We start from the raw sequence: 126484 nt of genomic DNA, 5'->3' as shown, positions 1-126484 counted from the left end.
CATCTTCAATGCCCTTGCTGATGGTAGGCTTTGTTACTTTGGTCCCAGCTTTCTGCAGGTCATTCACTAGGTCCCCCTGTGTGGTTCTGGGATTTTTGCTCACCGTTCTTGTGATCATTTTGACCCCACGGCGTGAGATCTTGCGTGGAGCCCCAGATCGAGGGAGATTATCAGTGGTCTTGTATGTCTTCCATTTCCTAATAATTGCTCCCACAGTTGATTTCTTCAAACCAAGCTGCTTACCTATTGCAGATTCAGTCTTTCCAGTCTGGTGCAGGTCTACAATTTTGTTTCTGGTGTCCTTTGACAGCTCTTTGGTCTTGGCCATAGTGGAGTTTGGAGTGTGACTGTTTGAGGTTGTGGACAGGTGTCTTTTATACTGATAAGTTCAAACAGGTGCCATTAATACAGGTAACGAGTGGAGGACAGAGGAGCCTCTTAAAGAAGTTACAGGTCTGTGAGAGCCAGAAATCTTGCTTGTTTGTAGGTGACCAAATACTTATTTTCCACCATAATTTGCAAATAAATTCATAAAAAATCCTACAATGTGATTTCTTTTTCTAATTTTCTCTGTCGAAGTGTACCTATGATAAATTACAGGCCTCTCATCTTTTTAAGTGGGAGGACTTGCACAATTGGTGGCTGACTAAATACTTTTTTGCCCCACTGTATATATTGGCATCTCTTTGCAGCCAAGCAATTCTACTTATTATTTTTTACATTTAGCAGACGCTCCTATCCAGAGTGACCGCATACATTTTCATACCCCCCCCCCCTTCTCCAGATTGCCCATGGGACTCGAACCCACAACCTTGGCGTCGCAAGCGCCATACTCTACCAGCTGAGCCTCACGGAACCTACCCTACAATAGTGTTTTGTTTTTTTTGTTTTTTTGCTCAGTGATTTCTCTCCTGTCCTCACCATAAGGTTTTCAGCTTCTCTCACCAGGCACTCTTCAATGTTTTTTTTAATTTTTTTTAGAGGATATTAAACCTTCAACACTCTACTTCCTCTTTAACAATGGATGCTGTTTCTATATAAAACATTGGGCATAGCCAATAGCTTTGGCGCTTGGCTGAAAACACACCACTACACACATGGGGCCTGTCCTTGGCAGAGCCCAGCAAAAGCCCATCGCCTGAATGAAGGAAATCTATGGTCCATTGTGCTTCTTGATTACACTAAAAGCCGCCGGCAGATCAGATCGAGCCTGGAACAAGATAAGAGCTCCTTTTCATTGCGTTTCAGCATGAGAAGTTGGAGCTGTTGGTTAATATATAACATGGGCTGTTTATATCGGGCCTCCAAATAATGACTGTTAGTGGTGGTTCTGTAATGAAACTTACACAATGACTGATGGTAGTTATCAGACGACTGAGCCACTGCTGAACTTGCTGTACTGCAGGTCCTGTTTTACAACCCAACTAATGGAACATGCTGTAATGTCTCCAACTGTATTTATGGATGATGTTATAAAATTCTAATGAATTAAACTAGGGATTAAAGCAGTTCGGAGGTTTGAATGGGTCGTGGGTGTCTGAGATAAAAAATAAAAAAAATACAATTTTTATCATAGACAATATTCCAGTCTGAACTTAAATGACTTAAACCAGGTAGAAAATGTGTAGAAATGATAATGAACTTATTTTTTAATAATTTAACTTCATATAGAAGTGTTTGCGACTTAATACCACATATGGACATTGAAAACACAAGCCAATGATGAGATACAATATCAAACAAACCATCTACTCTGTATACAACCCAGAACAGCATATCATGATTTTCTAATCAAGGGCTTGAAAACAAATCTTGATGCATGCACAGTAAAGAAAGTAGCAACATCAGTAAAATCATCTCTAGATTCAAAACACCTATTTTAAAGACCTGAATGACTCAAACTTTGGACTTCTTTTTCCTAAAGTGTAGATGGGATCGGCCGAGCCTGATTTCCCTAACTGTAAACCTCGGCCTGGCACCAGTCTCACACTTCATACACTGTTCTCTGTTCCTGTTTATTGAGTTTCCCCACATCTACCTCACTTCCTCTCCCTGTAAGGGTCCTTTTCCTGTGTGTCTGGTGGGTCCAAACAGCCAGTCTCACCTTCTGCGATCTGGGCCAAATTCCCCACTCCCTCTGTGTTCCTTTATTAAGTGCTGTGTGGAAGGGGAGGAAGCTGGTAGAGGCCAAACACCCTCCCACTGTACCCAACAGAGCTCCTAAAAACAACACATTCACTCCTGTACTGGATAACAAGTCACAGTATATAGTGGGTTCTATTGAGTGCTAGCTCAAGAATTAAGTTGAACATGAGACATTGGGGTTTATTCATAAACGTGTCGATCACATGGAGTAGTTTCCTAAAAAATACAGCAGACGTTTCCAGAATCCAATTTGCTAAAACTTGGTGTTTTAAGAAAGCATAATCTAAGTTCCATAGATGTACTTTCAATGGATTTGATGAGGGATTTACAAGCATGTTGTTTTCTCTTGGTAGACAAACATTTGAGAAAGTTACGTTATTAGGACAAACATTTAAATAAAAGGATGAAATGAAATTACCCCCAGGTGATGCTTCCATCATAGGCAGTCAGCTACAGTGAACAAAAATATAAACGCAACAAGTTTTGTTCCTATCTTTCATGAGCTGAAATAAAATATCCCAGAAATGTTCCATATTGTCATGCCAAATTTGTTTACATCCTTATTAGTGAGCATTTCACCTTTGCCAAGATAATCCATCCATCTGACAAGTGTGGTATATCAACAAGCTGATTAAACAGCATGATCATTGCATAAGTGCACCTTGTGCTGTGGACAAAAGGCCACTCTAAAAGGTGCAGTTTTGTCACAGAATACAATGCCACAGATGTCAAGTTTTGAGGGAGTGTGCAATTAGCATGCTGACAGCAGGAATATCCACCAGAGCTTTTGCCAGAGAATTAAATGTTAATTTCTCAACCATAAGCTGCCTCCAACATTGTTTTAGAGAATTTGGCAGTCTGTCCAACCGGCCTCACAACCGAAGACCATGCGTAACCATGCCAGGCCAGGACCTCCACATCTGGCTTCTTCACCTGCAGGATCGTCTGAGACCAGCCACCCGGACAGCTGATGAAACTGTGGGTTTGCACAACTAAAGAATTTCTGCACAGACTGTCAAAACCCGTCTCAAAGAAGCTCACTGTCACGCTGGAGAAGTGTGCTCTTCAAAGATGAACCCTGGTTTCAACTGTACCGGGCAGATGGCTGATGTCAATGTTGTGAACAGTGCCCCATGGTGGCAGTGGGCATAAGCTACGGACAATGAACAGAATTACAATTTGGCAATTGGAATGCACAGAGATACCGTGATGAGATCCTGAGGCCCATTGTTGTGCCATTCATCCACCGCCATCAACTCATGTTTCAGCATGATAATGCACAGCCCCATGTTGCAGGGATCTGTACACAATTCCTGGAAGCTGAACATGTCCCAGTTCTTCCTTTCCCTGCATACTCACCAGACATGTCACTATTTGAGCGTGTTTGGGGTGCTCTGGATCGACGTGTACAACTGCGTATTCCAGTTCCCGCCAATATCCATCAACTTCGCACAGCAATTGTAGAAGATTGGGACAACATTCAACAGCCCACAATTAACAGCCTGATCAACTCTATGCATGAGGCAAATAGTGGTCACCAGATACTGTCTGGTTTTCTGATCCATGTCCCTACTTTCTTTTAAGGTGTCTGTGACCAACAGATGCAGATCTGTATTCCCAGACATGTGAAAACCATAGATTAGGGCCTAATTTATTTATTTTCCTTATTTTTCCTTATATAAACTATAACTATAAACTGTAGCTCAGTCAAATCTTTTAAATGGTTGCATGTTGCATTTATATTTTTGTTCAGTGTACTTTAAGCAATAATAGTTAATGATGATTAATATAAAACCGGTTGCTTTCCAGCTAGCACACTTGGTTCCTTGGAAGTTGTGGGAACGCAAGTCTTTGGTTTCTCATTGGTTCTGGGAACAAATCCATAAGTTTTCTGACCAGTTTTTTAAAAACTTTTTGACTGTTCTGGGAGGTTGCAATTAGGTTCTGAGAATGTTTTATTATGGTTCCGTGAAGGTTTTCCTGGGAGGTTTTAACGTTCTGAGAATAGAAATTATAGGTTATTATTATTTCAATAATATTTAATAACACAGCTTAGGTTAACTGTTTTGAACTCCAATAACAGATTGGATGCTGAAGTACACGGCTATTCATTTGCTTAACCATGCAAACGCATATTTTGTATTGTGGCACAGCATCCGTGAGATTCTGTTCTCTATCCATGGAATTACTCCACTGCACCAGCAGGATGAAGCTAGCATGCCACGTTCATTTTAGTCTGTTCAAACAGACCCCATTTCTAAGGAAACGAGCACTCATTAAGATCAGGTTGGGACAATTTAGTGGGCGCATTCAACACACCTGAACATACTTAACAATGTACACTGAGCATACCAAACATTAAGAACACCTTCCTAATATTGATTTGCACCCCCTCCCCAATTTGCCCTCAGAACAGCCTCAATTCGTCGGGACATGGACTTTACAAGGTGTCGAAAGCGTTCCACGGGGATGCTGGTCCATGTTGGCTCCAATGCTTCCCACAGTTGTGTCGAGTTGGCTGGATGTGCTTCGGGTGGTGGCCCATTGTTGATACACACAAACTGTTGAGTGTGAAAAACCCAGCAGCGTTGCAGTTCTTGACACAAACCAGCGCGCCTAGCGCCTACTACCATACCCCGTTCAAAGGCCCGAAAATATTTGATCTTGCCCATTCACCCTCTGAATGGCACACATACACAATCCATGTCGCAATTGTCTCAAGTGTTAAAAATCCTTCTTTAACCCGTCTCCTCCCCTTCATCTACGCTGATTGAAGTGGATTTAACGAGTGACATCAATAAGGAATCATAGCTGTCACCTGGGTTCACCTGGTCAGTCTATGTCATGGAATGTTTTGTGTACTCAGTGTGTATGTTTTTAAGTAATATTCTTAGAAAGTTCTTTGAACAATACTAACATGTTGTTTTTTATGGAACGTTTTCTTAATATTCTGAGAGCATGACTTTAAATAAAACCATGAGGAAACCTGCAGAAAAAGTTATGCTGAAATACTGAAATTCCCACGGAAGAACGTTGTTTCTTAACGTTCCCTGAGCAATTTGAGAACATGACTTTAAATAGAACCACGAGGAAACCTGTAGGAAAGGTTATGCTGAAGTACTGAAATTCCCACTTAAGAAGGTTCACAGAACTTGATGTACTAGCTGGGTTATCTATTCATCCCTGATACACCAGCTTTGTAGGCAATTTGTCTGATACACCCTTTATCTTAGTTAATTTCGTTTTATTGCAAATGGATGAATCAATAAAGACATCATCAGTCAATGATATCATCACCTGTTATTTAAACACACACCCTTATCAGCACTGACAGAGCATTACAATAAAATATATTTTAGATAGTGTATTACAATAATGAACTTCATGGTCTAAATGAACAGTCATCTGGATATGGAAGAGAAAAAAAACAAACACAAAGAATTATCCAATAATGTCATATGAGCAGGGGTGCAACTTTCAGTGGGGACATGTCCCCCGAACATTCTGAAATTGTATTTTTGTCCCCCCCAGTTTTATTATTGGAATGTGATACAAAACAAGGAAACGTTGTTCTTTAGGACCATGCGGAATCCTCTGAGCGTTAGGGTAGGCTGGCCTTCTAGGCAGAGTTGCTGGCCTCCTAGGCAGAGTTGCAAAGAAAAAGGCATATCTCAGACTGGCCAATAAAAATAAAAGATTAAGATGGGCAAAAGAACACAGAAACTGGACAGAGGAACTCTGCCTAGAAGGCCAGCATCCCGGAGTCGCCTCTTCACTGTTGACGTTGAGACTGGTGTTTTGCGGGTACTATTTAATGAAGCTGCCAGTTGAGGACTTGTGAGGTGTCGGTTTCTCAAACTAGACACTCTAATGTACTTGTCCTCTTGCTCAGTTGTGCACCGGGGTTACTGGTTAGAGCCAGTTTGCTCTGTTCTGTGAAGGGAGTTGTACACAGCATTGTACAAGATCTTCAGTTTCTTGGCAATTTCTCATATGGAATAGCCTTCATTTCTCAGAACAAGAATAGACTGACCAGTTTCAGAAGAAAGTTATTTGTTTCTGGCCATTTTGAGCCTGTAATCAAACCCACAAATGCTGATGCTCCAGATACTCAACTACTTTAAAGAAGGACAGTTGCATTGCTTCTTTAATCAGAACAACAGTTTTCAGCTGTGCTAACATAATTGCAAACGGGTTTTCTAATGATCAATTAACCTTTTAAAATGATACACTTGGATTATAGCTAACACAACATGTTTGTGTTAATACAGGACCCCATCCCGCCCCCATCTACTGTCAACCAATCATGTCAATACGGAGCTATACGGAGCCCTCTGCACTGTCACAAATTTTGGGAGGCTCACGGCGATGCGGTACGGAGTTCGGTTTGGCCTCCACAAGCCTTCAGAGGCTCTGCAATTGCTTCACATCCTCTGTAAGAATCACATATGCAGAGCCAGCATAAATTGGCTTTAAGTCTACATGATGAGATTATTATGGATAAGAGGTGAGAATATTTTTATTGGTCAAAAATGGCAGTCAAGCACTGATCATCAAGTCACCAGAATAAGACCCTCAATATTTATTGGAAAGGGGCATAAAGATCACATTGCACTTTACCCACCCTGTAAAATCCAGCACTTCATCTGTAGCCTAATAATCTGCATGGTTTCCTGAGTTGTAGCGAGAGAACCACGCCCCATTACATCGCGGGACTCCAAGTTACCTTCGATATGGTGGTTATTATATTTGTGCATGAAGGCGTTTCCACTGCCATTTCTCACATTATTCATTTTACTGACACAAAAATATCCCGACATGTCGAACGAACAAATGATCTGTCTGCATTTATAACATCGTAGCGAAACTTCCTGTTTCCATCAGCTGTTGTTTTTTAAATTTTTTATATGGTATGATTTTACTGCATAAAAACTGTGGATGGAAACGTGGTTACAGTCTCGATACCTTTGGAGCTCAGTGTTTCTTCTTGCGGTCCTTCAGTAGATGCTTTGGTTAAAGTTGTCTCATAGGACAACTGACGTGAGATTGGGCAGCCAGGTTCATCCTCTGTGTCAAGTAATTGGTTGACAGATTTGAGCCTTTTTTTAGTCCACTGTTTTGTCTTCATGTCCCTTTGCACTGTGGTCCAGATCAACCTTTTCAGCATATCACCTGTCCATATTCTCATCAAACCTGTGTGAATGGAAATATATTGAACCGGACTGAAAAACAATAAATACATAAACGCAGCCAATACATGTTCACAAATCATCATAATAGAAGGATCTCACTGTTTGTTTTCTTTCTGTTTGAAATTAATACTTTTATTTGCTCAATGGTAGCCCAAGAGTGATGAAGAAAAACTAGATATTCGTCACACAATAAACATATGAGGTGATGGGCTTTCCCATTTATGGGTTCATTAATGTAGCTTATTGTGAATGTGTGATGGTGCTTTCAAGAGTACTGGGAACTCTGGGAAAAAAACTAGGTCAAATAATGACGTCAGTGATCTTAAGGTCGGAAAGTAGGAGCTGTAGAAAGAGACCTTAGTTCCCGACTTGGAATTCTGAGTTGACCACTCAAAAATATTTTTCCCAGTTGGAGCAACGTTTTTACAAATTTTTACAAGTTCACAGTTGTCTTAAACGCACTGAGGTCGGAAGTCAGAGTTTTCCGAGTTCCCAAGTGTTTTGAACGTGGCATGAGAGAGTCTGATGGTGTCACTCACTGTCTGACGCAGTCGGGGATCTGCACACGCTCAATAGGGATGTGCTGGGACAGCTCCCGAAGGCTGTTGATAAACTGAAGCTTGCGACTGAATTTGGAGCTGTGAGGAGGAAGGGATCGTAAGCCATTTGTTTTGTGTGACGACACAGAGCCAACATGTAAATAAAATAAATATACAATTAAGATTTGTACTATTACAGCTACAAGATCAGGGCGGCTGCTCAATCAGTGCTAAGGCCATTGTTCTATAGATGTCCCTTTTGCTTCATGGAGTAACATGACTCAACAACAACAACAGCAACCCTGACCGACTGGACTTGGTGTCTCAGGGGATGGTGGCCCTCACCTGATGAAGGGCTTGATGATGGTGATCAGGGCCTTAATGTACCAGGTTGGGTGTACAATGTACAGACCTTTCAGATTCTTCCTCAACCTATGAGAGAAACAGAATCAAGTTTAAGAGTAAAGGTAACAGTTGTTCATTCAATCTGTCAGTATATCTTCTGTAGATTTACACTACCACTCTCACATCACCATGATTAAACCTTTCCATAAAACATGTATGTCTACCAAAGGTTACTTTAGTGCCTCCAAAAGGTTATTTGGGGCCCGGTCTGTGTGACTCCCCAGGCAGGCGCAAACTGTTAAGTAAGGGGTCTACCTCACTCACCAGTCAAAAGTTTGGACACAGTTACTCATTCCAAGGTTTTTCTTTATTTTGACTATTTTCTAGATTGTAGAAAAATAGTGAAGACATCAAAACTATGAAATAACACATAGTGAATCATATAGTAACCTGTTACGTTCTGACCTTTATTTCCTTTGTTTTGTATTTATTTAGTATGGTCAGGGCGTGAGTTGGGTGGGCAGTCTATGTTTGTTTTTCTAGGTTTTGGGTATTTCTATGTTTCGGCCTAGTATGGTTCTCAATCAGAGGCAGGTGTCATTAGTTGTCTCTGATTGAGAATCATACTTAGGTAGCCTGGGTTTCACTGTGTGTTTGTGGGTGATTGTTCCTGTCTCTGTGTTTGCACCAGATAGGACTGTTTAGGTTTTCGCACATTTATTGTTTTGTTAGTTATTTCATGTCTAGTTCCTTTATTAAAGACCATGAATAACCACCACGCTGCATTTTGGTCCGCTTCTCCTTCACCACAGGAAAACCCTTACAGAATCACCCACCTTAACAGGACCAAGCAGCGTGGTAAACAGCAGCTGCAGCAAAAGCAGCAGCAGGAGAAGGAACAGCAGCAGCAGGAACAGCAACAGCGATGTCAGGATTTCGGGACATTGGAGCAGAATCTGGACTACATACCTTGGGAGGAGATAGACAGGTGGGCGGTCGACCTAGCGAGAGTGCCGGAGCCCGCCTGGGATTCGATGGAGCAGTTCGCGGAAGGTTACAGGAGAATGAGGTTGGCTAAGCGAACACGGCTGGCAAGGAAGCCCGAGAGCCAAGTGCCATGAAGCCGTCTCTACGCATATGGTCCCCAGTGTGTCTCCTTGGGCCGGCTTACATGGCACCAGCCTTGCGCACGGTGTCCCCGGTTCGCCTGCTTAGCCCAGTGCGGGCTATTCCACCTCGCGCACTGGCAGGGTGACCGGGAGCATTCAACCGGGTAAGGTTGGGCAGGCTCGGTGCGCAAGAGCTCCAGTGCGCCTGCACGGTCCGGTCTATCCGGTGGCAGCCCCCCGCACCAGGCTGTCTCTCCGTTTCACCCCTACAGGTGCTCCCGCCTGTCCAGCGATGCCGGAGCCTTCCTCCTCTCCAGCGCAGCCGGAGTCTCCCGCCTGTTCGGCGCCGCCCGTCTGCCCGGCGCCGCCTGGGCCGCCCGTCTGCCCGGCGCCGCCTGGGCCGCCCGTCTGCCCGGCGCCGCCCGTCTGCCCGGGGCCGCCTGAGCCGCCCGTCTGCCCGGGGCCGCCTGAGCCGCCCGTCTGCCCGGCGCCGCCTGGGCCGCCCGTCTGCCCGGTGCCGCCTGGGCCGCCCGTCTGCCCGGCGCCGCCTGGGCCGCCCGTCTGCCCGGGCGCCGCCTGGGCCGCCCGTCTGCCCGGCGCCGCCTGGGCCGCCCGTCTGCCCGGGCGCCGCCTGAGCCGCCCGTCTGCCCGGCGCCGCCTGAGCCGCCCGTCTGCCCGGCGCCGCCTGAGCCGCCCGTCTGCCCGGCGCCGCCTGAGCCGCCCGTCAGCCAGGGGCCGCCAGTCTGCCAGGGGCCGCCAGTCAGCCAGGGGCCGCCAGTGCCGCCAGTCTGCCAGTGCCGCCAGTCAGCCAGGGGCCGCCAGTGCCGCCAGTCAGCCAGGGGCCGCCAGTGCCGCCAGTCAGCCAGGGGCCGCCAGTGCCGCCAGGTGCCGCCAGTCAGCCAGGGGCCGTCAGTGCCGCCCCTCAGCCCAGAGGCGCCAGAGCCCCTCAGCCCAGAGGCGCCAGAGCAGCTGCTCCTCTGTCCCGAGCAGCTGCACCTCTCTCCCGAGCTGCCCCTCTGTCCCGAGCTGCCCCTCTGTCCAGTGGGGTCATTGAGAGGGGTTGCCATGGTTAGAGAGCCACGGAGGCGGACAATGAGGCGGACTAAGACAATGGTGAAGTGGGGTCCGCGTCCCGCGCAAGAGCCGCCACCGCGGACAGACGCCCACCCAGACCCTCCCCTATAGGTCAAGGTTTTGCGGCCGGAGTCCGCACCTTTGGGGGGGGGGGGTACTGTCACGTTCTGACCTTTATTTCCTTTGTTTTGTATTTATTTAGTATGGTCAGGCCGTGAGTTGGGTGGGCAGTCTGTTTGTTTTTCTAGGTTTTGGGTATTTCTATGTTTCGGCCTAGTATGGTTCTCAATCAGAGGCAGGTGTCATTAGTTGTCTCTGATTGAGAATCATACTTAGGTAGCCTGGGTTTCACTGTGTGTTTGTGGGTGATTGTCCCTGTCTCTGTGTTTGCACCAGATTGGACTGTTTAGGTTTTCGCACATTTATTGTTTTGTTAGTTATTTCATGTCTAGTTCCTTTATTAAAGAACATGAATAACCACCACCCTGCATTTTGGTCCACTTCTCCTTCACCACAGGAAAACCCTTACATAACCAAAAAAGTGTTCAACATATACAAATATATGTTATACTTTAGATTCTTAAAAATTAGCCACCCTATGCCTTGATGACAGCTTTGCACACTCTTGGCATTCTCAACCAGCTTCATTGGATACAGAAGATAGCCATATTTGGTAAAAGACCAAGTCCATATTACAGCTTAAATAAGCAAAGATAAACGACAGTCCATCATTACTATAAGACATCAAGGTCAATCAATTTGGAAAATTTCAATAACTTTTAAAGTTTCTTCAAGTGCAGTCGCAAAAACCATCCAAATCTATGATGAAACTGGCTCTCATGAGGACCGCCACAGGAAAGGAAGACCCGGAGTTACCTCTTCTGCAGAGGATAAGTTCAATGGAGTTAACTGCACCTCAGATAAATGATTCACAGAGTTCAAGTAACAGACACATCTCAACATCAACTGTTCAGAGGAGACTGCGTGAATCAGGCCTTAATGGTCGAATTGCTGCAACTATTTTAAAGGACCCCAATAAAAAGAGACTTGCTTGGCTTGGGCCAAGAAACTTGAGCAATGGACATTAGACCTGTGGAAATCTGTCCTTTGGTCTGTTGAGTCCAAAATTGGGAATTTTGGTTCCAACCGCTGTGTCTTTGTGAGACGCAGAGTAGGTGAACGGATGATCTCTGCATGTGTGGTTCTCACCATGAAGCATGGAGGAGGAGGTGTGATGGTGCTTTGCTGGTGATACTGCCAGTGATTTATTTTGAATTCAAGGCACACTTAACCAGCATGGCTAGCACAGCATTCTGAAGCGATACGCCATCCCATCTGGTTTGCGCTTAGTGGGACTATCATTTGTTTTTCAACAGGACAATGACACCAAACACACATTCAGGCTGTGTAAGGGCTATTTGACCAAGAAGGAGAGTGATGGAGTTCTGCATCAGAAGACCTGTTCACCACAATTCCCCGACCTCAACCCAATTGAGATGATTTGGGATGAGTTGGACCGCAGAGTGAAGGAAAAGCAGCCAACAAGTGCTTCGCATATGTGGGAACTCATTCAAGACTGTTGGAAAAGCATTCCTCATGAAGTTGGTTGAGAGAATGCCAAGAGTGTGCAAAGCTGTCATCAAGGCAAAGCCTGGCTACTTTGAAGAATCTCAAATATAAATATATTTTGATTTGTTTAACAAATATAAATATATTTTGATTTGTTTAACACTTTGGGTTACTAAATGATTCCATATGTGTTATTTCATAGTTTTGATGTAGAAAATAGTCTAAATAGTCATTTTCTACAATGTAGAAAATAGTCAAAATAAAGAAAAACCCTGGAATGAGTCGGTGTCCAAACTTTTGCCTGATACTGTACATGGGCCAAGTCAGACAACAGGAAGTGAGAGGGGAAGTTGGCTAGACACAGTCAGGTGTCAAAACACTAGCTCTATTGGAGCAAACATCACAAAGAATAATGCTGGTTTTCCAGACACAGGTGAGCCCTACTCCTGGACTGAAAAGCATGCTCAATGTAGAACTATTGAAAGAGCTTTTTCATCCACAAACACTTAATCTTGTCTGGAAACCCATCCAATCCTCACCACTCATCCCCTACCCAGATGGTCATACGCCATCGCAATCTTTGCTCTCTCTCTCTCCCACTACTATCTCCTCTTCTATCCCTTTGATAAATAGTTCTCTGTCTTCTCTCCTGACTCTGCCTGTTCGACCCTACTATCCTCCCTTTCCGCATCCTATAACTCGAACTGTCCCCGTTTCTCCGGCCGGCTCGGCCCTCCCCTCCTGCTCCGTGGCTGAGTGACTCATTGCGAGCTTACAGAACAGGCCTGTGTGCAGCTGAGCAAAAATTGAGGAAAACTAAACTTCTGGAGGACCTATTATCCTGTCACTCCCTCCTCTCTACATGCTCTTCCCCTGTATCCATTGCTAAAACCACTTTCTATCACTCTACATTTCAGCTTCTGCCTGTAACCCTAGGAAACTCTTTTCCACCTTCTCCTCCCTCCTTAATCCTCAACCCCCTCCCTCCTCCCCCTCTGCGGACGACTTTGTCAACCACTTTGAAAAGAAGGTTGACAATACTGTATATGCTCCTCCTTCACTCAGGCTAATGAGTCAACTGGTCCCACTCACACAGAACTACCCTACGCCTTGACAGCCTGCGCCTAGTGTCCGGCCGCCCGACAACCTGCCCGCTCAACCACATCACATCTTGAGCCCGCTGTCTCAGACCAACTCTCTTGCTATCTCTCTCAGAAAGATGTTCTTGACCCTGACCGGTCAGGCTTCAAGACGGGTCACTCAACCGAGACTGCTCTTCTCTGTGTCATGGTGGCTCTCCGCACTGCCAAAGCTGACTCTCCTCTGTTCTCCTCTTTCTAGATCTATCCGCTGCCTTCGACGTCATGAACCATCATATCCTCCTCTCTGCCCTCTCAGGGCTGGGTGTTTCAGGCTCTGCACACTCTTGGATTGCATCCTACTTGGAAGGTCGCTCCTCAGCTTGGAGGTCGGCCCACCATCTCAAGCTCAAGCTCAACCTCGACAAGACAGAGCTGCTCTTTCTCCAGGTGAAGGCCTGCCCGCTCCATCACAGCTGACAACTCCACAGTGTGACCCTCCCAGAGTGCAAAGAACCTTGGTGGGACCCTGGACAACACCCAGTCGTTCTCTGCAAACATCAAAGCAGTGACCCGGTCCTGCAGGTTCATGCTCTACAACATCTGTAGAGTACGACCCTTCCTCACACAGGAAGCTGCACAGGTCCTAATCTAGGCACTTGCCATCTCCCGTCTGGACTACTGCAACTTGCTGTTGGTTGGGCTCCCCGCTTGTGCCATCAAACCCCTGCAACTTATCTAGAACGCTGCAGCCTGCCTCGTGTTAAACTTTCCCAAATTCTCCCATGTTGCCCCGCTCCTTTGCACATTCCACTGGCTTCCATTCGAAGCCTGCATTCACTACAAGACCATGTTACTTGTCTATGGAGCAGCAAGAGGAACTGCCCTTCCTTCCCTACCTTCAGGCTATGCTCAAACCCTAAACCCCAACCCGAGTTCTCCGTTCTGCCATCTTTGCTCTTTTGGCCCTCTCACCCCTACGGGAGGGAAGCTCCCGCTCAGCCCAGTCCAAGCTCTTCTCTGTCCTGGCACCCCAATGGTGGAACCAGCTTCCCCCTGATATGTTGTTGTTGTCCCACCTAGCTATCTTAAGATGAATGCAGTAACTGTAAGTCCCTCTGAATAAAGGCATCTGCTAAATGACTCAAATGTAAATGTTCAAAGAAAGGGTCCTAAACCATATCACAAAAAAATGAGTGTCTGAACTATAGGCAACCTCTAGAAATCCCTGCAGGGTTTTTCTTGGATAATTCCTTACACATATTTGTATAAAGGGAAATAGGATATACTAATATAAATATAATAAATAAATATAATAATATAAATGGAAATCAAGTTGAGACATACAAAGGTCAGTGTGATGGTCTTAGCAGCTTTTTTCCTCCTGCAGTTCACTTGAGACCTTTACTGGATCCAAACATTTAGTTCAATTATTAGGATTAGACCCTGTTCAAGGTTTACAGCATCAAAGCTTTCTGGAAATATGAGGGATTATGTTAGTAGCCAAGCTGTTCACAGGCCTTTGGACACTGTTGTAACCATCCTGAAAAAAACAAGACTCTTTCCATTAGGGCACTCAATGTACAACGTTTTAAAAACGTTTTCCAACGGAAAATGACTATGCGAGTGTTTTTTATTGGACAAGTCCATGTAGTCCGTTCTAGTTTCAGTTCATTTTCTTCCGTTTTGTGCCTAATGGAAAAAAAACCTGGAATCTACTACCTCTTAGCCTGAGAACTGTAGGTTGGCTGTGCGGGAAGTAAGGAGGAAACTCAAAATTATACTTTGGTTTTGATGCCATCCTCTGGCTGAAGAAGGAGTGCCAAAGCAGGCTCTCGTAATCTTGCTAAGGCCCAATGTGACACTATTATTGCCAGCTACTTGCTGTGGGTTACTTTCTATACTGTATAAGTACAGAAAGTACATATGGTTGCTACACTGCACATTCAAACTCTCATACACTATTTTTTTAAGTACGCATGGTATTATTTGGGAATATTTACTGAAGGTTTAACTTTATTTTACTGTCTGCTGTTTTAAGTCATTTCATTATTAAATGTACTGGTACTGGTATAAAAGTAGCCTCCTGGTATAACTTTGTGATATAGTTAAATAGTAATTACATAGCAATTACCTAATGAGGTGCAGACTTGTATTAGATCAAGACGAGTCACAAACGTGATGGCTTGAGACTTGTCTTGGTAGCTTCTATTCTGTTTCACTACACGAGAGCGCAACGGTGGTGGACACGACTAGTCATTCCATGGTTTTTCTTCATTTGTACTATTTTATACATTGTAGAATAATAGTGAAGACATCAAAATTATGAAATAATAAATATGGAATTATGTTGTAACCAGAAAAGTGTTAAAAAATAATACAACAGGTTACAACCTTACCGTGAAATGCTTACTTACAATCCCTTAACCAACAATGCAGTTCAAGAAAGAGTTAAGAAAATATTTACCAAATAAACTAAGGTAAAAATAATAAAAAGTAACACAATAAAATAACAATAATGAGGCGATATAAAGGGTGTACCGGTACCGAGTCAATGTGCAGGGGTACAGGTTAGTTGAGGTCATTTGTACATGTAGGTAGAGGTAAAGTGACTATGCATAGATAATAAACAGTGAGTAGCAGCAGTGTAAAAACAAATGGGGGGGATGGGGGTGGAGCAGAAAGAACAGTCTATGACTTAGGTGACTAGAGTCTTCTACAATTTTTTGTACTTTCCTCTGACACCGCCTAGTATATAGGTCCTGGATGGCAGGAAGCTTGACCCCATTGATGTACTGGGCCGTACGTACTACCCTCTGTAGTGCCTTACGGTCATATGCCGAGCAGTTGCCATACCAGGCGGTGATGCAACCAGTCAGAATGCTCTCGATGGTGCAGCTGTAGAACTTTTTGAGGATCTGGGGACCCATGCCAAATCTTTTCAGTCTCGAGGGGGTAAAGGTGTTGTCGTGCACTCTTCACAACTGTCTTGGTGTGTTTGGACCATGATAGTTCGTTGGTGATGTGGACACCAAGGAACTTGAAACTCTCGACCCGCTTCACTACAGCCCTGTCAATGTTAATGGAGGCCTGTTCGGCCCGTCTTTTCCTATAGTCCACGATAAGCTCCTTTGTCTTGCTCACATTGAGGGATAGATTGTTTTCCTGGCACCACACTGCCAGGTCTCTGACCACCTCCCTATAGGCTGTCTCATTGTTGTGGTAGCACTGTTGTGTCATCAGCAAACTTAATGATGATGTTGGAGTCACATTTTCTTGTTTGCTTATGGCCTTATATAGCTGGTTGAGTGCGGTCTTAGTGCCAGCATCGGTTTGTGGTGGTAAATAGATGGCTACGAATAATATAGATGTCACACCCTGATCTGTTTCACCTGTCCTTGCGATTGTCTCCACCCCCTCCAGGTGTCGCTTATTTATCCCTGTGTTTCCTGTCTCTCTGTGCCAGTTTGTCTTGTATGTTTGTCAAGTCAACCTGCGTGTTTTTTCCCGTACTCCTTTTTCTCTTCTTTGCTAGTCCTCCCGGTTTTGACCCTTGCCTGTTTTCTGGACTCCATTCCCGCCTGCCTGACCATTCTGCCTGCCCTGACCTCGAGCTTGCCTGCCCTTTGGTACCTACTGGACTCTGAACTGGTTTTGACCGTTTGCCTGCACAATACCATTGTGTCTGCATCTGGTTCTCGCCTTGTGCCCTTATAACAGATGAGAACTCTCTTGGTAGATAGTGTGGTCTACAGCTTATCATAAGGCGTGCAATATCTCAAGACTTCTTTAATATTAGACATCATGCACCAGCTGTTATTGACAAATAGACACACACTCCCAGCCCTCGTCTTACCAGACGTAGCTTCTCTGTCCTGCCCATGCATAGAAAATCCCATCAGCTCCTTATTATCCGTGTTGTCGTTTAGCCATCACTCAGTGATGGCTGAAGATATTACAGTTAGATATTACAGTTTTTAATGTCCCGTTGGTAGGATACTCTTGATTGTATAACATCCATTTTGTTTTCCAATGATTGCAGGTTGGCCAATAGAATGGAGGGTAGTGGGGGTTTACTCACTCACCTACGAATTCTCAGAAGGCAGCCTGACCTCCTCTCCCTTTTCCTCCGTCTTTTCTTCATTCAAATGATGGGATTTGGGCCCATTCCTGAGAAAGCAGTATATTCTTCCCGTCTAAATCATTAAATCATTTTTTTGTCCAGTTCGAGGTGAGTAATCACTGTTCTGATGTCTAGAAGTTATTTTCGGTCATAATAGACGGTAGCAGCAACATTATGTATTGTAACATTATGAACGCAAAAAAACTAACACAATGTCACGTGTGCTCCCTCTCCGGCCTCTAGGTCACCAGGCTGTTCATTATGGCGCACACCTGTCACCATCTTTAAGCGCATCTGCACATAATGACACTCACCTGGACTCCATCACCTCCTTGATTATCTGCCCTATATATGTCACTCCCTTTGGTTCCTTCCCCAGGCATCATTGTTTCCTGTTTCCTGTCTGTGTGTTGTTCATGTTTTTTGTTTTGTATTATGTTTCGTTCATTCATTAAATGATTCACTCCCTGAACTTGCATCCCAACTCCTAGCGCACACGTTATAGAATGAAGCCTCATCAAAGCGAAGCATCAGGGAGTGTTTTTTGTTGTTTTGGAGATGATGTTGGGTCTGTCTGTCAGAACCGAAGCTACCTGGGAGGCCTCAGCCGGTTTGTCGGATTCCCATGACTCGGCGGGTTCAACAGGTTACCCTGCCTCAGCTGGCTCGACGGGTTTCCATACCTCAGCAGGATCGACAAGCTTCCAAGCCTCTGCAGGTTTGATCGGCTCCCATGCCTCAGCTGGCTCGATAGGTTCCCATGCCTCAGCTGGGTGAACAGGTTCCCGTGACTCGAGAGAGGCAACCGGGGAGGTCTCAGCCGGCTCATCAGGCTCTCACGCCTCAGTCGGTTCGTCAAGGTTCTGGACCTCAGCGGAGGTGACCGGTCTGCTCCTGATCCCTGGGATCGTCCCTGTGGTTGGTGTCCTGCAGCTGCAGCCACACGCCGGGGAGGGGGTACTGTCACGTATGTTCTCTCTCCGACGCTCTTGATCGTCATGCTCCCGCGCCTCAGCCGGATCGACAGGTTCCTGTGCCATAGCAGAGGTGACCGGTCCGCTCCTGATCCCCGGGATCGCCATTTTGGTCGGCGTCCTACGGCTGGAGCCGTGCGTCGGGAGGGGGTACTGTCATGTGTGCGCCCTCTCCGGCCTCTATGTCACCAGGCTGCTCATAATAGCGCACACCTGTCACCATCATTACGCACATCTGTGCATAATGACACTCACCTGGACTCCATCACCTCTTTGATTATCTGCCCTATATTTGTCACTCCCTTTGGTTCCTTCCCCAGGGGTCATTGTTTCTGTTTCAGTTTCCTGTCTGTGCGTTGTTCGTGTTTCTTGTTTTGTATTATGTTTCATTCATTCATTCAATTATTCACTCCCTGAACTTGCTTCCCGACTCCCAGTGCACACGTTATACACAATAGCACAGTTGATTAGGAGACCGTAAAACGGCAGCCATCCCCTCCGGTGCCATTCTCTCCCTTTGCCTTGATGACAGCTTTGCACACTCTTGGTATGCTCTCAACCAGCTTCATGAGGTAGTCACCTGGAATGCATTTCAATTAACAGGTGTGCCTTGTTAAATGTTAATTTGTGGATTTTTTTTCCTTCTTAATGCGTTTCAGCCAATCAGTTGTGTTGTGACAAGGTACAGTGCCTTGCGAAAGTATTCGGCCCCCTTGAACTTTGTGACCTTTTGCCACATTTCAGGCTTCAAACATAAAGATATAAAACTGTATTTTTTGTCAATCATTTCAATCATGAAGTGGAACGACATTTATTGGATATTTCAAACTTTTTTAACAAATCAAAAACTGAAAAATTGGGCGTGCAAAATTATTCAGCCCCTTTACTTTCAGTGCAGCAAACTCTCTCCAGAAGTTCAGTGAGGATCTCTGAATGATCCAATGTTGACCTAAATGACTAATGATGATAAATACAATCCACCTGTGTGTAATCAAGTCTCCGTATAAATGCACCTGCACTGTGATAGTCTCAGAGGTCCGTTAAAAGCGCAGAGAGCATCATGAAGAACAAGGAACACACCAGGCAGGTCCGAGATACTGTCGTGAAGAAGTTTAAAGCCGGATTTGGATACAAAAAAGATTTCCCAAGCTTTAAACATCCCAAGGAGCACTGTGCAAGCGATAATATTGAAATGGAAGGAGTATCAGACCACTGCAAATCTACCAAGACCTGGCCGTCCCTCTAAACTTTCAGCTCATACAAGGAGAAGACTGATCAGAGATGCAGCCAAGAGGCCCATGATCACTCTGGATGAACTGCAGAGATCTACAGCTGAGGTGGGAGACTCTGTCCATAGGACAACAATCAGTCGTATATTGCACAAATCTGGCCTTTATGGAAGAGTGGCAAGAAGAAAGCCATTTCTTAAAGATATCCATAAAAAGTGTCATTTAAAGTTTGCCACGAGCCACCTGGGAGACACACCAAACATGTGGAAGAAGGTGCTCTGGTCAGATGAAACCAAAATTGAACTTTTTGGCAACAATGCAAAACGTTATGTTTGGCATAAAAGCAACACAGCTCATCACCATGAACACACCATCCCCACTGTCAAACATGGTGGTGGCAGCATCATGGTTTGGGCCTGCTTTTCTTCAGCAGGGACAGGGAAGATGGTTAAAATTGATGGGAAGATGGATGGAGCCAAATACAGGACCATTCTGGAAGAAAACCTGATGGAGTCTGCAAAAGACCTGAGAGTGGGACGGAGATTTGTCTTCCAACAAGACAATGATCCAAAACATAAAGCAAAATCTACAATGGAATGGTTCAAAAATAAACATCCAGCTGTTAGAATGGCCAAGTCAAAGTCCAGACCTGAATCCAATCGAGAATCTGTGGAAAGAACTGAAAACTGCTGTTCACAAATGCTCTCCATCCAACCTCACTGAGCTCGAGCTGTTTTGCAAGGAGGAATGGGAAAAATGTCAGTCTCTTGATGTGCAAAACTGATAGAGACATACCCCAAGCGACTTACAGCTGTAATTGCAGCAAAAGGTGGCGCTACAAAGTATTAACTTAAGGGGGCTGAATAATTTTGCACGCCCAATTTTTCAGTTTTTGATTTGTTAAAAAAGTTTGAAATATCCAATAAATGTCATTCCACTTCATGATTGTGTCCCACTTGTTGTTGATTCTTCACAAAAAAATACTGTTTTATATCTTCATGTTTGAAGCCTGAAATGTGGCAAAAGGTCGCAAAGTTCAAGGGGGCCGAATACTTTCGCAAGGCACTGTAGGTATACATAAGGTAGCCCTATTTGGTAAAAGACCAAATCCATATTATGGCAAGAACAGCAAAGAAAAACGACCGTCCATCTTTACTTTAAGACATGAAGGTCAGTCAATTCGGAACATTTCAAGAACTTTTAAAATTGTGCAGTCACCAAAACCATCAAGTGCTATGATGAAACTGGCTCTCGTGAGGACCACCACAGGAAAAGAAGACCCAGAGTTACCTCTGCTGCAGACGATAAATTCATTAGAGTTAACAACCTCAGAAATTGCAGCCCAAATAAATGCTTCACATAGTTCAAGTAACAGACATCTCAACATCAACTGTTCAGAGGAGACTGCATGAATCGCCAATAAGAAAAAGAGACTTGTTTGGGCCAAGAAACATGAGCAATGGGTATTAGACCAGTGGAAATCTGTCCTTTGGTCTGATGACTCCAAATTTTTTGGTTCCAACCGCTGTGTCTTTGTGTGATGCAGAGTAGGTTAACGGATTATCTCAGCATGTGTTGTTCCCACAGTGAAGCATTGAGGAGGAGGTGTGATGGTGTGGGGGTGCTTTGCTGGTGACACGGTCTGTGATTTATTTTGAATTCAAAGCACACTTAACCAGCATGGCTACCACAGCATTCTGTAGCAATTCACCATCCCATCTGGTTTGCGCTTAGTGGGACTATCATTTGTTTTTCAACAGGACAATGACCCAAAACACACCTCCAGGCTGTGTAAGGGCTATTTGGACCGCAGAGGGAAGAAAAATCAGCCAACAAGCGCTCAGCATATGTGGGAACTCCTTCAAGGCTGATGGAAAAGCATTCCTCATGAAGCTGGTTGAGAGAATGCCAAGAGTGTGCAAAGCTGTCATCAAGGCAAAGGGTGGCTTCTTTGAAGAATATCAAATATCAAATATTTGTTTAACACTTTTTTGGTTAGTACATGATTCCATATGTGCTATTTCATAGTTTTGATGTCTTCACTATTATTCTACAATGTAAAAATATAAAGAAAAGCCCTTGAATGAGTAGGTGTGTCCAAACTTTTGACTGGTACTGTAGTTAAATAGTTACATAGTAATTACCTAATGAAGTGCAGACTTGAGTTAGATCAGGATCAGTCACAAATGTGATGGCTTGAGACTCGTCTTGGTAGCTTCAATTCTGTTTCACTACACGAGAGCGCAACAGTGGTGGATGGTGGATCAGGCTATCAACTACTAACCTGGCCGTGTGACTCACAGCACAGGGAGAGCTGTGACCACACTGGCCTGGATAGGAGGCCATTTGTTAATGCAATATTCGCTCTGAAATTGTGCAATGGATTTCACTCTTCTTTTTTTTTTATTACCATTTTTTCTCAGGGGTTGAGAGTTCTCGTTGTTTAGATTTGAAAATCCAAACATTGTAATGGAAGGGGGCTGTATGTGGCTGTGCCTGTGGGTGTTTGAGTGAGAAAGACACAGAGGGGGGCCAACCAGTAAAAGCACAGCCCCCTCCATTATCAACGCATTGTGCCAACAACATCAAAGAGCCATTCCCGACTCTGAAGTCAGGAGGACTTCAAGAATTAGGCGTTAACCAGACTAATTAGCAACTGGGCTGACTTGACTTTGAGTAGGGACGCTACTATATCATTAATAAAAACAAATTGCCTAGCTGAATAAAATAAAACATGATGTTATATAATGATGTTGAAGCACTTTGCCCTGGTGACATGAAGGTCCTCCAATGCCACAGTTGTTGTATATTTTTAATGTTCCTGCCAAAACCTCTGCTATGAGGTCCTGTTTGTTCAGTAAGACCCACACAGGAAGGGTCCCAAGTGGCGCAGCAGTCTAAGCCCTGCATCTCAGTGCTAGAGGCTTCACTATAGACCCTGGTTCAATCCCAGGCTGTATCACAACCGGCTGTGATCAGGAGTCCCATAATAGGGTGGTGCACAATTGCCCAGCATGGTCTGTTTTTATTATTATTATTTTTTTTACACCAGGTAAGTTGACTGAGAACACGTTCTCATTTACAGCAACAACATGGGGAATAGTTACAGGGCAGAGGAGGGGGATGAATGAGCCAATCGTAAACTGGGGATTATTAGGTGACCGTGATGGTTTGAGGGCCAGATTGGGAATTTAGCCAGGATACCGGGGTTAACACCCCTACTCTTATGATAAGTGCCATGGGCTCTTTAATGACCTCAGAGTTAGTGGGGGGTTTGGCAGGGGAAGGCCATCATTGTAAAATAAGAATTTGTTCTTAACTGACTTGCCTAGTTAAATAAAATGGACCATAGAATACTACAAATCAACAGGTTTTAGGTGGAGTGTTTGCCCTCATTTGTGTACAGCCAGATCTTATCAGAGCAAGATGGACATTAATTAAGCACCACACCCTGGGTCTATTCATATTCAACACAATAATTCTGCTTCTACACAAACTCCTAACACAAACAACACGTGTCCACAAGCAGAGTCATATTTCACCAGATGCTGCGTAGGGGAAATTACAAGGTTGGGAAATAAAGGATATAAATCTACAATTTGCGCAATGCTGCTACAGCAAGACTTTCGAATCAGGGAGGAGCTTCGTGTAATGATCGCATGCGCCCATTTTAGTGGAATTGTGTAAATATTGTTTCAGAAGTTTACTTTTTAATGATCTTTCTTCCACTTGCTTTACTATCGTTGTGGTGTGGTGAAGGGAAGAGCATATAGCCATGGCTGCGCTTTGACAGAACTGCAAAGTTTTGAATTCTGGGCTACTCGTGAAAATCGGTCGGTTCTAGAAAATACCGCTAAAGTTCAGTGTGGCTCCACAGTACGACATCGTGGGAATCTCGATTCGAAAACTCATTGCCTGCATTTAGACTTACTGCTGAATGTTTACATTTACACTACACTTGAGGACTTCATTGCAGATTCACAGTGAAAACGTTCTAGAAATCAACCTTCTGAGAGTGGCAGAGGATGCTTTCAGTGTCAGACCCCCCCAAGTGACATTTTATGGGAGGATTATTCTTAATTTCTGTATTTTTTTCTTAGGCAAGCCTAGGAATCTAGTATTATTGAATTAATATGGGTTGCCTGTGCAGTAAAGACCAACGTATTGAGAAGGCACGTAAAGAATCAAACAAAAGGATTAATAAACAGCTGCAAGAAGACAAGCATAATAACCAAATGACTTGCCCGCGCCAGGTGCTGCTGTTAGGAGCTGATGAATCTGGGCAACGCACGATAGTAAATCAGATGCGCTGTTTACATGTGGAACCCACTGCACAGGAGACAATGCATTACATACAAAACAACAGTAAAAATGCTTCAGGGATGTCCGAGACATTTTTCGAGATGGATGGTATCCATTTTCATGTATCTAATGTTAGAGGTCAGAGGTACGAAAGCAGAAAGTGGATGCGGTGTTTTGCTGACGTGTGGGATGTTATTTTTGTGGTGGACAGCAGCAGCTATGACATGGTGATTCAGGAGGACAGCCAGACCAACGGGCTGCAGGAGGCCCTGAACCTCTTCAAGATCATCTGGAACAACAGGTGGCTAAGGACCCTTCCTGTCTGGGTCTTACTGAACAAACAGGACCTACTAGCAGAGAAGATTTTGGAGGGAAAATCAAAAATGGAAGAGTATTTCCCAGAATTTGCACACTACACTATGCCGGAATTTTCAACACCAGTACCAGGGGAGGACCTTCGTGTCACCAGGGCAAAGCACTTCATACATGAGGAGTTTCTGAAGATCAGTACAGCAGGCCAACTAGACGAAAGGGACTGTCATCTGGTTTTCACCTGTGCAGTTGACACGGAAAACATCCGGCTCTTCTTCCGTGTCTTGACAGATAGCCAGCTTGGTAGATTTTCGACACTGAGACACTTATTTTTCACCGACTGAGACAAATTTCAATGATTTGATTACTTGAGACTTAATTACCTTGGCATAAAATAAAATAACTTGAGATTTGACTTTGGCAGGCCAACTACATTGCAGTTGCCAGATCTCACAATGCCTGAATAGAATAGGTGTTGAACATATCCACTAACCACATCATATAATATAGCACTCTGTCTGCAATGTTGATGACTGCAATTTATTCGCCCTGGAACATGGCCTACGACTTGTAGACTCCGCTGACATGAGATACTTTTGAGTTAAAATATTTTTGTACTGTTTTGTTACTCACTGTGGCATATAGTTTTCTGAAATAGGACCGCAAACCAAAGCCATTTTGAGTAAACAGAACTAACCTTCTGTCAACGGTGGTGTAACACTCTCTGAGCCAGCCAATGGTGGGGAGCTTGTCACGCTGGGCCATGGCACACAGGTACACAATGACGTAGTTCTCCGCAACCATCAGGTCCAACGTTCCCACAACGTACCTGCAATGTTTAGTGGTGCTGTGGTTAGGAATGTCGACCTGAAAAGTGGCCAATTCAGATAGTGTTTTACTAAGACTGTGGCTTCTCATCAATTAGCTCTCAGACCTGAACAGGTTGTCCATGACATGCTGGTAGTTCTCCATGTTGTTTTCAGGGAGATAGCAGGAAGAGAACACAATGATGTCATTAGACCCTTCTCCATAGTAACCTGGAAGGAAAACAACATTTGGATGAGGCAAAAATGAACATGCAAAAAATAAGTGAAGATGCTCGTTCTGTCATCTGAGTTGATCACACAACAAACGGTCACATTATCCGAATTCCATGAGCCTGAGGAAACTCACATTCTTGCATAATGTCGGTTAGGTAAGTGCGACAGATTAAGTGAGTGCTGGGGTTCTGGACTCACCCCCATGTGACAAGACTCGAAGGAAAGGTTCCAGTACACTCATGTTGACCAGACTCTCCTGAAGCGGATCTCCTGTGCGGAACCGGCGCCACCTAGTGCCCTGGCTGTCCACTTGGTCTTGGTCAAGAGAGCCCACTCCCATCTGCTCTGGTACTGACCCACGGGCCTTATGGAAACGGGATGCCACTCCCAGACGAAGCAGGTCATCTGTGAATGGGAATAATGTTTCAATGGTCAATTTCCCATACCGTACTGTAGATAACAAAATGCATAGATGGAGAGTGGTTGTGTACTGTCTATAATATATTATATCTATGGCGTCAAGATCACCTAATGCAAAGCATATATAAAGGGAATAGCTATATATTATGAATTGCCCAAAATAGCCTATTTGTGCCTATCCCATGGGAACAATATAATCAAAGTGAAAGTTGTTCAATAAGTTCATTGGCTGATCTTGGACCTGTGAGTGAAGAAACGGACCAAAGATAAAGGCTGTTAGACTGTCCTGTCCACTGCACCCAGTTCTCACCCTCCAAATCCATGTCGTGCACTGGAAAATGGAGGGACTCGCTGTCCGAGGGCGTTTCCATGGCATCCAAGTCGATGTCCAGCCCCAGATCGTCGTCATCAGGGGAGGGAGAGAGGGCAGCTGTGGCATAGTCGTCGGACACCGCCGAGTCACTGCGATCCAGCGTCAGACTTAGGGCGGGAGCCACCAGACGCTTCTTCCTGGGTCGGGGCCCTGTCAGAGCCAGACTGCTGGGCGGGGCTACCATGACATTTAATCCTCATGATTTGCATTTATATGGAGCTTTATAACAGTGACTGTGATGTTACAACATTGCCATTTTGAATTGAAGTGTTACCTGGCCTGTCATCGGCAGCTAATGTGGGGTTCCCCGAGACTGCATCTGTGCCATGAGCATTCCTGGGAGGTGACCTACAATGTTTAGAGAGGTCAACAATTACATTTCTATGGAATTCTTATTAGATATAGGTGTTTCATTGTGAAAAAACACTTGTTTGGATATTTGGTATGTTGATAATATAACAAGAACAATTCAGTCTGATGACCATAACCTCTGACCTGGGAATGTAAATGTCCTCCTCCTGCTTCTCCATTTCTTGTTCTTCCTCTCTTGGTTCCATGTTGTTGCTGTGCAGGTTCTCAGTGCCAAGTTTCCTGATTGGATGTTGTCAAGAGTAACAGCAGACCTTTTGGCCCGGAGAAATGAAAAGTCCAAACCGCTATTACAACTCAGGAGCAACTTTAGCTGTGACTTCATATGTTTATTTGAGGAGAATAAAGAGTGTAAAAAAGAAAATGATGATGAATGTCATGGACATAGGGTAACAAGTAAACAAATAAATACTGTAGCACCTACAGGTTCGTGTCGGATCAGTTCTGCCAAATGATCGTATACTGAGGGATTTGTTCCTGTGCACAGTGTTCATTTGTATTGAGTGCAATAAAAGTAGTGCGCTATATAAGCCAAGGCTTGTCAACAACCACTGTCTGTCACCATGTTGTACTTTCTTTTTCAAAGCTTGTGTCATAATGAAAAGGTAGAATCACTTGTAGAATGTAAGACCCTTACACCAGTGTGAACACATTCAATTGCACCAATACCACCAAGTTTGTCTTGGTAAGATTCATGTGAATACGTGGTAAACAAAACTTGAGACAGGAACGCATGTGCACAGACACAATACAAAGCAACAAACGTGTAACGTTACCTTGTTGGTGGTGTTTGGTTGACAGGCCGACAAAACTTTTCAATGCCTTTGTTAAAAGTACAGCAACTGTACAATGAGTAACCTTTGAGTGAAAGAGGTAAACGTTATGGTTTCGCTGATCTCATGACGAAGCCTCAGATTGCACTGACACAATTGCCACACCTGAGAGTCAAGGTGTGGTGTATTTATTGCCAGTGCAAGCCCATCCCGGTAACCGAGGCAACGGGAATTAACTGCACAAGCTCCGCTTTAGGGTGAAAACATGCACGTACATGCAATGCTTGTTCAGAATTCATGCAGTGTAGGCTATTGGGCTGTATGACATCACAGAGAATCAAACAAAAGAATCAGCACTGAAACTTGTGATACATTTTTTAAAAATGGTTATTTATACTATAAAACACATACAGACATCCTAATACCTATTCTGAATCTCAAATGTATGGCCTACTGTAGATTTGAAAGGGCCATAGAACATTGACCTCTGAGATTTTGTACCCAAGTATGTTTTGTGCACCTGGTACTTCCTTGGCTATCTACACATTATTTGCTGGCTCAGCATTGCACCATGAGTACTTATCTTGTAATTTTGAGTAGTTACATTTTTCATAGTAATCACATCCCTCTTCAACATTTCCTCATTCAGTCACCACAAACTGCCTATGTATCTTAAATATGTTTAGAAACAAGAGAAATTGCCAAGCATTCATATACTGATAAACATAGGGGTTGACCTTTGGAGTTGACAAAGCCCGTTTGATAGCTTAGATCTTTGCTTTCCATCTGCAATGTGTGATATAGTGCCTTCAGAAAGTATTCATACCCCTTGACTTATTCAACATTTTGTAGTGTTACAGCCTGAATTCAAAATGGATTACATTGATTTGGTTTCTCACCCATCTACACACAATACCCCATAATGGCAAAGTGAAAACATGTTTTTAGACATTTTTGCAAATGTATTGAAAATAAGTATTCACACCCCTGAGTCAACACGTTGTAGAGGCACCTTTGGCAGCGATTACAGCTGTGAGTCTTTCTGTGTAAGTCTTTAATAGCTTTCCACACCTGGATTGTACAACATTTGCCCGTTATTAAAAAATTCTTCAAGCTCTGTCAAATTGGTTGTTGATCATTGCTAGACAACCATTTTCAGGTCTTGCCATAGATGTTCAAGTAGATTTAAGTCAAAACTGTAACTCAGCCACTCAGGAACATACAATGTTTTCTTCGTAAGCAACTCCAGTGTAGATTTGGCCTTGTGTTTAAGGTGAATTCATCTTCCAGTGTCTGGTAGAAAGCAGACTGAACCAGGTTTTCCTCTAGGATTTTGCCTGTGCTTAGCTCTATTCCTTTTCTTTTTATCCTGAGCGGTTGTCCTCATGGTGAAACTCCTGAGCGGTTTCCTTCCTCTCCGACAATGGAGTTAGGAAGGACGCCTGTATTTTTGTAGTGACTGGGTGTATTGATACACCATCCAAAGTGTAATTAATTACTGCACCATGCATAAAGGCATGTTCAGTGTCTACCAATAGGTGCCCTTCTTTGTGAGTCATTGGAAAAACTCTGGTCTTTGTGGTTGAATCTGTGTTTGAAATTCCCTGCTCGATTGGGGGACCTTACAGATAATTGTATGTATGGGGTACAGAGATGAGGTAGACATCATGCTAAACACTATTCAATGCAACTTATTATGTGACTTGCTAAGAAAATGTTTGCTCCTGAACCTATTTAGGCTTGCCATAACAAAGAGGTTGAATACTTATACTAATTTCCTCTTTCAATTTAAAGTACATTTGTAAAAAAAAAAATATATATATTTTTTTTAAACATAATTCCACTTGACATTATGGGGTATTGTGTGTAGGCCAGTGACAAGAAATCTCAATTTAATCCATTTTAAATTCAGACTTTTAACACAACAAAATGTAGAATAAGAAAAAATCAGGTGGTGCGATGAATGCTTTCTGAAGGCACTGTCTATGAACACAATGACATGTTGTGACATGACCAGGAATGGGTGGATGCACACGCGCACACACAGCATACGGTGTGGAAATGGTGAGAACACACCCTAAGAGAAATTAGACACTGCTGACTGGTGGAGTTCGAGATAGTTAGTGATAGGCACCAAATATTCCAATAGTGCCTTGTAGAAATGTTAGCTTTAGGTTATGATTTTGAATCAGACCAATAACCCAGAATCAGTTAGAAGCCTGAATTAAACCTGACGACAACACAAACTCTTCAAATCCATTTTTTTTAATAGAAGTGCATAGTTGAACATTTTCTCTTATAATCATGTCATACATGTGGTTTCGCATTCAGGAACCACATAGCAAACACTTTTTTCACATTGCGTACTTGAATAAAAGAGAAGTTGAATCCCGATTGTCCTGCATAAAATTCACAAAACTACTGACAGGAACTGCATGTAGAGGGGTTGAGGAGGCCATCTTTGGATTAAAGCCGTGAGAAACTGAAAAAGGGAACCAGTTTGGGTTAAAGAAACAACATTGTCAATTACTTGTCATTCAACCTGTTTAGAAGCTAAACAAGTCCAGCAAGCTAACATTTCCAACCTTAATTAAAGGCCTGGGAAAATTAGAACACCGCAGTGACAAGAGTGTTCACTAAAACATGTAATCATGACAAATGGTGTGGGAGAAACAAACTCGTTTTAGTGTTCACATGAAACTGCAGAGTCACTGAGCCATTACACTGTCCACCACATAAGCTACATTTCCCATGAAACATTTCAACAAAAAGTATATTTGGAGATAAAGAAGGACAAAACATAATTAGCACAATGGATCTTTTTTGGCTCACGCAGGTTAAGCTGGCAAAAAAAAAACCCACAACTACAAGCCAAGCATTGCCAAATCCTTAATACCTGAGGCTCAATATAATAATCGTTCAGAGTATGTTTAATAGAAAACTCACTATCAATACCATTCTAGCCTAGACACAACATATTCTTTTACTATAAACTACGTGACAGAACACACCTTCTCGCTGTGATGTAGAGAATAAATCAATGAAACTACATGGTTGATTTATATAATCAAGTGGTATAATCAACTATACTATCTACATTTAATATCTTCATTAAATGGTTCAGCACAGGGCTAGTCAACATTCTCAGATGTTTTCTGCTGTCAAAGACATATTAAATCAAATCTGGGATTTCTAACAAAGCTGAAGTTCCAGCTAGACTAGCAGGATTCCAATTTAGTCCATGCCGCCCTCCATAGTTCTCAGAGTTTGAAGTTCCACGATGCAAAAGGACTGGATAGGTGAGTGTATGGTAGAACCTTTACATACCCTATCGAACGAGGTAGGAACCATCATCTTATCACTTACTTAGACCTATCGAATCCTTGTGATCTGGAAACACTGAAATGGTAGAGCTAAAGGAAGAGACTAGTGACTGAAATGGAATCAGGCCACTGTCTAATGTGTTTGTGTCTATGCATTCATCTGTATGTGGGTTTTCCTAGGGGTGTATGCACATCTCTGTGGTACAGTAAGTTCAAACCTACTCCTCAGGCCCAACTACAGACAGCTAATGAAGCAGACATCTGCACTAATGCAGTAATGTTTCCTCAAATGAACCGCCACAAGGCTCTCTGGGGTATGCGACAGATTCCAGATCAGATACCATCATCAGAGCAATTCATCACTAGCCCAGATCTGTTGATGCTGTATAGTCAACTCTGATGATAGGAGTTGGCAAGAGCACAAACAGATCTGGGAACAGGCAAATGTCTGGTAACTCAAAAATACAAAGGGGGGTATTAATAGAAACGTATCACCGTTTTTTGTAATGCAGGAATAACATGCCGAACAAAATTCAGCGCAAAATTGTATGCATGAAGTCAACCTCTGCATCACTTCATTTGTTCTCAAAATGTTATGATTTCATTAGGATGACATAATCAATGGTAATCCCTAAATAAATCTAGACGATAAGCTAGACGATAAATTCCACATAAGATTTGTGTATATTTGGGCAGCTGAAGTAGCTTTGAGATCTAAATCTCAGAAAAACCTGCGCGAGAGAGAGAGAGAGAGAGTATATTTAGCACAGGTAAACGTTTATTGGGATGAGTCTTGTCCTTGAGGCAAAACTATGTGATTTCCGGTAGATGGGCCAGCCTCACACTCAAAAATGTCTATATTGTACAAATTCATGAAAACTAAAAGGGTTTTGATCTTAATTTAAGTTTAGGTTTATGCATTAGGGTTAGCAGTGTGATTAGGGTTAAGGTTAGGTATGACTTTGTGGCTGTGCCAGCTAGTGACCACTCTGCAGAGCTGCCTCCAGAACAAGATTCATGACGAAAAAGAAAAAAAGGAAACCTGCAATTTTTGAGATCTGACTGGGGGCAGGCAGTTCATATGCATGAATGAATGGCAGAGTTGCATCCGGCATCTGGTATGTATCTCTCCACCTCTCTCTCTCTTCGTTCTTTTCCAGATGGATGCCGACAATGAGGAGAACTATGGACTGAAACAACCCTGATGATAATGTCATCATGACATCACGCTAACCAAGAACTCCAGACACACACACACACACACAGACAGACACACACGCGCTCGCACACACATGCCAGTAGATATCACGTGCTCAATCATCAGCACAATAACTCCCTACTGAAGCTGTACATAGATAAGTTGCACTAAAAAACAGCAAACTCTGCAGTTTACAATGACCAGGACTACTGAAACACATGCTGCAAAAATGGATAAACTCATTCTCCAGGGCAATATTCTCCTCAAAATAAAGCTTCACTCAAATGCCTGTGACATTGAAATAGGCCTTTCAAAGATTCATTACATTAGTCCATCATGTATTCTCCAAATGTCCAATCTACTCCCCCTACACTTGGAGATGGCACTAACCAATGAGGCAGTCCCATGTACTCAGATGGGATACAGAGAGAAAACACAATTGAACCTTCATTGTTGTCTGGAGTCTTCGAAGGTACAAGTCATGCTTTTTTCATCCGGTTTGCCAGTCATTTTTAGAAGGATGTCCTATCCTTCGTAATGGTGTTGTTAGTCCTGACTTGAGTAAAGCATCCATAAGAACTTGGTGATCAGTTTGATGGCTACGGCAGTCCAGGGTTGTGTTCATTTGGGCACACCGTAGCAAAACGTTTTGCAACGGAAAACAAAAACAAGCATTTCTTATTAGATAAATTAAGATGGTACCTCCCTGCTTCACTCTGTTTTGGGTGGTTTTGTTCCTCCTGAACACAACCCTGTTTCCAGTCAATCACCGGAGCTGCTGATAGAAAACCTTGGATTGCTATATAACCAGTGAGTGAGTTACTGTACATGGCCCCTTGGATTGTCATTATAATCCGCTATGAGATGTCCCTTATGAAACATACAATTGATTGATATGCTTCTGAGTTTGAACACTCCTTATAGTCTTTTGGTTGGGTTGCAGTGCACGCGGACAGAGAGCCATGGGCACTAGGATTTAAAGGCATCAACAGAAGGTTATTGATCACCTGGCCAGCTGACATCTTTATTACCCCCTGCTTCCCCTACCATGCAGCTGAACTTCTCCAAAATGGCTTCCGCGCTGATCTGGGGCAGGCCGGCGTCCAGTGGACAGCCCTCCACCAGACTGTTCATGGGTGTGGCCGGCACCTGGAAGTCTTCCTCCATCCCAGAGTCCTCGGCGCCCAACAGGCGGCGACGGTGGTGCCGAGAGGCCGAGAAGCAGTGGGGGCGGGAGTCTCCGTCGATACCAGGCGACCCCGTGGGGTCAAAGTGGTTGTCCAGCTCCTCAAAGTCCTCCGTCTCCCTGCAATGCACTTGCTTCTTGTCCCACTCCTTCAGGAAGTCCTTGAGGATAGGTAGCACTTTCTTGCGGGAGGCCAGCGCATTGCCTTGGAGATAGGACTTGATGTCGTTGAAGGGGCTGCTCATTGGAGAGATGCACAGAGAGGGGTTCCGGGCCTTTTCTAATGCTTGGCTCACCTACAGCAGAATGTGAAACACACTTAAAAGTGTATTGCTATTTCATAGTTGCCGTTTTAACATGGACTAATAATCTCAAATTGTCATGCCTGCATATGCCTGAGAGGAAAAACACATTAATAAATAACAGCAACAGGCAGCATTGAATACTTTGATTTATCTCACTTACAGACATGCTTCATATCACATAATAATACTATTTCTTTTCACACCAAGGAATAGTTTCTGAAGGCCAATATTAAACTAACAAGGTAGGTAGGTAGGTTGGCACACAAAGTAGACCAATTTGTTACGTAAATTTAAGCAACAGGGAGGAAAGATTCACACCAATATTCAAATGGCCACTTTACAATACACTGAACTTATATAAAATACTTTTCAGGGTCAGGAACAGAAATGTGCCGCACAAAATTGGTAAATTCTGCCAAGTCTATTAGAGGGCTAGGTGGAACTATTACCTATTATAAAACCTACCCCTATCAAATCTTTACTATTATATTACTAACCCTATAAATATAAAATCATCTCACATCGTAGGGGTCTAGGGATCAATATAAGTTGGCATGGCAGTGCAGTTCATACCTCCTCCCTATAGAGGGTGCTGGAGCTGTAGACCGCCAGCTGCCGATGGGGCTCGCTGCGTTCATTGAAAGAGATTGTCATGGCGACCACCGCACCAAAACGATGTTTGTGACAGAACTCACAAAGCTCCCGTTGTAGGCTCTTCCGCTGTAGGAACATCTGTTGAACGCACGGGACGACGTACCACAGTAAACAACAAAACTATACCATATAGAAAACAGGCATGGGTTCAAATACTATTCAAAGTCTTTCAAATATTTTGAGCGTTTGCTTGGTTCCATTCTAAAAAGCAAGCTCAATCAAGTACAGATACAGTATAAATGACTTCAAATAGTATTTGATCCCAGGTCGGTTATGGCATTTTGGGTCATGTTTACTTGTCATGCAAATAGCCATGGTTATTGTCATAATTGTCATTTTGGAAAAAAAATTGACCTTGTAAGGCATCTTTGAAAATAAGCTACGACATACATAATGGAATCAACAGCTTTGGTGACACACCTGTCTTAAAAACAAATGGTTTTGACCTCTTGGAAGCTTCACAAATTAAGTTTCTCCTCCTGACCAGTGGTGGCAAAAGTACCCAATTGTCATACTTGAGTAAAAGTAAAGATACCTTAGCAGAAAATGACACAAGTAAAAGGGAAAATCACCCAGTAAAATACTACTTGAGAAAAGTAGAAAAGTATTTGGCTTTAAATATATAAATGTATCAAAAGGAAATATAATTGATAAAATATACTTCAGTATCAAAAGTAAAAATATAAATAATTTCAAATTACTTATATTAAGCAAACCAGACGGCACCGTTTTTTTACTTTTTAAATTTCCGGATAGCCAGGGGCACGCTCCAACACTCAGACATCATTTACAGATAGCCAGGGGCACACTCCAACACTCAGACATCATTTACAGATAGCCAGGGGCACACTCCAACACTCAGACATCATTTACAGATAGCCAGGGGCACACTCCAACACTCAGACATCATTTACAGATAGCCAGGGGCAACTCCAACACTCAGACATCATTTACAGATAGCCAGGGGCACACTCCAACACTCAGACATCATTTACAGATAGCCAGGGGCACACTCCAACACTCAGACATCATTTACAGATAGCCAGGGGCGCGCTCCAACACTCAGACATCATTTACAAAAGAAACATGTATTTAGTGAGTCTTCCAGATCAGAGAAAGTAGGGATGACCAGGGATGTTCTCTTAATAAGTGTGTTAGTTCACGGTTATTATCCATAATTGTCGGTTACACAATTACACAATAACTGTGCCAGCTCTAATAGAAGGTATTTGTAAAAATTAATACATTTGCAGTGGGACGGAGGAACTGCACTGCAGTTAAACAGAGTTACTTATTTGATGTGCACTCACCAGGAGTCAACTGTCTGTATTCCCTACAGTAGACTCCCACTTTCAACTCCTCGTCTTCTGTGAGCAATGACGGCCACCCAAATATCAGGGAGTATTCTTAACTAACAGACATGACTCCTGTCGCTATTGTTTAGCCTGGTCTGAAGCAACACTGTGCTACTGATCTCATTTGTTTATGCTAATCAGACGGTACAATATACGCTCTGAGCCATTAGTTGCATATAGCTGTCACTTTCGCTCCCAGATGTCTGTCATTGCATATATTTGCACCTCTCCGAGGCAAAGGCTCCAGTGTCAGAATGAAGAATATGGAAAAAGATCATCTCCCAGGATTAAAAGAGAGTCTGATAGCTAAACTGGTGACATTGTAGAGTGACTGAAGAGTATGACTGAAAAGGAAAGATTCTAATAGTGGAATAGAATGCTCCCAAAGGAGTAGGAATTATGACTTGGGGAATCATCTGCAAACCCAAATTCGTTAAAGAGTTGGTTACTCAAAGGCAAAGTCGGCCATTTTTACGCATCGCTGTTAACGGGGAAGAGTAAAGGTTCACACACACACACACACACACACACACACACACACACACACACACACACACACACACACACACACACACACACACACACACACACACACACACACACACACACACACACACACACACTGATGCTGAGAGGGTGATGTTAAAGGTAGACTCAGCAATATTCATTTACCATGAGGAGCACGGCAACGTCCGACACAAACAAAGACTGCGTGAAGCAAGAGGCTGCAATCGTCAGCATTTGTTGTCACGCAGTTATCACACTGCATTAGAGAGATGCAAACTCCTGTGCAGATGTTTAACAGTGTATGTGTTGGTGCTGACGAGTGCAGCCCCTTGCCTCACACTCTCTGGCTGCACCTGCTCTTATGGTGACCTAATATCGCTGAGTCTCAGTTTAAAGCAAGGTGGTGGCAGAGTGGATTAATTCAAGTATCGGCATGGTTAGACAGTACGTACATCTAGTGTCATGTACACAGTGCTGACTGCCAGTCTAAGGTCGCCTTCGGAGACAGCCTTCATGTCCTTCAGCAGGATCTGCTCTGTAGAAAGACCTGTAACACAAGCCAATGGGACACGCAGTATTACAATGGCAGCATGTAATTGGGTAATGACACTACTGTATGACAAGCACTACAGCAGATCATATACTGTACGTTTGGCCCTGTGTTTTGGTTAATCATGTCACATGCCCTGTTTTATAACCTTTATTTGAGGCCTTTAAATCAAATTCTTAAAAATGTAGGTCATGTGACATGATTAACCAAAACACAGGGCCCTACATATACAGTGTGTTCACAAAGGATTCATACCCCTTGACTTACTCCACATTTTGTTGTCTTACTGACGGAATTCAAAATTGATTAAATATTTGTTTTTTTTCTCTCACCCATCTACACATAATACCCCATCACAATGAAAAAGAGAAAACATGTTTTTAGACATTTTTACAAATTCACTGAAAATGAAATACAGTCATGGCCAAAGGTTGAGAGTGACACAAATTTTCACAAAGTCTGCTGCCTCAGTTTGTATGATGGCAATTTGCATATTCTCCAGAATGTTATGAAGAGTGTTCAGAAGAATTGCAATTAATTGCAAAGTCCCTCTTTGCCATGCAAATGAACTGAATCCCCAAAAAACATTTCCACTGCATTTCAGCCCTGCCACAAAAGGACCAGCTGACATCATGTCAGGGATTCTCTCGTTAACACAAGTGTGAGTGTTGACGAGGACAAGGCGGGAGATCACTCTCTCATGCTGATTGAGTTCGATTAACAGACTGAAACCTTCAAAAGGAGGGTGGTGCCGACATCATCAACACGTGCCGTCATCATTGCTTTGTACAAAAAGGGCTTCACAGGCAAGGATATTGCTGCTAAATCAACCATTTATCGGATCATCAAGAACTTTAAGGAGAGCGGATCAATTGTTTTGAAGAAGGTTTCAGGGCACCCAAGAAAGTCCAGCAAATGCCAGGACAGTCTCCTAAAGTTGATTCAGCTGCGGGATCGGGGCACCACCAGTACAGAGCTTGCTCAGGAATGGCAGGAGGCAGGTGTGAGTGCATCTGCACACACAGTGAGGCGAATACTTTTGGAGGATGGCCTGGTGTCAAAAAGGGCTGCAAAGAAGCCACTTCTCTCCAGGAAAAACAACAGGGACAGACTGATATTCTGCAAAAGGTACAGGGATTGGACATCTGAGGACTGGGGTAAAGTCATTTTCTCTGATGAATCCCCTTTCCGATTGTTTGGGGCATCCGTAAAAAAGCTTGTCCGGAGAAGACAAGGTGAGCGCTACCATCAGTCCTGTGTCATGACAACAGTAAAGCATCCTGAGGCCATTTGTGTGTGGGGTTGCTTCTCAGCCAAGGGAGTGGGCTCACTCACAATTTTGCCTAAGAACACAGCCATGAATAAAGAATGGTACCAACACATCCTCCGAGAGCAACTTCTCCCAACCATCCAGGAACAGTTTGGTGATGAACAATGCCTTTTCAAGCATGATGGAGCACCTTGCCATAAGGCAAAAGTGATAACTAAGTGGCTCAGGGAACAAAACATTGATATTTTGGGTCCATGGCCAGGAAACTCTCCAGACCTTAATCCCACTGAAAACTTGTGGTCAATCCTCAAGAGGCGGGTGGACAAACAAAAATCCACAAATTCTGACAAATTTCAAGCATTGATTATGCAAGAATGGGCTGCCATCAGTCAGGATGAGGGCCAGAAGTTAATTGACAGCATGCCAGGGCGGATAGCAGAGGTCTTGAAAAAGAAGGGTCAACACTGCAAATATTGACTCTTCGCATCAACTTCATGTAATTGTCAATAAAAGCCTTTGACACTCATAAAATGCTTGTAATTAGACTTCAGTATTCCATAGTAACATCTGACAAAAATATCTAAAGACACTGAAGCAACAAACTTTGTGGAAATTCATATTTGTGTCATTCTCAAAACTTTTGGTCACGACTGTATTTACACCCCAGAGTCAATACCTTGTAGAAGCACCTTTGGCAGTGATTACAGCTTTGAGTCTTTCTGGGTAAGTCTCTAAGAGCTTTCCGCACCTGCAACATTTGCCCATTATTCTTTAAAAAATTCAGCAAACTCTGTCAAATTGGTTGTTGTTCATTGCTAGACAACCATTTTCAGGTCTTGACATAGATTGACAAAGCAGACTGAAGAAGGTTTTCCTCTAGGATTTTGCCTGTGCTTAGCTCTATTCCCTTTTCTTTTTTATCCTGAAAACTCCCCAGCCATTAACGATTACAAGCGGACCCATAACATGATTTAGCTACCACTATGTTTGAAAATACGGTGAGAAGTACTCAGTAATGTGTTGTAATGGATTTGCCCCAAACATCACACTTTGTATTCAGTACAAAAAGTGATTTCTTTGCAGAATTACTTTAGTGCCTTATTGCAAACAGGATGCATATTTTGGAATATTCTGTACAGGTTTCCTTCTTTTCACTCTGTCAATTAGGTTAGTCTTGTGGAGTAACTACAATGTTGTTGATCCATTCTCCATTTTCTCCTATCATCACCATTCAACTCTGCAACTGTTTTAGTCACCATTGAGGGGTTTCACCTGAGCGGTTTCCTTCCTCTCCGGTAACTGAGTTAGGAAGGATGCTTGTATCTTTGTAGTGACTGGGTATATTGATTTACCATCCAAAGTGTAATTAACAACTGCACCATGCTCAAAGGGATATTCAATTTCTGCTTTTCTTTACCAATCTACCAATAGGTGCCCTTCTTTGCGAGGCATTGGAAACACTCACTGGTCTTTGTGGTTTAATCTGTGTTTGAAATTCACTGCTAGACTGAGGGACCTTACAGATATTTTTGAGGTAGTTATTAAAAATCATGTTAAACACTATTATTGCACACAGAGTGAGGCCGTGCAACTTATTATGTGACTTGTTAAGCAAATGTTTACTACTGAACTTATTTAGGCCATAACCAAGATGTTGAATACTTATTAACTTAAGACATTTCAGCTTTTAATTTTTAATGAATTAGTACAAATATTTTAAAAAACATAATTCCACTTTGACATTATGGGGTATTGCATGTAGGCCAGTGACAAAATCTCAATCTAAATGTAATACATTTTAAATTCTGTCTGTAACACAACAAAATGTGGGGGGAAAAGTCCAGTGGTGTGAATCCTTTCTGAGGGCAAACAGCCCTGAACCCTCCATGGTAGAAGTTAACCAGACACACACACACAGAGCCAGGCGATACGTCAGACTGTGGTACAATTATCAACAACCTCGACTAACCTGCACCCCCTGCACATGGACTCAGTACCGGTACCCCCTGTATACAGCCTCGTTATTCTTATTGTGTTACTTAATCTTTTTTTTACAAAATTAAACTTTCGTTTATTTGATAAATATTTTCTTAACTCTTCTTGAACTGCATTGTTGGTTAAGGGCTTGTAAGTAAGCATTTCACGGCAAGGTCTAGACTTGTATTCAGCACAAGTGACAAATAAAGTTTGATTTGATTTGGTTGTATAAGTGATAAACAACAACACTCTATTTCTATGGTAAATTACCACAACGCGGGGTGTAAATGTAGTCAAATACAGTCAAGTATTGGATGTGGTCAAGTATTTGATTTTTTTTCTTCTCTGACACAATGTATGTAATGGCGTCGAAATGAGGACGCAAAAAAAAGAACCCAATACCTACTTTAAAATATGGTGTTGGATCTTTGATGTTATGGGGCTATTTTGTTTCCACTGGTCCTGGGGCTCTTGTTAAGGTCAACGTCATCATGAACATTACCCAGTACCAGTATAACATAACACATAGTAAGATAAACCTGGAATGAGGTCAACACAAGGGAGAATGACTGTCCCCTTTCATTGAAGCCCTGGAAAGTCCAAGGCCGACCGAGGTACTGCAGGAATTGTTGGCAGAAAACAGGATCCCCGAATAAAGTGAATTGAAAAATGGCAATCGTCATGGTCAATCTTTGTGTAAAGAAAACATTACTTAGAAGACAATCATGGTACCAATATGACGGTACGCCGGTTGGCCTTCAGCTTGAGAGGGGGCAACGCTGAGCTAGCCTGCAACGTCTCTTCTTGGAGTAGCTCAAACTGCGCATGTTATGTCTCCATTAGACGCCATCTTAACCGACTTCATTTGGCCTGAATGCGCTATTGAGTCTGCACATAAGGAATGAATGGTGTCACGTGATCGATGGCTTTGTCCAGTCATTGGGTCAAGAGAGCAGAGGTTCCTACCTAAAGGGTTTGACATATTTAAATTTTTTTACTTCTAGATGGACACTCCACAACATTCTTTTGACGTTGTGTAAAATCTCACACTTACTCTACAACACTCTTTAAAATACGGGTAACACTTTATTTGAATGGTATGTCCTAACAGTGTCATAATACTGACATAATAATGTCATATTGTCATGACAACCTATGTCCCTGAATGTCAAGTGACAAGGCAGTGTCATTTTGTCCACCTGTCAACACTTTTCCCATGGCGGGTTTTTCTTTGTTACCTGAGATGTCAAACTTGGCGCTCTGTAGGGACTGGAAGAGGGCACCCCTGGGTGGCAGGTCTGGAAAGCGCGACTCCAGTAGGCAGGCCAGAAGGCTGTCCTTGGATGTGACCTTGCCCGCCTCTGGGGCCATGTTGACACAATCCAGCACAATGGCCCCTGTGTGGGTATAGGTGAACTGAGCTAATGGTTACCGCTGGCATTGACAAACAAGCGAATCTACCATTTTAGTCAAAATTCCTCCTGCCATATTTCCAATGCCTAGTTCTGAGGTATGCATTGTTTAAAGACCTGGAGACACTGTGACCCTCAAGTACTGGAGTTTGGCACGTGTTATAGAGAATGCTGGACATGAGAGAATTATTGCTGTGGCAACCTTACCGTATAATAATTGGGCCACCTGTCTGTCTAGCACTTCAGGTGCCTTGTGGTGAATGTACTCTGTCACCAAGGTGGCACAGGAACCCACGATTCCATTGGTGACGGAACAGGAAGTGGAGGGTGTCCTCTCGAGGTGGTGGTGATCAATGACTTCCACAACTGCCTCCTCCAAGTCAATGTCGGCACTACGGGGAAAAGTTGGAGTTGAGTGAATATTGTGAAATACATTGTGTCATATATCCTTAACTATGTGTTTTCTGCCTCCCGAGTGGAGCAGCCGTCTAAGGCACTGCATCACAAAGCTTGAGGTGTCACTACAGACTCGGGTTCGATCCCAGGCTGTGTTACAGCCGGCTGTGACCAGGAGACCCATGAGGCGGCGCACAATTGGTCCAGCGTCGTCCGGGTTAGGGGAGGGTTTGGCCGGCCGGGATTTCCTTGTCCCATTGTGCTCTAGCGACTCCTTGTGGTGAGCCGAGTGCCTGCAAGCTGACTTTGATCGACAGCTGGACGGTGGTTCCTCCGACACATTGGAGCGGCTGGCTTCCGGGTTAAGCGAGCAGTGTGTCAAGAAGCAGTGTGGCTTGGCTGGGTCATGTTTCAAAGGACGCACAGCTCTCAACCTTCACCTCTCCCGAGTATGTAGGGGAGTTGCAGCGAGGAGACAAGACTGTCATGAAATTGGGGAGAAAAATGGGTAAAAAGTATCACAAAAAAAACACGTTTTCTTAATCTGGGTCCGGGAAACTGGCCCTCCACATATCAGGCACTTTCCCACAAAGTTCTCCTGTGTTGTCAATTCTATTTGATACTGTAGGTATCATTGGTAGAAAGTCTGAGTGAGAGAAAGGCAGAGATGGCAAGGGAGAGAATGTCAGAAAAGAGAGTGTGTGTAATGATTGTCTTCCTCTTCTGATGAGGAATAAGATGGATCGGACCAATGCGCAGCATGGTAAGTGTTCATGTTATATTTATTAGAACAGAAACACTAAACAAAATAACAAAGAGAGTGAAACGAAAACGAAACAGTCCTGTAAGGTGCAGCAACACAAAACAGAAAACAACTACCCGCAAATCATAGTGGGAAAACAGGCTGTCTAAGTATGGTTCTCAATCAGAGACAATGATAAACAGCTGCCTCTGATTGGGAACCATACCAGGCCAAACACAGAAATACAAAAACATAGAACAACAAATAGAATGCCCACCCCAACTCACGCCCTGACTAAACTAAAATAGAGACATAAAAAAGGAACTAAGGTCAGGACGTGACAGTGTGAGAAAATAAATAGGAAGAGTCATGTTGCAACCCCTGACCTAGGAAGCACGTTGTGGTCCACTAGGGAGAGAACCAGCCTCTTGGCTCTATGGAGCCCTGCCAGGTCCACCTCGTCACGGAACACCAGAGCCTCTGATGGAACCCCGCTCTCCTTCAGCAGGAACACGTTGTCTAAACGTAGGGGGAACTCGGCCCTCGGGATGTTCAGCACTGGCACCACAGTCTTACACGAGCTGCCAGACGTCTTGGAACAAAGGGGGATGGAAGAAGAGGAAGGGAAAAGGAGGAAAGGATGGAAGAGGGAGACCAGTTCAAAACAGACATCTGACACCAACACACCTTCCTGCTGAGGTTAGCTGCGATTCCTCTGCAATGTTTTTGTCCACCTTCTCAGACCTTTGGCGTATCTTGAGTATCTGAGGCTGTGTGAATATTTCATGAGTAGCGGGGGCATATAGGCTAGCGAGCAGCTATAGCCAGGGGTTAGGGAGGGCAGATGGATCAATGCAGTAACGAAAGATAAGGAGAGACCGGTGGCTGGTGGCCAGGGCACAGACACTGTTTTTATGCATGAGTATGATCCGAGTGACTCTGAAGGTTGTCTGGTCCTATTTTGGAGAATTCTGGGAATTTTGATTACGCTTGGTCAAGCTATTCATGGACCTCAGACCTAGAAATGAGTCACTCTGAGCCGGGGGTGCTTCAGGACTTGGCCCAGTTCTCTCAACACTATTAACAAGTTAAATTAGGAGATATATGAATTACTGCATAGCAGGACGTATTAATTTACAAATTTGATTTCAAACAACCACAACATAGAGTCTATGGGTCTTCATACTAGAAGATTTCCAGAAAGTAAACTACATCACCAAAGGTATGTGGACACCCCGTGCAATCTCCATAGACAAACATTTGCAGTGAAATGGCCTTACTGAAGAGCTCCATAACTTTCAACGTGGCACCGTCATAGGATGCCAACTTCCCAACAAGTCAGGTCGTAAAATGTCTGCCCTGTTAGAGCTGCACCGGTCAACTGTAAGTGCTCTTATTGTGAAGTGGAAACATCTAAGAGCAATAACACTCACTACCAAGTTCCAAACTGTCTCTGGAAGCAACGTCGGCACAATAACTGTTTGTTGGGAGCTTCATGAAATGGGTTTCCATAGCAGAGCAGCAACTCACAAGCCTAAGACCAGCATGGCAATGCCAAACATCGACTGGAGTGGTGTAAAGCTCTCAGCAATTGGACTCTGGAGCAGTGGAAACGCGTTCTCTGGAGAGATAAATCACGCAGTCCAACGGATTAATCTAGGTTTGGCGGATGCCAGGAGAACGCTACCTGTCCCAATACATATTGCCAACTGTAAAGTTTGGTGGAGGAGGAATAATGGTTTGGGGCTGTTTTTCATGGTTTGGTCTAGGCCCCTTAGTTCCAGTGAAGGGAAATCGTAACGCTACAGCATACAATGACATTCTAGACGACTCTGTGCTTCCAACTTTGTGGCAACAGTTTGGGGAAGGCCCACGTGCTCAAAGTGAGGTCCATACAGAAATGGTTTGTCGAGATTGGTGTGGAAGAACTTGACTGGCCTGCAAAGAGCCCTGATCTCAACCCCATCGAACACCTTTGGGGTGAATTGGAACGCCGACTGCGAGCCAGGCCTAATCGTCCAACATCAGTTCCTGACCTCACTAATGCTCTTTTGGCTGAATGGAAGAAAGTCCCCGCAGCAATGTTCCAACATCTAGTGGAAAGCCTTCCCAGAAGAGTGGAGGCTGTTATAGCAGCAAAGGGGGCACCAACTCCATATTAATTCCCATGATTTTGGAATGAGATGTTTGACGAGCAGACATACTTTTGGCCATGTAGTGAATGTATTTTTGGGTAACAATTTACTAAAACCCCCTGTTATATAAGGGCTACATAACACGGTCATAATCATGGCATAACTGGTGTCAGCTTATGATAACTGACGTAATGTCATGATTATGAGTGTTATGTAGTCCTTATGACTCAAGTAAAGCAGGGGTGCCGAAACAAAATGAAATCTCAGTAGTGAGACACCCCAAAAATACATGGCTGATAATTGCATAAGATCATTCTGGAAGTCTCCTGCGAGGGCCAAGTTTGTCAAGAGCACTAGGACACCACTTCCAGCGGCCCTGAAGTAAAGTGTCAATTACTTGTTACCGTATAAAAAACCTAAACATATGAGAAGGGGAATAGATACTTCAGGTATGGTAACTCATTTTCAACCTGGGTTGAGGGATTCACTAATGAGAGGCGGCACAGGCTAGAAGCTAGCTGACTCACTGTGGACAGAAAGTAGGCGAAGGCGAGGGACGACACCATGGAGTCGAGGTCACAGGCCTCGTTGCCAAGGACAACGTGGATCCCAGAGCTGCCCTCCGAACTGCCCTAAGGAAGTAAGTAAGTAAGGAAGGAAGGGAGGGAGGGAGGGAGGAAGGGAGGGAGGGAGGGAGGGAGGGAGGGAGGGAGGGAGGGAGGGAGGAAGGAAGGAAGGAAGGAAGGAAGGAAGGAAGGAAGGAAGGAAGGAAGGAAGGAAGGAAGGAAGGAAGGAAGGAAGGAAGGAAGGAAAAGAGAGGGGGAAGTAAAGAGAGTGGGAAAATTCCTTATCAGATTTATACATTGTAGATTTCTAAACCGTTTTTTTTTTACACAGCCAAGGCTACACTAGTCAAAATGTAAAAAGCAGTGGCATTGGCAAACCATCGCCAGAATGCTAGATACCTGCCTGCAGTCAGTTAATGAATAGCCAAGAATAGCCTAGTGAAACAAATCCCATGTTGACAGACTGGAATGGTAGACCTATATTTAATTCCGGCTCACAGTAGTTAGTTAGCATCTGGCCTATGCTATTATTTTTGGACTGCTGCTTTTAATCTACTTAGGCTATGATAATCAAAGAACATAACCTACTTTAAAAAGTGGCACTCCAGTCCACTTTTGACCTAATTTAACAACTGATTTACTTAACAATAGGCACATCTCAATAGGTGGTCCAGATAAGTCGTGACATAGCACAAGACATGCTCCTCTATTGCTCCTCAAGAAGGAGGGCCGATGACATCACAGATTCCCATCAAACCAACTCTTTGAACGGCCCACTCCTTGAAGTTTGCTGTCGTGTCAAAAAAACACAACTATTTTGCTCAAAACGTATTTCTTTACCCTTTAGTGTGTGTACTGCATTGTATTTATACAGTGCCTTGCGAAAGTATTCGGCCCCCTTGAACTTTGCGACCTTTTGCCACATTTCAGGCTTCAAACATAAAGATATAAAACTGTATTTTTTTGTGAAGAATCAACAACAAGTGGGACACAATCATGAAGTGGAACGACATTTATTGGATATTTCAAACTTTTTTAACAAATCAAAAACTGAAAAATTGGGCGTGCAAAATTATTCAGCCCCTTTACTTTCAGTGCAGCAAACTCTCTCCAGAAGTTCAGTGAGGATCTCTGAATGATCCAATGTTGACCTAAATGACTAATGATGATAAATACAATCCACCTGTGTGTAATCAAGTCTCCGTATAAATGCACCTGCACTGTGATAGTCTCAGAGGTCCGTTAAAAGCGCAGAGAGCATCATGAAGAACAAGGAACACACCAGGCAGGTCCGAGATACTGTTGTGAAGAAGTTTAAAGCCGGATTTGGATACAAAAAGATTTCCCAAGCTTTAAACATCCCAAGGAGCACTGTGCAAGCGATAATATTGAAATGGAAGGAGTATCAGACCACTGCAAATCTACCAAGAACTGGCCGTCCCTCTAAACTTTCAGCTCATACAAGGAGAAGACTGATCAGAGATGCAGCCAAGAGGCCCATGATCACTCTGGATGAACTGCAGAGATCTACAGCTGAGGTGGGAGACTCTGTCCATAGGACAACAATCAGTCGTATATTGCACAAATCTGGCCTTTATGGAAGAGTGGCAAGAAGAAAGCCATTTCTTAAAGATATCCATAAAAAGTGTTGTTTAAAGTTTGCCACAAGCCACCTGGGAGACACACCAAACATGTGGAAGAAGGTGCTCTGGTCAGATGAAACCAAAATTGAACTTTTTGACAACAATGCAAAACGTTATGTTTGGCGTAAAAGCAACACAGCCCATCACCCTGAACACACCATCCCCACTGTCAAACATGGTGGTGGCAGCATCATGGTTTGGGCCTGCTTTTCTTCAGCAGGGACAGGGAAGATGGTTAAAATTGATGGGAAGATGGATGGAGCCAAATACAGGACCATTCTGGAAGAAAACCTGATGGAGTCTGCAAAAGACCTGAGACTGGGACGGAGATTTGTCTTCCAACAAGACAATGATCCAAAACATAAAGCAAAATCTACAATGGAATGGTTCAAAAATAAACATATCCAGGTGTTAGAATGGCCAAGTCAAAGTCCAGACCTGAATCCAATCGAGAATCTGTGGAAAGAACTGAAAACTGCTGTTCACAAATGCTCTCCATCCAACCTCACTGAGCTCGAGCTGTTTTGCAAGGAGGAATGGGAAAAAATGTCAGTCTCTCGATGTGCAAAACTGATAGAGACATATCCCAAGCGACTTACAGCTGTAATCGCAGCAAAAGGTGGCGCTACAAAGTATTAACTTAAGGGGGCTGAATAATTTTGCACGCCCAATTTTTCAGTTTTTGATTTGTTAAAAAAGTTTGAAATATCCAATAAATGTCGTTCCACTTCATGATTGTGTCCCACTTGTAGTTGATTCTTCACAAAAAAATACAGTTTTATATCTTTATGTTTGAAGCCTGAAATGTGGCAAAAGGTCGCAAAGTTCAAGGGGGCCGAATACTTTCGCAAGGCACTGTACCTGGGACATAGCTTTTCGACAGTAAATGTTCAAAAACCGCTGAGGTACGTCTTTAATAACAATGAGTGAATGTGCAGCTACAACTATGACACAGCCTTGTTGGACTCAGCGAAATCATTTTGCCATCGACTGGTAGACCCACTGTGATAAGGAGTGTGATTAGTATCTCTTTATCTGGGACATAATGATAGAAACGATATTATGACTGACACCGGGGAGACGGCCTTGCTGTGATGGGATGATGGCAAAGCTGTGACAGCACTAATTACCCGTGTGTGTGTGGCAGTATGGCAGGACACAAAAAGGTAAATCAACCGTCTGGCTTTAGCTAAGTTCTTCTGAAGCACTCTGCTATACATTGATGAACACTTTCATTAGCTAGTTCCGTTAGTTTATGGACCTAACTGCTGGAAACCTGTCATTTATCTGTAAACCAGGAGAAGAAGTCCAAACACTAACTATTTGGTAGGGATTTATATACTAACTACTTTGTCCTTTAGGGCCACCTTCCTGTTCGGGTGGCGCTCGGCGGTCGTCGTCACCGGCCTACTAGCTGCCACTGATTCTTTTTTCCCCCTTGTTTGTTTGTTAGATGTGCATCCTATTGACTTCAATGGTAAATCAAGAAATATGTCCAGGTCTGCCTTCTAGACAGTTTTTACTCTCCATCAGTGTGGGCTGTAGCTTAGTGTGTGGATGGAGAGAGAGCCATTTCGCCCCATGTTAAGTGCCCAATGTAAGTACCCCGTGGGTGGCACTAACGGGAAGCCAGTGTGAGTGTACGACAACATGGCGTCATGGCCGCCCAGCCTCCCCTTCCCTCTTATCTCCCTCTTCCCAGCGTGCGCGGCACCTCCCATCAGGCGTAGCAGTGGACAGACCCGAGCAGGCAAACAGGAGCCAAGGGAGGCTATATTTAACAACAGTGTGTGTGTGTGTGTGTGTGTGTGTGTGTGTGTGTGTGTGTGTGTGTGTGTGTGTGTGTGTGTGTGTGTGTGTGTGTGTGTGTGTGAGTGTGTGTGCTCTTCAACCGTGAATCCACAACAGCCACATGGTAAACAGAACGATTCAGGTCGACGTCTACTACAGCTGTAGTAATCCACTATTGCAGTATCCATTCAAAGACGAGGCTAGAAATATAAACAAGGGTTAGATAAGAGGTGAACAACTTGGTTGGTGGGAAAACGTAGGCCTGACACAAATACGGAGGTGTAGAGGAGGAATGTTATGATAGTACCATGATTATGACAGGATGCTCTGATTCTGCTCTTCATGCATGTCCTTGTGCACCTGTCTTGTGTGCCATTCGCAGATCAAGTGTAGCCAACGGTGTTAATGGGAAACGCGAACTGTTTTGCAACGGGCTTCATATTCAACTCACTCTGTTGCTGAGAAATGTCCATTACTGTTACATAATAGGGCAGTGCTGTTTTCTAACAGTTATCCCCATATCCCACGCTAATGTGAATTCGACCACGTTCACAGAGCAATCCATTTAGGCCTGCATTTGAGTGCAGCATTCAAGCCAGGGATCACTTTGAGCCAGGTTGTGAGCTTCATTGGGTTGATATTGATGATCCAAGAGTGTTCCATTACTGCTGAAACACAAATCAAATGCAGTAAGGCACACTGGCTACTCTCACCCGTTCCCCTTTCTGAGAGCCCCATCATAGGTCTCATTCCTTCTGGTTAATGTAAAACCGCACCACACTGAGGCGTTCTCTCTCCAATCCACTTAGCACAGGCTTCAGGGAGCCTCAGGGACTCAGAGAGATAAGGCTGAACCGTGGAATTGGTGGATGGAGTAGCAAGTTGTTTGGAGAGAGGGAAGAGAGACAAACTTCTAGTTTTCCTCATTCTATGCTTCTTTTCTCATCCTCATCATCAGCATAACTTTTCAGCTAAATAAATTCCACCTTGATTCCCCTTTTGTTGGGAATAGTGTTATTTTAGGTAGGTAATGGGTATGGTTTAACTTTAGGTAACGGTTATGAACTTGGGCAGGTTGACATTCCTTAGATAGGCAAAACAAAAAACATGTATAAACAAAATGCTAAACAGGGTGGTTCGAGCCCTGAATGCTTATTGGCTGACAGCCGTGGTATATCAGACCGTATACCACAGGTATGACAAAACATTTATTTTTACTGCTCTAATTACGTTGGTAACCAGTTTATAATAGCAATAAGGCACCTCACGGGTTTGTGGTATATGGCCAATATACCATGGCTAAGGGCTGTATCCAGGCACTCCGTGTTACGTTGTGCTTAAGAACAGCCCTTAGCCGTGGTATATTACCCCTCGGGCCTTAATGCTTAAATAGACCATTTTGTTTAATCCGTCTGTCTGCATATTTCAAGACACGGCACATGAGGGTGCAGTGAGATACCCGATGGGTTTGGACAATATTTTCTCGTCAATCATCTTTTAAAAAACGTAGACTTAAAAACTGCAAATCAACCAATCGTCTGTCGTTAACGCAATGGAAAAGTAAAATGCTTTATTATCCAAAACTGTAAAGTGTGTGGGCCACGCAGAGAGTGCAATTTGAGGCCATGTGGCGGAAAGTGATACAGGCGCTGGAGATGGTGGTGTGTTCTAGTGGGTCTGGGCAGGTGTGATGTAGTTGATGTTTGTATGATGTTGTTGTTTGTATGTGTATGTTTTGTATTGTTTATAAAAGAACAATTAAATCACAACAACAGAATTATGGCACACACAGTCAAGGAAGGAACTACCTGACAGATATGTACTGTAAAGGTCGACCGATTAATCGGAATGGCCGATTAACTGGGGCCTATATCAAGTTTTCATAACAATTGGTAATCAGCATTTTTGAACACCGATCATGGCCGATTACATTGCACTCCACGAGGAGACTGCGTGGCAGGCTGACTACCTGTTATGCGAGTGCAGCAAGGAGCCAAGGTAAGGTGCTAGCTAGCATTAAACGTATCTTACAAAAAACAATCAATCTAAACATAATCACTAGTTAACTACACATGGTTGATGATATTACTAGTTTATCTAGCTTGTCCTGCGTTGCATATAATCGATGCGGTGCCTGTTATCTTATCATTGAATCACAGCCTACTTCGCCAAATGGGTGATTTAACAAGCGCATTCGTGAAAAAAGCACTGTCGTTGCACCAATGTGTACCTAACCATAAACATCAACGCCTTTCTTAAAATCAATACAAAAGTATATATTTTTAAACCTGCATATTTAGTTAATATTGTCTGCTAACATGAATTTCTTTTAACTAGGGAACTTGTGTCACTTCTCTTGCGTTCTGTGCAACAGAGTCAGGGTATATGCAGCAGTTTGGGCCGCCTGGCTCGTTGAGAACTGTCCTCAAAAAGACAGCCAACTTCGCCAAACAAGGGATGATTTAACAAAAGCGCATTTGCGAAAAAAGCACAATCGTTGCACGAATGTACAGGTACCTAACCATAAACATCAATGCCTTTCTTAAAATCAATACACAGAAGTATATATTTTTTAAACCTGCATATTTAGTTAAAATACATTCATGTTAGCAGGCAATATTAAACTAGGGAAATTGTGTCACTTCTCTTGCGTTTATTGCACGCAGAGTCAGGGTATATGCAACAGTTTGGGCATCCTGGCTCATTGCGAACTACTTTTCCAGAATTTTACGTAATTATGACATATCATTGAAGGTTGTGCAATGTAACAGCAATATTTAGACTTATGGATGCCACCCGTTAGATAAAATACAGAACGGTTCCGTATTTCACTGAAAGAATAAATGTTTTGTTTTCGAAATGATAGTTTCCGGATTCGACTATATTAATGACCTAAGGCTCGTATTTCTGTGTATTATTATATTATAATTAAGTCTATGATTTGATAGAGCAGCCTGACTGAGCGGTGGTAGGCAGCAGTAGGCTCGTAAGCATTCATTCAAACAGCACTTTACTGCATTTGCCAGCAGCTCTTCGCAATGCTTCAACCATTGCGCTGTTTATGACTTTAAGCTTGTCAACTCCCGAGATAAGGCTGGCAATACTAAAGTACCTATTAGAACATTCAATAGTCAAAGGTATATGAAATACAAATGGTATAGAGAGAAATAGTCCTATAATAACTACAACCTAAAACAAAAGTACCTATTAGAACATTCAATAGTCAAAGGTATATGAAATACAAATGGTATAGAGAGAAATAGTCCTATAATAACTACAACCTAAAACTTCTTACCTGGGAATATTGAAGACTCATGTTAAAAGGAACCACCAGCTTTCATACTTTCTCATGCTCTGAGCAAGGAACTTAAACGTTAGTTTTTTTACATGGCACATATTGCACTTTTACTTTCTCCTCCAACACTTTGTTTTTGCATTATTTAAACCAAATTGAACATGTTTCATTATTTATTTGAGACTAAATTGATTTTATTGATGTATTATATTAAGTTAAAATAAAAGTGTTCATTGTTCATTCAGTATTGTTGTAATTGTCATTATTACAAATATATATATAAAAATCGTCCGATTAATCGGTATTGGCTTTTCTTAGTCCTCCAATAATTGGTATCGAAAAATCCTAATTGATTGACCTCTAATCTACTGTCTCGGTCTATTGAACATACCGGTAGCCTTGTCCCATCACTGAAAACGAAAGACTGCTGCAACCAATAACATTAAATGGTCTTCAAGTGTTTGATTATGGAAAAGATGAGCATGTTGAGGGCCCCCCAACCCGTGAGTGTGTGGGCGTGAGACAGGACAGGCATACAAAGCGTTAAGCTCCCCAGGTAGAGTAGTCAGGGACAACCCCAGACATAAACATCAACACTTAGTCTCCAGCCATGTGTGGAGGCCATAATGTGAAGTGACAGTGGCTAAACTAAGGCTGCCCAGTGCCCATCAGAACACAGAGACCTTCTGTGTGGCAGTATTCAGATATAACCTGACCTAAGTGGTTGATGTGGACCAAACAGAAGCATCTGACCAGAGGGCAGGAACATTAAATCTAACAGACGACAAGAGCCAGGAAGTATGCCACGGAGCTTTGATTACGCCCATTTAAAACGGGAACTCATACTTAGAGAAGGGGGGAGGATGCTGGGAAAGAATCACTTTTAAGTGAATGAATCAAAAGGCCACTACAAACTACAACTAGGCCACTACATACTACAACTAGGCCACTACATACTACAACTAGGCCACTACAAACTACAACTAGCCCACTACAAACTACAACTAAGCCTACATCCAGGCTGTATCACAACCGGCCGTGATTGGGAGTCCCATAGGGCGGCTCACAATTGGCCCAGCGTCGTCTGGGTTTGGCTGGTGTAGGCTGTCACTGTAAATACGAATTTGTTCTTAACTGACTTGCCTAGTGAAATAAAGGTTAAATAAAAAATGTAAAATACTACAGTGTCTTACAGAGAGTGTTTTAAGAAAGGAATTCAATTCAGCCCATTACATGTTTTGATTAGTCTCACGTTATGTCTCGAATGTGTTCTCTGATTCTCTCTCGGGCCATATGATATCCCACCACAGCTGTTCTCTGACGGAAGGAGAAAAAAACTAAAGTAAAGCAGGTTAATGGTGACTCCTCAAGAGTAATCGTCAGACCCCTTGAAATTAGACACCTTCTCTTTAAATCTTTGCTGTGCCTGACAGCCATAGACAGCAGCATTCCATACCAAGGCTGCAGGGGAAGGAGGGAGGGGGGATGAGATGTCTGCCATTCAGGCATAGTGACAGAGGTGTCACCTAATATCACTATTAATAATGTCACATGCACAACAGTCAAGCTGTTGGACCACAGGAATTTGGAAGTGAAAGCTTTAGCCCAGACTCCAGCCAGAGAAAGAGAGATGTGTGCGTGTGCCCACATAGCCTATATAAACAAGGGGTACCCACCACACATGGCAGCTTTAGTCTTGAATGTACACACAGGCAATACAGTGTGCAGGAGATGCCAGGGTGGGACAAAAAAGGGAATAGCCTAAGAGGGTTTCCCCCACTATGTCAGATTCTTGGCACTTGACTAAAATGTCATACAAATCATTAACCCTCTCATGGTATTGGTCATCTGACTCTACTGTGGCAACCCCTTGCAAAATGTGCTGATAACATACCAACGATGCAATATGTGACAATGGCTGGTAATGAAGTTTCAGTGGGCAGTATTCTACCTCCTCTTGCTCTCTGACAATTCTAGCTCTTCATCCACACACCACCTCCTTATGAGTCATGGCGCTCTGTGTTTTGTGTGTCAGACCTTTTACAAGAAAAGATTCATCATCTTCAGGAAAAAAAGATTTTTGGAATCTTGAACCATACTGCAATTAGTCTCTTTTCAATTCAGCTATGTTGTAACTTGAGAGAATGAATCAATAAACTCTCAATTGTAGTTGACAGGTTGTTAGGATATCCATACATTATGAATAATATAATTGTAATAAAGTAGGCTAGCTAATTCAATTGTAAAAGCAGCAAAGTCTTGGAAAAAAGTGACCAGCCTCTGTGACAGTAATTTAGACAGTTGGAATATGTAAATTAATTGCATGACAGACAGCAGAGAGCACGCGATGAACAAGGCTAGTCATTAAACAGAGAAAATGAAACATTTGTAAAATATGCAATGCAATGTATAGTAAACGTATTCGTGTGTGTGTGTGCCTACCTTTAATGCAGCGCTACATCTCTGTAGAAACCCCTCCATTTTCGCCAGCGTTGTGTACTCCCGGGATATTCTGCCAAACAGAATGTTTACAGACCCGTGTCCTCTGCATATACAATTTGACGAATATTCCTACACCACGTTTTGAAAAACAGAAGCTCCTGAATGGTACAAAGTGGCAGTGATGGGTCGTTCGCGAATGAACGGCTCTTTTTGAACGGCTGTTTTTGGTGAACGTCGGGGACCGAATCGCATCTGTGAGAGAGCCGTTCATTTGGCTCCCTGATTTGAATAATGTTTATACTTCTTTTTGAGCTCCAGACAACGATTATCTGCAGATGATAGGTTATAAAAACATGATCTGAAGATTGTAATTCATCACTGCAGAAACAATTGATAGTGAGGAGAGAGACTTTTTCTGGCCCACACATTGTTGCATTGCGTTCCTTTTTTTCTTATATTTTTTTGCAGGCCTTGTAATAATTTGGAAAGGTAAAAATGTAATTGGTCTCGCATGTCATGGTCTGACATAATGGCAGGCAACGTTGTCGGCTTTACATTAGAGATTTTCAGAGGGACCAAGTGACTATTATTTGAGTCACAAGCAAGCCTCAAGTCACAAGGTCCGAGTTTCAATTCGAGTCACAAGAATAACTGGTCAAGACTCTAGTAAAGTCTAATTCGTGCATTCTAAGAGCAAGTCAAGTCGAGTATTCATGTTTTCAAGTCAAGCCTCAAGTCAAGTTTAAAAACAAAAAGACATGTATACATGCAAAGACTTGTTCAACTATAAATATTTGTGTATTTATTGAGGCTAGCAGACAGCCCTTTTCATTATTTGGTCAACTTTCGACTAGCCTATGTAATTGTAAAATAGGGACCTTGTAGCTATGGGCGGAGCCAGAAGGGTGTCCGGGGTGGCACTGGACACCCCTGACATCTGATTGGCCACCCCAATATTTAATTCGCTACTGGCAGTTTAATGCTGATTGACATCTCATTTCACCTCTTGTTGAAAGAAGCATTATTTTGACGTTTTTAAATCGACGAGAATATTAACGTTGGTTGCGAGATACAAAATAAGAAGAAGAATAAGAACATACAGAAGAAGAAGAGGGAATATTTCCACAGCTCCACGAGCTCTTTTCGCGATTGACGAAAGCATCATATTTGAAGTACATTTTAAGGTTTAGCATCGGGTTTAGGTTTCCTCAACAACTTTTACGAAAGTTGAGTCGCTGTGTAAGTTAACGGTAGACCTTTGGTTCCATTAACAGACAATTATGTTTACATCTGTGCTAGAAATACACGCATATACAGTGCAGTGTCGTAAGTTACAGTATACAAATGTTTAGCTAATATGGGGTAACTAGTAGGCTACAGCTGTCAGTGTTCAGCAAGTTAGCATTCAGTAATTTGAAATCCATTAACTCAGTTAGATTTCCGTACTTGAACTCAAAACAAACATGTGTTATTATCAATCTGTTAACGTTACTCAAAAGATTACCACAATTTGCAGATAGCCTGTTTGCTATCGTAAAGGTATAAGAAATTATAGCTAGCTAAGTTACTTACTGCAAAGTAGGGCTAGCCATGATCAAACTAGTCATTTGGGCGGGTGGTTGATTTTAAGGTACAGTTATGATAATGGGGATTTGTAATTAAGATTGAGATTGGACTAAAATGTGGATAATTGGATGCTTATGTAGCCGATGTGAAATGGCTAGCTAGTTAGCGGTGGTGCGCGCTAGTGGCGTTTCAATCGGTGACGTCACTTACTCTGAGACCTTGAAGTAGTGGTCCCCTTGCTCTGCAAGGGCCGCAGCTTTTGTGGAGCGATGGGTAACGACACTTCGAGGATGACTGTTGATGTGTGCAGAGCGTCCCTGGTTCGTGCCCAGGTCGGGGCGAGGGGACGGACGTGAAGTCTATACTGTTAGACTTAGATGTAACCATAAACAGCCTTATTTTTGCATAGGGTCAATTAAACATGATAAGAAAGGGAGAGATATCATATTTATTTTTAAAGAAGCACAAACAGGCAGATCAGGTGCAAACAGACCCCATCCCTTGCATCACCACCGGACACGAGAGCAGCTCCCTACCTGAGGCTAGTCAGAGTCAGTGTGGTCAGACTTCACAAGGACCCAGTCTACCACCACCAGGTTAGAGCATCTACCAGGCAGTCAGTCACATGCCAGTTCAGAATTTAAGTTTAGCTTCAGCTTGTAATAGATGATTTTGTCCGATTTAAGCCTCACTTTAAAATGTTGGTTGTTGATTCATGTGTGTTCTTGTTTTGATGGCTGTGACATTTTTATGTTGATTATACACTAATGATTCTTGTGTTGTTTTAATGTAATAGATGTATCAAGGGATGACACAGAGACCTCTGGCTCTGAGCAAGACAGTGAGCCAGAGCTGCCAGGTGATGTCATCGAGCCCCTCCCAACTGCATCAAGCACCACATGTGCTGTTCCAAAAGGACCCAATGGTAGGCCAGGCCTATACTTTAAACTACACATTTTAGTTAGCAGCTGTTCGTATCTAATCTTGTGGATCCCATAACTATACATTTCCATAGAGATATGACATATTATTTAACGTGTATTTCAGACATTTCAAGATCCAGAGAAGAGGGTCCTGTACAGCCGTGTTTGAAAACATTTGCCAAAACTCAGCATGGTACTAGGAAAAGGGCTGTCAACAGCTCCTGGTATAAGGACAGTTCATGGCTTGAATATTCTGTAAATCAAGATTCAACTTGTTGTTTCGCCTGTAGGCATTTTTCTCTGCCCAATACACCTGAATCTGCCTTCACATCACAGTTATGTTTCTCTGTTCAATACACCTGAATCTGCCTTCACATCACAGTCATGTTTCTCTGCTCAATACACCTGAATCTGCCTTCACATCACAGTCAGGTTTTTGTAACTGGAAAAAGACGCTGTTTAAAGATTCTGGGTTTTAAGCTCCATTCGAAGGCAAAGCATCATATCAACGCTATGTATGCTTGGAATCAGCATAAAAGGGCTATAGACAGCAACTCATCAATGTTAGATGTCATAAATGAGGACCGGAAAAAGAAAGTGGAGGAAATCTGTACTTACATTAAAACAATTGCAGATGTGCTCCTATTAACTGCCACTCAAAATAAAGCGCAGAGAGGTCACAACAAGGGTAATGTTTTGACAATCTTAGAAGAAATAGCAAAGCATGACCCTCATAGAGAAAAGGATGAATGCATGTGGCAATGCTAAGTACACAAGCCATCAAATCCAGAACAAAGTTCTTGAGGGCTTAGCTGAGATAGTACAAAGTGAAATAATAAGAGAAGTAAATGAAAGGGAAGTTTTTAGTGTAATTGCAGATGAAACCAAAGATTTAAAGAAAAAAATAAGTCTTTATTTGTGAGGTACTATCCATGAAAGCGTTTGACATTTTCAGTCAGATGAAAGCTTAGATGCAGCAGGTCTCACAAAAATTATAATTGATTGCCTTGAAAAACATGGCCTGGACTGCAGAAATAATCTTGTGAGCGGAAAGCATTCGGGTGTGTCTGCACAGATTAAAAACAGTGCAAGGTGTGCATTTTGTGTGCATTTGAATGTGCATCGATGCTGTAAAATCAGTGTCTGAATCAGTTCACTTTTTTGCTCTCCTGCAGAAGCTTTATAACTTTGTATCTGGCTCGTACGTTTATCTCAAGTGGCTTGCAGTTCAGAAAGAGCTGTATCCACAGCATCAGCCCAGGGAACTATAGAGACTTACGGATGTAAGGTGGGCATGCAGATGTAACAGTATAGACTTTACGTCCGTCCCCTCGCGCCGACCTGGGTGCGAACCAGGGACGCTCTGCACACGTCAACAGTCACCCGCAGCAATCAGTGATCCAGGTCAACAGCATCAATGTAACAGTATAGACTTTATGCCCGTCCCCTCACGCCGACCTGGGTGCGAACCAGGGACGCTCTGCACACGTCAGAGCGTCCCCGTGATCGTTATCCATCACTCCACAAAAGCCGCGGCCCTTGCAGAGCAAGGGGAACCACTACTTCAAGGTCTCAGAGCAAGTGACGTCACCGATTGAAACGCCACTAGCGCGCACCACTGCTAACTAGCTAGCACTTTCACATTTGCTACACAGATACATGGAATGCCATAATCTGAAGGACAGGCTTCCAGCAGTTCTGAGAGTGCTACAGGATATCACACTTGAAAATAGTGTTGATAGATCAGTGGAGGCAAGGGACCTTCTTTCTCAGATAGATTTACTTTTCATAGGGCTTTTGGTTACCTTTTGGAAAGTGCTTGGTGATGCCAAATGTCTTTCTGACATGTTCCAATCAAGCTCTCTTGACCTAGCAAGGGCTGTGGATCTAGTAGGTACCTTTACAGACACATTACAGGACTACAGAAGTGAGGGTTACTATGGAGAACTATGGAAAGAGGTTGAAGAGATTGCAGAGCACTGCAAAATAAGTGTACAAACAGTGTGCAAAAGACAGCCTAAAACAAGCTTAAGATTTCACGACTCACTGATGATGAGCACTGTAGGACAGAAAAATAGAGACCAAAGTGATGGTGAGAGCTTCCAAAGAGCAATCTTTTGTCAGGCGCTTGACAGTCTCACAGCTGAGCTGCAGAGGTGTTTTTCAAAGAAGAATTGTGAGATAATGCAAGGGGTCCAGTCTCACAACCCAAAGAGTACAACATTCTTGAATGAGAAGACTCTGTTTGCCTTTGCTCAGACCTTTGAGTCAGATTTAGAGGACCTCAAAACATGAGGTTCATCAAACCAAGCAGCTTCTTGATAGGAGAGAGAAAAGTGGAAGGGACAGACCGTCTACTCTATGACTTTGTTGTGTTTCTAGAACCTTATAAAGAGGTCTTCCATGAGCTGTTTCGACTTTGTAAGATTTCTCTTGTTACACCAGTCAGCAGTGCTTCTTGCGAGAGAAGCTTCTCAGCTTTAAAACGGATTAAAACCCACCTTTGGACAACAATGGTTGATGACAGGTTAAGTCACCTCGGAATTCTCAGTGTTGAGTCAAGGAGGGCACGCTCACTCAAAATGGATGGAGTTTGTGAAAACTTTTGCCAGTTCTCATCAGAACCTCAGAATTATGCTGTTTTAAATCTACCTAGGATAATTTGGCTCTTAGGAGGTCCCTCTGGTCATGATTAAAACCCGGACTGTGTACTAACTAGTACACTGACATTCTTAAATGATAAATCCAAAGGGTATCATGTCACACAGATTTAATTTGGTCTTGATTAGGCCAATTCCAATACTTTTCTTTGCTATTAGTTAACATAATATATAAGCATAAATTTGATACTGTAATTTTGTAATATTGATGGGCACCAAAATTATTTTATATTTTTCAAGTACATTTCTGCTTGATACCTGGTATGTCAAATTGCAGTGTTTTTTTGTAAATTATTTTTTGTAAATAAACAATGCAATTTATGTAACACACAAATGCTATCTTATCTCCTTGTTGCTTGAGCTTTATTTTCTGAAAATATTTTGGATGTTCAACACTTATAGACCCAGATTATATATTCATGAAAACAGAGTGACTCAAGTCTCTCCTAGGTGTGTGTGTGTGTGTGTGTGTGTGTGTGTGTGTGTGTGTGTGTGTGTGTGTGTGTGTGTGTGTGTGTGTGTGTGTGTGTGTGTGTGTGTGTGTGTGTGTGTGTGTGTGTAAGAAATTGAGCTGCAATTCCGAGGTAGACACACTGACTATTCATAGTATGATATAGAATTCTAATGAAGTGTGGTCCAAAAGGGTTACTATCTGCAACATTACATTACTGACAGAAGTTTGTACTTATAAAAAAGATATGTAACCGAGTAAAGGGAGATGTTAGGTAAGAATTGAACGTGTAAATGTTCATTCATAGTCATAACATAGGGTTTGCACGTTTACACTTCTAATTTAACATTTACTTTTCATGTTTCACGCTGGCTTTTCTTACGATCCGAACAATTTACGTATAGATTTTCTTACGATCCTAACGCTATGTAAATTCAACCTATTGGCAGCTATCTCGCTCCATACATCAGTCTCAAGTGAAAGTCTAGTCCAGAGTATTGAGGCTCCAATTCAAGTTTCAAGTTATTTTATTTCCAACAATTCTAGTCTCAACTCATCAATTTGTGGCTGGAGTCAGACTCGAGTCCAAGTCATGTGAATCGAGGCTACAACTCTGGAGAGTTGCATTTTTTTTATAGTTATAGGTACGTTTTTAAGCGCTACTGACGGAAGAGTCGTTTAGGAGCTAAATGAATGGCTCTTTTAGGTGAACTGAGCCAAATGAGCCGGCTCACTGAAAAGACTCGGAATCCACATCACTCGAAAGTGGTTGTGTTTACGCCGGTAAATTCATGACGTCACATGTGTAGTAGTCCCAATAAGCATGCCCCTCCAGGGCTGTGTGCCATACTTTTCACCTCATGACAATATCAACACAACATATTTCCACAACACAAATCCTACTTTTATAATCAGAATAATGGTCAAGACAAGACATGGAAGAAATGAAGCTGTGTGGGAATTGGACGATTCTATTATTTTATTTAGTTCCTTCATTAATGAGAGCAGGCATTCGTCGTCTTTATATATCACAGATGAGTAGATGAGTCACACACAGTGTGTGACATATCATCCATTACACAATAAACACACATTTTAGACTTTCGTCTCTGCAATACTACACCGCAAGGAGATATGACGCTCATGACCACGACCAGTGTATTTACACATGCAGTTCTCTCCTCCAACCATTCGTGTCCCCATGAAGATTACATTCACAATCATTTCATGTAGCTAGTGTTTGGATTAATTCGCATATTTGCTGAGTATTTTCTTCTTTTTTCCCCCCGAAATATTTTTGGTTTGCATATTATACTAAATGTATTTTATGTTTGTAGCTTGGTGCATGACATCTACAAAGGAGTTTTCCCCCTGTGGTTAATGCAGCTCGTGACGTCATTGTTTACAGACCGTGGTCACAGATATACAAATATTTTGCTGTGGTAGTACAAGAGGAAGTGAAGTGGAGGAAGCGAATTCAAGACAGCGAACGAGGAGACAGTGGAATGTAAATAGTATGGCTGTCAGCCAGCGAAGCTCGTTAAACGTTTTCTGTTGATTGGACCAACAACAGTCTAAATTTCACTACTTTTTTTGTTGTTGTTGCCATTTACGCTGTCAACTGGCTTCGTGGTAAGTTATTTTATTTTCTGCTGGTCAGCTAACGTTAGCTAGCAAGCAAGCTGCCAACAGCAGCAAGATACTCATTGCCGGGTAACGTTAGTGATGGGCGCTATCAACTTCTGAGCGTCACCACGAGGCTATAGCCAGCTATAGTCCGGACAGTAGTCAGTTCTGGTGCTAGTTGGCAGATGCAACATTTTCTAGACCGGCTTTATAGTTAGCGTTACCTTCTTAGTATTTTGTCAACCCCCAGGGTCAGTCCTATAACATAGTTAGAATAAGAATTTGTGTTTTTCGAGAATAAGTTTTTCCCCTGACTGATATTTTTCTTGCAGGTATGGTACAATTCTTTTAAAGAATATGGTTACTCGAATTCACCAGCTGATATTTTCAGACGAAGCTAAGAAGTCAACCATACCGCATTTGATATCCTAGAAACATACTGAGTCATCCATGTCACGAGGCAAGGGACAAGCTTGACCAGCTCCATCTCCCTTGTAACTTGTCCATCTCTCTGGTGTATTCCATTGTATAGTCAGGAAAAGCACAACTTTTATAACCAGATAAGTTGTGCCTCCCCCAAAGATAACTTTGCTCTAGTTTGCAGCTGTAGCTACAATGGACAGAGGCAGTGCTGAAAATTATCTGTAAGATAATTGTACTTTTGTTAAGGTTAAATTGATATATATATATATATATATATATATATATTAGTGTAAAGATCATTATCTTTTGTTAGAGGAAATCTTGTAGAGTTTTGTGAAATCCACTCTGTCTTACAGTCTGAATGACATAAAACCGACAGAGCGACTGTGGATTCTACTGTAGCCGTCCATCAATCCTGTTTTGCAAACTAAGGACACTGTTACTCAGGGAACTGATTGTCGAGTAGATTTCCCTCAAGATTCACCTAGAAGGTCACTGCCAACTTTTAAAGCCTTGAATATTGTTAATGTAAAGGGCTGAGTTTGTTTTTCTATGCTTATACAGCCTAAGCCTGAAGTAGTCTTTACAGACGACTTGGCCTTATTTTCTATTGATTAAGTGCTACATTGAACATTACCCGGCTATGGAGGATTCTGAGATAGTCGGAGGAGATCTCCTGAGCGTTGTCAAAGATGACTGCTCTCTGACAGAGGCTATTTCTGAGGAGGGTGGCCATGCACCAGGGTCCTCTGTAGCTAAAGAAAGCCACAAAGCAGAGCCCTTGGACCGTGAAGATTCCACCAAAGTACCATCAGTCAAGACTCCAATTATGGAAGCAGAAGGTTCTGGCAAACACAGTGGAACCGCACTCACGCCAGTCATGTCTGAAAACGGCACAACAGAAGACGCTCAATCCACCCCGCAGAGCCAAACTCTGACCGAAGTGAACGGGGAGAGCTCAGAGGCCATGTTTGGAAGGTCGGACGAGAATAGCCAGTCGGCTACAAGCGACTCTCCCTCCTTCTCCATCCGCAGCCTGGAGTTCTTCGAGGGCAACACCGGGAATGACGAGCCATTGTCGTCCTACTCTGCCCTGGGCGACGAGGGCCGCTCCCCCTCTGCTGACGTCCCCGGCCTGGTCAGTGACGTCCTGGCTGCCGCAGCCACGGGAGGGGCCACCGCCGCCCCAGAGCCCATGACGCCGGCCTACTACTTTGTGAAATGGATCACCTGGAAGGAGAAGAAGACACCCATCATCACACAGAGTGAGAACGGGCCCTGTCCCCTGCTGGCCATCATGAACACCCTGTTTCTGCGCTGGAAGGTATTGTTGGACTGTAGAAACAGCTATATAGGACTAATGGGGTCCATGATTACGCATCTCAGTTGTCTTAAGTGGTTTTAGGCCTACTTCATCTGCACTGATCTCAAAACATATGATAGGGTAAAGCAGTATATTATAGGACTATTGGGGGATTTTGCATTCACTGGTCTATTTATTTTCAGATAAGTGCAGATCAATGGAAAGAGCCCAAAAAAGGAGGCTACTTTAGACTATTGAGACGCACGTTGCAAAATCCTCCAATAGTCCTAAAATATACTGCTTTACCCTGTCATATGTTTTGAGATCAGTGCAGATGAAGTACTTAAGACAATTGAGATGTGTAATTGGCCTTAAGGTGACTGAGAATAAGGGTGAGGATGACCTGACACAGGCGTGAGGGAAGTTTCTAGAAACAGGAATTACAGGTTCACGTTAGGGTGTGATGAGCCGTAGTTAAGAGAACACCAAAGCCTTCTGAATCCTATAATCTTGTTTGTACCATCAACATCTTTCAAAATCGACGCAACACAGAATTTACGTTTATAAATGTCAGGATGGCAGCTTCAGAGAGTCTATTGTTTAATGAACATTGGTCAAGAAAAGTGCTTACAAATTATAATCATGTGTGATTTGTCTTCAGGCCAAGCTACCCGCCCAGACAGAAGTAGTCACCACAGAGGACCTGATGGCTCACCTTGGTAAGAAACAAGGAAGTGTATTGACTGTGCTTCCATACAGACTTTGTTACACTGAAGTTATTGCTTTGTAACTTCCAGTAAACAACACATTTTCCTACATTATTCTGAGGTTGTCATGAACACATGAAAATGCAACCAATGCATGAACATACGAGTAACTAAAGAGACTGCATATTATCAGGCAGTAAATTAAAGATCATCACAGGCCCTATGCTCCAGGAGCCAAGGGCTTAAGTCATTGAAATATCTAGCAAATTGAGCAAGCAGTCAACTTTGACCATTTACCATGGAGAAATACAGTGCCTTCAGAAAGTATTCACGCTCCTTGACTTTTTGTGTTACTGCCTGAATTTGAAGTGGATTAAATTGAGATTTTGTGTCACTGGCCTACACACAATACCCCACCATGTCAAAGTGGAATTGTGTGTTTTTAGAAATATTTACAACTGAATTAAAGGGGAAAATGCCTTGAGTCAACAAGTATTCAACCCTTTTATTATGGCAAGCCTAAATAAGTTCAGGAGTAAAAATGTGCTTAACAAGTCACATAAGTTGCATGGACTCACTGTGTGCAGTAATAGTGTTTAACATGATTTTTTTTATGACTACCTCATCTCTGTACCCCACACATACAATTACAGTGCATTCAGAACCCTTTTACTTTTTCTACATTTTGTTACCTTACAGCCTTATTCAAAAATTGATTAAATCACAGATGGTGGGGATTTAATACATTACAGCCTTATTCTAAAATGTCCAAGGGGTCTGAATACTTTCCGAATGCACTGTAAGGTCGAGAAGTGAAGTTCAAACAGATTCATCCATGTAGACCAATGCTGTGCGAAGATGGGCACCTATTGGTAGATGGGTACAAAAAAAAACGCTCAGTCACTACAAAGATACAAGTGTCCCTCCTAACTCAGTTGCTGTAGATGAAGGAAACCACTCAGGGATTTCACCATGAGGCCAATAGTCACTTTAAAACAGTTTAATTGCTGTGATAGGAGAAAACTGAGGATGGATCAACAACATTGTAGTTACTCCACCATACTAACCTAAATGACAGTGTGAAATGAAGTCTGTACAGAATCAAAATATTACAAAACATGCATCCTGTTTGCAATAAGGCACTAAAGTAAAATTGCAAAAAAAAGTAAACTTTATGTCCTGAATACAAACGTTCAGGGCAAACACAACACATCACTGAGTATAACTCCACATTTTCAAGCATGGTGGTGGCTGCATCATATTATGGCTATGCTTGTCAGCGGCAAAGACGAGGGAGATTTTTGGGATAAAAAGAAACGGAATAGAGCTAAGCACAGGCCAAATCCAAGAGGAAAACTGGAAGACAAGTTCACCTTTCAGTTAGCCAGTAACCTAAGACACAAGGCCAAATATACACTGGAGTTGCTTACCAAGATGACATTGAATATTCCTGAGTGGCCTAGTTACAGTTTTGCCTTACATCGGTTTGAAAATCTATGGCAAGACTTGGCTATCAAACAATGCTCAACAGCCAATTTACCCAGAAAGACTGTACAGCTGTAATCACTGCCAAAGGTAAATATAACATTTATTGACTCCGGTGTGAATTGTTATGTAAATGAGATCTTTATTTAATTGAATACATTTGCGAACGTTTCTAAAAACATGTTTTCATTTTCTCCTTATGGAGTATTGTGTGTGTAGATGGGTGAGAACCTACAGTGCCTTGCGAAAGTATTCGGCCCCCTTGAACTTTGCGACCTTTTGCCACATTTCAGGCTTCAAACATAAAGATATAAAACTGTATTTTTTGTGATATTTTTTGTGAAGAATCAACAACAAGTGGGACACAATCATGAAGTGGAACGACATTTATTGGATATTTCAAACTTTTTTAACAAATCAAAAACTGAAAAATGCAAAATTGCATTTTTCTGAAAAATGCAAAATGGCGTGCAAAATTATTCAGCCCCTTTACTTTCAGTGCAGCAAACTCTCTCCAGAAGTTCAGTGAGGATCTCTGAATGATCCAATGTTGACCTAAATGACTAATGATGATAAATACAATCCACCTGTGTGTAATCAAGTCTCCGTATAAATGCACCTGCACTGTGATAGTCTCAGAGGTCCGTTAAAAGCGCAGAGAGCATCATGAAGAACAAGGAACACACCAGGCAGGTCCGAGATACTGTTGTGAAGAAGTTTAAAGCCGGATTTGGATACAAAAAGATTTCCCAAGCTTTAAACATCCCAAGGAGCACTGTGCAAGCGATAATATTGAAATGGAAGGAGTATCAGACCACTGCAAATCTACCAAGACCTGGCCATCCCTCTAAACTTTCAGCTCATACAAGGAGAAGACTGATCAGAGATGCAGCCAAGAGGCCCATGATCACTCTGGATGAACTGCAGAGATCTACAGCTGAGGTGGGAGACTCTGTCCATAGGACAACAATCAGTCGTATATTGTACAAATCTGGCCTTTATGGAACAGTGGCAAGAAGAAAGCCATTTCTTAAAGATATCCATAAAAAGTGTTGTTTAAAGTTTGCCACAAGCCACCTGGGAGACACACCAAACATGTGGAAGAAGGTGCTGTGGTCAAATGAAACCAAAATTGAACTTTTTGGCAACAATGCAAAACGTTATGTTTGGCGTAAAAGCAACACAGCTCATCACCCTGAACACACCATCCCCACTGTCAAACATGGTGGTGGCAGCATCATGGTTTGGGCCTGCTTTTCTTCAGCAGGGACAGGGAAGATGGTTAAAATTGATGGGAAGATGGATGGAGCCAAATACAGGACCATTCTGGAAGAAAACCTGATGGAGTCTGCAAAAGACCTGAGACTGGGACGGAGATTTGTCTTCCAACAAGACAATGATCCAAAACATAAAGCAAAATCTACAATGGAATGGTTCAAAAATAAGCATATCCAGGTGTTAGAATGGCCAAGTCAAAGTCCAGACCTGAATCCAATCGAGAATCTGTGGAAAGAACTGAAAACTGCTGTTCACAAATGCTCTCCATCCAACCTCACTGAGTTCGAGCTGTTTTGCAAGGAGGAATGGGAAAAAATGTCAGTCTCTCGATGTGCAAAACTGATAGAGACATACCCCAAGCGACTTACAGCTGTAATCGCAGCAAAAGGTGGCGCTACAAAGTATTAACTTAAGGGGGCTGAATAATTTTGCACGCCCAATTTTTCAGTTTTTGATTTGTTAAAGTTTGAAAAATCCAATAAATGTCGTTCCACTTCATGATTGTGTCCCACTTGTTGTTGATTCTTCACAAAAAAATAGTTTTATATCTTTATGTTTGAAGCCCGAAATGTGGCAAAAGGTCGCAAAGTTCAAGGGGGCCCGAATACTTTCGCAAGGCACTGTATAATCAATTTAGAATTCAGGCTGTAACACAACGAAGTGGAATAAGTCGAGGAGTATGAATACTTTCTGAATGCCACTGTATATCATAACACGCATTTCTGTTTGGTCACTCACTGTCTGAGATCCACAGTACCCATTTTGTTTTCATACTCCTGCAATTTGCGTTTCTGCCACAGGAGAGTGCGTATTGTCCATCAAACCCAGGGAGGAGGCTGAGGGAATGGAGCTCAACTTTCAGCAGGTAAACACACATCTGTCCACTTGGCTTATTTGTGACACTGTCGGTCTGTGTCTGAATGTTTTTCGGAAGCTGCGCTAGCGTGTGTGTGTTTGGACTTGTGCGTCTGCAGGTGCAGCTCTGTCTGTGTTGTCTACCTCACAGGAGGTTGGTGGCACCTTTTTAATTGGGGGGGGGGGCTCGTGGTAATTGCTGGTGCGGAATAAGTTAAATGGGTTCAAATAAATCAAACAAATGGTTTCCGTGTGTTTGCCTTTCCATTTACTCCGTTCTGGCCCTTATTATGAGCTGTCCTCCCCTCAGCAGCCGCCACTGGTCTATCTTTTTGTAACTGTGTGCACAAAATTGTGTGTGTGTGTGTGTGGGTGTGGTTGGGTGTAAGGTTGTGACACATTTTTAAGGGGAAGTGGAGTTCACAGCAGAGGCAGAAGCCTGTGTCATCAGTGCTAAGTCACACCAGCTGCCACTAGAGTACCACAATAAGGAGTTTAGGGAACAACAAGGATTCAAAATTACTGTACCAAAAATGTACAGTAAGGTGTAAGCATCAAACAAATTGGTGGCAAGGTAGCAGCTCTTTAATACAAAGTGACTTCCGAGTCAACCCATCTGTTTGGTATGTGTGGCTCATGCAGGAATCAAACCCATGTTTTTGATGTTGTAAGCACCATGATCCAACCAACTGGGTCTGACATACATGCAGTTCAGAGCTAATCAATCTGGTTCCTTTACTGGGGGAACCCAATTATTCGACTGGTCTATAGGCTGTTGTTCGACCAAATTTTTATTTTTTTTGTCGAGCAGTAGTGTGTGTGTGTATGTATGTATGTACAGTTGAAGTTTACATGCACCTTGGTTGGAGTTATTAACTCGTTTTTCAACCACTCCACAAATTTCTTGTTAACAAACTATAGTTTTGGCAAGTCGGTTAGGACATCTACTTTGTGCATGACACAAGTAATTTTTCCAACAATTGTTTACAGACAGATTATTTCACTTGTAATTATAATTCCAGTGGGTCAGAAGTTTACATACACTAAGTTGACTGCCTTTAAACAGCTTGGAAAATTCCATAAAATGATGTCATGGCTTTAGAAGCTTCTGAGGCTAATTGACATCATTTGAGTCAATTGGAGGTGTACCTGTGGATGTATTTCAAGGCCTACCTTCAAACCCAGTGCCTCTTTGCTTGACATTATGGGAATATCAAAAGAAATCAACCAAGACCTCAGAAAAGAAATTGTAGACCTCCACAAGTCTGGTTCATTCTTGGGAGGAATTTCCAAACACTTGATGGTACCATGTTCATCTGTACAAACAATAGTACACAGGTATAAGCACCATGGGACCACGCAGCTGCCATACTGCTCAGAAAGGAGACGCGTTCGGTCTCCTAGAGATGTACGTACTTTGGTGCGAAAAGTGCAAATCAATCCCAGAACAACAGCAAAGGATCCTGTGAAGATGCTGGAGGAAACAGTTGTAAAAGTATCTATATCCACAGTAAAACGAGTCCTATATCGACATAACCTGAAAGGCCGCTCAGCAAGGAAGAAGCCACTGCTCCAAAACCGCCATAAAAAAGCCAGACTACGGTTTGCAACTGTACATGGGGACAAAGATCATACTTTTTGGATAAATGTCCTCTGGTCTGATGAAACAAAAATAGACCATAATGACCATCGTTATGTTTGGAGGAAAAGGGGGGAGGCTTGCAAGCCGAAGAACACCATCCCAACCTTGAAGCACGGGGCTGGCAGCATCATGTTGTGGGGGTGCTTTGCTGCAGGAGGGACTGGTGCACTTCACAAAATAAATGGCATAATGATGAAGGAAAATTATGTGAATATATTGAAGCAACATCTCAAGACATCAATCGGGAAGTTAAAGCTTGGTCGCAAATGAGTCTTCCAAATGGACAATGACCCCAAGCATACTTCCAAAGTTATGGCAAAATGGCTTAAGGGCAACAAAGTCAAGGTATTGGAGTGGCCATCAAAGCCCTGACCTCAATCCCATAGAAAATGTGTGGGCAGAACTGAAAAAGCATGTGCTAGCAAGGAGCCTACAACCTATGCTACACTTGAGAAACAAGTTATGGTTTATTTCATTCCATTTACGAGTTCTGTCAATTTTGTCATTGTCTTTTGTTTGGAGCGCTCCTGTCAATGTTGAATAAGGACACTCACCTGATTACGCATAGAAGTAGGTCTATATGCTACCTGGCCTGCTTGCGAATGTAGGCATATAAATGTGCCCATTTGGTGTTAGTATTTCTGATTGGCTTAATGCACCACCACCTGTGGAGGTTCTCATGTGAATGTTCTCCTCAAACAGCAAGCAAACAAAGTCTATTTTTACATCTATTGAGTGACAATTCCTCAATGTATTTTCAAAATCTTTCCAGCTCTCTCCCTTTCGATAACCACTCTGGGAGAAAGGGGAAAATGTCATGCTCTGATCCAGTGGAAACGTCTTAAAATAGGCCTAACTGATAACTTCTTATCGCTTGCTCAAATTGCCTACAGCTGTGTCTGTCCGAGCTCACTGGTACACTAAACTCCTAAGGGCCCAGAATATTTTCTACAATGTTGCAAGGAGCTTCAGGCCAACCCAAGCTAATAGTTGATACAATGTTTCAAGTTCATTGCAGATAGTCCATGCCTATTTTTGTCAGGATATTTTCTACCTACAGGCTGCAATGTTTTTATTTGTTGGCTTTTATAGGCATTTTTTTTACATAGCCCAGTTGGGAGTATAAGTTACTTATTAGGTTTGTTTCATTTAGATTTGGATATAATTTTCATTAACCACATGAATGATTTTGAGATACGAAGACATTTTTAGTATAAATGAAATGGAAATGAAAACCATAACTGGCACGCAGATCGGTAGAAATGGTAAGATACATTGGCATTCCACATGAGAGTTTCCCGACTCCTCGTGTAGCCTATTACCAGCAACTTCAGGAGAGTAACGGCAGAATCGGAGAAAGCCGTAATGGGAGGAGGATTTTTTTTTTCTTCTTGTTATCTTGATCTCTGTTTCCCTGTTGAGTCTGTCATATTTCATCAGTGATCTTGAAGCATCAGATAAGGTAAATACATATAGTTGATTTTATTAAACACAGGGTGTGTATACATATGGAAAAATACACGTTTTAAAATTGACTAATCGATTGGTCGAAAGAACTGACTTCTTTCGGTCGACCAATATTTTCTTTAGTAAGGGAAAACCCTAGGTTCATTTTTCATTGCTAAACTCAGAGGATTCTAGTTTGCTGCCTAGTTTCACTCAAACACCATATTGTAGGAGTCGACAGTGACAGACATTTTTAGGTATGGTTGAGAGTGCAGGTCTCTTGGAAACATTAACCTGCACATCCACTTAGCTTTATCCTTCAGCATTCTCATACCTTACATGTCAATGGAACTGAGGTGTAAACCATATGAGAAAATGATTTAGGAACAGGTGATACTGGACTTCTGCGCAACCAACTCTACATTGTGTGCAAGTACGATTCCATCTCAACACAAAATATTAATTCAAATGACTCTTAGAAAATGGTCTGATCTTCAATTCTAGACGTTAATCTCGAAATCGACTGTAATCGACTCAGTTTCCAACATCTGTAGTTTTCTAATATGCATCATGTTCTATCTTTGAATCCGCAGAACATGAGCGATGCCATGGCAGTTCTGCCAAAGCTGTCCACGGGCCTTGACGTCAACGTGCGCTTCACAGGCGTGTCGGACTTTGAGTACACACCAGAGTGTATCGCCTTTGACCTGCTGGATATCCCGCTCTACCATGGCTGGCTGGTGGACCCTCAGGTAAGGAACATTTGTAGAACATGTGAAGGTGAAAGCCCTCTTTTCACAATTAATGCCCCAAATCCCTTTGTTTTGGGCTTCAGTTTCAAAGTATTTTCTTTCTCCAGAGCCCTGAGATGGTGGCAGCGGTGGGAAAGCTAAGCTACAACCAGCTGGTAGAGAAGATCATCGGCTACAAGCATTCGGAAGACAGCAGCCGTGTCAGTGAAGGTGCAGGACCTTCTGAATCCTTACTTGACATGAATCCTTACTTGGGACGGCAGGGTAGCCTAGTGGTTAGCGCGTTGGACTAGTAACCGGAAGGTTGCAAGTTCAAACCCCGGAGCTGACAAGGTACAAATCTGTCATTCTGCCCCTGAACAGGCAGTTAACCAACTGTTCCTAGGCTGTCATTGAAAATAAGAATTTGTTCTTAACTGACTTGCCTAGTTAAATAAAGGTAAAATAAAAATACATTTGAGTTGTCACCAACCCTTGTCCTGGTGAGCTACAGGAGTTATGTTCAAGCCCAGCTCTAATAAACTGGTTTTATTGATGATGGTCTTGATGGGAAGTTGATCATTTAATCCCAATTGCATTCTGTTCACTTGGCCGTTTCCTCTGTAATGCAGCTATTCCCCTTACTCTCTTATGCTGGTACTTCTCCGTCTCAGGTTTGGTGGCAGAGCAGTTTCTGGAGTGCACAGCGACCCAGCTATCGTACCACGGACTTTGTGAGCTCAACACTAAAGTCAAGGAGGGCGAGCTGTCCGTATTCTTCAGAAACAACCACTTTAGCACCATGATAAAGCACAAGGTGCGTGTGTGTGCGTGTTGGTAAGGAAATGTACCAATGGATCAATCTATAGAGTGCAACATATAGAACCTTGCAGATAGAAATGGCATATATAGATAAGACTGTATTCTACATGACAGCGGCATGTAGCACGTTCTGTAACGTTCCCTCAAGCGCCCTGCAGTAGCACAACATTCTCTAAAACGCTGCTCGCCACCCCCCAGTGATTGACTTCTAACCTTTGACCTTGTGACCCCACAGGGCCACCTGTACCTGCTGGTGACAGACCAGGGCTTCCTGCAGGAGGAGGGGCTAGTGTGGGAGAGCCTACACAATGTGGAGGGCGACGGCAACTTCTGCAACTCAGACTTCCGCCTGTGCCACCCGCCCCAGAGGAGCGTCCTCGTGACACAGCCCGACAGTCTCACGCCCCAGCAGCAGCAGAGACAGATTGACCAGGTCAGTGGGCAGTATCCAATACGCCATAGAGACAATCTCCATGTCTTCTGCTGCAGCTAGATAGTTAAGGGTTTTTTATGTGTAAAACTGCCACGCTGTCTGTGTCTAACGTGATCCTAACTTGAGATCTGTATGTACTGTAAATCATGCATGGACGTTAAGGATTTCAGCCTCTATGCACATTTCCATGACCACATTCACTCACCCCGTGGTGTATGCTTGGTTGCCAGGACTACCTAGTGGCCATGTCTCTGCAGCAGCAGCAGCAGGGGGTGGCCCCGGGGCCCCTCAGTGACCTGGACCTGGCCAGAAGGCTGCAGGAGGAGGAGTACCAGAAGCAGCAGCAGCAGCAACAAGGTCCCTCCCAGGCCCCAGCACAGCAGGTAACCAACCACACTATCAAGACATTTACTAGAAGGAAAGATGGTGCCCTCTCTAGGCTTTACTTCAACAGTATGAAAGATGGTGCCCTCTCTAGGCTTTACTTCAACAGTATGAAAGATTAACACAATACAACAGTATAGACCTGTGATATTCAAAAGTCGAAGGGGAACTGCAGTTGACTTCCCCATGAATTTTTTTTTTTTAAACAGTTTTGAGTAAATGTATTTTCTTTTAATTTGGATAAGAGATAAATTCATAACATTCAAGGTTATTTTTAAGATTGTCGTTAGATGTGGGTTTGCAAAAAAAATGAGGTCCCCTAGAAATTCTGGCTGAAAAAATGGAGTCCCCGCTGAAAATGTTTGACGACTGGTATAGACAATTGGTAAGAAAGTGTCCCCTGGTGCTTTTTCCATCACACTACAATTTATTTGAGCAGAAAATGTGGAGGACTCATTGCATTCTTTCACCACGGTGCAGTGCTGTACTTTTCTGGTACTAGGTTAAAAGGCAACTTTCTGCTATCTTTGATTCACAAACGTCCTACATAGCAGCTTGTCCATTTCCTGTATGAATGTTTGTTTTGCTTCCAGGTGAGACGTCAACTGGCAGCCAAGCCGGGAGGTCAGAGGAGACGGGAGAAAAAGGATGATTCCGACTGTGCCATATTATAGCGACACCTAAACTTACCCTATTCCCCCATGAGCCTGCACTTCATTGCATTAAGCCAACCCCTAACACATACACACACAGTTAGGGGATTGTGCCCCTGCCATCTCAATGCCAAACTCACCCTTCACACTAAACCTTGAGGTTGTACCTCCCCATCTCTCACCCATGTTCTTCTTTGAACATCCAGGCCAGAAGGTGGCAGTACTAGTCCTGCTTTGCTAGACCTCAGAACAGAATCTAAACGTGAATTGAGGCTGCAGAGAGGAAATCCCATGCAGTTGGTTGGTTACAGCAGCTGAGAATCATAACCAAGACACGTCACAACCCAGGTAGTCACACATCAGGGGTCGTCTTCTATTCAGCTATCACTGCCCCTCTTGAGAAATATGAGCGAAGTTTGTAACTGTGGTCTGGTTTGGTTTCTATGGCAACGAGGCAGACAGTGGTCTGATTTTGTAAGCTAAGTGGACAGAAAGTGAAGGTCTAAATTAAAGGGAAGTCGCTACAGCTCTGACCAACTGATGCATCTTGATAGATGATGCAACTTTTGAAATTGCAAAAAAAAAGTTTAAATTAAGAGCACAAAGACAACCCCCCTTCGCTGCTACCTTCTCGCCCTAGAAAGATCTGTTTTTAAGCAAACTGTAGGGTAGTTGTCATCTGACTCATTCAAGCCATGATGGAAACTTCAGTACATTCCTGTCCTATACAGAACAATGCACAATTATGCCTGGGTCGAGAAGCGGGCTCTGCAAGCCCGACGAACGAACGAAGAGATGGCCGTTTTCCCCAAAGTCCTATCTGCTAGAGTAAGCATGGGCTTTTCTTTCCCTGTCATATAGTGTACTATGCTGTAGTTAGTAGCAGGGAGGAATTATGCAGAAGTTGAGTGGTATGGGCAGTGAACGGGATCTGCTGGAGCATCTTTTGTGGATGACTTTTGAGATCATTGGAGGGTTAAAGATGACTATATGGGAATAAGAGTCGCATTAAAGGTCCAATGCAGCTGTTTTTATCTAAATTTTAAATAATTGAAAGGTAAGAATTTTAAATGGTCAAAAAGAATCAAATAGCTTCTTAGGAAAGAGCCATTTCTGGAGCAAGAATTTTGATAGGACCGTCTATCTGCGAGTGGTCTGAGTGGGGAGGGGAAACCTGAAAATTAGCTGAGAGGTTTGGAACGCTTTCTTATTGGTCTATTAACCCATTTCAGGCAGGCCCAAATGTCATCCCAAAACCACAGGCTAACATTTCTGAATTTAACAGTATTATTCCAACATCAGTGTGGAAATATATATATATATATATATATACTGAACAAAAATATAAAGCAACAATTTCAATCATTTTAAAGAGTTACAGTTCATGTAAAGAAATCAGTCAATTGAAAGAAATTAGGCCCTAATCTATGTATTTCACATGACAGGGCAGGGGTGCAGCCATGGTTGGACCAGGGAGGGCATAGGCCCAGCCACTTGGGAGCCAGGCCCAGCCAATCAAAATGTTTTTTTCCCCCAACAAACGGGCATTATTACAGACAGAAATTCTCTAAAATGACATTATTGTAGAGAAATTAACATACAATTCTCTGGCAACAGCTCTGGTAATAGCTCTGGTGGACATCTCTGCAGTCAGCATGCCACTCAACTTGATACCTCTGTGGCATTGTGTGAAAAAATGCAAATTTTAGTGGCCTTTAATTGTCCCCAGCACAAGGTGCACCTGTGTAATGATTATGCTGTTTAATCAGCTTCTTGATATGCCACACCTGTCAGATGGATGGATTATCTTGGCAAAGGAGAAATGCTCACTAACAGGGATGTAAACTAATTTGTGCACAAAATCTGAGAGAAATACGCTTTTTGTGCAAATGGAACATTTCTGGGATCTTTTACTTCAGCTCATGAAACATGGGACCAACACTTTACATGTCGCGTTTATATTTTTGTTCAGACAGGTAAAGCACGTTTTTGACTGCACTGGGCCTTCAAGCAAATCTGGTGCTTGAACTAACTATGAGAAGTCTGCATTTGATTTACATTACTTAGGAATAAAGTTCTGGCAGTTAATTCAGTTTTGAGACGGTCGGCTATACAGGGCCTTTTGAAGTAGCTTTGGGGGGAGGGGCTTTCGGCAACACTACAGAAATAGGCCACACCTTGACGCCAAGTGTTAATCGTCACCACTTCTTGCTTTGAATTTAATTTGTCATGTCAGTAAAGGAAAATCTAAACAAATTATCATGGTGCTCAATGACTCATTTGTTGTCTGGTAAATATCATTAATTACTTCACATAATCGACTCATACAACCAATCCTTCAAGTCCTTCTAGGCCGCCTTGAAACACCATATCTTTGATGCCTCTTTTTGTTCTCCTGCCTCTTGCTTTATTCTGTCTTTTCCATCTTGTTAACTTTTTCTGCTCCATCTTTGAGAGAGTGAGATGATATACTGTGTACAAAACATTAAGAACTCTTCATGACAGACTGACCAGGTGAATCCAGTTGAAAGTTATCCCTTGTTGATGTCACTTGTTAAATCCACTTCAATCAGAGTAGATGAAGGGAAGGAGACAGGCTAAAGAAGAATTTTTAAGCCTTGAGACATGGATTGTGCATCTCAAATCAAAGTCTATTTGTCACGTGTGCTGAACACAACAGGTTTTGACCTTACAGGGAAATGAATACTTACAGGCTCTAACCAATAGTGCAAAAAATGTATTAGGTGAACAATGGGTAGGTAAAGAAATAAAAACAACAGTGAAAAATAACAGTAACGAGGCTACATACAGAAGCCGGTTAGTCGGGCTGATGGAAATAGTATGTACATGTAGATATGGTTAAAGTGACTATGCATATATGATGAACAGAGAGTAGCAGTAGTGTAAAAGAGGGGTTGGTGTGTGGCGGGACACAATTTGGTTAGCCAATGTGCAGGAGCACTGGTTGATCGGGACAATTGAGGTAGTATGTACATGAATGTATAGTTAAAGTGACTATGCATATATGATAAACAGAGTAGCAGCAGCATAAAAAAGGGGTTGGGGGGGCACACAGTGCAAATAGTCCGGGTAGCCATTTGATTACCTGTTCAGGAGTCTTATGGCTTGGGGGTAAAAACTGTTGAGAAGCCTTTTTGTTCTAGACTTGGCACTCTGGTACCACTTGCCATGTGGTAGTAGAGAGAACAGTCTGACTGGGGTGGCTGGGGTCTTTGACAATTTTTAGGGCCTTCCTCTGACACCGCCTGCTATAGAGGTCCTGGATTGCAGGCAACTTAGCCCCAGCGATGTACTGGGCCGTACGCACTACCCTCTGTAGTGCCTTGCGGTTGGAGGGTGAGCAGTTGCCGTACCAGGCAGCGATGCAACCATGCTCTCGATGTTGCAGCTGGTGCCATTTCAGAAGGTGAATGGGCAAGGCAAAAGATTTAGGTTCCTTTGAACGGGGTATGGTAGTAGGTGCCAGGTGCACCAGTTTGAGTGTCAAGAACTGCAACTCTGCTGGGTTTTTCACACTTGACAGTTTCAATGTGTCTTTCAGGGTTTCTAAGGCGGACATCTGTAAATAGGATGTATATGGAGATGCTGTAAACTCTCAACAGTAGCTCTTAAACATTGTGATCGGGACTCCCGATCACGGCCGGTTGTGATACAGCCCGGGTTCAAACCAGGGTCTGTAATGACACAGCAGTGCCTTAGACCACTGCGCCACTCGGGAGCCCTGGTGTGTTCTCACCAATGGTGTTCTGTATAGAGGGGCCATTTGAGGAATTTTGTAGGGATATTACAGCAGAATTTTTCCTTACAGTGCGCCTACATGGCTCCCCGCCGGTCTCTTATTTTCATCATGAGTGGAGATCTGGGCCACCGTAGTAACAGAATTGTTTACCCCTCCTGACCCTCACATACCTAAAACACACATATGAGCTCCCTCATTTATAGACTCGGGCACATACACACTTGTAATATCCATATTTCATCATGTTATAGTAGTTCACCCGGTTAGTGTGTTAACTGTTGTAGCCCTGTGGCCTTCAGGGCTCAGTCTCAGGGTTAGCCTTGCTTTCCACAACCACATTCTGAAAGTAAAGAAAAGTTTTAGATTTACAGGTCTTTCAAAATATATTTGCAGTCTGTCTGTCATTCTCCCTCATCATTTGATGAATTTTGTATATAAATGTGCAGAGTGGAATTTAATTTAAATCTATTCCAGTTTAGATTTTTTACTTACAGTAGGCCTAGATACAGTGCCTTGCGAAAGTATTCGGCCCCCTTGAACTTTGCGACCTTTTGCCACATTTCAGGCTTCAAACATAAAGATATAAAACTGTATTTTTTTGTGAAGAATCAACAAGTGGGACACAATCATGAAGTGGAACGACATTTATTGGATATTTCAAACTTTTTTAACAAATCAAAAACTGAAAAATTGGGCGTGCAAAATTATTCAGCCCCTTTACTTTCAGTGCAGCAAACTCTCTTCAGAAGTTCAGTGAGGATCTCTGAATGATCCAATGTTGACCTAAATGACTAATGATGATAAATACAATCCACCTGTGTGTAATCAAGTCTCCATATAAATGCACCTGCACTGTGATAGTCTCAGAGGTCCGTTAAAAGCGCAGAGAGCATCATGAAGAACAAGGAACACACCAGGCAGGTCCGAGATACTGTCGTGAAGAAGTTTAAAGCCGGATTTGGATACAAAAAGATTTCCCAAGCTTTAAACATCCCAAGGAGCACTGTGCAAGCGATAATATTGAAATGGAAGGAGTATCAGACCACTGCAAATCTACCAAGACCTGGCCGTCCCTCTAAACTTTCAGCTCATACAAGGAGAAGACTGATCAGAGATGCAGCCAAGAGGCCCATGATCACTCTGGATGAACTGCAGAGATCTACAGCTGAGGTGGGAGACTCTGTCCATAGGACAACAATCAGTCGTATATTGCACAAATCTGGCCTTTATGGAAGAGTGGCAAGAAGAAAGCCATTTCTTAAAGATATCCATAAAAAGTGTCATTTAAAGTTTGCCACAAGCCACCTGGGAGACACCAAACATGTGGAAGAAGGTGCTCTGGTCAGATGAAACCAAAATTGAACTTTTTGGCAACAATGCAAAACGTTATGTTTGGCGTAAAAGCAACACAGCTCATCACCCTGAACACACCATCCCCACTGTCAAACATGGTGGTGGCAGCATCATGGTGTGGGCCTGCTTTTCTTCAGCAGGGACAGGGAAGATGGTTAAAATTGATGGGAAGATGGATGGAGCCAAATACAGGACCATTCTGGAAGAAAACCTGATGGAGTCTGCAAAAGACCTGAGACTGGGACGGAGATTTGTCTTCCAACAAGACAATGATCCAAAACATAAAGCAAAATTTACAATGGAATGGTTCAAAAATAAACATATCCAGGTGTTAGAATGGCCAAGTCAAAGTCCAGACCTGAATCCAATAGAGAATCTGTGGAAAGAACTGAAAACTGCTGTTCACAAATGCTCTCCATCCAACCTCACTGAGCTCGAGCTGTTTTGCAAGGAGGAATGGGAAAAAATGTCAGTCTCTCGATGTGCAAAACTGATAGAGACATACCCCAAGCGACTTACAGCTGTAATCGCAGCAAAAGGAGGCGCTACAAAGTATTAACTTAAGGGGGCTGAATAATTTTGCACGCCCAATTTTTCAGTTTTTGATTTGTTAAAAAAAGTTTGAAATATCCAATAAATGTCGTTCCACTTCATGATTGTGTCCCACTTGTTGATTCTTCACAAAAAAATACAGTTTTATATCTTTATGTTTGAAGCCTGAAATGTGGCAAAAGGTCGCAAAGTTCAAGGGGGCCGAATACTTTCGCAAGCCACTGTATACACGGCCGCCGGCTGCACGATGCCCGTCTCTGATATTGGACTCAAATCAAGAAAAACAGCTCCTATTAATGAAAGACAAACGCTTCAGGTAGCCAAAAATGTCCAAGTCCAATCAAGACTGTGTTTGCTGGAAGAATGCTGAACTTTGACAACGTAGTTACAACCGTAGAATTAAAGTCATCGGCCGAGTTTACACAGGCAGCCAAATTCTGATATTTGTTCACTAATTGGTCTTTTGACCAAAGATATTTTCACATCAGATTTGGTTGTTTGAAAGACCAATTAATGAAAGATCAGAATTCGGCTGTGTGTAAAACAGCCATAGTAGCATCAGCACTGCAAATGATTAGAATCACTGTAAAAGAGCTGTAGAGGACAGGTTGTCATTAAATTTGCTACAATTCATATTCAGTTGATTACAATATAGCCTGCCATAGCATCACTACATATTAAAAACAGAATTAACAAATAGTCTATCCTTGATGCAACTGAAAACAGAAATCTATTGCAATACATTACTAGTTTACTGGGTGTATATGTAATCACGTGACTTGCATTTTATTCAATTATATATCCAAAATTCCCCCTAAAATTTATCAACACATGTTAAGAAAACCAAGAAAATATACAAGAAAACAAAAACTTTCCAATTTATTGAAGGAGTCATGCATTTAGGCAACATGATACAAGGTTCGTCTCTGTACCATGTGTATGAAAAGCGAAACATATAATTAGGAAAATTAAAGTGTTAGCGTTCTGATACAAAAGTGGGCAATATTTCTTCCCCTGTACATTCTAAAATGTCTTTAGTATCAAGGACGAAGGACTTGTTAATTTAGTCGAATAAATGCTTTGCTTGGTGTTAGCGGTGGACCAGTTCCGTCTAAAACCACGTCTCTCTGAGGGCACAATGTTCAGAACTTAAAAAAGGGCAAAACAACTTTCCATGTAGAGCAGACATTTTTCTGTTCAGAACAATAGTGTGATCTATACATTATCTGGAGCAGTCTGTACCCATGGACAAGCATTTAGCTGGTGTGACACTGGACAAAGACAATTCTGCTTCTCCATGGTTCAGAATGGGAGAGAACATCAACGGGGGTTTGACAGAACCCACTCCGGTAAAGATAAAAATGCACTTGAGTTATTTACATAATTTTACAGAATAATGTTAGGGTTGGAATAAATGAAGGGGAAAGGCAATGAAAGTAGTATTTACTGAAGAGTAAGCAGGAAGTGTTTAAAACTTTTGATCAAATAAACTTCCTGGGTACATGACCTGCACGCCTTTGTCCCAACTGTTGCATTGATAAAAGTTGTATGTCTCAAGGCATTGGTTTGCTCACATGAATGACTCATTTGAGTTCTCTGTCATTTTTGCTATACACAAAAGCCACCCACCGACAACACAGCTTTCAAACATAAGCAGGTAATATAAGTTATAGGCTATCCCAGCATGTAGCTTTTTCAAACAGCTCTCTTCAATACTGAATACATGTTTGTGTTTAAGAGAGCAACAAACTCAATCTGTTTCATAGAGAGTATCATATAAAAAAACATTCACATATCAAGGAAGTTGACTTGTGATAATGAGCTCATACTGTTCAAAATAAGGAGAAATAAAAACAGACAGAGGAATGAAATCATCACTCCCATTATTTACATCGTCTGCTCAAGGACAACCCTCTCTCTGGATTGGCCCGAGTTAGTCACAGGAATGCATCTGAGCCAACGAGAGAGGGACATGTTGAGCATTCGTTAAATATGCAACCTTAGTTAACATAACATACAATAATAATGCGTTAACACACATTTAGTTAGAGATGAAAGACAAACATTAGTGGAACATCAATGTTGAGTTTTTTTTGCATAAATCCATTGCAATGGTTTTATATGTAACCACAGGTAGCCATTTTGGTTCAACATAACTGTCAAGTGCATGAGGCTCAACATGACACTAGCGTTCCTTCAAGTATGGTGGCTTTAAGAGTGACACTAGCAAAGCCCTACATGATGTATGTTGGCATGACACAGTCTGTTGAATATACAGACTGTCATGTGATGATAGAGAACAGTCCTTTTTATTCATGGTATTTCTATCTGTAACAGTAAGTACAGATGTGCTTTACTGGATGAGAACCAGTTGTCTGAAACCCAGATTGAAATGAAACTGCTCCTTTTAAGGATGGAAAGAAAAACACAACCAGCAGCTTCGCTGCATGCTTGGACCCCTAAGAAGAGACGTGTTGGTCCTAGTTCAAACTTCCAGTTCAAAACAAATCAAACTCTTGGAATAAAGTGTTGTTTTCCTGACAGATAACACTCATGGTTTTTAATAGTCCTTCCCCCCCTCTCTTTGGGCTGGCTCATTCTTGATGACCACAGAATTTTCAGAGAAGAAGGGAAAATAAAATGTCCATTAGAAAACCTGTCTTGTGCTTTCTTTGTCGTTACATAGTGGCTTCTCAAAGTCCATTTTGCTCTAAGAACAATGGAAAATAAGTACATATTCGATATGTACCTCTGATTTGCTCTTGCAGTTGTCCAATCTGAGAAAACACTTCTTGGCTCCTCTGAATTTAGACCACGCCCTCTCCCACATTGCCCCTCCCCTTTTCAATGAAGTACCTCCTCAAATATTGATACTTAATCGTTTTTGTGTGTGATTTGAACTGTGCGTTATGCCTCTTTTTTTAAACCGTCAATGAGGTAAAAGTCCTATGGACAGGAGGAAGGAGGTGCAGTCTCCCCCTCCACAAGGCCAAAACAAGGAGGGGGGAGGAGGGGGGCAGAAGTCTAAGACAAAGAACATATCAAGTTTGCAAACAAGTCCTGTAGTACTAGTCTATACAAGTCCTGTAGTACTAGTCTATACAAGAGTCCATTTTTGTAGATGTGCTGCTATGGCAAGCACATGTTTGAGTCCATATGCACATGTTCGCCACCATCTGTATGTGTGTGTGTACACGATTGCTTGCTCTCCCATGTGGATGTCCTATGTGGTTGTGTCCCGGTGTTGAACTGTTCACATGATGCCGTTGGTGAAGTACTGGAAGCCGTCGTAAAGCTTGGTGGTGATGGAACGCATGGAACCATCCACCATCTGCTCCACCAGCACCTGTAGCTGCTCCTCCGTCAGGCTCATGTGGAAACGTTCCTTCAGGTAGCGGATGGTGCTGGAGCCATGGAAGCAGGGCAGGTGAGAGCCTGGTGGGGGAGGAGAGCGGGGAGATGGGAGTTGTAATAGCAAGACCATAAAAGAAACCAGACACAGGGCAGAAAGATCATGTACATGGAAACGGCGACACACTGACCATGCTCATATACCGTTTTAGCAAACAGTACCTTGCTGCATGATCTCCACTATTTGGACCACCTTCTCCATGTGTTTGCGAGCAGCTATCAGGCCCTGGAGCATCAGCACCTTGTAGTAGTTGAACATGTCTCCATCCAGGCCTCCCATCACCTGAGAGAGAACCGCGGACAACAGAGTGGACTTTTTACACATGCAAAACTGACAGGTTATGCAGATAACCAGCAAACTCAATGTCGCTAATAGCATCTTTTAACACACCAACAAATGTATTTATGTAGTGAACATTGTGAGATTGCTAACTCAATTGTTAGGCAGCTAGCTGTATGAGCAATTCCGGTTTACAGTTTTATGTGACAACGCACATTCACTCATTTATTTGACTCACATCCACAAATTCGCTGGTGAGCTTAAAAGCAGAGGTCTCAAAGCCCAGGTTTCTGGGTGAGCTGGACAGGATGAAACCAAAGTCAATGTGGATGATGTGGCCTTCAGAGTCCAGGAGGATGTTGCCATTGTGTCTGGAGAAAGGAGACGAGAGAAGGGGGAGTGAGTAAAACATATAGGAATTACAGGAGAGGGTGGGATGTGGTAGTTTATCACACCACAAAAGCGGTGTTTACACAGGCAGCCTGTGTAAACGCAGCCAAACATCCTCAACGATGCAGGAAGTGGAGAGGGGAAATAGAACAGGGGAGTAATAGTACTAGTGAAACTAAAGGAGGGATGAGAAGGGAGGGCTGCCCACCTGTCTTTGACCTGCAGTAGGTAGCAGATGAGGCTGTAGCCGGCACAGCTCTCCACAAAGTTGCGCTGGGCGGTGAGGAAGGCCTCGGTGGTGTAGCTGCCGTGCTCCTGCAGGAAGTAGTCCAGCAGAGACAGCTGGCTCTGCTTCCTCACCTGGACCACAGACACAGCATTCCATTAGAAATGGCAACCAACACGGTATTCTGTACAAAATAGCTATTGATAATAGTGCAGGATCAAACTGTTACTTATATTATCAGAATCTTCATCTCAAGAGGGCAGTCGTACTGCATCACATAGCTAAACAACTTGGGCAGCTTTGTCATGACATTTCAAATGGGGTCCATTTAATTGATAAATGCGCTCACCTGGTGCAGAGAGACAGCGTTCAGCACGGGCTCAATCATCCCGCTGTCCGATGACATCACCAGGATTTTATAGGGCTTGATCCACAGGGGGACGCGCTCCTGCTCCCAGATGGACTGGAGAAGAAGGGGGAGAAGTGGAGCGCATTAGCCGGGGAATGCTAATAATAATCCATTATTAGTATTATTATAGCATTTCTGTGGAATGGGACTCGACTGTGGAGGGTCACGTACCTGCAGCTGGCTGAGCACCTGGAAGGCCAGTAGCTCCTGCCTCAGGTCGTCCCCACACTTCACGATGACCGACAGCAGCCGCCAGTTTGGCAGGTGACCGTAAGGAGAGCCCTCCCTTATCCGCCTGAGGGATGGAGAGAGCAGGAGGAAATAGTGAGACACAGCAAATTACTTGACAATGCCACAATGTGCTGTTCTTCGCTGCTCCTAAGTGGGATAGACATGTATCGTCAGGTGGGATTGTGTACGCCCATCCATGTGTGTCCCTTCTATTCATTCTGATCTGCCAATCACCCACCTGACTTTCTCCTGCCAGGGCTCCTTGAGCGCCACAGCAGACGGGTCCTCCGGATCTTTCCGGAACGTGGTGGGGGTGTGGGCCAGGTTCTCTGACAGACGTCGCCTGAGAAAGAAACATGCTGTTGTAAAACCTCTATCCAGGCCATAGCGATGGACCCAAATACATGAAACTATAACAAGCATTGCTTGGACTTGGGCCGGAGCTGTCCTGAGAGCCATACCGGATCCTCACATTTTTGGGGAACTGTAGTCTCCTTCAGAAAACAAAGTGGGGGGGGAAAGCAGCAAATCACACAGAAGCGGCAAAAAAACGGTTGATCAAAGTGAAGGATCGGCATTGAATAGTAATGGAGAGTGTGCTTTCATATCCTGACTCCTCTTTGTTCAAGCTTATTTGACACTAGTCTCTGAATCCGGTGTGTGTGTGCCAGAGTCAGAGTTTGAGAAAGCATCCTGGCGTTCAGGCTGGCGCAATGTTCCAAGTTGTCAAATCAGGGTTCTTATGTTCATAAATCATTACATTTACATATCAGCCCTGATCAGAATTATGCCTACCGTTCAGCGCGTATGTGTGCGTGTGTGTGGAAGTGGGCCATTGACCAAGGAGAGATCGACATTTAGGCAGCAGTAGGCCTATAAAATAAGGATAGACTAACGGAACAGCCAATTCAAAACATAATTAGCCATGTTACAAGCTATTTCGCTAGTCTTCGCATGATCTATATCTAAAAAGTTAGTCGTTGACTCAGCCTTTCCACCAGCAACGTTGAGAAATAGATCTAACACCGTTATTTAAAAGCTGCGATTCCCCCCCTCTATTAAAATAGTAGGCTATGTAATTCCGACGTTGAAAATATTCTAAGAATAGCCTAATTGACAAATTGCTCCCCGGAAACAAACATTTTAGCCTTAAGGTTATAGATAAACATGTGTTAGTTAGCTACCTTGCTTTGAAGTAGCCTACATGATCCATTTTAATGAGGGAATAATTCTAACAAGATAAAAGTATCTGGTTGTACCGTTGCAATATTTGATATCAAGGGTGGTCAACAGTCCTCCAAGAGCGCTTCTGGGCGTGCAGGCTTTTGTTCAAGCCCTGCTCTAACACACCACATTGTAGCCTAAACATCAGCTGCTCAACAGGACCTTGTTAGGCAGACTCCGGTGTGTTTCAGGGCTGAATCAAAAGCCTGAACAGCCAGTAGCTCTCCAGATGGAGGGTTGATCACATGCGTTTAATACAGTAGCCTTACAGTGCAGTTATTTTACTTTGTGGGGGGGGGGTTAAGTGCCTTGATCAACAGCACAACGGTAGGAGATAGGTCTACATGGGATCACAGACCAGCAGCCTTCTAGTGTCAATGCCACATTTATGCCGACTTCTTTCCATGTAGGCTACAGCGACGCAACCAGTTATTGGGCATGGAAATTTGGTTAAAAAGGCATGCAATTCCATCAGTCAAAATGTATATGAACTCTTAACAGTGAATAATCAGAGGTCACTATAACAATGTAATTTGGGGATTTCTGAACTAATAGAATGGACTGACTTGGGAAAAAAAGACAGCCCCCCCAAGTCAAGCAAGTCTTGAAAGATAAACTACAAGCTAGCAGAGCAATTCTAGCTGACAGTGACCCCTGTACCTGATGTCGCCGGCTGCGATGAAGATGGGCTCCTTGCTCTCCGTGCTAGTGATGCTGTCCACAGAGAACTGGGAGATGTTGTCGCTGCTACTGGTGTGGCCTTCTGGGAGCTGGAACCATAGAAGGACCCCAGGGTTCTAGTACATTCAAATCTGATTCACTCCTTCACCCTTGTCATCAAAATGTGATGGAAAGTAACACGGTGCCACCATGTGGTTCCCCACGGGTACCTACCTCCACTTGCAGCTCGCCGATGTCGTCCACGGCCCAGGCCTCGTCGTCGTTGTCGTAGTTGGGGACGGTGGAGAAGCTGACGGCGCGCTGCTCGGCTGTGATGCCAACGCACTCTGGGAGGAGGTTGTCCGCAGAGCGGGCACTGCGGATGCGCGTCTCATGAATGCGCACGGGAATGGCAGACGTCTCGAAACTCCCGCACTCCAGCACTTCCACATAGATGATGTACGGGGCCTGAGAGGAAGGGGAGAATGAAGGAGGTCAGAGGTCATACTTAGGGAATGGAATTCTAGAGCTTTTATTTATTTTTAAGGTACATTTAACCAGTTAGTCTCATGGAAAGAGCATTGGGGCACGTTCCATTTAAAACTCCAGGCACCTCAGAAAATAACTAAATGAGTTAACTAAAAAAGGTTTTAAACTACTAGGCCTTCTGGTCACCTTGTCTTTGGAGTTGAGCACCACGGCCTGTGTGTGGGGCACGCGCACCACGTGATGGTCGAAGGCTGCAGTGGGCAGCCAGACGCGGGCGGGCAGCTTGTGGTTGAGCACTAACAGCTCTGAGGTGAGCTGCTTGGTCTTCTGCTCCTTGGTGGGCAGCGTGGCCAGCCGCTTGCCGATGCCCATCAAAGACTTGATGAACTCCCTCTGTGGCGTCAGGCGCAGCGGCTACAGAGAGGAGGAAAGCTATTAGAATCTAGATCAAAGACATGTCTTTTTGTGTTTTGAAGAAAATGTACAGCGAGTTACAGCACATGACAAGTGGCACAACTTTTCCCCAGGTCCTTCCTTCAATGACTACTCAAATGAGAGGCTAAGAAAGGAGGGAGGACAAAGATGGTATGATGAGACATGAAAGAGGGATGTTTCAGGAGCAGAATCAGAAGAAAGAAAACCAAGGGAGTTATAAGACTAAGAATATGGCCACAGGGAGAAGAAACAAGCAGATAATGGAGAATTTATGTCAACCTGTTGCAGTACCACATACTGGCACCAGGTGTCAGTATAGCATTGGTTAAAATTAGAGGGTTGAGAGAAACGCATATGCCAAACAAGCTCTGGGGCCTTTGGAATGTTTAGTCACCACTTATGGTGTCCAATATCTTCATATCTCGAGTATGAACAATGTTCAAAACCATTACAGTAGGTCAAAGCACAAATCTAGGAAGTCCTTTGTTCTACAGTCCACTATTAAAGTGGAACAAACAGACATATCAAATTCCCAGTTAATGCTACAAAACCAATTTCATAGAGGTTTTAAAAATAGGTTATATTTGAATCAACATTCCATTATTGTACACTAAGGCATTGTTGGCAGAATAGATGGATGCAATTCAATGCATGATAAATATCATTTCACCAATGCATTTCTTGCTATCAGGTTGGAAATCACAGCTGACCAGGTACATTGTTTGGTGCCGCCATTCGGGATGCACCGTTTCAACGACTCAATATTTTGTACAAAAACAGTGGCTCCACACAGATGCAAGTGTCATTTGGTTAGCTAGCAAGAACTAGAACGACTGTTATCCAGTTAGCCAGAGTGAAGTTGCGAACGCAAGAGATATGCCATCCTCTCCGATTTCGTATGTGTCCCAGAGCGCAGAATAACTGATGAATTTACGAACGCACTACGACCGTGTCAGTAATAGTCACGAATGCACTGGATCAGGGTTTCCTGAGCCCCCCAGTGCATGTTTAGTTTTTTGCCCTAGCACTACACAGCTGTTTCAAATAACCAACATCATCAAGCTTTGATTATTTGAAACAGCTGTGTAGTGCTAGGGCAAAACCCAAAATGTGCAGCCAGGGGGGACCCTAGGACAGATTTTGGGAAACCCTGCTCTAGATAACATGTAAACAGTGTCTGGAAGTAGCTATAGTAGAGCAAGCCAACTTTAGCCAGTTAGCTTAGGTGCTTGGTTGGGACAAGTACGAATCATAGGCAGACAAGCAGCAGAAGGATGAGTAGGCTACAATTCCCCATCTTGCTCTGGCTAGCATTAGTTGATGATCTTGTTGTGCAAACCATTGAGAGAGAGATTTCCTTTTTATGACTATTTGATCAATAGGACTGTAAATGTCACAAATGTAAAAGGACTCCCGTGTTATTGACATAGTGGCAGAAATCCAGTCAGGTGTAATGTTATTTTGTGGCTTTTGGCGAATGCGTTCTACTGATCTGAAGTTGCACGGTTGCAACTGCCTGTAAACACACAGTCCAGTTCAAAGTGAATTATGTCAGGCCTGATTGGAAATGCCTTTACATAAAAGGTCTACTGGCGCAACGGTCTGCATATACTCCGGTCCTGGACAAGACATGTTTTTATTAGGTTTCATTTACTGCAGTTTCTATTAACTGTCCAAAACGCACAAATTCTATATTGCTATAGCATTTTCATAAATGCCTTACTCTACGTAATTCCCAAACATTCTAAGAATGAATGAAAACATGAAACTGACCATAAGTGCTTGATGTCAGAATTTTAAAAAAAAAGTGTCATTCTTCCTGGGAGGGTATATATGAACAGATTAAGATTTCATGTTGCTAAAATGCTGTCAGTTCCACTAAGGCTACTTTGATTGAGATGTTATCTAATTCCACAAGGTTACTATTTAAAAAATAGTTACTTAATTATTAGTTTTATGGAAACAATGAATCAAGCTCCAATTAAGTAGGCTAACATATAGGACAGTTAATTTTTTTGTTAAGATAAGTAACAAGAAAAAAAAAGATAAGCTTAATTTGTCAATTCTTAGTTAAAGGGGCACTCAGCAAAATCATGTTGCCACCAGAGATATTGAGATGCGTGAGAGGCAAGACTTTGCTCTCACAGTTATATCGTGGTAGCCAGGCGATCAAAACCGTGGAGAGGTTGATCCTCGCGCTTTAATGTGCTTAGATGTTGCGGAAATTGACCCACTATGCTGTTTAATTTCTGCATCTACATCATATCAACAAGCAGGACTCACACAATATTCTCCAAAACACCCCACAGGACAGACATCCCAATTATTCGCAAAAGGAAGCAACGCAGAGGACAAAGAGCCGGATGCCTCGTCCAGACCTGCAGAAGACCACTAGGAAAGCTGCCGTTACATCAATATTACTCACCAACGTGCAATCATTGACAATAAACTAGAGGAGGTACGATCACGAATATCCTACCAACGGGACATCAATAACTGTAATATCCTATGCTTCACGGGATACACGCTGCACCGGCAGGATAGAACAGCACACTCCGGTAAGACGAGGGGGGCGGTCTGTGCATATTTGTAAACAACAGCTGGTGCACGAAATCTAAGGAAGTCTCTAGATTTTGCTCGCCTGAAGTAGAGTCAAGAGTTCATCAAGAGTTCCGGCGCCGACAGAGATGGCCGCCTCGCTTCGCGTTCCTAGGAAACTATGCAGTTTTTTTTTGTTTTTTTACGTGTTATTTCTTACACTAGTACCCCAGGTCATCTTAGGTTTCTTTACATACAGCCGACAAGAACTACTGAATATAAGATCAGCGTCAACTCACCATCAGTACGACCAAGAATATGTTTTTTGCGATGCGGATCCTGAGTTCTGCCTTACAACCAGTGTAACCGAGTGGATCACATGCAGCGACCAAAAAAAAAAAACGACTCAGAAAAAGAGGGAAACGAAGCGGTCTTCTGGTCAGACTCCGGAGACGGGCACATCGTGCACCACTCCCCAGCATTCCAGAGGGACATCAGAGACTGTAACGTTCTCTGCTTCACGGAAACATGGCTCACTGGAGAGACGCAATCCGAAGCGGTGCAGCCAGCGGGTTTCTCCACGCATCGCGCCGACAGAAACAAACATCTCTCTGGTAAGAAGACGGGCGGGGGCGTATGCCTTATGGCCAACGTGACATGGTGTGATGAAGGAAACATACAGGAACTCAAATCCTTCTGTTCACCTGATTTAGAATTCCTCACAATCAAATGTAGACCGCATTATCTACCAAGAGAATTCTCTTCGATTATAATCACAGCCGTATATATCCCCCCAAGCAGACACATCGATGGCTCTGAACGAACTTTATTTAACTCTCTGCAAACTGGAAACGATTTATCCGGAGGCTGCATTCATTGTAGCTGGGGATTTTAACAAGGCTAATCTGAAAACAAGACTCCCTAAATTTTATCAGCATATTGATTGCGCAACCAGGGGTGGAAAGACCCTGGATCATTGTTATTCTAACTTCCGCGACGCATATAAGGCCCTGCCCCGCCCCCTTTCGGAAAAGCTGACCACGACTCCATTTTGTTGATCCCTGCCTACAGACAGAAACTAAAACAAGAAGCTCCCACGCTGAGGTCTGTCCAACGCTGGTCCGACCAAGCTGACTCCACACTCCAAGACTGCTTCCATCACGTGGACTGGGAGATGTTTCGTATTGCGTCAGACAACAACATTGACGAATACGCTGATACGGTGTGCGAGTTCATTAGAACGTGCGTTGAAGATGTCGTTCCCATAGCAACGATTAAAACATTCCCTAACCAGAAACCGTGGATTGATGGCAGCATTCGTGTGAAACTGAAGGCACGAACCACTGCTTTTAATCAGGGCAAGGTGTCTGGTGACATGACTGAATACAAACAGTGCAGCTATTCCCTCCGCAAGGCTATCAAACAAGCTAAGCGCCAGTACAGAGACAAAGTAGAATCTCAATTCAACGGCTCAGACACAAGAGGTATGTGGCAGGGTCTACAGTCAATCACGGACTACAGGAAGAAACCCAGCCCAGTCTCGGACCAGGATGTCTTGCTCCCAGGCAGACTAAATAACTTTTTGCCCGCTTTGAGGACAATACAGTGCCACTGACACGGCCTGCAACGGAATCATGCGGTCTCTCCTTCACTGCAGCCGAAGTGAGTAAGACATTTAAACGTGTTAACCCTCGCAAGGCTGCAGGCCCAGACGGCATCCCCAGCCGCGCCCTCAGAGCATGCGCAGACCAGCTGGCCGGTGTGTTTACGGACATATTCAACCAATCCCTATACCAGTCTGCTGTTCCCACATGCTTCAAGAGGGCCACCATTGTTCCTGTTCCCAAGAAAGCTAAGGTAACTGAGCTAAACGACTACCGCCCGTAGCACTCACATCCGTCATCATGAAGTGCTTTGAGAGACTAGTCAAGGACCATATCACCTCCACCCTACCTGACACCCTTGACCCACTCCAATTTGCTTACCGCCCAAATAGGTCCACAGACGATGCAATCTCAACCACACTGCACACTGCCCTAACCCATCTGGACAAGAGGAATACCTATGTGAGAATGCTGTTCATCGACTACAGCTCGGCATTCAACACCATAGTACCCTCCAAGCTCGTCATCAAGCTCGAGACCCTGGGTCTTGACCCCACCCTGTGCAACTGGGTACTGGACTTCCTGACGGGCCGCCCCCAGGTGGTGAGGGTAGGCAACAACATCTCCTCCCCGCTGATCCTCAACACTGGGGCCCCACAAGGGTGCGTTCTGAGCCCCCTCCTGTACTCCCTGTTCACCCACGACTGCGTGGCCACGCACGCCTCCAACTCAATCATCAAGTTTGCGGACGACACAACAGTGGTAGGCTTGATTACCAACAACGACGAGACGGCCTACAGGGAGGAGGTGAGGGCCCTCGGAGTGTGGTGTCAGGAAAATAACCTCACACTCAACGTCAACAAAACTAAGGAGATGATTGTGGACTTCAGGAAACAGCAGAGGGAACACCCCCCATCCACATCGATGGAACAGTAGTGGAGAGGGTAGCAAGTTTTAAGTTCCTCGGCATACACATCACAGACAAACTGAATTGGTCCACTCACACAGACAGCATCGTGAGGAAGGCGCAGCAGCGCCTCTTCAACCTCAGGAGGCTGAAGAAATTCGGCTTGTCACCAAAAGCACTCACAAACTTCTACAGATGCACAATCGAGAGCATCCTGGCGGGCTGTATCACCGCCTGGTATGGCAACTGCACCGCCCTCAACCGTAAGGCTCTCCAGAGGGTAGTGAGGTCTGCACAACGCATCACCGGGGGCAAACTACCTGCCCTCCAGGACACCTACACCACCCGATGCTACAGGAAGGCCATAAAGATCATCAAGGACATCAACCACCCGAGCCACTGCCTGTTCACCCCGCTGTCATCCAGAAGGCGAGGTCAGTACAGGTGCATCAAAGCTGGGACCGAGAGACTGAAAAACAGCTTCTATCTCAAGGCCATCAGACTGTTAAACAGCCACCACTAACATTGAGTGGCTACTGCCAACACACTGTCAATGGCACTGACTCTACTCCAGCCACTTTAATCATGGGAATTGATGGGAAATTATGTAAATATATCACTAGCCACTTTAAACAATGCTACCTTATATAATGTTACTTACCCTACATTGTTCATCTCATATGCATACGTTGATACTGTACTCTATATCATCGACTGCATCCTTATGTAATACATGTATCACTAGCCACTTTAACTATGCCACTTGGTTTACATACTTATCTCATATGTATATACTGTACTCGATATCATCTACTGTATCTTGCCTATGCTGCTCTGTACCATCACTCATTCATATATCCTTATGTACATATTCTTTATCCCCTTACACTGTGTATAAGACAGTAGTTTTTTTTTGGAATTGTTAGTTAGATTACTTGCTCGTTATTACTGCATTGTCGGAACTAGAAGCACAAGCATTTCGCTACACTCGCATTAACATCTGCTAACCATGTGTATGTGACAAATAAAATTTGATTTGATTTGATTTAGAGTATATTGTGATAAACTGCAGGCCACACTACTTGCCTAGAGAGTTCTCAGCTATACTTTTCATGGCTGTTTATTTACCACCACAGACAGATGCTGGCACTAAGACCGCACTCAGTCAGCTGTATAAGGAAATAAGCAAACAGGAAACCACTCACCCAGAGGCAGCGCTCCTAGTGGCCGGAGACTTTAATGCAGGGAAACTTAAATCAGTTCTACCAAACCTCTATCAGCATGTTAAATGTGCAACCAGAGGAAAAACAATTCTAGATCACCTGTACTCCACACACAGAGACACGTACAAAGCTCTCCCTCGCCCTCCATTTGGTAAATCCAACCACAACTCTATCCTCCTGATTCCTGCTTACAAGCCAATATTAAAGCAGGAAGCACCAGTGACTCAGTCTATAAAAAATAAAAAAGCAGATGAAGCAGATGCTAAAAACTACAGGACTGCTTTGCTATCACAGACTGGAACATGTTCCGGGATTCTTCCGATGACATTGAGGAATACACCACATCAGTCACTGGCTTTATCAATGAGTGCATTGAGGATCTCGTCCCCACAGTGACTGTACGTACATACCCCAACCAGAAGCCATGGATTACAGGCAACATTCGCACTGAGCTAAAAGGGTAGAGCTGCCGCTTTCAAGGTGCAGGACTCTAACCCGGAAGCTTACAAGAAATCCTGCTATGCCCTGAGCTGAACCATCAAACAGGCAAAGCGTCAATACGGATCCTGGACTTCCTGACAGGCCGCCCACAGGTGGTGAGGGTAGGTAGCAACACATCTGCCACGCTGATCCTCAACACTGGAGCTCCCCAGGGGTGTGTGCTCAGTCCCCTCCTGTACTCCCCGTTCACCCACGACTGCATGGCCAGGCACGACTCCAACACCACCATTAAGTTTGCAGATGACACAACAGTTTGCTAATCACCGACAACGACGAGACGGTCAGAGACCTGGCCGGGTGGTGGCAGAATAACAACCTATCCCTCAACGTAACCAAGACTAAGGAGATGATTGTGGACTACAGGAAAAGGAGCACCGAGCACATCCCCATTCTCATCAACAGGGCTATAGTGGAGCAGGTTCCTAGGTGTCCACATCACCAACAGACTAGAATGGTCCAAACACACCAAGACAGTCGTGAAGAAGGCACGACAAAGCCTATTGCCCCTCAGGAAACTAAAAAGATTTGGCATGGGTCCTGAGATCCTCAAAAAGGTTCTACAGCTGCAACAGAGAGCATCCTGACCAGTTGCGTCACTGTCTGGGACGGCAATTGCTCGGCATCCGACCGCAAAGCACTTCAGAGGCCCAGTACATCACTGGGGCTAAGCTGCCTGCAATCCAGGACCTCTACAGCAGGCGGTGTCAGAGGAAGGCCCTAAAAATTGTCAAAGACCCCAGCCACCCCAGTCATAGACTGTTCTATCTACTACTGCATGGAAAGCGGTACCTGAGTGCCAAGTCTAGGGGAAAAAGGCTTCAACAGTTTTTACCCCCAAGCAATAAGACTCCTGAACAGGTAACCAAATGGTTACCCGGACTATTTGCATTGTGTCCCCCCCCAACCCCTCTTTTACGCTGCTGCTACTCTCTGTTTATCTTATTTGCATATTCACTTCAACTATACAATCATGTACATACTACCTAAATGGCCAGACCAACCAGTGCTCCCGCACATTGGCTAACCGGGCTATCTGCATTGTGTCCCACCACCCGCCAACCCCTCTTTTTACACTTCTGCTACTCTGTTCATCATATATGCAGTCACTTTAACGATACCTACATGTTCATACCATCTCAATAAGCCTGACTAACAGGTGTCTGTATATAGCCTTGCTACTCTTTTTTCAAATGTCTTTTTACTGTTGTTTTATTTCTTTACTTACCTACACACACACACACACACACACACACACACACACACACACACACACACACTTTTTTCCCCGCACCATTGGTTAGAGCCTGCAAGTAAGCATTTCACTGTAAGATCTACACCTGTTGTATTCGGCGCACGTGACAAACTGATTTGATATCTACCTTAAAATACCAGGTAGGCCTATTTTTGCCACATGAACTACTACCAGATTATGTTGCTTAGAACTACCAAGTAAAATGTGTAATTATGACTGACCTTGCATGTGACACTGGAGCTTTCCACTCAAAATCGTCCTCTACTATCCTCTCATTCAGGATCAGGAGACTTTACATTTAGCAGTGTCTCAAATTTTTTGTTGGGGGAAAACCTGAAGCAAGTTATCCAATTAGAGGGAAAACAACCCAAGGGGTTGAAAGACTGTTGCACTACATTCCAATGTCCATATTAGTATACCACAAAGAAATCATGCCCAATACATACACTAGGTGGTATGCTGGTTGGTGTGGACATTGAAACAGAGCCTAGAGGTGACATTGGTTAGGCCCATTCAAAACTACAGATTTTCCAGGATGAGGAACCCGTGTTTCATTGCATTTCCTTAGGTCTTTTTGTGTTGACACGCAAACCAAATAGCTTCCTTTGTGTTCAACTTTTGTAGTCAAATATCAAACACCTTTCCTGTGAAGTGTCGTTTTCTGGACCATGACCAAACGTCATGACTTCCTGAACATCACTTCCGGAGTGGACAGGACAGTCTATTGAGGAAGGGTCCCTGAGAGTTACTGGGATCGGATTTCACCATTTAAAAGTTATTTTTCTAACAGGTTCTGGACCAGTGCTTAACAAGGCACAATAATTAATTTGTGTTCCAAATAAATAGTGTCTGGGCAACACTTCCCAAAACGTGTCCTGGATTCCTGTTAAGTAGCAGTTAGCGGCTAGCCATCATGAAAACGGAGCAGGCTAACGCTGGCAGTGCTAGCCCACCTGCGTTTTTATCCACGGCTGGGCACAGTTGCGTCAGGAGAAATGTTTTTCACACAATGAAGGTGTGACTGGAAAATGGGCAGGGATTTGTCTGCCTGAAATGCACCATCATCAAGCAGTTTAAGGAAGAGATGTTCTGGCTGTTAGCTTGGCTGCGAGAAAAGGATAACTTGCTTTCTAAGTACACCGACCTTGCCGTAACCCAGGAAAACCCAATGTCAGATCTAAATGCCACCTATAGCAAAACTGTCAATGAGTCGGGCAGCGTTTATCTGTCCCAATCCAACAGACAGATGTTAAGGTCAACTCCTTAACATCTGGCTGGACACTCACAAGACATAGGCGATAGGGGAGGCAGTCTGGCCACTCTTCATCTGTCCGAGAAGATCCGCTCCAGCTATCAAAACAGCTTAGCCGTTTAAAAAAACACCCTCGTTAGCACAGGGAAGAGAATAATTCTCTAGCCCCCTCCTGTGCTACTGAAGGGGCTTGGAATGTTTTAGCCGACTCTTTACCCTGAACGAGCACCTGAAGAAATGTTGCAATGACAGAAATGTCTCTTTTTGTGACAACTTCGATTTGCTGTGGGACCAACCAGCACTTTTTATAAAGAGATGGGATTCACTCTAACCGCAGGTGTTCCGGGATAATTTCCAGCAACATTGCAAACTGTTTTAGAGACTGATGGACAGGGTCTGGTAGGGCTCCAGTTCTCCCTGTCAGAATAAGCAAATTAGGACTTGGAAATCTTGTAAACTCTGTAGAAATGGAACTGGTGGTGGTCATTGTTAGTAACCTAATTTACAGTACGTTTCTTTAACCTCACTAGGGTAGGGGGCAGCATTTGGAATTTTGTATGAAAAGCATGCCCAAAGTAAAACTGCCTGCTACTCAGGTCCAGAAGCTAGGATATGCATATAATTGGTAGATTTGGACAGGACTCGAATTTCTAGAAAACACACTACTCTCCAAAACTGTTAAAATAATGTCTGTGAGTATAACAGAACTGATATGGCAGGCGAAAACCTGAGGAAAATCCATCCAGGAAGTGAAATGCCTGTTTTTCCATTGAAAGACTATCCACCATACAAAGACTTATGGACGCAGTTCACGATCCCTATGGCTTCCACTACATGTGGCCAGTCTTTAGGCATAGTTTCAGGCTTTTACTCTGAAAAATGAGGGAGAAACACCACTTTCAATGAGACGACAGTGGAAATGTTCAGACATGAGTCCTGCGCGTAACCTGGACCGTGCCTTTCTTGTTTTTCCTTTTCTATTGACGAAGCCATTGTCCGGTTGAAATATGATTAATTATTTATGACAAAAACAACCTGAGGATTGATTATAAACATCGTTTGACATGTTTCTACGAACTTTTATGGTACTTTTTAGATTTTGTCTCTGTTGTGACCGCGCTTTGTTCCATGGATTACTGGAGGAAAAAAATACACCAACAAAACTGAGGTTTTTGAATATAAAGAGGGACATTATTGAACAAAATGAACATTTGTGTAACATGGAGTCTTGGGAGTGCAATCTTATGAAGATCAAAAGGTATGTGATACACATTTTAATCGCCATTTCTGACTTGTGTTACTCCTCTTCTTGGCTGCTAACTGTTTGTAATGATTTGTCTGCTGGGTGCTGTTGTCAGATAATCGCATGGTTTGCTTTCGCCGTAAAATCTTTTTGAAATCTGACACCGTGGTTGTATTAACAAAGTTAATTTTTAAACCGGAGTATTTCTGTTTTTTAATTTGGCGCTCTACAATTTCACTGGATGTTGGCCAGGAGGGACGGTAGCATCCCACACCCCCTAGAGAGGTTATCTTCACCTTCTAGTGGGTCTAACGTTAATCATTTGATTCTTATTCCATTGGTTCATTACTGAGCAAAGTTGATTGCATGTTCCTCACTGAAACATGGCTGTAATCATACTGTAGTGGCGCTCTTATTGAAGCCTCTCCCGTACTATCCGGTGAATTCTAATTAAATTACTAAAAATATTTAATTTTCATGAAATCACAAGTGCAATACACCAAAACACAGCTGAACTTGTTAATCCAGCCGACATGTCAGATTTCAAAAAGGCTTTACAGTGAAAGCAAACCATGTGATTATGTGAGGCCAGCTCTCAGCAGACAAAACATTACAAACAGCTAGTAGCAAAGTAGATTGCTATTCTGAGCTTCATGACCAATAAAATGAATGACTTACCTTTGATGATCTTCATATGTTTGCACTCACGAGACTCCCAGTTACACAATAAATGTTTGTTTTGTTCGATAAAGATTCTCTTAATATCCAAAAACCTCCATTTGGTTGGCGCGTTTTGTTCAGTAATCCACAGGCTCATGCGGTCACGAAGGGCAGATGAAAATTCCAAATAGTATCCGTAAAGTTCGTAGAAACATGTCAAACATTTATAATCAATCCTCAGGTTGTTTTTACAATAAATAAATCGATAATATTTCAACCAGAGGGTAGCCTTTTCAATAGAAGAGAAGGAAAAGGTCTCGCTCCCGGCGTGCGTGCATGCACAAATCTGAGGACATCTGGCTATCCACTGACACGATGTGATCATTCTCGCTCATTATTTAGAATAAAAGCCTGAAACTATGTCTAAAGACTGTTCACACCTTGTGGAAGCCATAGGGAAAGGAGTCTGGTTGATATCCCTTTAAATCGAGGATAGGCTTGCAATAGAAGAGTGGTTTCAGAAAAACAGCACTTCCTGGATGGATTTTCCTCAGGTTTTTGCTTGCCATTCAATTATGTTATACTCAGACAATATTTTTGACAGTTTTGGAAACTTTAGTGTTTTCTATCCTAATCTGCCAATTATATGCATTTTCTAGCTTCTGGCCATGAGAAATAGGCAGTTTACTTTGGGCACGTGTTTCATCCAAACATCAAAATACTGCCCCCTAGCCTAAAGAGGTTTAAACTGAACTTTTATCTATTGTCCTTGAGAACTATGATAAAATCATTGTGTTGGGCGATTTTAATATTCATGTTGACAAGAGACCGACTCCAAGGCCATTGAATTTATTAATCTTTTGAGCTCTATGGACTTTATCCAACATGTTACTGGGCCCACCCATACTCTGGACCTGGCTAATACCAAGGGGCTTTATATTGACATATCCTTTATTGTTGATGTATCTGATCCCCACTGTGCATTTTTTACTACCTTGTTGCCCATAGCACAGTGTAATACCTAACGCATTATTAAGAAATGCTTCCCTCTCTGAAGTTGCTACAGACTGAGTGTATGAACAATACTTCACTTATTCTGCCTTCCTCGTGATGATTTAGTTGATCACTTTAATAGCAAATTAAGAGCAACCATTGATGCCATAGCTGAAAGAGGCCACACCAAACAGAGAGCTCATTGGATGAGTGAGGAAACTAAATTAAAGAGAAATTGCAGAAAGGCAGAGCAGAAGTGAAGAAAGTCAGGTCCATTATGATATGAGAGCAACTTGGCATACAGTACAAGTCAAAAGTTTGGACACCTACTCATTCCAGGGTTTCTTTTTTTAAACTATTTTCTACATTGTAGAATAATAGTGAAGACATCAAAACACACATATGGAATCATGTAGTAAAAAAATAAATTAAACTAATCAAAATATTTTCAAGATTCCAAGTAGCCACCCTTTATACACTCTTGGCATTCTCTCATTCTTTTTATTGATTTTTTTTGTGTAGTAAATATTTAAGCTTTTATTTATTGTATGTAAACACATTGCGTTGCAAGCCATGTCTGAAATGTGCTGTATAAATAAAGCTGGATTTGAAACAAACAGCTGACTGAAGACGGGACAGCCTGATGCATCATGAAACTTAGTTGCTGCTTGCTGAAACAAGCAATATGTTCTAGCAACGCCTCCCTCCCTGCAGCACCAGCACATGCAGTCAAACAAGAAAAATGAAATACAAAATTGTTGGCTGACCAAGTAATTTGACCAACCAATAACAGTCATTCAAACGTCTATGACCTTCACAGTCCTAGTCGTTGTTGTTCTACAGTTGGGGTCAAATATATTGGCACCTATGCACAGAACCAAGAAAGTATTTTTTTTAAATGAAATTAAGATTTCTCACTTCAAAATTTGTTTGGGGGCAGGTGATTCTCAGTGTAACTTCTCACCTGTGGTAAGTTGCAGGTGCCTACACAGTATAAATACTAATTCAATCAGTTTTGAAAAGAGAAACAGAACATTCTGCACCATTGCAAAGTGCAAGGGTGGCAAAATATTTTGACTGCAGTTGCGGACACATTTTAAAGAACTGAAAAAAATGTCACGCTGATTGTTTCAGTGCTACCGATTGGATGGTTTAGTGAGGTCCTCGGATCGGCCCCGCTGAGGTCGGTCACGGCCCTGGCGGAGCGCCGAGAAGACGATCAAACTTGACTATCTAGAGGAAGTAAAAGTCGTAACAAGGTTTCCGTAGGTGAACCTGCGGAAGGATCATAATGACACAAAAGATTGCGTTGTAAAGAAGAAAAAAACTATGCATTTCAGGAGTTTAGCCTAAATGAGCAATTAGTCGCAGGATACCTTCTGGAATGTGCCTGTACAGTCAGTAACTGCTCACCCAATAGACCTGTAACCAAAGTACACATTGCTGATGACTTGGGGATAGAGATGACAGGGAGGCTTGGTTACCTGCAGAACACAAGGTGCGGCAGAAATGCATTATCTATATGCATGGACGTCAGCAGTAGAGCAGACGTCCTTTGCACCTGTAGTCCAGGTGATTGTTGAACATATGGCCACGTGTTAGAATACCATTGCGCAAGGCAGAGCTAACCTGGTGACAACACATAGCTTCTCTGTACTAGTTTATCTTACAAGGAAGTCAGTCTAAAAATGTACAACTGATTTTACAGCAGTCAAACAAATCAATGTTGAAGCATGTCTGCCACCAAAATGTCTATTTTTAATGCAACCAATCCAACTACACTGAACAAAAATAAAAGCAACACGTAAAGTGTTGGTGCCATATTTCATGACCTGAAATAAAAGATCCCAGAAATGTTTCATACACACAAAAAGATACCCTAAAATGTGCAAACGTGTTCACATCCCTGTGAGCATTTCTCCTTTGCCAAGATAATCCATTCACCTGACAGGTGTGGCATACCTGTGCTGGGGACAATAAAAGGGGAGGTTTTGAGGAAGTGTGCAATTGGTAGCTACTTTGAAGAAACTCAAATATATTTTGATATGTTTAACAATTTTTTGGTTACTATATGATTCCATGTGTTATATCATAGTTTGTCTTCACTATTATTCTACATTGTAGAAAAATAGTAAAATAAAGAAAAACCCTTGAATGAGGTGGTGTCCAAACTTGTACACACACAGCGCATTCGGAAAGTATTCAGACTCCTTGACGCCCCCCCCTCCCATTTTGTTACATTACAGCCTTATTTTAAAATTGATTAAATCGTTTATTTCCCCAATGATGGCAAAGCAAAAACAGGTTTGTACAAATGTTTGCACATTTATTTTGTAAAAATTACTGAAATATCACATTTACATAAGTATTCAGACTCTTTACGCGGTACTTTGTTGAAGCACCTTTGGCAGGGATTACAGCCTAGAGTCTTCTTGGGTAAGACGCTACAAGCTTGGCACACCTGTATTTGGGGAGTTTCTCCCATTTGTCTCTGCAGATCCTCTCAAGCTCTGTCAGGTTAGATGGGGAGTGTCACTGCACAGCTATTTTCAGGTCTCTCCAGAAATGTTCGATCAAGTTCAATTCCGGACTCTGGCTGGGTCACTCAAGAACATTCAGAGACTTGTCCCAAAGCCACTCCTGCGTTGTCTTGGCTGTGTGCTTAGGGTCGTTATCCTGTTGGAAGGTGAACCGTCACCCTAGTCAGGTCCTGAGTGCTCTGGAGGAGGTTTTCATCAAGGGTCTCTCTGTACTTTGCTCAGTTCAGCTTTCCCCTCGAGCCCGTCTAGTCGCCCAGTCCCTGCCACTGAAACATCCCTACAGCATGATATTGCGACCATGGTTCACCGTAGGGATGGTGCCAGGTTTCCTCCAGACGCTTGGCATTCAGGCCAAAGAGTTCAATCTTGGTTTCATCAGACCAGAGAATCTTGTTTCTCATGGTCTGCGAGTCTTCAGGTGCCTTTTGGCAAACTCCAAGTGGGCTGTCATGTGCCTTTACTGAGAAGTGGTTTCCATCTGTCCACTCTACCATAAAGGCCTGATTGGTGGAGCGCTGCAGAGATGGCAGAACCTTCCAGAAGAAAAACCATCTCCACAGAGGAACTCTGTAGCTCTGTCAGAGTAAATGTATTTTAATTTTTTTTGTATATACACATTTGCTAATATTTCTAAAAATCTGTATTCGCTCTGTCATTGTGGGGTATTGTGTGTAGATTGATGAGGAAAAACATTTAATTAATCAATTTTAGAATAAAGGATGTAACGTAACAAAACATGGAAAAAGTCAAGGGGTCTGAAAACTTTCCGAATGCACTGCATCTACAGTACCAGTCAAAAGTTAGGACACACCTACTCATTCATTTGTATTATTTTCTACATTATAGAATAACAGTGAAGACATCAACACTATGAAATAACATATGGAATAATGTATTAACCAAAAAGGTGTTAAACTTATCAAAATCTATTTTATACTCTTCAAAGTAGCCACCCTTTGCCTTGATGACAGCTTTGCACACTCTTGGCATTCTCTCAAACAGCTTCACCTGGAATGCTTTTCCAACAGTCTTGAAAGAGTTCCCGCATATACTGAGCAGTTGTTGGCTGCTTTTCCTTCACTCTGCAGTCCAAGTCATCTCAATTGGGTTGAGGTTGGGTGATTATTATTTTATTTTTTTAAAGAATTGTGGAGGCCAGGCCATCTGTTGCAGCCCTCCATCACTCTCCTTGGTCAAATAGCCATTACACAGCCTGGAGGTGTGTTGAGTCATTGTCCTGTTGAAAAACAAATAGTCCCACTAAGCGCAAACCAGATGGGATGGCATATCGCTGCAGAATGCCTGTTAATTTAAACTCATTCCAGGTGACTACCTCATGAAGCTGGTTGAGAGAATGCTAAAAGTGTACAAAACTGTCAAGGCAAAGAGTGGCTCCTTTAAAGAATCTCAAATATAAAATCTATTTTGAGTACTACATGAGTCCATGTGTGCAATTTCATAATTTTGATGTCTTCACTATTATTATCCATTCTTCTATGTAGTAAAGAGTAAAAATAAAGAACCTGGAATGAGTAGGTGTCCAAACTTTTTACTGGTACTTGTATATATAAACTACAATCATTTGTGTAAAGCGACAGTTGCATCTATAGTTAAACTTCTAATATATTTTACATTTAATACCACTCTGAATAAAAAATAAAAAAAGGAGTCATCCTAATCCACCACAGTGCCCCAGCCCAGCAGCTTTGTTGCCAAGACTACACGGGGGGCAGGAAGAGGGAAGTAGTGAGGCGGAGGGGGCCTACTGGACACACAGCTAAACCCAGACTTTAAACAAAAGCACCTTTATGCAACACCCACCCAAACTGCACTGCGGAGGCGTCCCACTCACATTAAAGCACGGCTCAAAATGGGGGACATACCCTGAGTGTACAAAACATTAAGAACACCTTCCTAATATTGCGTTCCACCCCCAATTTGTCTTCAGAACAGCCTCAATTCATCTGCAATGCTTGCCGTTTGGAGTTTTATGCTGGGTTTCTGGACAGCACTTTGTGACATCGACTGATGTAAAAAAGGGCTTTATAAATACATTTGATTTGAATTCTTCAGGGCATGGACTCTACAAGGTGTCGAAAAGGGATGCTGGTCCAAGTTGACGCCAATGCTTCCCAGAGTTGTCAAGTTAGCTGGATGTCCTTTGGGTGGTGGACCATTCCTGATACACATTGGAAACTGTTGAGTGTGGAAAAACCCAGCAGTGTTGCAGTTCTTGACACAAACCGGTGTGCCTGGCACCTACTACCATACCCCGTTCAAAGGCACTTAAATCTGGTCTTGCCCATTCACCCTCAATGGCACACATAATCCCTGTCTCAATTGTCTCAGGGATTAAAAATCCTTCTTTAACCCGTCTCCTACCCTTCATCTACACTGATTGAAGTGGATTTACCGAGTGACATCAATAAGGGAATCGTAGCTTTCAACTGGGTTCCCCTGGTCAGTTTGTCATGGAAAGAACAGGTTCATAATGTTTTGTACGCTCAGTGTATTTCACAGCATTCATCTTCCTCCTCACTGTGCTTTGTGTCCTGATGTTTTTTCCCCCTCACTGATGCAATCCAGCCAGAGGCCAAGTAAAAAGAGAAAAGAGAAAAACCTAGTTATTCAATTAGGCCTATAACCAGAGCTGTGTTTGAATACCCATACAAACATACTGTATACTACATACTCAATTAGTATACACACACACACACACACACACACACACACACCACACTACATATTATTAGTTCATTTTAGCATCCTATAAACAAAAGGTATCCTTTCAGCTACTGTAATATGTGGTTTGTAAGGATAGCGTAGCTAACAAATTGTCAGCCAACATAACATGTAACGCAACTTATTTGAAAAGTCATTATCTTATTACATTGCTCAACATTTTCTTAAAAGCAGCCAATGTATCCGCTCTCGTCGTACTTTCACTGTATATTTTACGCCATTTTCTTCTAATCTGAAATTGTTGTAAAGCCATGCCTATTTCCTGGAGAATTACATTATGGGCCACTGCTTGTATACTTCGAATTTTCGCAATTGTAGTACGCCATATCCGGGAACTTTTGGCATACTAACTATATCCATACTATGACCAATAAGCATATTACATACTCATTTTGTCACAAATAGTGCGGTTAGCATGAGTATTTGAACACAGCTCAGGACTAACAAGATGGCGAGTGAAGCCTTATCAATAAGGACTATCAGTACAGTATTTATCATCAAAGCAAAATGGACTGCTTGCATTACATCTCGTGATCAGTTTCTAAACCCAGAGGCGCAACATTGTGAGACTTCCGGGAACGATTGCGAAGCAGACCGGGGTTTGGCAAGTCAATGGGAGAAGTTTAAAAAAAATGTATCCTTAATTATTAATTTTCTCAAATGCAAAACATAGTTGAGACAATGTCTTAAGTAGCAGAAACTGTCATTACTATAACCTTGTGAAAGGGAGACTGACACGTTTTTATTTGAATCAAAAACGTTATATCGAAGGAGTGCCTTTGACAAGCACGGCCTGCACAAGCACAGTTCAGCACGACAGGGATTTCTATTGGAGATGCAGTTTCTGCCCATCTTTGCTCATACATCCTAAAGACCAGAGTCAATAGAGTGATGTGCCCTTGAACTCCTTTGTGGTGTTGGTTGTATTCTGTGGATCGTTATTGGGCGCCACCTGCCCTACAGGAGTCTTCACAGAGCACCGACATGGATCACTAAGCACCCAAAATCCCAACGGGGAGGTTTGATGCAGGCACAACAACTGGCGAAGGGAGAGGAGGAAAACAGAGTGAGGGACAGTGAAAGAAGGAGAGGATATTAGCCGAGAGAGGGCGGGTTAGGGGATATGAAAAAAAGGATGACAAAAACAGGAACAAAAAAAACAGAATGAAAAAAAGGCAGCAGAGCGAGAGAGACTAGAGGTAAAAGAGGGAACATTGGAAGTAGGGAGAAGACATAACACAACAAGATGTCTGGGAGAGTCCACTTGCCTAAAAAGTATATAAAAAAAACATTTAAAAGTAGGGGTGGAAGTGAGATGAGAGTAAAATATATAAAACGAGAGGGAATGTGACCATCTCTCTGCTCTGGTTCAGGACATTGTTCTGTCTTTCTCATAAAATAACAGATCCCCTGATGAGATGGAAGAAGGCTGCAAGCCAGATTTAAGTTCAGACAGTCAGCAAGACAGAAAGGCCAGAAAGGGGAAGCAGATAAACACTATCCCTGACATTCTTTCCCTGTGCACTCACAAGGAAACCACACTGTTTGAAAGTGTCTCTTCCAACCAAGAGGCATGGCTTTCATGTGGTTTACCACAAGGCCCATATCCCTGGTCAACACTAACAAATCCTGCCTCAACACAAAACCATACTCACAATAGCATCTGGTAAACAATTGAATATCAGTAACAATAGAAAGTGACCCATTTTTACAACAAGCGCTCCAGTCGAGAGGGACTCAAACTCACTCCGACCTCTGACACCAGCTGCAGAGCAATCTGGCTGAGAAGTCCAGCCAAAAAGAAGAGGGAGTAGACTGCACATCCAAAACAATAGGGAGGGAACTCTGGAGATGTAGGACAGATGCTACCTAACCCCACCCCCTTCTTTATTAGTTGGTCTAGCCAGACTAGCCTCAGTCTATAGAAAGAGCTGGAATAATGCTCCTGAAGATCCTAAATATGTAATCATGTGCTCCCAAAGAATGTTCCATTTTGACAGAACAGTTTTTCCACAAGTAATATTATTGTGAGACAATGCCGTAAGTCGCAAGCATTCACTGCACCTGCGAAGAAAAGTCTTGCTGACCTGCCACGATCCAGTGTAGTTGAAAAAATGTAACTTGCTGAATCCCAGTGTTATGTAAGACACACATTTACTCCTGACACACAGATAGAGAAAAACTTGGTAATCAGAGTAGGGGCTCAGATTCCTCAACTAAAATCCAAACAGGGTTTACTCTGCTCGATCATCTACAGTGACTATTAACAAAGAGAACATGTATGCAACAGGCCTATTGAAGACATGATTAAAAAGAACATCTTCTATACTCTACAACTCAGATAACACTCGCCCCTCTTTTTGTATGACAAAAGATGTTAACTTCTTTGGGGTGGGGGGGGCAGTATTTCCACGTCCGGGTGAAACGCGTGCCCAGAGTGAACTGCCTGCTACTCAGGCCCAGATGCTAGGATATGCATATTATTAGTTGATTTGGATAGAAAACACTGAAGTTTCTAAAACTGTTTGAATGATGTCTGTGAGTATAACAGAACTCATTTGGCAGGCAAAAACCTGAGAAAAAAAATCCAACCCAGAAGTGGGAAATCTGAGGTTTGTAGGTTTTCAAGTCTTAGCCTATCCAATAAAGTGTCTGTGGGGTCATATTGCACATCCTAAGGCTTCCACTAGATGTCAACAGTCTTTAGAACCTTGTTTCAGGCTTCTACTGTGAAGTGGGAGAGAATGAGAGCTGATTGAGTCATGGGTCTGCCAGAATGCCATGTGCTCAGTCAGGCTCACGCCCGTGAGAGTTAGCGCCGTTCCCTTTCATTTCTAAAGACAAAGAAATTCTCCGGTTGAAACATTATTGAAGATTTATGATTTAAAAAATCCTAAAGATGGTATGACATGTTTTGACGAACTTTAATATAACTATTTTGACTTTGTCTGGACCTATTGCCTGCGTATTTGTATTACTGTACTAAATGCGCAAACAAAACGGATGTATTTGGACATAAATTATGGACTTTACCGAACAAAACTAACATTTATTGTGGAACTGGGATTCCTGGGAGTGCATTCTGATGAAGATCAAAGGTAAGTGAATATTTATAATGCTATTTCTGACTTTTGTTGACTCCATAACATGGCGGGTATCTGTATTGCTTGTTTTGGTCTGAGCGCTGTACTCAGATTATTCCATGGTGTGCTTTTTCCGTCAAGCTTTTTTGAAATCTGGCACAGCGGTTGCATTAAGGAGAAGTATATCTTTAATTCCATGCATAAGTTGTATTTTCATCAACATTTATGATGAGTATTTCTGTAAATTGACGTGGCTCTGCACTTTTTATGTTTTATAGGCAAAATATAACGTGCCAATGTAAACAGAGATTTTTGGATATAAATATGAACTTTATCGAACAAAACATACATGTACTGTGTAACATGGAGTCATATGAGTGACATCTGATGAAGATCAAAGGTTAGTGATTTATTTCCTCTCTATTTCTGCTTTTTGTGACTCCTCTCTTTGGCTGGAAAAAATGGCTGTGTTTTTTTGTGACTAGGTACTGACCTAACATAAATCGCATGGTAAGCTTTTGTCATAAAGCCTTTTTAAAATTGGACACTGGTAGGATTAACAAGTTTCTTTAAAATGTTGTATAATACATGTATGTTTGAGGAATTTTAATTATGAGATTAGTGTTGTTTGAATTTGGCGCCCTGCACTTCCACTGGATGTTGGTCAGGTCAGCGACGTTAGCGTCCCACGTACCCTAGAGAGGTTAAGGCACTCACCTCATCGTAGCCCCTTTCCACCTTGGGGTTGCTGGCTGTTCTCTTGAGGCTAGTCGCAAGGCTCGTGCAATGCGTGGCGTCCGACTTGGACCGCTGGTGTGTCCGCTTGGAAGGCGAGAGGTAGGCATCGGCAGGGATGATTTGGCTGTCGGGAGCAGGGGACAGCTCCACGGCGTGCCGCTGGTGAATCCGAGCACCGTCCCGCAGCCCAGGGCTGGCGGCTGCAGCACCAGCTGGATCTACATCTTTAGAAGCCGAGTGGGGCTTTAGTTCGTCGGAGAGGATTAGCTTGCGCAGCTTGGTGCCGCGCGAGTGGCGCTGGGTAGAGATGTGCATGTCGGAGGAGTAGGCACCAAGCAGCCATGCCGTCTGCAGGGAGAAGGCAATGCTCTGGCGGCAGCGGTGCACCACGTAGGGCCGGATGGCGTCGCCCATATCCTCGTCCATGTGGACGTACATGTTGAGCAGCTGGGGTAGGTGGAAGTCCACGTCGTCGTCCGAGAAGCTGAAGAGGCGGTTGCCAATGTAGGCCTGGACGCCGGGCTCTTTGGACTTGTACAGGTAGGAGATGGCCATGGAGACATCGAAGAGCTTAGACTCAAATAACCGTAAAAGCAAGGACTGCTTGGCTGCTGCGGAGGACTGGTCGCCATTCTGTTGTTGCGACTGAGGGCATGTGCGAGTAATTTGTCGGGGAGGATCACGCTTTTCTTCCTCCTCTTCATCCTCCTCTTTAATCGAACCGGTGTCACAAGGAATATTTCGAAGAGCATCACTTTCTTCCTCCTCTTTAATGGAACCTGTGTCACAAGGCTGTTGTGACAGAGGGCATGGTAGCGTTATTTGTTGGAGAGGATCATGCTGTTCTTCCTCCTCTTTAATCGAACCCGTGTCGAAAGGCTCCAAGTATACTGTTCCATTGGGCAGCCGCCTTTGCGGGCTGCACTTTTCCAACAACTCTGGTTGTTCCTCAACCTTCAGAAGTTTGACATTCTGCAGGACCTCCTGGCAAGCCTTCAGGGCCACTTCAGGGTCGATAACCAGGTCCAGCTCCATAGCGTCCTCAGATATGATGTCCAAAGGAGGACTGCAGCCCCGCATGCCATCGCTGCCGCTGCTGCAGCCACTGGGGCTGGAGCTTCTGGGACTGGAGCTTCTGGGACTGGAGGAGGACTGGTGCTGGTTGGGGCAGTCCGAGGAGCAGTCCGAGCAGGAGGATGAGGAAGAAGAGGATCCAGGTGAGGAAGGGCAGGAAAATGTAGAGGTGGAGGACAGCGAGGGGCTGAGATGAAGTGTCTCGATCTGGGCAGGAGAGATAGCCACTTCCATTTCAGCCATGGTGGCAGTTGAACCTGGGAGAAGGAGAGATGAGTCAGTGAAGCATGAGACCAGTGTACAGACAGGGGAAAAGTAGTATGTATTCATAACATCAGATTGATTCTTGAAGTTATGCTTTAGGCTAACCCTTGAAGTCATATATTCATTTTTTTTATTTTATTAAATATTTAACTGAATCTCTCAATTAACATTTACCAAAAGAGCAAACTACCATCTAGAATATGTACTGAACAAAAATATAAAAAACATTTAGAACAATTTTACTGTTACAATTCATATAAAAGGAAGTCATCAATTGAAATACAATTTAGCAGGCACTAATCTATGGATTTAACATGACTGAAAATGGGCAGTCATAAGTGGGCCTGGGAGGGCATAGGCCCACCCACTGGGGAGCCAGGCCCAGCCAATCAGAATTATTTTCTCACCACAAAAGGGCTTTATTAACAACTTCTCAGCACTCCCCCCACCCCTTCCCTCAGACGATCCCACAGGTGAAGAAGCCGGATGTGGAGGTCCTGGGCTGGCATGGTTACATGTGGTCTGCGGTTGTGAGGCTGGTTGGACGTACTGCCAAATGCTCTAAAAATAACATTGGAAGCGGCTTATAGTAGAGATATGAACATTTTATCTGGCAACATCTCTGGTGGACATTCCTGCAGTCAGCATGCCAATTGCACGCTCCCTCAACTTGAGATATCTGCGGCATTGTGTTGACACAACTGCACATTTTAGTTGCCTTTTGTTCCCAGCACAAGGTGCACCTGTGTAATGATCATGCCATTTAATCAGTTTCTTGATAAACCACACCTGTCAGGTGGATGGATTATCTTGGCAAAGGAGATATGCTCACTAACAGTGATGTAAACACATTTGTGCACAAAATGAGAGAAATACATTTTTTTTTGCGTATGGAAAAATATTAGGATCTTTTATTTCAGCTCATGAAACCAACGCTTTACATGTTGCGTTTATATTTTTGTTCAGTATGACCAAGTATTAAACATTTTAATCTATTCCAATACCTTTACCAAAATCAATTCACAAAGCATGCATTTCCAATCATTAGATCTACTGGGTCACAAGGTCGGTTCTCCAGACATCCATGATCACACTCCTGCCATAACCAAGTCCAAAGACGTGACAAACACAGTACTCCACGCAGCTGCACTCCCAAGATTTCCTAGAACGAGCCTGAGCCAATGACACAAGCCTCACAGATGTGCTTGAGGCCCTTTCCAATTCCCCCCGGGACCGAAAGGATTAGAGCGTTACTTAACCAGGCAGATTCCCCTCATTGCTTGAAGGGGACGAGATTAATGCTTTATTGCACTGATGTGATAGTGTCCACGACAGCATTTCCATTCAAAAGGTCTGGAAAAGTATTTGATAGCGCAAGATTTCACATTCATTGTGTGTCCATCATTCATGTATAGAAATGTCATGACAAAATGCTGGTCATTTTCAGCAAACAGAGGGAGATTGGCACTTTTCATTGAAGTTCTCTACTAAAACTAAAGGTTTCGCCTTTAAAAACTAGCTAATAGGCAAGTCTTTTTGGGGATTCATGAGGGGGGGGTGATATTAAAGCATGAGAACCACTTGAGGGACCAAAGTAAACATATTTCCAGAAAGAAACCATCAGGCTAAAACTAGGCCTTTTAGACAGATTTCGGTAATGAGAACTTGGGGTGAAGCGTCCAATTCAGGCGAAAATGTCAAATGTGTTTGCCTTATTTTAAAGTGCCATAAACTAAGCATCTTGGTCTTCAAAATTACAGTGGATTGTTGCAGATATATCATGGTTTTCTAACTGAATTTGCTACTGCCATGGTTAAAACTGGTTTCATCAGAATCTATCACATGCGTGTCATTCAACAGGTTTCAGCATGCAGTCAGCGACAAGGCTTTAAATTACATGTGCGCAATAGTCCCCTATGAATACCACAGGCTTGAGCAACAACAGTGAAACAGAAGATACAGCCCTGCATGTTTGCCTTTATCAGTACCTTTAATGTTTCGCAAATGGTCACGTCACCAACTGAAAGTGGACCTCTCACTTCCACAATCACCCAAACCTCTGGAGTAGATCTTCGGTTGGATTAAAGGTTTGATCAAGTAGACTTGAAGCACGTTTCACTTTCTAGAATAAAAATGGAGCCCATTTTCAAAAGGCATTTGGAGTCCTCTACCTCCCGAGTCCCTTTTAGAATGCATGTTGCGTAGCTTAGCTGGCTCTTTCAGCTGAACAATCCTCCTTAAAAGCATGTAGCCCTGACTACATATATGTGTATTGCTCTCTATAAAAAAATGTTTTTTTTAAAAGGCATTCACTGAAGACCTAGGCTTACCAATACAAACAGCGTATGGCTCAGGTTCCTACACCTATTAAAATGAGCATATGCCGTAGCTCTCATAGGTTTCATTGGGTTGTGGACCTATTAATATTGAGCATGTGGCCTTGCTCTCTCTCAGGTACAGTTCACTTTGTAAGACATCCTGATCCTCTGACTGTCACCAGATCTGATTATGTTGTGGAGAGGTCCCGCCCCTGCTGTGTCAGAGAATCGGGCACTGATACTGAACAGTTTGTAGAATACACATTGCCATTCCAGCCTCAACTTTGAGAGAACAAAACACTCAAGTAATCTACTTCCCTCTCGGTGTGTGTTTAGCCTACACATTAAAACACAGACCACGATACAACATTCTGATCTGCTGCTTCTGACACCCATTCCAGTCCCCAAAAGCACATTGTGCTATTACGCTAAGCCTGTTCCTATTACCAAAGCTTTAGAGTAAAAGGTATAGTCTAGGCCAAGACTAATTAATTAACTCCACAAATGTTGTTTTAGAAGCTGATCTGAGATTAGCACACAATGGAGATTGACTTTCCCTTGTATAAAGGCCTAGAGTATCAATTAACGGTGACACGTGCCCAAAGCACTGATATGATATCACTGGAGGTCAGTGTGTACCCACAAAATGTTATTATAGCAAGGAAAGCTCTTAAAATATTTTAAATGGCTAAGAGACATGATAGGCCTACCTAATATTTATTCAGATAAATGTTTAACCGACTTTACAAGCTGTAACCTAGAACACGACTCATTCTTGTGGGATGTGCTTGATGTTCCGATTTCATTACCGATACGCCAGTTGACACCATCAGAAATTCTTTAGGTGGAATTTCAGGAAGTAAATGTTTCCAGCAATTGGAAAAAAATGATTAGCACTTTGACAAGGCTCTGTGTAGTTGTAATGATTGCAAACTCAGCCAACTGTAAAACACAACCCAGATGAGACACGGTCACGATTAATAAAACACAGGTGACTGACGTAATGGAGCCTGTGCCGGCTCCTCCAGGCCCCTGTCAGGCAGGGGTGGGACGATGGCTTCCAGGTGTGGGGTTTGAGGCTGTAGGGGTGGGCGCCTGCCACCTCTCTTCCTCCACACAGCTGCTACTCCACAGAGCGAGTCATACAGCACAGACACAAACAGAGTCAACAACTTCTCCCTTTATGGCATCAAGTCTGTGTGACATAAATAACCTTCTCACTGCCTTAACTAACAGACCAAGGGTTTGAGGCAAATGTGCACTTGATAATTGAGTATTCGTGCTGGCATCTCCATATCTTTTAAGGAAAATATGACAACTGCCAACTGGGCTTGAGATATTTGCAGGACAGACCATGGCAGTACAGCCTGGCCTTCAAGCTTATTTAATGTGGCCCTTTAACGTGGTTGTGCACAAATAATCACTGTGTGCCGGCCTGAATGGCCTTTATCATTGTTGTGGTTGGATGGTAAAGTCTGGAGTGAAATGCGGGATGTTCCCTAAAATGTTTGCATGTCACTGTTACCAATTAGATCAATGGTGAAAAATATCTCACTCCAAACACTAACGACATCTGACCTAATTGGACTGACCAACCAGCGATGTAGCAACAGGACTCCTGTTGCCATCCTTGCCTCCTGAACTCCGACCCTCGGTTATCAGAAATCTAGAGCTGTACACAGAATTATCACCCCTTAAACAAACAGCATATAAAAACTTGCTGGTAAATGACCCTTCCACTGTCCACATAACATACGTACGTATATACTCTAAAATGTCATTACCACAAGTGAAGGCATTTTCAGCAGGTGTGACGAGATATCAGCCTGCATTTCCATCTTTAATTTGTTTCCCTATTTAATTTCTATAGAGTGGCTACTGGACAGTGAAAACAACAGGAAGGGCAGTCAGTGGGGTGGAATATCAAGCGCACAAAGCCCTACCTCTCCCGATGTATTATTTAATGGGATAGTGGCACAATGAGCTACTCAGGCGGAATAACACTGATTGGAGTCTCGCTCGCTCTCCATGATGAGCAGGATCAGTTGCACACTTCAGTCTTTCCATCACAGCACAGACGGTAAAGTTTCTCTGCTATAGCGGGGGAGTGAGTAATCTGGCACTGGTTCAAATCACGATCTCTCACACATTATGACTTCACCAAGAACATCCCCCAGCTTTTAGAATACGTACATTGAATAAACAATGATACATCATGCTCTTTTAGAGTTGGAATGTGTGGTCGTGTCGTCAAATCAACAAAGACCCTCCAACACACATCTCCAGAAGGCAGCTTGTCCATATACAGTGCATTCAAAAGTATTCAGACCCCTTGACTTTTCCCACATTGTTACATTAGTCTTATTCTGAAATGGATTCAATTGTTTGTCCTTACCAATCTACACACAATACACCACAATGACAAAGTGAAAACGGGTTTAGAAATGTTAGCAAATGTATTAAAAATAAAACAGACCCTTTGCTATGAGACTAGAAATTGCACATCCTGTTTCCATTGATCATCCTTGAGTTGTTTCTAAAACTTGACTGGAGTCCACCTGTAGTAAATTCAATTGATTGGACATGACTTGGAAAGGCACACTTGTCTATATAAAGTCCCACAGTTGACAGTGCAAGTCAGAGCAAAAACCAAGTCATGAGGTTGAAGGAATTGTCCATAGAGCTCAGAGACAGGATTGTGTCGAGGAACAGATATGGGGAAGGGTACCAAAAAATGTCTGCAGCATTAAAGGTCCCCAACAACACAGTGGCCTCCATTCTTAAATGGACATTTGGAACCAACAAGACTATTCCTAGAGCTGGCAGCCCAGCCAAACAGCAATCGGGAAGAAGGGCCTTGGTCAGCTGGGTGAACCTTCCAGAAGGACAACCATCTCTGCAGCACTCCACCAATCAGGCCTTTATGGTAGAGTGGCCAGACAGAAGCCACTCCTCATGACAGCCCGCTTGGAATTTGCCAAAGGCACCTAAAGGACTCTCAGACCATTGGTCTGATGAAACCAATATTTAACTCTTTGGCCTGAATACCAAGCATCAAGTACAGAGAGATCCTTGAGGAAAACCTGCTTCACAGCACCTCAGACTGAGGCAAAGGTTTACGTTCCAACAGGACAACGACCATAACGCAGGAGTGGCTTCGAGACAAGTCTCTGAATATCCTTGAGTGGCTCAGCCAGAGCCCGGACTTGAACCCGATCTAACATCTCTGGAGAGACCTGAAAATAGCTGTGCAGCGACTCTCTCCATCCAACCTGACAGAGCTTGAGAGGATTTGTACAGAATTGGAGAAACTCCCCAAATACAGAAGTGCCAAGCTGGCAGCGTCATACTCAAGAAGACTTGAGGCTGTAATCACTGGAAAGGGTACTTCAACAAAGTACTGAGTAAAGGGTCTGAATACTTATGTAAATGTGATGTTTTTTTAATATAAATTTGCAAAAATGTTGAAACCCGTTTTTGCTTTGTCACCATGGGGTATTGTGTGTGGACTGAGGGGGGACGATAATTTAATACATTTTAGAATAAGGCTGTAATGTAACAAAATGTAGATAAAGTCAAGGTGTCTGAATACTTTCCAAATACACTGTAGGTCTAGCCCAGTAAGAATTTATTCAAGAGAAAAAAGCAACTGAACAGGAAGAGAACTGGATGGCTTATTCTTTTAAATGACGGTAAATATCCATACTGAAGACTGACTTGCTATGGTCTTGCCGATATACAGCACTTCCTTATACTTACGCTCTGGAAGAGATCTTGAAATTCAGTGTCAGGTTGAACACAGATGGGCAGGTCTACAATGCCTGAACTAAATGTTACATTGTCACCATATATTAGACTAATACAAGTAATGTCTGCAGTGAACTTGAGGTTTCCGAGTTCAGATGTTTTGAACGCGACAAGTCAATTCTCGAGCGTTAATGATAAACATCGGTGTGACGTTTCAACTTGTACAAAGTGTCAAGAGGCACGTGCAGTTCAAAACAGTCCGCAAAGGTAACCATCGGTCGTGTGACTCAACTGGCATTATCTCGTCGGGAACCCCCCGGCAAACCCACTCGTTTCATTCTCAACGACTCGAACGTGGGTAACCCTAGAGTAACGTTATGTGGTATCATGCACACTTTTCCTCACCACTTGAATCCTACCGTGGTTAGTCATGATGCTGGTTAGGAGCAATTCCCAAACGGCATGCCTAACTACTTCGCACATAGTTGTTTTTGAAGTACATACACCAACGATATGGCTTTTTAACTAAAGTCAGTTGGCTATAGCCATGGAGGAATAGGCGAAACCAATAAACTAATATTTACTATGGCTAGTATACCAGAACCTATTGGCTTTCAAGGAGTGCCAACACTCCATCGTTACAGTCAAAACGCTTAGTTAGCAACCCCCAAAAAAAAAACACTGCCCAGTGCCCACCTGAGAATGACTAGCATCCTAGCTGTATTTAATACTCCGTCTCAATCGTGCTTTACATTTTTTTAGCTAATGCTTTCATAGACAACCAGAAACTGGGTCACGTGAGTTATTGTTTGCCATCTACTTAGCTAGCAGCGCGAGCCAGGCTAGCTAGCCGCCTAGCCCAGCAGCTAGTAAACTAACACTTGAAGATCCTAAATGCTACAACAAGCGTTAGACAGAATTCTTCACGTCACTGGCTTCAACCTCCAATCGTTAAAAAGGACAAATACATTCCTACTGCTAAACTCAATAAATAAAGCATAGCTTCTGACTGATTTTCTCGCTAACTAGTAGCTAGTATTGTTAGATAGCTACTGCGTCGATTGGAAGAGGAAGCATTCCTTAAAACGACTAGCCACAGCTGGGACCGGGAGCAACACATATCAATTGAACCCTATAACATTAGGTAAATTAGTTATATAAAAAAACAACTTACCCTCTTGACAATATTTTTTGATTTTAGGGTCTCAATCTATCCATTGGATTTGTAATTCCATTTGGAAAGACTCTAGCACCCCAGCTCAAATCTCATTCTGATGCTGCGCAAATCCGAAACCTCTAGCCAACGGATCCGCCTCAAAATATTTAAAAGGACGGATGACGCCAGCATTATACCATAGTGAATCTGATGCTGCGTTGAAAACAACTGGGAACTTGGAAAACGAGGTCAAATAATGACGTCAGTGATCTTCAGAATTCTGAGTTGGATGACCGTTTAAAACTATTTTTTCCAGTCGGAGCTAATTTTTCCTTTGTTCCCAGTTGTCGTGATCGCGGCATAAATGAACACATCCCTTTCCACCAAGATAAGGTAGTGTGATGCGTTCTATCTGTTCATTACCAAAACCAACCATACATATACCCAAATGATGGTTTATGGTCTGTACTTTATATTGTGTGATTTGAAAAGAGGAAGCTCAGAATAACCAATGTTGGAAATAGATTACATTGGAATATTAACTTGATATGTCCCATTTTCTCGTAGATCATGAGTCTTTGGATTCTTCCTAACTGAGTTGACTTCTCGGTGTGTTTCTGGAAGATTTTATATTTGCCTTGTGCACTCACTGCATTGATTTGCATTAACTAAATGTATGTCAAATCAAATCAAATTTTATTTGTCACATACACATGGTTAGCAGATGTTAATGCGAGTTTAGCGAAATGCTTGTGCTTCTAGTTCCGACAATGCAGTAATAACCAACAAGTAATCTAACTAACAATTCCAAAACTACTGTCTTATACACAGTGTAAGGGGATAAAGAATATGTACATAAGGACATATGAATGAGTGATGGTACAGAGCAGCATAGGCAAGATACAGTAGCTGATATCGAGTACATTATATACATATGAGATGAGTATGTAAACAAAGTGGTAAATGTATGTCTGTGGATAGTATGCCACCCGGTGGCCAATGTGGGAAAATACACCAGTCCCTGAATCCTGGGTCTATTTAATTAGGGAAACGGTCTACCATTTAAGAACGAAACGGAAGCAAACAGAATGAAACGGAAAGGGCCCTACCTGCAATGGTCAAGTATAAACTCAACGGGTGTAGGTAGACCTTACAGTGAAATGCTTACTTACAAGACCTTAACTAACAATGCAGTTAAGAAAAATAAGTGTTAAGAAAGTAATTACTAAAATAAACTGAAGTTAAAAAATATATATAAATAATACAAATTAAAAATAAGAAAAATGGAAAAATAACAAATAATCAAAGAGCAACAATGAAATAACAATAACAAAGCTATATACAACGAGCACCGGTACAAAGTCAATGTGCGGGAGCACAAGTTAGTTCGAGGTAATATGTAGGTACAGGTAAAGTGACTATGCATAGATAATAAACAGAGCGTAGCATCAGTGTAAAAATGCAGGGGGCAATGCAAATAGTCCGGGTAGCCATTTGATTAGCTGTTAAGGAGTCTTATGGCTTGGGGGTAGAAGCTGTTAAGAATCCTTTTGGGCAAAGACTTGACGCTTCGGTACCGCTTACCGTGCGGTAGCAGAGAGAACATTCTATGACTAGGGTGGCTGGAGTCTTTGGCGATTTTTAGGGCCTTTCTCTGACACTGCCTGGTATAGAGGTCCTGGATGGCAGGAAGCTTTGTCCCAGTGGTGTACTGGGCCGTACGAACTACCCTCTGTAGTGCATTGCGGTCGGAGGCCGAGCAGTTGTCATACCAGGCGGTGATGCAACTGATGGTGCAGCTGAAGAACTTTTAGAGGAGTTGAGGACCCATGCCAAATCTTTTCAGTCTCCTGAGGGGGAATAGGCATTGTCGTGCCCTCTACTACTGTCTTGGTGTGTTTGGACCACGATAGTTAGTTGGTGATGTGGACGCCAAGGAACTTCTACATCTTGACCCACTCCACTACAACCCCGTCGATAAAAATGGGGTGGGCTCTGTCCTCCTTTTCCTGAAGTCCATGATTGTCTCCTTTGTCTTGATCACATTGAGGGAGAGGTTGTTATCCTGGCACCACACTGCCAGGTCTCTGACCACCTCCCTATAGGCTGTCTCATCGTTGTCGGTGTCATCGGCAAACTTAATGATGGTGTTGGAGTCATGCTTGGCCATGCAGTCATGGTTGAACAGGGAGTACAGGAGGGGACTGAGCACGCACCCGAGGGGCTCCTGTGTTGAGGATCAGCGTGGCAGATGTGTTGTTACCTACCCTTACTACCTGGGGGCAGCCCGTCAGGAAGTCCAGGATCCAGTTGCAGAGGGAGGTGTTTATTTCCAGGGTCCTTAGCAAGTAGTCAGTTGTCTGACCTACACACACAAACAAACAACATTTGGATATCTTACTGCATATTGGAAATATAGATCTGTAAACACACAGATACAATGGGTTGTAATATCAACTGTGATTATTCATGATGAATGTAAACTTCACTTTTTGGTAGCTGTTCAATAGACAACCTTCCAAGTCAAATTTGCTTTCATTAACAAATTTGCTTTCATGCCATCCTGAATCTCCCAAAACATCCTCGATAGGCCCAGTCCACCATCAGTCCTCCTCTCAGACAGTTACTAGAGACAGAGAAACCATGGAACTGGACTGCCACATGTCAGGAGGCCATTCAACAGCAAAAATGCACTGGAAATGGCTGCTGTGCATTGCTCTGATATGTAACTATTTTGCTACCATCTATGGCTGGACAGCCCATATGATAACTGAACTGGACTCACAAGAATGGGCATTCATGCTGGGGTGACTCATGCATTGGACTGAGAAACTGCAGTAATCCCAACATCTTCCCGAGTGGCGTAGTGGTCTAAGGCGCTGCAACGCAATGCTAGCTGTGCCACTAGAGATTCTGGGTTCGAGGCCAGGCTCTGTCGCAGCCGGCTGTGACCGGGAGACCCATGGGGCAGCGCAAAATTGGCCCAGCGTCGTCCGGGTTAGGGGAGGGTTTGGCCGGGAGGGATGTTCGTGTCCCATCGCGCACGAGCGACTCCTGTGTCCTGTGTCGGGCCGGGCGCAGTGCACGCTGACTCGGTCGCCAGGTGTACTGTGTTTCTTCTGACACATTGGTGCTTCTGGGTTAAGTGGGCATTGTGTCAAGAAGCAGTGTGGCTTGGTTGGGTTGTGTTTCGGAGGACTCCCAGTTCTCGACCTCATCAGGAGTTTCAGTGATGAGACAAGACTGTAACTACCAATGGGATACCACAAACTTTGGTAGAACTTTGGTTGAAAAAGGGCTTTTAAAATAAATTAAAAAAACATAAGGTGAAGTCACTCACAATGTGAAGAATGAGCATTCACACTGGACTCGCAATGTGAAGAATGAGCATTCATGCTGGGGTTTAATTATTATTATTATTTTTTATTTTACTAGGCAAGTCAGTTAAGAACAAATTCTTATTGGGTGACCTTAGGACGGTAAAACTAGATGTATGTGAAAATTTATGGTGGCCAGGGACTACAGGAGGGGACTGAGCACGCATGAAAGCAAATTTGTGAGTTAGTGGTCTTTGTGTACAATGCTTGATCAGAAATAACACATATGGAATCATGTAGTTACCAAAAAAGTGTTAAACAAATCAAAATATTTTTTTTATTTGAGATTCTTTGAAGTAGCCACCCTTTGCCTTGATGACAGCTTTGCACACTCTTGGGATTCTCTCAACCAGCTTCATGACCTTCCAGTCACCTGGAATGCATTTCAATTAACAGGTGAGCCTTGTTAAAAGTTAAATTGTGGAATTTATTTTCAACTTAATGCTGTTTGAGCCAAACAGTTGTGTTGTGACAAGGAAGGGTTGGTGTACAGAAGATCGCCCTATTTGGTAAAAGACCAAGTCCATATTATGGCAAGAACAGCTCAAATAGGCAAAGAGAAACAACAGTCCATCATTACTTTAAGACATGAGGGTCAGTCAGTCAGCACACATAATCCAAAATGAACAAGGGCTACTTATATGTATGCAAATATGTTTGAGTGTAATCATGTTTGCCATATTGGATTCAGAATCAAATTGATTTACACTATAGGCATGAGTGTTGTACACAATTCTGAATAAGATAATCTGTGATGGCCCCTTGATTTAGGGCTCTATTTAATCACGGAAATTCATCGTTAGAGCGAGAGTGAAATTAAAAAGGCAGTTCTCCCGCGTCAGCGGAGACTGCATTCACAGCTCAAATGGAAATGATCTTTACATTTATTTCTCACAAACTGTAACGCTTCAGCGATACAGATTGAATAGAGCCCTTAATTGCACGTCTAGGGGCTAAGGGAACAAAATCACCCCCCCCCCCTCCAGCCAGGCTATATTGAGTTACGTGGGCATGTGTGTCATAATATCTATCAATTTAAACACTTTGACAGCAAAATATTTTTACACAACCATCCATTTCATATATGGGAGCCCTTGATGAGATAGAAAAACATGGTTGTGTTTTGTTATACCTCGGGTAGGGGTTATCTCGATAATATTCTGAGGGACTTGCCACTAGCCTAACTGAGCCGAGCCCTTTCTTTGAACAAGTGGGGCATTCATTTCCTTTTTACTACTTTGGTACAGTAAAATCACTGGTACCAGTAAAACTGCTGAATTTCTGTACATTGGGTGATCAATGGGACCAGAAAGTGCATTGTGGTAACTTGGAAGAAGAAAAACAAAAACATTTTGGAACCCCTAGAAACTGTGGCCAGAGCCCTATACTACGAATCAGGTTTGAAGAGTTGGCAAGGTAACTTTGGTCAACTCTCAGTTCAACTCGGGATAACCGGTAACACAAAAGAGGCTCATCATTTAGCCAGTTAAATTTCTATGGCAATGAATCCTGCTCTGGGCAGGCTAACTCCACTTACCCTGAATGAAGTGTCTGAGCCACGAGTTGAGGACCAATGAAATCAGATACCTCCCTCTCTCCCTCTCCCAAAGATTGTGTCATCACCCCCTTCATTTGAGGAATTCTACTCATTAAATAATTCAAATGGTTTTTTTTGTGTGTGTAAAAAAATAGTAATGTTAAAATACCTATGACATTACACAGTTCGTAATGACAGCATTTGCTTTCCAAACTTAGCCTACATTTTTGCGCGATTGTATTTTAAAAATTGTGAAAGACATTGACAGCTGTTTACCAACCATAGACAGACATGTATGAGCTAATCCGTAGATGGCAGTTCAAGTCAAGACTGGCAGCCATTTGAGAGTTTGGGACTAGGCTATAAGGTTCTATCTGCATTTTTGTAAAAATGTTATTGACATACAGTGGGGCAAAAAAGTATTTAGTCAGCCACCAATTGTGCAAGTTCTCCCACTTAAAAAGATGAGAGAGACCTGTAATTTTGATCATAGGTACACTTCAACTATGACAGACAAAATGAGATTGTAGGATTTTTTACATTGTAGGATTTTTTATGAATTTATTTGCAAATTATGGTGGAAAATAAGTATTTGGTCACCTACAAACAAACAAGATTTCTGGCTCTCACAGACCTGTAACTTCTTCTTTAAGAGGCTCCTCTGTCCTCCACTCGTTACCTGTATTAATGGCACCTGTTTGAACTTGTTATCCTTAATAAATACACCTGTCCACAACCTCAAACAGTCACACTCCAAACTCCACTATGGCCAAGACCAAAGAGCTGTCAAAGGACACCAGAAACAAAATTGTAGACCTGCACCAGGCTGGGAAGACTGAATCTGCAATAGGTAAGCAGCTTGGTTTGAAGAAATCAACTGTGGGAGCAATTATTAGGAAATGGAAGACATACAAGACCACTGATAATCTCCCTCGATCTGGGGCTCCACACAAGATCTCACCCCGTGGTGTCAAAATGATCACAAGAACGGTGAGAAAAAATCCCAGAACCACACGGGGGGACCTAGTGAATGACCTGCATGCAGAGAACTGGGACCAAAGTAACAAAGCCTACCATCAGTAACACACTACGCTGCCAGGGACTCAAATCCTGCAGTGCCAGACGTGTCCCCCTGCTTAAGCCAGTACATGTCCAGGCCCGTCTGAAGTTTGCTAGAGAGCATTTGGATGATCCAGAAGAAGATTGGGAGAATGTCATATGGTCAGATGAAACCAAAATATAACTTTTTGGTAAAAACTCAACTCGTCGTGTTTGGAGGACAAAGAATGCTGAGTTGCATCCAAAGAACACCATACCTACTGTGTAGCATGGGGGTGGAAACATCATGCTTTGGAGCTGTTTTTCTGCAAAGGGACCAGGACGACTGATCCGTGTAAAGGAAAGAATGAATGGGGCCATGTATCGTGAGATTTTGAGTGAAAACCTCCTTCCATCAGCAAGGGCATTGAAGATGAAACGTGGCTGGGTCTTTCAGCATGACAATGATCCCAAACACACCGCCCGGGCAACAAAGGAGTGGCTTCGTAAGAAGCATTTCAAGGTCCTGGAGTGGCCTAGCCAGTCTCCAGATCTTAACCCCATAGAAAATTTTTGGAGGGAGTTGAAAGTCCGTGTTGCCCAGCAACAGTCCCAAAACATCACTGCTCTAGAGGAGATCTGCATGGAGGAATGGGCCAAAATACCAGCAACAGTGTGTGAAACTTGTGAAGACTTACAGAAAACGTTTGACCTCTGTCATTGCCAAGAAAGGGTATATAACAAAGTATTGAGATAAACTTTTGTTATTAACCAAATACTTATTTTCCACCATAATTTGCAAATAAATACATTAAAAATCCTACAATGTGATTTTCTGGATTTTCTTTTCTCATTTTGTCTGTCATAGTTGAAGTGTACCTATGATGAAAATTACAGGCCACTCTCGTCTTTTTAAGTGGGAGAACTTGCACAATTGGTGGCTGACTAAATACTTTTTTGCCCCACTGTAGGCTTGTTCTGTTCAATGTTCTCTATCGATATAGTACTCTAAATACCCCAATTCATGTTCTTAAATTAAAAAGAATACAATATAAAAATTACTGACACCATTCAAACCAACGAGGGTTCGGAAACTTAAAGCCAATTATCTCAGAATCTGATTTTTGCCGATAGAACCTTATTGCATTTCTAGCATAGTCAAATTGCCAGGGTTAGAGGTTCCAAAAGCATATCCGCGGGAAGTTGGGGTGCTGCAGCACCTGAAAAATCTGAATTTAAAAAATATATTTATAAAAAAATATATATTCTTCTCACAAAATGATGATATAAACATCAGTAGAGCGGGCAAAATTGTTTTCAGCATATACACCTTGGCAAAAAAAGGTAGTTGTATAATTAAGAACAATAGTTGGAATTGTAAGAGTTCTTTCCCTGTCCCTTTCTCTGCAATTGTCATTCTAATGGAATCCAGAAAGAACAAAACCCTTTTTTACTATGTATGTAACGTTAGCTTTCTACCAGCGAAACAATTTTCATAGCTACTTATTTAGCTATCCGGCACAAGGTTAGCTCGCTAGGTAACGTTAACGTGTCCTAACTAGCTCAATGCGATGGCCAAAAATCAGCTGCATTTGGTAGTCAAACCTATGATGGGAGAAATGTGTATTATTGTAACGACTGTTTTTTGATAACATATTTTGTCTGCGCATTTGTTGGATCATATGTGACAGATGGTTTGCTATCTCATTTGACAATGTGTTACTAGCTACGTAAACTATGCTAGCTAACTTGTAAGGTTTTATTTCTTATTTCTTGCTAACTTTAGCTAGCTAACATAAGAGAGCTTATGCTAGCTAGATAACTTTCTAAGCTAGGCTAACGTTAGCTAATTTAGGTTTGTCTGCCCATATGCATTATAGGAAGCTAGCTAGTGTATCCACAACTCCAAACTGTTGGGGTGTAGTCATGTGTCAGCCGTTGATTACTAACCGACGTTAGCTAATAGCTAGCAAATGGGTGATGTTTTCATTTCTTTTCTCTGTTTGCTCGCGGTGCTCGCTCTGACAGTAGACCAATATGATGGTGTGAGTTTTTCTAACCCAGCTTTGCTTTCTTTTCTATGTCTACATTTGACTCTTTGGTATATATCTAGCTAGCTAGCTTATAAAACCAACGATGTAGCGAAATTATGAATGCTTGTTATGTGAGGTCCATGTAGCCGAGTCTTTGGCATGGAAGGATATGGAAATAATTAATACATTTAGTGACACACACTTTGTAGCTACTTGTTGTAGTTGCAGGGTCTTGATAACATGTGTTAATGGTTAATCATCTATATTCTTCTTGTGCCTCGTGGCTGATTCATATTATCTCAAAACATAAAAGTATGTACATCTCAGCATATTGCATTCAATTATTGCACTTGTGTGGGCTAATTAAACATTTCATGACATATACCATCTTACTGTTGGATCATGATTATGAAAGGGATTTATGCCGACCGCAATGTTCGCAACAAAATTTTTGTTTTTAACCTTTCGCTTTGGTTGTAATTCGTCAATAAGCATTCAATACATGCATAAATACTGTTTTACCTCAATTAGCTACAATCTTTAGTTGAATTCATAATTTTGTGGTAAGCCATTTTGGATACAAGAAACACTGATTTTCTGTTTTGTGAGCCAGACTAATTAGAATAACGCACTGCCCATCATTACCGCCCGCAGAAGTGTGGTGAGTTGACATTTGCCCTAGCAGTTTTCAATAGGGTGGGGCACCGCTCACTTTGCAAGGCAGGCTCAATGACTCCGGGGGAGAGCAAAAAGAGAGAGATAGCAAAGATGTGGTGCACATGTGTGATGTAGTACTCAATTTTCGGGTGCCACATTTGGCTTGTGAGTACCACTTTCTGAACCAGTGGCCAAACCGGTGGCATCATTATGTCACGTGTGCTCCCTCTCCGGCCTCTAGGTCACCAGGCTGCTCGTTATGGCGCGTCATCAGACTCATCTGGGCTCCATCACCTCCCTGATTACCTTCCCTATATATATATTACTCCCTTTGGTTCATTCCCCCAGGCGCTATTGTTTCTGTTTCATGTCTGTGCGTTGTTCTGTATTATGTTTTCATTTATTTATGAAATTATTCCAACCCCAAACCTGCTTCCCAACTCCCAGCGCACACGTTGCACTTTAAAAGTAGCGTTTGACTAATGTAGGCAGTGCTTAGTCAAAATTGGACTAGCTACTATGGTGGAAAATTACAAACTCTTATATACATGTGCTGTATAAGCCTCAACCTTTACTTTTCCACTATCTGTTTGAAGGTCATGTACGAAGCTAGTAACTTTTCCACTCGTGTCTTTGTGTTACTTAGTCATGCGATCGAGGGCCGTTTAAGGGGGACCATGGTTTTGGTACATCCTGTTCTTTTGGTATCTGTCAAGGACACAGCTGTGTGGAGCCAAGGTTTATGGCCATGCTGGACCAGTACACCCCTAAGCTGTTGTCCTTATTCCAAGGGAGTAGCACTTGGACACAGATTGCAGATCATGCTGGATGTCCTACTCCAGGTACAGTATTTTCAGGAAAAATTCAGTTTTATATTTAGCTGGCTGATGTTTGGTGCTACAATTTAAGCCACAGGCCCTGCTCTGCTACCCAAGCATTGTACGTATTTTAGTAATATACTTCGATTGGTGAATGGATAGATTTCACTCCTTCACATGCACAGATTCAATCTGTAGTGTTACTGAGCAGTTAATGGTATGTGGTTTGTGTTGAATACCTAATTTCAGGACCGAACAGTACCCCCATTAAGACCAGTGGATTTGTTACTTAACCACCTGGCTGAAGATGAGCCCTGAATTACAGAAAATAAATGCAAGCATATAGTCAAAATGACTCATCAGTAAACGGGGTCCTCTAAGCATTCCGAATTGCCCTAGAGGCACCAAAACATTACATTTCTGAACATTTAAGATTGTTCCACTAATGTCAAAAAAGCTGATTTACCTAAGTTAGAGACCAAAAGGTGTGGTAACTCGTATGTTTAAAGTTTAGTAATGTTAGGTACAGTGGAACTTTTTGAAAAAGTATCAACCTACGTGACGAGGGCCAACCAACTTTCTGGTCGAGAATGCAGTGATGAGTGCTAAAACTGTTGCCTGTAATAAAGTGCATCTAACGGCTTTAATGAAGTAGCAGCTGCGTTCA

The 126484-nt window shown here is 42.9% G+C and overlaps 5 protein-coding genes and 1 long non-coding RNA gene across 9 annotated transcripts; 3 read left to right on the top strand and 3 right to left on the bottom strand.

Moving 5' to 3' along the window:
- Nucleotides 1-6646: 6646 nt before the first annotated feature.
- Nucleotides 6647-27145, bottom strand: LOC112264743 (BCL2/adenovirus E1B 19 kDa protein-interacting protein 2). Of its 3 annotated transcripts, none has more exons than XM_024441535.2 (10): nucleotides 26971-27145; nucleotides 26321-26448; nucleotides 26100-26173; nucleotides 25763-25975; nucleotides 25231-25437; nucleotides 24927-25029; nucleotides 24690-24821; nucleotides 8222-8308; nucleotides 7877-7975; nucleotides 6647-7338 (listed from the first exon to the last, which is right to left on the bottom strand). In XM_024441535.2, exons 2-10 carry the CDS (start codon nucleotides 26380-26382, stop codon nucleotides 7314-7316), a joined length of 1002 nt encoding a protein of 333 aa, XP_024297303.1. In that variant the 5' UTR covers nucleotides 26383-26448; nucleotides 26971-27145; the 3' UTR covers nucleotides 6647-7313. The 3 variants fall into 3 exon arrangements, with proteins under 3 accessions (XP_024297303.1, XP_024297302.1, XP_024297300.1); XM_024441534.2 differs by having other exon boundaries at nucleotides 25763-26002; nucleotides 26321-26513; nucleotides 26971-27144; XM_024441532.2 differs by having other exon boundaries at nucleotides 25763-26002; nucleotides 26971-27144.
- On the top strand, nucleotides 22932-26742 carry LOC112264744 (guanine nucleotide-binding protein G(s) subunit alpha-like). Its single transcript, XM_042295551.1, has one exon. It carries the CDS (start codon nucleotides 23512-23514, stop codon nucleotides 24334-24336), a length of 825 nt encoding a protein of 274 aa, XP_042151485.1. The 5' UTR covers nucleotides 22932-23511; the 3' UTR covers nucleotides 24337-26742.
- Nucleotides 27146-29147: 2002 nt separating the features above from the next.
- On the bottom strand, nucleotides 29148-54289 carry LOC112232387 (exopolyphosphatase PRUNE1-like). Its single transcript, XM_024399387.2, has 8 exons — nucleotides 53715-54289; nucleotides 44505-44609; nucleotides 42229-42434; nucleotides 40912-41096; nucleotides 40531-40689; nucleotides 35948-36042; nucleotides 33553-33711; nucleotides 29148-32970 (listed from the first exon to the last, which is right to left on the bottom strand). The coding sequence occupies exons 1-8, from the start codon at nucleotides 53751-53753 to the stop codon at nucleotides 32485-32487; spliced, it is 1434 nt and encodes a 477-aa protein (XP_024255155.1). The 5' UTR covers nucleotides 53754-54289; the 3' UTR covers nucleotides 29148-32484.
- A 375-nt stretch (nucleotides 54290-54664) lies between these two features.
- Nucleotides 54665-56577, top strand: LOC112264742. Its single transcript, XR_002955671.2, has 3 exons — nucleotides 54665-54953; nucleotides 56077-56205; nucleotides 56328-56577. It is a non-coding gene; the product is annotated as an uncharacterized LOC112264742 (long non-coding RNA).
- Nucleotides 56578-60694: 4117 nt separating this feature from the next.
- Nucleotides 60695-74439, top strand: LOC112232389 (ubiquitin carboxyl-terminal hydrolase MINDY-1-like). 2 transcript variants are annotated; one of them, XM_024399389.2, is made up of 10 exons: nucleotides 60695-60946; nucleotides 61928-62687; nucleotides 63328-63385; nucleotides 66937-67001; nucleotides 70673-70831; nucleotides 70939-71041; nucleotides 71485-71627; nucleotides 71868-72065; nucleotides 72296-72448; nucleotides 73043-74439. In XM_024399389.2, exons 2-10 carry the CDS (start codon nucleotides 62007-62009, stop codon nucleotides 73121-73123), a joined length of 1641 nt encoding a protein of 546 aa, XP_024255157.1. In that variant the 5' UTR covers nucleotides 60695-60946; nucleotides 61928-62006; the 3' UTR covers nucleotides 73124-74439. The 2 variants fall into 2 exon arrangements, with proteins under 2 accessions (XP_024255157.1, XP_024255156.1); XM_024399388.2 differs by having other exon boundaries at nucleotides 61273-62687.
- Nucleotides 74440-79621: 5182 nt separating this feature from the next.
- On the bottom strand, nucleotides 79622-116525 carry LOC112232390 (phosphatidylinositol 4-kinase beta). The gene is made up of 12 exons (XM_024399390.2): nucleotides 116376-116525; nucleotides 107778-109129; nucleotides 86274-86501; nucleotides 85833-86066; nucleotides 85599-85708; nucleotides 83953-84057; nucleotides 83655-83778; nucleotides 83424-83537; nucleotides 83057-83208; nucleotides 82697-82829; nucleotides 82341-82461; nucleotides 79622-82202 (listed from the first exon to the last, which is right to left on the bottom strand). The coding sequence occupies exons 2-12, from the start codon at nucleotides 109113-109115 to the stop codon at nucleotides 82021-82023; spliced, it is 2841 nt and encodes a 946-aa protein (XP_024255158.2). The 5' UTR covers nucleotides 109116-109129; nucleotides 116376-116525; the 3' UTR covers nucleotides 79622-82020.
- Between the last annotated feature and the right edge of the window lie 9959 nt (nucleotides 116526-126484).

Source organism: Oncorhynchus tshawytscha, linkage group LG13 (genome assembly GCF_018296145.1).
Source record: "Oncorhynchus tshawytscha isolate Ot180627B linkage group LG13, Otsh_v2.0, whole genome shotgun sequence".
Classification (NCBI taxonomy): domain Eukaryota; kingdom Metazoa; phylum Chordata; class Actinopteri; order Salmoniformes; family Salmonidae; genus Oncorhynchus; species Oncorhynchus tshawytscha.
The sequence above is the reverse complement of the archived record's forward strand: the minus strand, read 5'-3'. Positions and strand labels throughout refer to the sequence as shown.

Coding starts and splice junctions, on each gene's coding strand:
- LOC112264744 (XM_042295551.1), top strand. CDS start 23,512: ATGGGTTGCCTGTGCAGTAAAGACCAACGTATTGAGAAGGCACGTAAA.
- LOC112264743 (XM_024441534.2), bottom strand. CDS start 26,382: ATGGAACCAAGAGAGGAAGAACAAGAAATGGAGAAGCAGGAGGAGGAC. Junction 7,976..8,221: donor ATCATCAAGCCCTTCATCAG/GTGAGGGCCACC, acceptor TCCTCCTCACAG/CTCCAAATTCAGTCGCAAGC. Junction 7,339..7,876: donor ATCCCCGACTGCGTCAGACA/GTGAGTGACACC, acceptor CCATTCACACAG/GTTTGATGAGAATATGGACA.
- LOC112232387 (XM_024399387.2), bottom strand. CDS start 53,753: ATGGAGGGGTTTCTACAGAGATGTAGCGCTGCATTAAAG. Junction 42,435..44,504: donor TCGCCTACTTTCTGTCCACA/GTGAGTCAGCTA, acceptor CTTTGTTCCAAG/ACGTCTGGCAGCTCGTGTAA. Junction 33,712..35,947: donor CTGTGTACATGACACTAGAT/GTACGTACTGTC, acceptor TGCGTTCAACAG/ATGTTCCTACAGCGGAAGAG.
- LOC112232389 (XM_024399389.2), top strand. CDS start 62,007: ATGGAGGATTCTGAGATAGTCGGAGGAGATCTCCTGAGCGTTGTCAAA. Junction 63,386..66,936: donor GGACCTGATGGCTCACCTTG/GTAAGAAACAAG, acceptor TTTCTGCCACAG/GAGAGTGCGTATTGTCCATC. Junction 71,628..71,867: donor GCACCATGATAAAGCACAAG/GTGCGTGTGTGT, acceptor GTGACCCCACAG/GGCCACCTGTACCTGCTGGT.
- LOC112232390 (XM_024399390.2), bottom strand. CDS start 109,115: ATGGCTGAAATGGAAGTGGCTATCTCTCCTGCCCAGATCGAGACACTT. Junction 86,067..86,273: donor TGCTCAACTCCAAAGACAAG/GTGACCAGAAGG, acceptor CCTTCCTCTCAG/GCCCCGTACATCATCTATGT. Junction 83,209..83,423: donor ACGCTGTCTCTCTGCACCAG/GTGAGCGCATTT, acceptor TCTGTGGTCCAG/GTGAGGAAGCAGAGCCAGCT.